Raw genomic sequence first — 144,179 nt, 5'->3', positions numbered from 1 at the left:
TGCAGTGCATGCTGCCTAGAAAGCCTCCCACCATGTTGTTGCAACTGGAAAACCCCAAGGGCCTGACCTGCTGCTCCAGGCCCACTGTTAACATTCCTAAAGGAATGGGGAGACCTGGTAAAATGGCCACCAAGAGGGGAAAATAAATCAGGCCCAGATGGCACACGACGATGAGTGCCACACAGACTGGGGTGGTGGTTATTTGGGGGTGGGGTGGGTAAGGCATCCTGTCAATCAGGAAGAAAGAAGAATGTCTGTTTCCATGCTGAGCCCTCCCCCTCAACCCTATATGATCCTCCACACAAGGATCTCTCCCTGGGCTATTATTACCTTGTTGTTCCCTGGGACCCTCCATTTCCATTCTTATCGCTTATGTGTTACTCCAACACACCCATTTACTATGGAACTCCCACTTGGTTGTAGACAAATCATTTTATTTTACATCATCTTCTTATTCTGTTTTCTTCTTTCTTCCTTTAACATTCAGCTTTTCTCAATGATGCTTACGCTTCACCAGGGATTCCTCACCTCCCCAGCCCCAGGTACAACGAGGCAACAGGTGCGATGGGCATGATTTTAGTCCCTTTACCCCTTATCTGAGAACTCCCTTCTCCACACTCACAAGAGGACATGGCTGCTGTCTCGCCTGTCCCACACCATGGACGAGGTGGTAAGGGTAGTGGGGCTGCTTGGCTTAAACCATTTGGGACTAGAAGCCAAGGTCACCAAGGCCAGTGAGTAGTTTGTGGATTTAAAGACAGGCATATGAGAAGACTGAGAGAGAAGCACGTGCTCACAGCCCAGAGAAGTCTGGGATGAATGGATGGATGGGTGAAAAGACAGATAAGGTGACAGTGTTGTGGAGGGAATGCCTGCATTCTCTTGAAATTCAGATGCTAAAACTCCACCTCCTAATGTAATGGCACTAGGGAGGCGAGGTCTTTGGAAGGTGATGAGGATGATGAGGTAGGTCCTGAGAGCGGAGTCCTCGTGAATGGGACTGGTGTGCACAGAAGGGAACTTGCTTCCTCTCTCTTCCCCGTGAGGGCACAGCGAGAACAGATCCAGCCAGCCATCAGCCGGGACACCCAGCCAGCTGGTGCCTTGATCCTGGGGTCCTCAGTCTCCAGAAACACGGGAATATAAACATCAGTGTTTTTCAAACCGCCCAGTCTGTATTGTTTTGTTATAGCGGTCCAAACAGACTAAAAATAAACACCTACTTAGCCATTGAATCCCCAGAAAAGAAAAGTGATAAAGAGAGAGAGGAGAGAGAGGAGAGGAGAGGAGAGGAGAGGAGAGGAGAGGAGAGGAGAGGAGAGGAGAGGAGAGGAGAGGAGAGGGCGCTCCCTATTGGTTCCTGGTTCTAGGCCCTCTTGATGCTCAACTCTTCTGTCTGGCTTTGGGCTGCTCTAGTATCTTCACTAAAAAACAAAATAACAAAACTCTGGTCTTTCATTCAAACACAGGAGTCTCTAGTCATTCAAACAAGGGGGTCTCTACTGCTGACCATGGGACTCTGCTCACTTTGCTCAAACCTTGCTAGAACTTCATCATCCGCAGTCACAGCTCATCGAGCCCCTCCCACATGCCACAGGGGCAACTTCACAGCATCCTTACTTTCTCCATCCCGTGGGCACTGTGCTAATGTTCCAGACCAGCCTGTTTCATTAGCATGCATTATTTGCATAGTATCATGTTTAGAGGGAGTATATACGGCGCTAATAAAAACAAGTAAATGGAATGACTTAGCTGTCCATGTGGTTTTTATTCCCACTACATAATCCTGTTGTGACACACAGAAAAATGCATCCACCATGTGGCCACTGTTCATGTCATTTCTGGAATGCCCCTTCAACTCTTCCTCGGTGACAGTAAATGCGTGAGTCCCACAGGTGGACAGGAGTTTTTAAGAGTGACAATGAATCCTAATCAGAGCGAGTGGATGAGAACAGGTATTGTGAATTTTAGTTACAAATGCTATTGGGCAAAACACTGCCCCATACAACACTTGATGCCAAGCACCGCTTTGCCCATTAGGATCGTAACTGGGATAAGCATATAATCTTCTAATATGACAGCTCTAAAGGATAACATTCATTTAAAGACACAACTTCTATTACATTTGTCGCACATAAGCCACGTTCTTTATCTTCATCTCATTCTCTGTCTCAGCCATTCAGGCCTTTAGAGCAGAAATCAAAGATTTATGACGCCCAGTAGGTAGGAGAAGTAGGGTTTAATGTATGTTATCGATATTTAGGGTTATTCAATGATTATCTAAGCAATTATACTTCTAAAGAAGATCTGCCAAGTATTCAGGTAGGTCAAAATATGCATGGACACAAAAGAAGATTAAAGACCAGCACTGATGGCTTGGTTCACGGTCGGAAATTACATACCATGCACCTAAATCTGTGAGCCATGGATCCCAGATCAAAGCACTGTACCCAGGACATTCCCTCTCCATAGTCCAAAGCTCTGTATGGAGATATTTGTTTCTTCTTAGTCTTAAGTTTCTTCCTGTTATGAGTGAGAAGCAATAGCTACTGTTTTTAAAGACTTCACAGAGGCCTGAAGAAACTGCAAAGTAAGGTGTATAAATGTCAAGCTTTAGCCAACTGGGCACAAAGTGAGATCTCAGAAACCTTTCTAAGTCAAGCTGGTGCAACCTACTTCTTCATGCAACTCAGCTACTGTGATCAAAGATAATGAGTCACCCAGCATGGTATCTTAAAAACACTAACGCTGCTTTGATGCATTTTTTTTTCCTTTCCCTGAACTCCACTGTGACGAGAGGACACTTGTACTTTGAAACAAGATATGGTTCTTGTGTATGGATTATACGCATGATTCCAACACTGGGTGGTTTTCTATTAAAAGAACGCACCTGAGTGTGATTGTTGAAGTGTGCCAGCCTAAAAGACTGGCAGACTTTCATCATGACTCAGTCAAATTTGCTGTGTGCCGCAGACATGCGAAGTCCTGGGTGCCCCCTTGAAACGGGAAGATAATTGGCTAAGGCCTTAAAGACATACGGGGATGTTTCTCCTGAGAACTTTCTCATAGTGATACTTGCAGAGGGTTTGAAACATGATGCAGTTTTCTCCCTCTCGGTGAGGACACCCATGAGTTATTTCTGCACTGAGGGAAGAGCGCGCTATGTAGCTGGAGAAAGATAAAGGGTGTGAGCTTGGGAGGCTCACAGGTGTGAACATGGGCTCTGGTGCTCCCCTACCACCTGTGGGGCTGGGGTGGGTCACTCCACCTCTCTAAAAACAGGTTCCTCATCTCAAAAAAAAAAAAAAAAGCTGCTATGTTGTCCACAATATGGTTATTTCCGAGATGAAGCATGACCATTTGTGTAAACGATACAGGACCGATTAACAAGAGGTCTCTGTCCCCTGCCCCTCCTGCCCACACCCTTGCATCTTGAACCCCGCACCTGTGCTTCCAGAAGGCCGAAGAATCCCTGTCACTGAGATTCCATCACTGGGATTCCTCAGGTGGGACTTACATTCTTGACTTCCTTGTCAAAACTTTCTCTTGCATGTATCTCCAAAAGGAGGCTTTTGCAAACCCCACCCCCAACCCATAAAAAGGGGGAAAAAGGGCTATGATGAGTGTTTTTGTTTTTATTTTTGCGATACTGGGGATTAAACCCAGGCGCTGAGCTAAACCCCCAGATCTTTTTATTTTGTTTTTGTTTTGAAACAGGGTCTTGCTAGGTTGCTATGCTGCCGAAGCTGTCTTTGAACCTGTGACCATCCATTCTCAGACTCACAAGTACTGGGATCACAGGCATGTAAGACCATACCCTGCTGTGCTTAGTTATTTTTAAAGTTTTTAGAACATTTGGAAATCAAGCTCTAGCTTTTCATATACATGTAATAAGACACTTCAGCCTATTTTTTTATTATAGATGTTTGATGTCAAAAGAACTTTCAGGTAATTCATGCCTTAATTCCATAAACATTCAGAACACCTGGGATGCACTGGTCCCTGTGGCTGGCACTGAGAATGCAAAAATAAAGCATGCGGCCCGGCGTGGGGACACACGCTGGTAATTCCAGGACTGGGAGGCTGAGACAGGAGGATCGCAGGTTTGAGACCAGCTTCAGCAAGTTAATGAGACCCTGTTTCAACTTTAAAAAATTTAAAAGGGAGTTGGGAGAGTAGTCCAGAAGTAGAACCCCTGGTGAACTCAGTCCCCTGTATAAGAAAGAAAGAAGCCGGGCATGGTGGCATGGTGGCGCATGCTTGTAATCCCAGTACTTGGGAGGCTGAGACAAGAGGATCGTGCAGGTTCAAAGCCAACCTCAAGCTACTTAGGGAGGCTCTCAAGAACTTAATGAGACCCTGTTTCCAAATAAAAACTATAAAAAAATAGGTCTGAAGGTCTGAGAGCATAGCCTGGAGGTAGAAGGCTCTTGAGTTTCATCCCTAGTACCAGAAAAAAAAAGGAAAGAAGGAAGGTAGGAAGGAAGGGAGGGAGGGAGGGAGGGAGGGAAAGAAAGCATGCTTCCTGCTGTCTGTGATTGCATTGTGGGCAAAGAGACAAACCCATGCATTTTAGTGGCCCCCACTTAGTTCCAAAACACAAGTATGGACAACTTTTCTCACATTTCAGCCTCACAATAACCGCGTGAGCTAGGTGTCACTGTTACTAATTCTTTCCAGTCATATAAAAGGAAGCCAGGCACAGGCAGGGAGGTGAAGTCACTCGACCAAGATCATGCAGATGATAACCACATCGGGCCTCCATCCTGGCCTCCGTGTTCTTTCCACCCCACTCTGCCTGTCAGCAAAAATACATCCTCAGCGCATCCATACCAGACCTGTGAATGGCTGGCAGATGCCACCTGAAGTGAGTGTCCCAGGAAACAGACATGAGCTCCTCTCATGCTCTGGTCTTGCTACTGTCTCCCCTCCCATCTCACAGCCAGACCCCCATGATGCCAGGTGGTTTCCAGCCCTGATGGTACTGTGGGTACTGTTTCCTCTCCCCAAGCACTCTTCCCCACCCACCTAACTTTACCTTCCTGTCACTCCTCATGTCCAGAGAGAGCGCAGGCCTCACCTCCTCCAGGAGGCTCTCCCTGACTGCCTTCCCCAGGCTATTTTCCATGGCTGGGCCTCCCAGGTTCTCCTCCAAGCTTGGCTGGGGTATTAATCATAGTTCACACTTTACCACACTCTGGTTGTTGGCTTACTGGCCTGTCTTTCCCCAGTAGGCTGTGAGGTCCTTAGGCATGTCTTTGCAGCCTCTGTATTTAGTCCATTAACTGTCTGCTGATTGAATAAATAAATGAAAATCAAGATATGCTCCCTTGTCTAGAGCGCTGTCTGCAGTTGCTGAGGCCCAGAATAAAACCACCGCTTTACCCTGGTCTCAGAGCTACCCAAGCCTTGTCCACGCTAGAGGTTACCTGGCCTAAGTCAGCTCTCCCTGTCACCTCTGAGAACAAGAACGGTGGGAACCATGGTCATCCTCTCATCTGGTGCTGAGAATGCATGGCAGGTGGCTTAGATCACCAGAGACACTACCGTGTGTAGCGGCCACGCCCTTTCTGAAAGGTCTCTGCTTTCAGTCTTACTCCCAAAACTGCAGAACCATCTTTTCAACTCCACAGGCCCAGTACACCCAGAAAAATCAATTAGGACTAGTTGGTTGGTTGGTTGAATGACTCGATCAATCAAACAGCTCAGTAATCTCACTTACTCTTTCTTTCTATCTCTCTTTCTTTCTTTGGTTCTGGGGATAGAAACCCAGGGGAATTCTATCTCTGAGCTACACCCTCAATCCTTTTTATTTTGAAACAGGGTCTCACTAGGTTGCTGAGAATTTCAGTAGGTTGCTGAGTCTGGCCTCAAACCTGCAATTCTCCTGTCTCCTCCCAAGTACTGGTAGTATAGGTGGATACCACTATGCCCAGCAGGATCTGCCCTTTCTAAGGAAAGTGACCTACTGTCTCTATAGGAGCAGACACCGTAAATGCAACTTAGGCTTGGGTTGGTATTAACCAAGGGTGGCCAATCCACAGAACTGTGACCTACAGTCTCTGTAAAAAGATGGCTTCATGTGGCCGGGCGTGGTGGCGCACGCTTGTAATCCCCGCGCTTGGGAGGGAGAGACAGGAGGATCATGCAGGTTCGAAGCCAGCCATGCGCACTGGCTTAGGAGACCCTGTTTCCAAATAAAAATGTAAAAATAGGTCTAGGTCTGGGAGTGTAGCCCGGAGGTAGAAGGGCTTCCAGGAACCCCAGTACCACACACACACACACACACACACACACACACACACACACACACACACAAAGATGGCTTCATGTGGTAGGTATTTACAAGGAATTTGAACTAAGAAATAGAAAGCAGTTTCCCCAAGTGGTCCATCTGCCCATCCCGCCCTTCTGGGATGAGGCACAGATGGTTCTCTGCTCGGTGCAAGGAAGCTGCCCAGGCAAGCATGGGTCAAGAGCTAAAGGAAGGCCAAGGTCGCAGTGCTGGAGTGCTGCAGGGCTGGTAGGATCCGGGATGTGCTGTTTGTAAGCAGATGGGTGAGGGAGTGCCTATGAGGGGGAGCGACCTGTTCAGACTCAAGAGGAAGGAAGCCTGGCAGTGGAGAGGCCAACAGAAGCCCAAGGTCAGCTGAGGCCCGACCAGCCTTAAGAAGGCCCTAGAGAAAGAGGAACCAGTGACTTGGTTCCTGAAAACTTTTCCCTTATAGTTGAACATCAGAAACTTAAGAGAGGCATCTTTGCTTTCAGGTAAAGCTGATTTTTAAAATGAGGTACCTTTAGCTTCATCCCCATTAGGTTAATGGTGCCTTTGTGAGAATTAAGTAGAAGTTGGCCCTACTGGCTGATTAGGAAGCCCCCAGCCTCTGTGCATAGAAAAGGCTGCCCTCCTTTATGTCCTCGGAGAGAGAGGGCGCGCATGTCTGTGCCAGGTGCGCAGCTTGGGCGGGGAGGAGAGACGCTCCAGCATCCACTCCAGCAAGTATCCTTTAGTCCAGACCAGCCTGCCTTTCCCAGCATGGTATCTTTGCTGTTCTGTGACCAAGTGGAGACCAAAAGTAAACTTAGGGCAAAACAAAACAGAAAACCACTCTGAGTCACACAAACAGAAAGTGGGCAGGTGTCCATTGTCCCTAGCTTAGCGCACCTCCACCCTGACTTGTGGCTGGGCCCCAGAAATCCCTTGGGACCTACGCACCCCGACACAGTCTATGCTTTGGGGAACAGGAAGAGTGACAGCCTTGGAGTTCAGCAAGAGGCACCTCGGGGACACCCACAAGCTTTAGACAAGCAAGGCCTCCCGCAATGAGACGGGTGGCCCTCAGCTGCGGAACCAGCCTTGGTGAACAGCGCCTCATGGCAGGGAGCATGTGGACAGAAGATAGAACGTCCAGGTTTGCTAAATTTCTCACTTCTCTCAGCATTGAACTCACCAGGAATTAAAGGCTCCATAAAAAAGATCTTGGATATGCTGTTCCCTCTAGACCTAGACATACCAGGATTTAGGAGATGCGGGAATGGGGAGGAGTCAGAGCGATAATAAACGCTGAGGCTGCATCTGCACTCGGCTGACCAAGTGGTCCATCTGCCTTTTCTGCCCTTCTTGGAAGTGGTGCAAATATTACCCTGTTCTGTGCAGGTCAAAGCGTAATGTGCAAAACTAGCTGTGGTCACCTGAAGACAGTGGCCACCTGTGGGCCCTGCTCTCGCCCCCCACAGGTCCAAACAGTGCCAGGCATACTGCAGGCCACAGTCAGTGCTTGCTGAGTCCTTATAACAGGAAAGCGTCCCGAGGTTTCCTCTACTTCGTGAGCATCAGATTTACCAGAAAAGCTTATCAGAAATAGTTAAGTACATCAAAGTTCCCAGTGCAGAACCAGACTTGTTGAAAAATTAAGAGAATCCCTTACCTTGAGCCATGAAAACCTTGTTGCAAGATTTCCCTTTGTAAAGGGGAGTGAAACATCACTTGATTTACAGAGAAATGCTAGATTTTAAAAGTCTAAGGCTTTTGTCAAACTCCAACACTGTGAGTTTAAAAACCTCAAGGCAAAGTCAGTCGGAGCTTTTATGGTGCAAAGGTAATCTCAGATTTTAGGATCTCAACCAAAGAGCTTTTTCATTGATCCCATTGTTATTTCAATGGGTCTCACAAAGTTGCTAAGGCTGTCTTTAACCTGCAATGCCCCAGTCTAGGGCCTCCCAAGTGGTGGGATTACAAGCTTCTGGCACCATGCCTGGCCAATTCTTTTTTGTTAATCATTTATTTGAAAATATTTGGATTTACTCATCATATTGTATGGATTTTAAATATAAAGTTACAGTTTTTCTGGTAAAGCATATGCATTTTTATTATATGAAAAATAAACTCCTCAGCCGGGCGTGGTGGCGCACGCTTGTAATCCCCGCGCTTGGGAGGCGGAGACAGGAGGATTGCGCTGGTTTGAAGCCAGCCACGCTAGCTTAAGAGACCCTGTTTCAAAAAATATAAAATAGGTCTGGGAGTGTAGCCCAGAGGTGGAAGGGCTTCCAGGAACCCCAGTACCACCAAACAAACAAACAAACAAACTCCTCGAAGCATGAGTCATTGAAGTCTGAGATACACTTTTGACAAAAATCCAGAACTAATCTAGTATAGTGAGAGTACGTGGATTCTCATGGGAGGCTCCCACAGCATCGACACGGTCCCTGCACTAGCAGGTCTTTTCCACACATGTTGGTATTGGACTGAGTCTGGCTATAGCAACTGACAAAATGTTACAGACTGAGCTTCAAGTTTTGATTATTCATTGGTGAAGAGAGGGTGTAGCAGGCGAAGCAGGGATTGGCCAGCCATCTTGGAGTGAGACTGTCCTCTGATAACTCGTGGAGAATATTCTTTCTTCCCTTTCTTCTCCTTCAAGCATTACAAAAGTGATTTCTCTTCCCCTCGTCCTGCCCCCATGTTACTGCAGGGACTTCCACCAGGGAGCTAACTCATTATTCGAAATGATCCTTGAGGAAGAACTAATTAGTAGGTAGATGAATCAAGAATGGGAGAGAAAAAGACCAGCTTGAGAGGCTGCAGTCATAGAGAGAGGTCCGATGGGGGAGATAGTTCTAAAACAAATGCTCCAGGCTTACGCTTGCCCAGGCCAGTCCTGACCACAGCACCACAACATATATAGCTGTAAGACAATGGTTCCCAAGTTTGGCTACACCTTAGAAACCCTTAGTGCCCAGGCCGCACCTGACGCCAATTAAGTCAGAGTCCCTAGGGGTTAGACCCAACCACAAATTGTCTTCTTGTGTTTTTCAAAACCCGAGTGATTCCTATGTGTCACCAGTGTTGTAAAGAAAGGTGTCTCAAGCTTTAAGATGCCCCAAACAACCTGAGGATCTTAGCAACATGCGGATTTGGATTAAGTAAGTGTGAGGTGGGGCCAGATATTTAGAGATGAGGCTGGTGCTGCTGGTCCAGGGGTGGGTGCTCACCAAGTCACATAGGACCTGGCTCCGAATACTGCCTCTGTGTGTGCCCAGAGCTCCTGCAGAGGGCCCAGAAGCTGGGCTGCTCTAGTAGCGGGCTAGGAAATGTTTTGACAAGGTGTGTAACTTTCTTCATGTGCCTCTAAGATAAGATGGTATCCTAGCCTGGTCATTTTACCAGTTCTTGGGTCCATCAGAAGCTGCCGCATTCTTGGGAAATATTTTGCATGTGTCAGTAAAGGACAAGCTTATTCTTTTTCTCTATGAGTCTAAGAAAGGCCGAAGTCCTGGTTGTATTTGGCCTGATCTTAGAGCTCCGATGCTTGTTCTAACAATGAAGTATAATCTCATGAAAGATATTCACTTTTCTACCTGTGGAGCAGCATCCTGTGGTGCAGGACACAACTGAGCTGAAAGTTGTCATTTTCTAACATCCTTCAAGAGACCACAGAAGGCCCAGAATCCTTGGAAGTGAAATAACATTACCAACAGAAGCTCCGGGTCCACATGAGGGGCACGTGGTACACTCACATTTAAAGATTGTTACGGGCCTTTTACTGCACACAGACCTTAATTTCTATCTATAAAAATGAAAAAAAATGGAGATACAAACTATATTTAAGTATCTACAGTCACCTACTGGACCAAAATTCAGTTATCTTTAGGATCATCTAAATAGTAAACTAAAAATCAATCAAGATTACCTGGGGCTGGAGTTCAGTTTGGCCAAGACACCAAAAGAAGGAAGCAAAATACATTTCTACTCAGTGCTTTTCCTAAGTCCAGAGGAAGAATCTTTATACAAGTTCTGTGATCGACAAGTTCTGTGATCGACATCCCACTACGTGGATTTAACAATCCTGACTGGCTTTATCGAAAGCGATTAGCAGAATCAGACCAGGGTTACCTTTGATGCTTTTCAAGTACAAACATTAGTTGGCAAAAACAATATTCAAGAACAGGAAAACAGAAGGCTTTGCTGGAAAGCAACATTAACTAGCCGGGGCCGAGACAAAGGCATAGAAATGGGCCTTCTTCAACTGGACGCGCTCCCCAGCTTCAGGGAGCCCCAAGGCTGAGTCAGAGGTCAAGAAGGTCGGACGCCAGTATCCCTAGTAGGAAAGTGGTATTAGCCTGGGTGGTGTGTGGACGTACTCCACGGAGGGGCCTTCACTGCCATTGATGGCTGTGACATCAGCTCTGTTTCTAATTTCCCAGCTCTCATGCATTCTCCATAGATTGCAAATATAAAACCGTGGCAAGTTAACATATCTGGTGGACGCAAAAAGAAACAAAACAGTTCTAAACCCATTGCAGTGGGGCACACCTGTCATCCCAGTACTTGGGAGGCTGAGACAGGAGGACTGCAGTTCGGAGGCAAATGTAGGGTAACTTAAGGAGATTCTGTTTCCAAATTTAAAAAGTGCTCGGTGAGCCTGGCGTGGAGGCACAGGCTTGTAATCCCAGCATTCCGGAGGCTGAGCCCAGAGGATTGCGGTTGGAGGACAGCCTCAGCTACTTAGCGAGGCCCTCCACAACTTAGTGAGACCCTATTTCAAAATAAAGGATAAAAAATAGGGTGGGGGGGGTAGCTCGAAGATCGAATGCCCCTGGGTTCCATCCCCAGACCCACATACACACACAAAAACGTGCTGGGCGTATATCTCAGATATCTCGGAGGTAGAACAACACCTCTAGCTTCAATCCCCAGTTCCACCAAAAAAAAAAAAAAAAAAAAAGGTCTGGTCTGGGGATGTAGCTCAGTGGTAGAGCCCTGGCTTCATATGCATGAGGCCCTGGGGTTGATCCCCAGCACCAGAAATAAAATAAGTAAAAATTTAAAAGCTGTTCCTTAGGATAATGCTTTGTTCAAAAGCGTTCTGAATGATTAATCCGCATAACCTCCTCATGCAATAGTTCCATGGAGAGTCCCACTTTGACACCCTGAGATCTGAGAGACGAGGTTAAGTGATTTGCCCAGCAGCGCACGGCGCAGCCTGGGCAGCCTTGGCCTTGGCAGGTTCGAGGCTCGTCCAGTCCCGGTGCACACAGCCGCCAGCGCTGAGCGGTGCTGGCGCCAGACTTTCTCAAAGAACAGTGAAGGATGCCAAGCACAAACAGCGCGGCCAGGCTGGCACCGCCACCTGCACGGGTTCTCCAGGAAGGAGAACGCCTATCCCTGATCTGAACAGCCCAGAGCTCTTATTTCAGAAGCAAGAGCATTTGCGACGGCTCCCAAGAACCACAGCAGCCGGGGACCGCGCCCTTCCGAGGGACCCAGGTCGCGCCGGAGACTGAGCAGGTTCCTCTTCCTGCTGGACAAGACTAAAGGCCGGGGCTGCCCGCGCTGCCCGGCGGGGTGCGGGGAGCCCAGCGCGGGACGGCGGGCGGCGGCGGCGCCCTGCACTCCCCGGCCCGCCCCGCAGCGCGCGCGCACCGCGCACCTCCGGCTGCCCGGGTTCAGCATCCCCGGCCCGGGTTCAGCATCCCTGGCCCAGGGCCGCCCAGCCGGCCAGGGGGCGCGCCAGCCCTCGCCCCGCACCCCGCCACCCTCCCGGCCCGCGCCCCCGCCCCCGCCGCTTACCTGAGCCGGAGATGTGCACCCGGAGCGGGCGGCCCCGGCTGGAGATGGCCGAGAGGTCACTCTGGGAGCGGCCGCGCGGGCTCGGGGCCCCGGGCAGCCTGCGCAGGGCGGGCGGCGGGGAGGGCGCCGCGGGCTCGGGCTCCGGCTCCGGCTCGGGCTCTGGCTCGGGCTCTGGCTCGGGCTCGGGCTCGGGCTCGGGCTCGGGCTCGGGCTCCGGGACCGCCGCCTGCCCGGCTGGCTCGTCCCGGGGTCCCGCGGGACGCCCGCCTGCCTCGGCCATCCGCTCGCGGCGGGTGCGGCCGGCGCCGGCCCGAGGGCTGCGCTGCCCGGGGCTGCCCCGCGCGGAGAGCCCGAGCGCCCAGCAGGGCGGCCAGGCTGGACGCCGGCGCCCCGGAGCCGGCGGGGAGGGCGGGAGGAGGAAGAGGGCAGAAAAGTTTGCACAGGAAGGAGCCGCCTACAGCCGACTCCGGCTCCCGCGGCGAAGGGCTCGGGCCGGCCGCCCTCGGTGCCCGGGAACCTGCGGCCCCTCCCCCGGGCCGGCACTGCCCCCTGGCAGGGAGGCCCCAGGCGGTGCCCGGCGCCCGGAGAGCGGACTTCGGGCTTCGGGAGCGGGGATGCGAGGTCAGGGTTAACAGTCCCATTTGCAGGGGGCGGGGGGTGTGCCCATTCTGGAGCCGCCTCGTAATAGGACGGGAATGGCCGTGTCCAGTCCGCACGTGTGGGTCAGTAGCAGGTTGGGAGTCGCTGGTGCAGCCCAGCCTAACGATCGTCCCCACCCCCACCCCATCGCTTTTCCTCAAAGCCCGTCTCCACCTCTCCCGGTTGCCCACATTCCTGGGTTTCAGTCTGCTGGGTCAGACCCAAAGGTCATGTTTAAAAGGCCAGTCTTCTGAGAACCAAAATAAACATCACAGCCTTGACATCTGAGTCCAGGCTTTCTGGCGGCCAGAGCTGGGCGGATTGGAAGCCCCTGGTTAACACCGCACCTCGTAGGGTTTTGCCGAGCGGGCGGTGGAGATTTCGCTAATTCAGTTTGGTGACTTCACATCCTAAGCCTTATCGACCCGCTTCACACTTAGGCTTCCCGGTCGTGGCTTGCCCAGAATTGAAAAGCTGCAAATGGAGCTCCGGAGTCACCGTTTCTGGGAGCGCCAGGGTTCACCTGCAGATCTAGAAGGCGGCAGGAAGAGAAGGAGACGGAGAACGGGCGGGAGGAGGGGACGAGGTTAGCCATCACCGCCGCGCTCACAGGGCACTTTGCACTTCATAAATCATTTGGTAAGAGAACACACCCAAACAGAGAAAGTAAAAGAGAAACAAAAGCCATGAGTGTGAGCTGGAGCCTGCCGCGGACGCCCGCAAAGGCCCGGGAGCAGGTAGGTTATAATCATCGCAGTTCACCCTTGATATTTGAAAAGGGCGTTTCCCCCTAATTCTCGCAGCAGCTCTGTGGGGGGGAGAATATGGTTATTCCAGCCTTGCTTCGAAAGCTGTCCAAACACAGGTCTGGCTCCACAGAGTCAGCCAGCGTTGCCTGGTCTTGATGTAAATATTTTCCAGTAACACACCCAGTGAATGAATGTATGCTACCCCCAAAGTTACCTAACTTTCTTGATGCAGTGTGTGGTGTGTGATCCTTAAAAGATGTGTTCCACCTTCAGATAATTAACGGACTATGCATTCTTTCAGTCGATGATAAAATTAAAAGGGCAGGCACTCAGATGGGTTTTACACTCACCTTGAACAATCAGCGTTAGACTAAATCTAATTACAGTTGGATTCCACCATGAGATTATAACCCTGAATAATAAATGTTAAATTGCAAAGGGTGGCTCTCACCACTGTTTGCTATCCAGAGTATGGTATTACTGGATGAGAATGATGAGGATGTCCTAGACACATCTTATGTCGGCTTCCTTAGCAGCTAGCTCCCCCACTTGCAAGCCACCTTCAGGACACACATCCCAGTTGCTGTGACACATCCCACTGCCATCTACTCTCCACGCTGCCTGCTGCACGAGGATTCACACATTCTTCCAGGCTGTATGGGTCTCCCTTCTCTGGTTAGCCTTCTGTCATCTCTTATGAAGATAAATAAATGAGCAATTAAATGCTTTTAAAAACAAAGAGTCTTCTCTGACTCTTTATTCTGCTTCTCAACAATTCTTCACTTCAACATTTATTTAACAAATACACATTCGAGCTAGGTATAGTCGTGCAAACTTGTAATCCCAGAGACTTGTGGGGCTGAGACAGGAAGATTAAAAGTTTGAGGCCAGCACAGGCAACTTAGGCCCTGTTTCAAAATAAAAAATGAAAAGTGCTGGGGGTGTAGTTCAGTGGAAGAGCACCTCTATATTCAACCCCAGACCCATAAAAAAGGAAGAAAAAACACTGCATATCCAAGCACCTCTCATGGCCAGGCCTGTGTGGCCCGAAGCCTCAGAGGAACCTCTCATTCCCCTTTGTGGCCAAACTTCCAAACACGTGCCTGTGTTTTCACAGCCCCCTTTCGATCAGCTTCTGCCTGTACTATTGCATGGAGCCTCCTCGGCAGCCATTTCTCTGGAGCCCCTGGATGCCTGATGGGCTGGGAACCCCCTACTTCCGACATGGACTTGCCCTGCCGCCTTTAACACTCCCGATCAGGTCCCTAGCTCCTTCTCTGGACACTGTTTCCCTGGTTCCTAGGACCCTCGTGCCTCACACATCCCTCCAGCCTCACCATCTCCTTCTAACCCTCTTCTCAGGGTCTCTTTTCTCCTTAGGTAGTTTATCTTGAGTCCAGCTTCTTTTTAACAGCCTGACATCTGTTGCCAGGGAACTCTCATCTCTGACTTTCAGCTCTGCAAAGATGGCTCCTCAACCTCCACCTCTGCTCCATGCTTCTCTGGTCTCTAGATCCCGACTTCTGCTTTCTACCAGGCCTCCCCTGAGTCTCCTTAACACTTGGCTGTCAACACTCCCGGCGCTGAGCTCCTCCTTATCTTTGTTGTTGTTGTGCTCTGTGTGTGTGTGTGTGTGTGTGTGTGTGTGTGTGTGTCACTGGGGATTGGATCCAGGGGCATTCCATCTCCAAGCTACACCCCCAGCTCCATTTTATTATTTTGAAACAGAGTCTCACTAGGTTGATGAGACTCTCAGTACATGCTGAGGCTGGCCTTGAACCTGCAATCCTCCTGTCTCACCCTTCTATGTGCTGAAATTATAGGCACGTGCCACCACAGCTGGCCACCCTTGTCCTCTTCTACAAACCTGCTCTGCCTATTCACAGAGTACCCTCAGAGCCAGGATCTTCCTGTGTGTCATTCCCCTGCCACCCCTTTTGACTGAATCTTTATGTTCTATTTTTCTTAAAGGGACTCGGCCTCTGGGTCACTCTCTTCTACTCTGTCCCATCTCATTTTTACAATGTTCTTCTTAAGATCTCACAAGACTTTGCTGCTTCTCCACTTCAATTCTTTTAAGAAGCCTGGGAGGCTCAATGGTAAGGTGTGTAATTAGCATAAGAGAGGCCCTGCATTCATCCCTGAGCACCAACACAAATAAATTCTTTCAAGACAGTATCTGTGACAGTGAATCCTCCTCCTCCTCCTCCTTCTCCTCCTCCTCCTCCTCCTCCTCCTCCTCCTCCTCATCTTCCTCAGTTCTGGAGATTGAACCCAGGGCCTTGGGCACACTAAGCAAACGCTCTGCCACTGAGCTGTCCCCCATCCCTGTGACACCTAGAATAAAGTGCTCATTCCTGAGCATGGCGACCAGGGCCCCAACCTTTCCTCAATCTCTTTCCTGGCCACTGTCATAATGTTCTGCTCTCTAGCCACACAGAACCCTTTTCAGTCCCCTGAATATAGCCTGCTCCTCTTCTCAGGGGACCTTTGTACCCCCATTTCCTCTGCCTGCAATGTTGTCTTCTCCCTTGCCTGCCTGGCCTTTGCTTAGACTCCAACCTGAGGTCGGGAGTCTTCCCATCCATGGAGCTCTCCTGACTCCCCAGCCTCCGAGCCAGGCTGAGCGCCCACCCTGGGCTGCACCGTCAGACCCACGTGTATCTCTCATATCACTTTTGACACCGGTTTGCAGTAGTCAGGAATGCACCTACCTCCCCAGGCCCCTGTGTGCTGTCGTCCTCACTCCCCTAGCACCTTGAATGCGGATGAATGGATTGGTCACTGATGTCTACCTGGGGAGGCAGACATCAATGAAGAAGGACAGGTGTGTGCCAATACTGGAGAGACAGGTATCCTGGGGATATTATAACATGAAACTGGAGAACAGGAAGTTCAATTTTGAGCCTGAGAAAGAGGGTCAGGATTCAGGTCTTTTTTGTATGTGGGGTACTTGGCATCGAACTCAGTGGCATTCTACCTCTGAGCTATACCTGCAGTTCTATTTCATCTCTTTTTAAAAATTTTTTTGTGATACTGGAGATGAAACCCAGGGGCATTCTACCTCCGAACTATACCCCTAGCCCTATTTATTCTTTATTTTGAAACTGGGTCTCATGAGTTGCAAAAGGCCTCACTAAGTAGTAACTGAGGCTGTCTGCAAACTGTGATCCTCCAGTCTCCACCTCCGGAATACTGGGATTACAAGCATGCATCACGACGCCAGACTTCATCTCTTATTTTGAAACAAAGTCTCACCAAGTTATAGAGGGCCTTACTAAATGGCTGAGGCTGACCTTGAAACTGTGAGCTTCCTGTCTCAGCCTCTCAAATGCTGGGGTTACAAGCCTGCACGCCACCATGCCCAACTAAAATTTACTTTTTAAATACTATATGTCTATTCAGTCCTAAATGATGATACTTCCTATTTATGTGGGAGTCCATTTATTCTTGACTTTGTTCCTCTCATTCTACGTATTCTACAAGATCTCTGTTTTCTTAGAAATGTCCTTTAAGAGCCGGGCGTGGTGGTGCACGCTTGTAATCCCCGCGCTTGGGAGGCGGACACAGGAGGATCGCGCAGGTTCGTAGCCAGCCGCGCTGGCTTAAGAGACCCTGTTTCCAAATAAAAAGTATAAATAGGTCTGGGAGTGTAGCCTGGAGGTAGAAGGGCTTCCAGGAACCCCAGTACCACAAAAAAAAAAAAAAAAAGAAAGAAAGAAAGAAAGAAAAACAAACAAAAAACATCAAAAAAGAAATGTCCTTCAATAACCCAAACAAAGTCTTGGTCAGCATTTAATAAATATAACAATTTGACAAACTGATAAAACAAAGACAGGAAAGAGAGGTGTACAGTTCAGTTTTTAAAGAAAGATGTTTCTAAGTGCCAGTTTTTAAATGTTATCTATTTTCATTACATGACAAATAAATTTTTTGCTATTTTTATTAAAATTAGAAATAAAAACTAAAGGTGAAAAAAATAATTGTTTTTAATGTCATAACTTGACTGTTGTACAGATACTACCTGTTCTCACTCAGAAGTCAAACTTCTGAAGAATAGAATAGTGGTCCCTAGAGACTTGGTGGGGCAGATGGAAAAGCATTCGAATCACAGAGTTAAGGAATTTCTCCTGGTTCTTTCTTAGCACAATAGTGTAACTATGACTTAATATAATCTATGATATATTTCAAAGTCACCTGAAGAGTATAAAATGTCCATGCATAAAGTGATTAATGATTGAAGAGATAGAAATGGCTTATTACCCTGAGTAGATCATTACATACTAAATACATGTATTGGCTTCCCCCAAGGTACCACATAAAGATGTGCAGATATTCTTTCTTTTTGTGTGTGTGAGTCTGGGGATGGAACCCATGGGCATTTGACCTCCGAGCTACACCCCCTGCTCTATATTTTATTCTCTATTTGGAAACAGGGTCTCACTAAGTTGCAGAGGGCCTCACTAAGTAGAATGAGGAATCTTTACACAATGAAAGGAACCATCAATTCTTAGAGAAGATAGGTAGCTAAATTATATTTTCTAAGTATTTAATAGTATTGTCTGGTACTGTTGAGATATAATAATATGGGTTTTCATGGTAATGAGTAGCATGCTTGTGCTACTAAAGTTAAAATCAAACTTTGTGAAGTCCTTACTGGTTGACAGTACCAACCAACTCCTGACTTGGCTTGTTTTTATCTCTGCACATTTCTGTTGTTGGCTCTCCCCCACCACATGTATACAAAGCCCCCTTTATCAGGCCTCACATGCAAAACACGCACACAAAAGATGTATTTTCTTATGAAATGCTGTTCCAAAACACATGGCATTGGAAATCAGTGTCTTTAATCAACAGCATTTCCTCAATATAGGTAGATTAAAATCACTGCAGGTAAAGGAAAGGATATAAAAAAATTGAAAAGAGAGGCAGAGATCAGAATTGATGATACACCATCCAAATGAGAAATCAGAAAGATGAGGAGCTCAGGTAATAAACAGAGCTTGGAAACAAGACGCATGAAAACAAAACATCATCATGTGGTCAAAGTAGGCCTGCATTCAAAGGCATCTTGTTAAAAAGAAAACCAAGAAATAGGAAACCAGTTTTGATAACCTCTGAGGTCTCTTCTCCGCTGGGATTTTGATGAGAATGTGTGTTCGTATTTATTTTTAAATTGAAGATGAAATTATTTATGAGAGAGGCCAGAGCAGGTTCACAGTTTTGAGCGTGCCCTACCATTTTTCTTTATGGTACCAGCCTGAAAAGGTAAACAGCTGCCTGCCTGCTTCCCTCCCTCCTTCCCTTTCTTCTTTTCACTCTAAAAACTAACTCATAGAAGCAGAGAGAAAGCGATGACTACTGGATGCTGGGGCGGGGTGTGGAGGGGGAAAAGGGAGGCATTGGTCAAGTAGTAAACAGTTTCAGTGAGAAAGGAGAACTTGTGGTGTTCTGTTGCAAAGTCTAGTTAATAATAATAGTGTGTTTAGTATTTCCAAATAGCCAAAAATAGAGTATTTTCAATGTTCTCACCACAGAGAAATGATCAATATTTAGAATGATGGTATACTAATTTGTCTGATTTGACCATCCCAGTCTATGCACTCATGTATGGAAACATCACATTGTACCCCATAAATATATGCAATTATTTGTCAATTTAAAAATAAAACTAGGCAGGCGTGGTGGCTATAAATAATCCCAGTATTTGGGAGATGGAGACGAGGATTGCAGTTTGCGGACAGCCTCAGCTACTTAGTGAGGCCCTTTGCAACTCAGTGAGATCCTGTTTCAAAAAAAAATAAAAAAGACAGCTGGGTGTGGTGGCACACACTTGTAATTCTAGTACTTGGGGGGCTGAGACAGGAGGATCCAGGTTCGAAGCCAGCCTCAGCTACTTAGTGAGGTCCTCTGTAGCAATCAGCCTGGGGATGTAGCTCAGAGGTAATATGCCCCTGGGTTCAATCTTCAGTACTGCAAGAATAAATAAATAAGACTAAAAATAGGACTGGGCGTGTAGCCTGGTGGTACAATGCCCCTGGGTTCCATCCCTAGTACTGCAAATAAAATAAAATAAAACTATAAAATAAAGGAAGAAATACATACAGCTATAGTTTCTTCCTATGCTCAGGTTCTTTTCTGGGCACATGGAGGCGAACAGGAATCTCACTAATCTTGGACTAATGGCCTAGGGGACAGGTGAACAAACCACACTGGAGACAGAAAAGAGGGAGTCAGTAATCCTAAGGATGGGCCAGAGAACACTGCAACAGAAAGGACAAAATAAGCTGGTCATAAAAGGGACAGAAATCTTAAAATGGAGGAGGCCAGGAAGGCCTGGCAGGCTGAGAGGCATCCTTTGTCAACCCCCAAGGTGTGTGTGTGTATGAGATGCCTGGATCCTTGGAGGAGAATGGAAAGTCATGGGACATGGGCCACAGGCTGTAAAAGAATTTAAGCCGAATAACAACTTGATCAGAGTCAACTATCTCTTGCTTCAATTTTGATGTAAAGTGATAACTATATTTAATTTATTAGGTTGTCTTAAGGATCAGACATAATGTACACATGGTACCATGTATAGACTGGCAGATAATGGGAGCTTGAAGCAATGATCTAAGACACTCGAGATATACATTGTATTACTTAATACCTATAAATCACATCTATCTCAGCTCCATCTACAAAGTTTAATCCAAAAACATGTTCTAGGAATTCCCCTTCTTAGAGCAAACAAGAACTTTGGGGTTGATGGGTCTAGGAAGACGGGAGGCACCACCCTGACTGGTAGTTACCTCAGTGCTTCAGCTTCTCTGGCTCTCCCACTGAAGGGATGCAGTTCTCTGGTGCTACCTTCCACCTGTGCCAGGCTCAGGCTGAGGTCTTTGGACTAGACTTCCAAGGTATGATGTGCAGAGCTCCGAATCCAGAAAACTAAGAAGCATCTCCTTTCATGTCCCAACTGTTCAGAGATGGCCTGTGGGAGGGGGAGCTAAGGTGTTCATCACTCAGTTGCCAAAGGTCCCTATCTCAATGGAATGCTGAAAGTGTCCAAAAAAGCTAAGGATTGCATCTTCCTCAGTTCAACCCTCAAAACACCAAAATCAATTGTTGGTAGGAATGTGAATGGCACTGCCACTTTGAAAACTAGCAGGTTCTCAGAAAGTGGAATGTTTGCTTACTATATGACCCAATAACCTTACCCATAATAATTTATCTACAGGAAAGACAAACTTATAATCATGCCACACTTTGAAAGCAAGTGTTTCTAGAAGCTCTTTTCATAATCTCTAAAACAGAAAATCCCAAATAAGTCAATGCATACAAGGGAATATATTGGGCAATACCAGGATCTGAGCTGCTGATAAGAACAACACAGAAGAATCTCAGATGCATTTTACTAAGTAAAAGAAACCAGGCTTACAGATTTCACGATACAAGCAATAGTCTATAATACTCAAGAATAAAGGGACAGAAACACAGGTCAGTAGTAGCCAGTTGCTGGGCATAAGGAGGAGGGTGATGTTTTTTGTTTTTTGTTTTTGTTTTTTGTGGTACCAGGGATGGAACCCAGGGGCATTGTACTTTCAGGTGAAGGGCCTTGCTAAGTCCTCAGGCTGTCTGCAAACCACAATCCTCCGGTCTCTGCCTCCCAAATGCTGGGTGACTTTAAAGATGATGAGATCATTCTAAATTTTTATTTGGGTGGCAATTATACAATTCTATTTGTCAAAGTCATAGAATTGTAGGTCAAAAAGAGAAACTTACAGTGTGTAAATGATACCTTAAAACCCTGGGTGGGGGGAAGATCTCATTAGGTTGGTTTTCTTTTCCTTCTCTTTAAAGAGGGATAATCCAGTATAATTTCCTTGAACACTGAAGACTTTGGGCAGAAATTGTTCTATGCATGGAAACTTCTCTGACTTGAGAACCTTGAGCTCACATATGAAAACATAAAAAGAAAAAGTTAAAACACTCTTGTATGGCTCCCAGAAAGCAAAGATCTGGTTCTCTTTCTGGAAAGGAGACAAAATTATCTGTTGTCTTTCTTTTTAAAGTTTTTTTTTTTTTATTGGTGCACTGTAGTCATACATCTTAATGAAGTACAAGATGATGGAGGCATACATGCACACATCACCCAATTAGCCCTTACCCAATTCCCACTCTATTCCCTCCCTCCTCCCTCCTTCTCATGTTTGGCTTAGTGATTGACCTTAATATGTTTGGGAATGCACATCATGTACATTATGGAATTTCCCTCTTCCCCCTTCACATCCCCCTAGTTAGGTCGCCTCATTTGCTCATCTATAGTTTCTCCTTCATCATCTAGAGTTCCTCCTATGACCCATTTTCTCCCTAGCTTTCTCATATTAGGGAAAGCATCTGATTTTTTATTTTTTTGTGACTGACTAATCTCACTTAGCATAATCTTTTCCAGTTCCATCCATTTCCCTGTAAATGACATTACTTTGTTCTTCTTTATGGCCGAGTAAAATTTCATCGTGTACATATCCCATAGTTTTATAATCCATTCATCTGTTGCTAGGCATCTTGGCTAGTTTCATAGTTTGCCAATTATAAATTGTGCAGCTATGAACATACATGTGCATGCATTAGCCTTTCTTGATGCATCGGCAGCTTCATGGGAAACAGACACACCAGTCACACAACGAAAAGGAGGAAGAGAATAAAATGAGACAAAAAGAAGGAAGGAAAAGGGAAAGAGAAAGAAGGAAAGAGAAAGGGAGAGAGGGGACAGACAGAGAGGGAGGGAGGAAGGATGAGAGAGGGCAGAGCAACTCCATTTAGGAGTTATCATTAAGCCTTGGCAATTTCTTTTTCTTTATCTTTTTTCTTTTCTCTTCTCTTTTCTCTTCTCTTTTCTCTTTTCTCTCCTCCTCCTCCTCCTCCTCCTCCTCCTCCTCCTCCTCCTCCTCCTCCTCCTCCTCCTCTTTCTTCTTCTTCTTCTTTTTGTGCAGTACTGGGAATAGAACACAGAGGTATTGTACCTCTGAGCTAAACCCCCAGCCCTATATTTTAGTCTTTTTTAATTTTTGAAACAGGGTCTCACTGAGTTGTGGAGGGCCTTGCTAAGTAGCTGAAGCTGTCTGGGAACCATGATCCTCCAGTCTCCATCTCCCTAATGCTGGAATGACAAGAGTGTATCACCAAGCCTGGCCCTAAGACTTGGCAACTTCTGACTGGCTTTTAGACTTCGACTCCCCAACGAAGGAAGGGTAGATAAAAGTGACCTTTAATTCCTCAATGAGCCTACATATTTTTTGCTACATTGTATGTGGGAGCAGCATCTCACAGCAGGAACTGTTTTCCAGAAGAAGACAAAGTACCCTCTTGGTAAATTTTCTGCTACATTGTAGGGAGCAGCATCTCTCTGCAGGAATTGTTCCTTAGCCTGAGGCTGTTTCCTGGAGTGTGAAGAAAAGAGGGGAAGGCTGGGAGCTTAGAGGGAAAAGTGATATGCAGGAAAGGGAGTCAGAAAAAAAAAAAAAAGCCAGCAGATACATTAGTCTGATGGTGGTGGTGGTGGGGGGTATTTGTTTCTAATAGCACAATACCACCAATGGGCAAGTTTTAGCAAAAAGAGGCTTGTTTTGACTCACTGTTCTGGAAGAGCAAGGTTGGCAGGCCACTTCTGGCGATGGCTTCCTTGCTGGCTGAGTCCTGAGGTAGGTGGTGCAGGACATCCTGTGCAAGAGGCAGGGAGCTAGCCTGTGTATATGTGTCTCTTCTAGTCCCTCTCCTTCTTCTTATAATGCCACCCTAATTCAATCATAAGGCCTCCATTTTCATAACCTTATCTAATCCTGATCAACTCCCATTGGCCCAAACCTCCAAACAGCATGGTCAGCTTAAATTTCCACCTTCTCAGTAGCTAATAATGGGGATCAAATTTCAGTACCTGAAGCCTTGGGGTAGAAGGGATGCACTCCAGCATAGGAAAAACACAGCCACAGACAAAAGAGGTAACTCCTCAAAGGCATAACTACTGTGTGTGTGCGTGCATGCGTGCGTGCGTGTGTGTGTGTGTGTTAGTGAGGATGGAAACCACAGCATAACACATTAGGTAAGAAAGCTACCACCACACCCCCAAACCTTCTTTATGTTTTATTTTTGAGACAGGGACTTGCTAAGTTGCCAGAGTGGCCTTGAATTTGGGATCCTCCTGCCTCAGCCTCCCAAGTTGCTGGGATTACAGGCCCATGCCATCACTCCCAGGGATGTGGTCAGGAACACTTTAGCTCAAGTGGTCAGGGAAGGCCTTTCTGAAGAGCTGACTCTTGAAAAGACTTAAAATGCGAGGAAGCACAGAGATCAAGGACACAGAGGAGACCTGCATGGGTGGAAGAACCACTGGATGCAAAATATCTGCAGTGAGCAATAGGACCATGAGGGAGGCTGGAGCAGGATGAGTGGGGGTGGGAGTTCAGGGAGCATGAACAGGCCAGCTGGGTCTCCAGCTCCCCTAGGTCAAAGGGAAGACACCACTGAAGTGTCTTAAGCAGAGGTGACATGATCGAAATTTATTTTCCATACTCACTCTAGATCTTTAAAAATTCAAGAACTGCTATGTTTTGTTAGAAATCTCACCCCTGTGACCCAAACACTGGACATTCACAACTTAGAGGAAAAAGGATTTTATTTGCTCATGGTTCTGGAGATTTCAGAGGTCATAGCCCATTGTGAATCAGCTTCCAAGCAGGAGCCAAGGCTACAGGGCCTCAGGGCATCCTTGTGAGAAGGAGAGAGAAAAGAGAGAAAGAAAGGGAAGGTGCTGCTACTACTTGTCTGGGACACAGTCTCTGACCAAACACCCAAGGACCCTTTGCCGCAGCCATGTCCTGCCTCCAGATGACTGCCTCGTCTAACACATGAGATGTTGGGGACATTTTAAATCTAAATCAGAACACGATATAGGGGAGGTAGCAGTGTGAGAAAATAATGAATCAGGTTCCATCTCAAGATATGGGGTTTGAAATGAGCTTACTTAAAAAAATAAAAATGAAGAGGACTTGATTGGTTCAACATTTTAAATATAAGGCAGAGCTATACGGCTTAAAATAATGCGTTGTTGGCATAGAAATAACTGTTACTACTTAACACATACTATATACCAGGCATTTCTCTAAGTGCTTTATATATGTAAATAACTTAATCTTTTTTAGAAACTGACAGATACCCAGCAGCACCAGTTTAGAGATGAAGGACAAAGGCACAGAAAGGGTAGGTATGATGTCCCAGGACAGAGCTTGGAAGCAGCTGTCTAGATAATCTTGCTCCAAGCCGGTCTCTATACACCACATCTCACCACTTCCATAAGAAGTTACAGATCGGAAGGCTAAGCCCAGAGGACAGGGTATGGAGTTCTCAAAAATCTCCAATGTTTCTATATCTTAGTCTATCATAAAAGCACCATCACAAATCAATGAGAATTTATCAATAAATAGTGCTTGCATTATCTCAAACATATTTGAAATTTATTTTTAAGTCATCCTTTGATGACATTCAAATAATGATAAGTTAAAGAGTTAAATGCAAAGAAAACACAAATCACAAAGTGTTAGAAGTAAATATATGAAGAAAGTACTTTTCTAGAAATAAAAGTGATGGAAGAAATCACATGCACAAAATTGATCGGTTTGACTTCATGAAAATTTAAGGTTTTAAAGTACAATAACCCGGAAACAAAATAAAAAGTAAATTGCTTTCCAGGAAGATTATATATAGTTTACATTATGGTTCATTAGACTATCAATTTCTAAACTTACAGTACTTGAGAGTATTTGTTGTGCTTAGCCATAATAAAACTTAAAGAAAAATTGTTTTTTCTAAATTAAAAATAAAGAAAATGGCACACTTCTGTTGTTATAATTAGCACTGTAAAGAGTCTGGGGACTCTGAACATTTGTTTGATATCTCTACTGTCTATTTGTATTTCTTGTTTGTGAAACAGTTTCTGTTCTTTCTACTGTCTAGGGATCGTGGCCTTATTGATTCATAGGAGGGCTTTATAGATCAAGAAGAGTTTAATTTTCTCATATTTGTAGAAAATGTATTTTCCCACTTTCTTATTTGCTATTTGGTTTTTTATTTTTTTGCTACTGTTAATGGAATGATATTTTGTTGTTAATCAAGCCTATTCTGTGTAAAAATAGCTATTATTTTTATATCTCTGTAATTTAGTACCTCTAGAAGTCTTTTTAGCTTTAAAAGTTTTTCAGTTGAGCCGGGCGTGGTGGGCACGCTTGTAATCCCCGCGCTTGGGAGGCAGAGACAGGAGGATCGCGCAGGTTCGAAGCCAGCCGCGCGCGCTGGCTTAGGAGACCCTGTTTCCAAATAAAAATGTAAAAATAGGTCTGGGAGTGTAGCCCGGAGGTAGAAGGGCTTCCAGGAACCCCAGTACCATAAAAAAAAAAAAAGTTTTTCAGTTGATTCTTTCTGGAGCTTATGTTAGGGAGGCAGGAAAGGAAGACACCAAATCTTCTGATTGCGGCCAGTGCAGTTTGATAGGGAAGAACAAGACAGCCAGGGTTAAGGCTTCTTCTCTCTCTGAAGAGTTGCACTCGTGTTCTCCGGGTAAGGTATTGCTATCAAGGTCAACAATGAGCAGGATCAGTCTGCCTTGGTATGGGATAGACTGTGGGAGGGAAAGAAGAGATTTGTTCACTTGTTCAAATGCATTTATTTGAAAATGCATATATTGAGTTCTTAGGATCTGTTGGCCCTGTTCTAATCACTTGTGTGCTCGAGTGGGGTGAAGTAGACACATTCTCGCTCTCAGAAGCTTACATTCTATCTGGGAATGGTAGGGTGGCACACACCTGGAATCCCAGTGCTTGGAGGCTGAGACAGAATTTGCAGTTCAAGGCTAGCCTCAGCAACTTAACAAGACCCTGTTTCACAATAAATAATAATAATAATAATAATAATAATAATAATAATAATAGCAGCAGCCCCACCTCAAGATCCGGATACATAAATGCTCTCACTTCCACTCTGTGGCATGACTCTGCTGACCATGACTCTGCTGCTCGGTCATCAGTCCCTTCCCCCTCAGTCGGCAGATCTTGCCCAAAGGTGCCTATTTAATTAAAGAGGCTAATAATAATAATAAGAAGAAGAAGAACAACAACAACAACAACACACAATTATACACTAGAGTGTAGTTCTGATATACAATGACCTTGGGTTCAATCCCCAGTATTCTCCAAAAGAAAATAAACAGATAAAAGCTTAAATTCCAATCCCTGGTATCTATGAATACGCTATGTCCCATGGTGAGGTAAAATCTTCCCCTAACTCTGTTTGCAGATGGAGTCACAGTTACTCTTCAGCTGCCTTTAAGTTGAGATTATTCTAGTTCATTCTCTGGGCTCAAGGTAATCAGAAGAGTGCTTGGATGGGGAAGACAGAGGTAAGAGAGTTGGTACCAGAGAGAGGGTGTCATTATAAAAAAAATAAATAAACTTGCCTTTGCTGTTTTTTTGTTTTGTTTTGTTTTGTTTTGTTTTGTTTTGTTTTAGGTGGTACTGGGGTTCTTGGAAGCCCTTCTACCTCTGGGCTACACTCCCAGACCTATTTTTACATTTTTTTATTTGGAAACAGGGTCTCCTAAGCCAGCGCGCACAGCTGGCTTCGAACCTGCGCGATCCTCCTGTCTCTGCCTCCCAAGCGCAGGGATTACAAGCGTGCGCCACCACACCCGGCTGTCTTTGCTGGTTTTAAAGACCAAAGAAGCCCAGGAAAGAGCACAGCCCTGCCAACAGGATTCATTTCAGACTCCTGACCATTGAAACTGTAAAATAATATGCTTGTGTCATTTTCAGCCATAAGTTTGTGGTAATTTGTAGCAGTAATAGAAAGCTAATACAAGAGATAGATATACAAATGAATGAATTATTAAAATAATGTCAAGAAACTTTATGTGCAAAAGCTAAAAAACAAAGAAAAATAAAGAAGATGAAATTCAAGGAATAGACTGATTTTTGCAAAAAGCATCTGGGCTCCATAGGGGTTAGAGGTATGGAGCTTGAAGGTGGAGCTGAACATTGTATTTTTATCGCCACTGAGGCTCTTGCAGGAGCAGGCTGGGCTGGGCAGGCCCTCTCCTTGGTCTCTCTTTAGCTAAATTGTGCAGCTGGGTAGGTTGCTTCATGTTGCAGATACAACACTCATAAAAGAGCCTGCAAACAACGTCATAGTGCATGAGGAAAGAGAAGTTGACTCAGTCTTCCAGGGAAGTAACTTGGGAACCCATTCACTTCTCCATCATCTTTATCCCCTTGGTCTGATTAATAACGGAATCATGTCTTTAACTCCATTTATTTATCAACTTATTTATTCATTCATTCATTCATTCATTCATTCACTCAACAGGCATTTCCTGAGCACGTTACTGAGCCTTGGGGATTCAATGGTGAGCAACACAGATATGACCTCTACTTTCCTGCATCCCCACCATTAATCTTTTTTTTCCCCAGTCAGTTATTCAAAATATAGCCAGGTGTGGTGGCCCACACTTGTAATCTCAGCATCTGGGAGACTGAGACAGGAGGATCACAGTTTGTGGCTAGCCTTGACTACTTAGTGAGACCCTTTCCAACTCAGTGAGACCCTGTTTCAAAATAAAGACTTAAAAATAGGGCTTGGGAAACTGGGTTTGGTGGTGCATACTTGTAATCCCAGCATTTGGAAGGCTGAGACAGGAAGGATTGTGGTTCATGGACAGCCTCAGCTACTACTTAGTGAGGCCCTTTGCAACTCAGTGAGATTCTGTTTCAAAAAATAAAGAATAAAAAATAGGGCTGGGGGTGTCACTTGGAGGTAGAATGCCCTTTGGTTCCATTTCCAGTACTGCAAAATAAATAAATAAAGAAAGAAGGAAAGAAAGAAAGAAAGAAAGAAAGAAAGAAAGAAAGCAAGCAAGCAAGCAAGCTGGGGTTTGGGGGTGTAGCTCAAAGGTAGAATGCCCCTGGGTTCCATCCCCAGTATAGCAAAAAAAATTTATATCTATCTATCATATATCAATCTATCATCTATCTACCATCCCCAATACTTGGCATACACCATCAGAACAGACATACTGGTCTACTGTTTCACAGTGGCTCCACTGCTTTCTCACCTTTCCACCTCCACTGTTCCACCCCTCCCTTCCCCAGAGGAAGAGGTCTCCTGCAGGGTTTGCCCACTCCAGCTGGACATCCTCTAACACTCACTCTATCACAGTTGAATTTATCTTTTTAAGAAACAAATCTGCCCCATTCTCCTCTGAATAAGTCTTTCAATGGCTTCCCCTCGTCTCCTGGAGCAGGCACATCCAGGCTCTCTCTGATAGACGAGCTGTGTCCCTCCTCCCTCCAGTGTCCCTCTGCCTGATGCCCCAGCATGCTAGCTTCTCCCTGCTGCAGCACCCATGCTGACCCCGGCTTGAAGTGGTGGCAGATGTGCAGTGGTTGAGCATAGAGCTAGGGTGCCCAAGGGGCCTGGGTTTATTTAAGGCCTGCCTCTGCCACTTACAGCTGGGTGGCAGGGTGAGCAGCTCAAGCCCTATGTGTCTCAGTCTCTCATCTGTAAAATGGGTGTGACTGTGTGAACATGGGAATATCACCCCTGCGACCCAAACACCTTACACTCACAATTTAGAGGGAAAATGCTTTTATTTGCTCACAGTTCTGGAGATTTCAGAGGTCATAGCCCATTGTGAATCAGCTTCTAAGCAGGAGTCAGCACTGCAGATCCTCAGGAAATAATGGAAGGAGGAGCGAGAGCAAGAGCAAGATGCTGAAGCTACTTGCCTGGGACAGAGTCTCCGACCATACACCCAAGCACCCTTTGCCACAGCCATGCCCTGCCTCCAATTATGAGGGGTGGTAGATGTAAACAAAGCACTCAGAGTGGTGCCTGGCACAGGAGGCAGTGCATACATGTGTGTGTGTGGGGGGGTTATTTCTGCACCTTCCCGATGCTCAACACCTAACTACCCTTTGAAACTGGGTCTCATTAAGTTGTTGAGGGTCTCACTAAGTTGCTGAGGCTGGCCTTATACCTGCAATCCCCATCTCAGCCTCCCAAGTGCTGGGATTTCAGGCGTGTACCATCATGCCTGACTTTTATTTTTTATGTTGTTTAGGAGCTGATATAAAAGGATTTGGATATGGATCTTGCCTTCAAAAATAAGCAAGAATATTTTGGTTTCAAAATTTGTAATGAATAACCTTGGAAGGTTTCAAAAATTGTAATTAATATTCCATCCTAAAATCCCACTTTACTTCATAGGTTGATTTTTAAATTTTTATTAATAGAAGTAATACACAGTGTTTGAAGAAAGCTAGGAAAATGGAATATAAAAAATATTTTAAGGATATTTAAGCCAGTTGTGGTGGTGCACCCTTGTAATCCCCGCACTTGGGAGGCTGAGACAGGCGGATCGTGCAGGTTCGAAGCCAACCTCACCTGGCTTAAGAGACCCTGTTTCCAAATAAAAAATATAAAATAGGTCTGGGATTGTAGCCCGGAGGCAGAAGGCCCCTGGGTTCCATCCCCAGTACCACCAAAAAAAAAAAAAAATAGATATTTAAGAGATCCTGACTTTTTGAGGGGAATGTTCAAGCAGTTCTGAAGTCAGATAATAATATGGATTTTACCAATCTTTCAGAGAATGAATGCAGTTCTTTCTGATAAGTCCTCAAGATGTCCTCATCCATGGGTGAGGAGGGTTCAAGGCAATGGAACATGGCCTCCAACTAGAAACTTTCAGTGATTGCAGCCATGTGTATTATACTCACCACCTCCTGGTCCTGCTGCAAAAGATCACACAATTAGAGAGCAGGGCGTCTAGCTTGGTGCCAGCTGCAGGGCAGAGCGTCTCTGACAATGAGCCATCGCCTCAGTGCCACACACACTTGTCTCTTTATTTCAACCACCAGGTCCTGGTAAGATTCTGGGTAGCTCTATAGGTCTCAGCTAGGTAGCCTCACATGGACTGTGGGCATCTTTTGAGATCATAGCAATTTGTTCCTTCTCATACTGTCCGCCAGTCTGTCTTCAGCTACTATAGTAAACAGCTCCCGGGCTCTGGAATAGATATATATGATCCTCTTTGGGGAAACATTGGCTCATCTAGTCTCTCTCAAAGAACCATCCTACATGTTTTCCTTGATAAATACACCTTTCTCTCCAGCAGGACTTCCTGCTCCATGCTCCAGGTATCTGTCTCATCTTCTCTCTTCAGCCTGGACATTTCCTGAGGGCTGGTTTTCTTTCTTTCTTTCTTTCCTTCTTTCTTTTCTTTTTGGTGGTACTGGGGATGGAACCCTTCTACCTCTGGGCCATACTCCCAGACCTTTTTTTTATATTTTATTTGGAAACAGGGTCTCACTAAGTTGCTGAAAGCCTCACTAAATAGCTGAGGCTGGCTGCGAACCCGTGTGATCCTCCTGTCTCAGCCTCCCAAGCGTGGGGATCACAAGCGTGCGCCACCACGCCTGGCTCCAGACCTATATTTTAAATATATATTTTATTTGGAAACAGGGTCTCTTAAGCCAGCACAGCTGGCTTCAAACCTGCGCGATCCTCCTTTCTCTCCCAAGTGCAGGGATTACAAGCGTGCACCACCATGCCCGGCTCATGAGGGCTGGCTTTCTATCCTGAGTACTTGGCCCAGGCTTTGGCCTCTACCTGAAATATCATCACTCTCACGGTTTACCTAAATACTTACCTGGAGACCTCAACTCAAATGCTAACTTCTGAGGAAAGCCTTCTGTGAGGCCCAGATTTGACTGGGGTCTGAGGACATGCTATTTTGATAGCATTCTATGCTTCCCAGCACAGACTCCAGTTGACAAGGCTGTGTTTAGGTGGCCACTTGTTTAATGTCTGTACTTCCCACTGGAAGGGGTAGGTAGGGCCAGGTGTGCTTTCTTACCTTTGCAGCCACTGGGCCCACCTCAGTGCCTTTCACAAAGGAGAGGCTTAAGAAATATATTTTGATCTAATTAAATAAAAAGATAGTGACCAAATAAAAGAATGAATGCAGTGTGTTTGCTCATGTAATAACCAGAGTCAAGGCAGGTTTTCTCCGCTCAGGGTAATGGTTAAAAACATGGATGCCAGGCCATTTAGGCAAGTTATTTAAGTCTCTAGGCTTCTTATCCTCATCCATAGAATGAGAATAATAAAGGTAGCTTTTGAGGTACTTTATAGACCTGAAAGTACGTTATAGGGATTTGATGAAAAAGATACATACACATGGCACCATGCCTAAAAGATAGTAAGCATTAAACAGTATAGCCACTACCTTAAAAAGCAATCTCTTTGGATTATAAAATTCCCGTGATCATTACATCTAATCGCTGCTATTCTAATGCACTCAACCTGGATCACATTAATATAAATATTTAATTGAATCTGTTTGTATATTTTTAGAACTTACTATTCTGTGTTTCTGTGTTGTCCAGGGATATCTCATCAATCAGCACAGTAGGCACAGTTTCTGTAACAACTGTAAAGACCCACAAAAATGCTTCAATTTCTTTTAAAATTGGAAGGAGAATAAAAAGAACTTTTAGGTCAAAGAATATATTTCAACGTGAAGTATTAATATATTTCTCTTGGATGCCAAGACAGTCATAATATATTTTTGGTTTTGGAGAAGAGGAAGGTGATCAGGAAGGCAATGAGGCCCAGGTGAATCGCAGTGCAGCCCAGAGGCTCTCCATACCCCTCTGCTTCAGAACCTTTGCTCTCCAATAAAAAGGAAGGGAAAAACTCCAGTGTTGCTTCAGAAGACTTGTGTACCATCAAAAGAGTTTATGGTCAGAGTAGACTTCTCATTATAAACGGACATCCAGCAGTAGGCAGCCTTTCTTTTTTTTTTTTTTTTTGGTGGTGGTACTGGGGTTCCTGGCAGCCCTTCTACCTCCAGGATACACTCCCAGACCTATTTTCACATTTTTATTTAGAAACAGGGTCTCCTAAGCCAGCGCGCGCGGCTGGCTTCGAACCTGCGCGATCCTCCTGTCTCTGCCTCCCAAGCACGGGGATTACAAGCGTGTGCCACCATGCCCGGCTTAAGTTTTTTTTATTCAGTTCTGGGGCACTATCTCTCCTGTTACATTTTCATATTTTGTTAGCTCTGTTCCCTTGTAAGTTTCCTTCTTCCCTCCCTCCCTCCCTCCCTTCCTTCCTTGTTGCTTGCTTGCTTTCTTCTTCTTCTTCTTCTTCTTCTTCTTCTTCTTCTTCTTCTTCTTCTTCTTCTTCTTCTTCTTCTTCTTCTTCTTCCCTCTTCCTCTTCCTCCTCCTCCTCCTCCTCCTCCTTCTCCTCCTCCTCCTCCTCCTCCTTCTCCTCCTCCTCTTCCTCCTTCTTCTTCTTCTTCTTCTTCTGGAGACCTGTACTCTTCCCTCCCTCTCCTAACCAAGTAGTAGAAGCTACATCATCCACTCTGGCCCAGAACCCAGGACATTTTCTTCCTCAACCACAAGGGCCAAGCAAAGGAAGTCGTCTACGTAACAGAAACGGGGAGATCTTCTCCCTGACCCGGGCCTCATGTGCAGGCGCTATCAGGTGATTAATATTTTGATGATACCTTTGGAGCAGAGGGACATGGGAGGTGAGTGTGACGCACATTCTGACCCCTACCTGCATGCCAAGGTCATTAAATGACTTTGCCACTGTCCACTGTGGTGCAAACAAAACAAAAATGTGGTTTTTATGTATAATCAATCTGTTTTTCTGGCAAACCGACATGTCCCTCTCTGTCCTGCCATATACACACCAGTTGGCTGTTGAGCAAATTTCATTGTTCAATCTGGACCAAATCTAAATAAATCTGGACAATTAGCTATATTAGCAAATATTTAGGCTCTCCTCTGGGTAAAAATGCTCAGGACTGAAGATGCCTCCTATGCCCTGTGTCTCATGGGGTGGCATGGAGTCAGGGACAGGGATCTCTGGGCTTTCTCCAAGCAGTAGGAAAGCAGGGCACCCCTGCCTCTGGTCCTGGGGTACTACCACTTGTCCTCTTGTTCTGAGGAAGCTGTGTAATTCATAATCGGATCAGCAGGGGGCCTGATGCTGCTTCCATGGGTCGCCTGGGGTCCTCTGAGGCCTGGCTGTGACCCCGCATCCGAGGCAAAGGGGTCTACCATAAACAGTCACTCAGCTTAAATTTCCTGGTAGCTTCTCCGCTACTTCTGGGTTCTATGTGCGTTGTTTGAATATCAAGGTCACCTCAGAAAAAGCTAAAAATCTGCCTTCCCTGTGCCTAACAGGGATCCACCTTGTTAAACTTGCCCATCAGCCCAGGAGGCTTCCTCTGGAGTCTCAATGGAAATCAGGATGGAAATGCCTCTACCTCTTGGCTTCCCTTTATGTCTCTAACACTCACAATAATACTAGTTCACGCTTACATAAGGCTTCGTGTGAACTGTGTGTAATTTAATTCTCAGCACAATCCTATGAGAGAGAGGCCCGATCATTCACATTTAATTGGTGAGGAAACTCAGGTGCAGAAAGGCTGACTGCCTCATCCAGGCCTCCACAGCCTATGGTGGAGGGTGTAACCATCTGGATCCCCAGTGGCCTGGCTGCTCTCACACCTGGAGCTCTAGGCTCCTCCCTCTTCTGAACCACTGGGCCTTCTCCCTTTCCTCCTTCTCTTTTTATCCCCTGGCCCCAGGGGCCAAGAAAGGAAGGTGTGTCTTCTGTATGTCATCTACCCTGGCCACCATGAAGCTGGGCTATTTACCATATACAGACTAGATGACGGGCTTCTGTTTGTTCTGAATGCATTTCTTCTGCATTTCCAGCGAGAGACTGTGTTGATGTCAGCTACCCGGCAAATGTCTCACTTCTCCCATGGTCCACTTCAGAGTTCTGGGAAGTGCAGAGACTGGGCGGTGGCTGCCATCCAACTCCCAAATGGAAATCCAGACTGTGTCCTTGAAAGCCTGGCTCAGATATCAGCTCTGCACTCAGCAGCTGGTGACATCCCCGAGGACAAGAGTGGCAGAACTACTTTCTCTGGCAGCCACAAAGAGTGAGGCAAGGGCCAGGCCTCCAGCCTCTCCTGCCCAGGTGCCCTGGGGACCAGCAGCTGCCAACATGTGGCCTTGGCATGGTGGTTCCATAAGGCACACCTGTTGCTATGGGGCAAAGACCTCATCTTCCTCCATCTAGCACCTCAAAGTGACCTTAGTCATGAACCACGTATACCTGGAGTACCTGATGGTTCAGATTTAGGAATCCTCTATCAAAACCTCTAAATGCTGAGTTTAAGTCATGGTGTGCTGTTATAACACTCAACTTAAGGTCCAAAGACTAGCTTTGCAAAGCATTATCTTATAAATTGCAAAGTGAACATGAAATCGGCTGTATGTGGGTCTATCAATGAATGACCATACTTTAAAATAGCTCAAAGATGTCATTCTTTCATTTAACAAGTTTTTACTTCAAAAGAAACCTTCTTTCCTCTTCATTTCCAAATAGTTCTATTTACTTGCTATTCCTTCAGAGTTCTATATCAACAGTTAACTTGCTATTCTAAGATCTTAAGTGCCTTCAAGGACACTAACGGAAGTCTTTTATATGTTTTCAATATTCATTCACAAACTGTACTTTTATGATAAATTCGGACTTATCAACTAAACACATTTATTTGTGTTTAAGTGAAATGATAAATTACTCAAAGTGGCATTTGTGTGGATCAGGCCTGCGTAGCACTCTGAAAATAAAATGCATGGAAATGTAAATGATTTATTACATGACAGAAGAATTGTTCAGAAGATGGAATATTTTGTTGCCTGGGTTTCACAAAGGGAAATGAGGCTGATGCGACCAGGCCCCATAGCTGCATTGTTTGCAGTCCCTTTGATAGTTCACAATATCACTGACACTGATAAAATTATCCTTTGCTCTAGTAAGAAGGACGTTAATACTATCGCAGCCGAGAAGCCCATCTTTTTGTTCAGTGTGCCCTGGGGATTAGTGGCCACTGAGGTCTTAGATTATTCTAGGTTTCAAAGATTAGATAATGGCCGGGCATGGTGGCACATGCCCATAAACCCAGTACTTGGGAGACTGAGACAGGAGGATTACAGGTTCCAGGCCAGCCTCAGCAACATAGCAAGACTCTCAGCAACCAAGCAAGATACTGTTTCAAAACAAAAGAATAAAAAAAAAAATTGGCTCAATCCTTAGAAAAGAAAAAAAAAAAGGCTAGACAACAAACACTGTCATCTTGTCATATCAAATGGGGGCTACTGCAATCGCTAGCTGAAGCTCAGCAGATTCTCTGAGCCCTCTTTTCTGGGAAACCCTCACCTTGAGAAGACTGGGACCCATTATGGTGGAGCTGAGGTCCTGGGAGCCCTTGGCGCTGCTTCAAGAGGAAGAGTGACCTGCAGTCACAGGGGCCTCTGTTGCTCCCATCTCTCTGCAAAGATGGGAGAGTACGGACAACAGCTGCTTAGTGTCTCTTTGTTCTCTCACTTATTGGGACCCGAGTTTACTGAAGAACTACAGCACGCATGTTTTGAGCACTGCTGTTAGACTGTGCGATGCATGTAGGGACTACAGAAATGAAGGTCACGACCGCTGCCTTCAAGAATCACAGTCAGGTCTGCATCCTCCACCCAGCTACCGGACACGGCATGGCATCCTGCCTTAGTGGCTGGAATGAGGAGTTCTGGTGGCACAAGGGAGGTTATAAAAAGTTCCAAGAGTGAAGCAGGAGGCAGAAAGCTTCAAGGAGGTGGCATCTGAAGTAATCCAGTGAAAGATTTGGATTTTCAGAAGCAGAAGGGGTGTGGGTTCTGGTTTTGCTCTGAAAGCATTTAAGAGGCAGAAGAGAGAAGGTTTCTGAAGAAGTCTCTCGGTTCATTGTTGCAGGTTTCTAGCTTACTTTCCCCAGGCCTGTATGTAGATTTCTTGAACATTTATTTCACCGGGATCTCTGTCTCAGATCATCTTGTTTCTAATGTAGTAATTCTCAGAAAAGTTTGGTCTACCTACTAGCAATATCATAATCACCTAGGGTCTGGGTGCAAAATCTTGGGCCCTAGTCCAGATCTACTGAATTAGAAACTCTTGAAATTTCTCTTCTAATGCCAATTTAAGGTTGGCAGCCACAGGTTGTGTGTGTGTGTGTGTGTGTGTGTGTGTGTGTGTGTGTGTGTGTGTTACTAGAGATGGAACTCAGGGGTCTTCTACCTCCAGGCTACACCTCCAGACTTATTCTATATTTTATTTGGAAACAGGGTCTCACTAAGTTGCTGAGAGCTTCACTAAGCTGTTGAGGGCTGGCTTTGAACCTGTGCTCCTTCTGTCTCAGCCTCACAAGTACTAAGATTACAAACATGTGCCACCACACCGGGCTCAAACCATGGTTCTAACAAATCCAGAAACTCGGGGCAAATGTTGAGGCAGAGACTCCAGAGCAAATGCAAAAGCAGAGAATGCTCCAGGTTGTTTCCTGGCCCAGGAGGGACACTCCTAGAGCTGCTTGGCCTCCAGGTGAACTGCGGGGGCAAGTCTTGCTGGGCCACCATTGTGGATCAGTGGCATTGATCTCTGGGGCAGGTTCTGCAAGGATTCTGCCTGACCCAGGGCAGAGATGCTCATCACAGGTCTCTGACCCACCCTTGTTTTTTTTCTTTTTAAAGCAGGGAGAATGGGAGTCTTAGCTAAGCAGTTTTGAGGCTGGCTTTGGGGTAATCATGCAAGTAAGAGACACAGCCCTCTGGGATTCCTTCAGTCCCAGAGCCCCAGATGTGGCCACTCCCAACTCAGAGGGAGCAGTGGTCCGTCACCTGACTGAGGCCGGCTTGGTCAGGTGACAGTGGCGAGCATACTTTGTAGAAGACGCGGAAGACAGCGCTCAGGAGCCGCGCTGGTGCAGACCCGGGGGATATGCTGTGCCCAGAGCGGCCTGGGCTGGCGCGCAGGCGCCTCGCGCTCCTGCCCCGGGGGCTGCCACTGTTCCTGTCGCTGCCGCCGTCCCTGTCCCTGCTGTTGCTGCTGCTGAGCACCCCCGGCCCCGCCAGCCGCGCCGGCGCCGCCCGCTACGACCCCACCTGGGCGTCGCTGGACGCCCGCCCGCTGCCGGAGTGGTTCGACCGGGCCAAGTTCGGCATTTTCATCCACTGGGGCGTCTTTTCAGTGCCTAGTTTCGGCAGCGAGTGGTTCTGGTGAGTTTGCGGCCCACCGTGTCCTCGCGCCGGGCTCTCGCCCCGGGCCGCCCATCCCGCCCGGTGCCCGGTGCCCGGTGCCCGCGCCCAAGCCCGAGCCGGCGCCTCATTTCCGGGGTGGCTGGCTGGGGCTGGGGACGCAGCGCCTCCTGCGGTGGTGCGACTGCCCGCCGCCTTCCCAGGGCGGCCTGTGCTCCTGGCTTCTCAGACTCTTGGAGTCGCCTATCAATCAGGTTGGAGATATGACACCAATCAGTTCTTGTGGGTATGACCCAAGATTCGGGTTCAATATCCACGGTTCTCAATGTCCCAGGGTGAGTGTGTGTGTGTGTGTGTGTGTGTGTGTGTGTGTGTGTGTGTGTCTGTGTGTGTGTGTGTGTGTGTGTGTGTGTGTGTGTGTCTGTGTGTACGCTTAACTTTCTGACTGTCACAATTACTTTTGTGGTACTTTTTTTGTTGCCTGGGACTATAGCTTGAGGCAGAGCACATGCTTATCTGCAGGAGGCCCTGAGTTCAATCCCCAACACCGAGAAAAAAAAAATTAAAAGATAAAAATGTACCATGGAAGCCAGGCGTGGTGACGCGCGCTTGTAATCCCGGCATTTGGGAGACTGAGACAGGAGGATCGCGGTTCGCAGACAGCTTTAGCTACTTAGGCCCTTTCCAACTCAGTGAGACTCTATATCAAAATAAAGAATAAAAAATAGGGCTGGGCGTGTAGCTAGGAGGTAAAACGCCCCTGGGTTCCATCCCCAGTTTAAAAAAAAAAGTGCCATGGATGTAATCCTGGTATTTGAGAAGCTGAGTCAGGAAGATCACAGATTCAAAGACAGCCTTAGCAACATAGTGAGATTATATTTCAAAACAAAAAATAAAGCCGGTGTGGTAGTGCTACTTGTAATCCCAGTACTTGAGAGGCTGAGACAGGAGGATTGCAAGTTTATGGCAAGCCTCAGCTACTTAGTGAAGCCCTCCACAACTTAGTGAGACCCCGTTTCAAAATAAAGAATAAAAAATAGCACTGGGTGTATAGCATGGAGATAGAACACCCCTGGGTGAAATCCTAGTACTGAAAAAACAAATAAACAACAAACAAACAAACAAATAAAAAGGGATGAGGGTAGAGCTCAGAGGTAGGATGACTCTGGGTTCAATCTCTAGTATCCCCCCCCCAAAAAAAAAGAAGTATGATAAAAGAAAAAAAAAAAGAAGTATGTACCATGGATCAGTTGCAGTATTTTCAGTGTCAGGTAGCAAAAACCCAAGTAAAAGGTGTAATAGTAATGGCTTATTATCTTGTAGAAGAAGACATTTAAAGTACTTGGCCATTGATGAAATCAAAGAGGTAGGCTCTTCCTGAGGACTTGACCTTTCATGGTCCTGGGATGGCAGCCAGGCATCCTAAACTCTTACAACCTTCAGCCTTCCCAACAGCAGGAAGGCTAGCTGCTCTTTTCATTGGGACAGAAGCCATCCCCAGAATCTCACAGGTTGTCTTCCCCTCAAGGCCCTCTGGCCAGCAAGGGTCTCACAGCTGTGCCCCACTGCCACGGAAGCTGGGAAAGTGTGTCTGTGACTTTGGCCAGGCACGAGACAGTGCTCACCACATATTATGTCCTTCAGCAAAGTCTTCGCAGCCAGAAGAGCTGCCTGGTCATCTCTGGGGATGCAGCACTGACTGGATTCGCTTCTCCTGTGGAGATACTCTTACAACAAGAGAGGTTGTGGACAGGGTAGAAGATGGATGAAGATGGCTTGCATCTATTTTATGAGGATAATTCTTGCTGGGTTGATCTCAAATGTTTTAGATGTACTTTCCTTATGAAGCCTTCCTGGAGTTGAGGCTCAGTAGACTTGCTTGGAATGAATATATATAACAAGTAATTCCTGAAGGCTGAGTCAACTTACTAAAATAATACATCTTTTTAATTTTATGGTTGCCTCCCTTTTGACCCCCACAACCAAAATGTGCTAGTATGCTAGTGAATACACGCATTTCACGCGTTGGCCATATCATTCTCTCTCTCTCTCTCTCTCTCTCTCTCTCTCTCTCTCTCTCTCTCTCTCTCTCTCTGGTGGTACTAGGGTTTCTGGAAGCCCTTCTACCTCTGGGCTACACTCCCAGACCTATTTTTTTTTATATTTTTTTATTTAGAAACGGGGACTCTTAAGCCAGTGCGGCTGGCTTCGAACCTGCGTGATCCTCCTGTCTCCACCTCCCAAGCCCAGGGATTACAAACGTGCGCCACCACACCTGGCTCATCTTCTCTTTTGAAGCTGTGTGTTATGAAGCACTAACCACGGGAAGATCATGTGCCGTGTTGTGATTGAAATATGAAAAATTAAGAACGGTGGTTAGGTTATCCAAATACTTTTGTTTCTGAGCAGAGAAGATATCATAGGGGAATAGAGGAAAAATGAAAGGGGATTTTTGGTTTACCTAAGTTTATTTTTAAGGCAAAGTCAAACTGATAGGCAAGTGAAGAGAAAATTTGGGTAATATTTGGGTAAGGTGGAGTTACTAGAGGGAGCCTGAAAATTATTTCAAATGTTTATGCTTGTGCTATTAATGTGCTTTCTTTTCCTCCTTCCAAAGGTGGTATTGGCAAAAGGAAAAAAGACCAGAATTTGTGGATTTTATGAAAGATAATTACCCTCCCAGTTTTAAATATGAAGATTTTGGACCACTATTTACAGCAAAATTCTTTAATGCCAACCAGTGGGCAAATATCCTTCAGGCCTCTGGTGCCAAATATGTTGTCTTGACTTCCAAGCATCATGAAGGTAAGTATAGTGCATGCCAGCAAAAGCTGACAATAGCTAGGGAATGTAAAGCCATGCTTTTGGAAGAAAAAACTGAAGTGAGGTCATCCCTAAAAGTTACTGTAAGTAGACACTGATATTTGCTTGTGTGTGTGTGTGTGTGTGTGTGTGTGTGTGTGTGTGTGTGTTACTGGGAATTGAATCCAGGGGCATTCTGCCTCTGAGCTACACCCCCCCCCCCACGCCATTTTTTATTTGGGAATAGGGTCTCACTAAGTTTCAGAGGGCCTCACTAAGTTGACGAGGCTGGCTATGAACCTGTGATCCTCCATTCTCAGCCTCCTAAGTATTACAGGCGTGTGCCACCACATGGTTTGCTTATAATTTAAGGAACACAGGTTCCATCTAAATTGAGAGGTACTAGGGATGCAGACAGGTCATATCCGCCATAGAAGAAGAAGAAAGATGGTCACAATTTGTTATATGAACATTTCATAAGATTTCCACAATTTACTTCTTACCAGAAGGATGAGTGTTGCTGGTCAAAGTTTACTATTGGAAGTATGTATGTCCTTCATTTCCTTTCTGTGTAACGCATCCTGTGAACTCGCCGTTATGCTGCTGTAATCTTGCATCCTTATGGATATACTGGCACACTTTGGACTAACTCTTAGAGCCTCGTGGAGCAAATGATGGATGAGTTGCTAGTGATGAAAGTAATGGTTATCATAGGTCATGGACGAATGTCTAAAAGGTAACACAGTGGTTCTACATTAGTAGGGCAGACTCCACCCATTATAATACTCAGTATCTACAAGACCAAGAACACATCATAAATTGTTATTGTCTCAAGCTCATGTTAATTCATTAGATATTTTCTTTTGCATGACCTTTTTGCCTTAATATAAAAAATTGCCTCATTATTTTCTTCAGGAAGAAAATACAAAATCTGGAATTATCTTAGAATATTTTCCCTTTGGTCACAGTCTTTAGCTTCATGATCATTTCCTGTAGATATTTCTCTTGTTGAGATGGATATAAAGTGTTTGTTTGAGAACACGTTGGTTTCCTGATTTCTGGGAACTTCCCCAAGCTATGTGGCATAAAGTATTTCATAGTGAGTTTATAAAAAAAAGAAACAAGCAAAATACTCTTAACCCATCTTTGAGGACAGATTAAGCCCACATTTATACATTTTCAAGGACTGATGTTGCCAGATGTTTTTGGTATGTATGGAAAACACACTGCTGGCCTAGGAGGGAAGATCCCCGTGTGAACTTAAGGTGGTGACGTGAGCTGCAGATGATATGATTATGGCACAGCCTGACGTTAGGGCCTGTAGAGCTGAACATTTTGATCCAAACCTTAAATATTGGCAATACTTTGAAGCTTATGAGGGACATCTTTGAGAAAAGGGCAAATTATTATTTTAAAAATGTCTTATAATGAGCAAGTCAATCTTAGGCTTGTCCTAAGACTGAAGGGATCACCAAAGGTGTCTTATGAATGTGTATTTTTTTTTTTTTTTGGTGGTACTGGGGGTAGAACCCAGAGACTTTCTACCTCCGGGCTATACTCCCAGACCCATTTTATATTTTATTTGGAAACAGGATCTCACTAAGTTGCTGAGAGCCTCACTAAGTAGCTGAGGCTGGCTTAGAACCTGTGCTATCCTCCTGTCTCAGCCTCCCAAGCGCGGGGATTACAAGCATGCGCCATCACGCCCAGCTCATGAATGTGTAGTCTTAAGGATTCTTTTACACTTTAGTGGAAGAGTAACAGAGTACTTAGGACTCCAGTTGAAAATTTTGAGGCTTTATATTATTTCTTAAGCATTTCAGATATCTACCCTTCTAATATTTTTATATAGAATAACTAATTGTCTACATGCAAGTTCCTATTAAAATGAATTATTCCAAAGTGCTTATATAATGGTATTCATTAAATCTTACCCATTTTTTTGGTGGATGGTTCATTTTTGGGTAACTTGAAGAGCAACATTTAAGCTTATGAGTTAGAGTAGTGTGAAATTATAAATTGTGGGCATATTTTAAAGGACAGAACTATTGGGTAATAGTGTTCCCCCATCCCCCTGCAGGCCTTGGTTAAACAAGTTTCTAAGCTAAAGGGTATTTACAACTGGATCACTCGTATTCTGAGAATCACACTCTAATGAAATAGACAATCCTAAAAACCAAGTGATCTACCTTAAGTTTTGGTTGAGAAGATAGATAATCTTGCAGGAACGCATCTCAGGACCTTCATTACAAATAATGGCAGCCATTGCTTGTCTTGGTGGATGTGGAAGATGTTTCCATCTTAGCGGTGATCTGATGCTATTGATTGCTTGTTTTGTCTTAAACCCTCTGAGCAGTTGGCTGGGAATACAGGAGGAGTGCAGCCCTGAAGCTACCCCTCGAGGACCTCAAGGACTTAAGAGGAAAAGCAACGGAGATGTAGAGGAAACTATACAGACCTTACCATATACCCTGAACAGTGCTTTAAAAAACCCTCAGTCCCATCTTGTTTAAATTCTCATTTGTTTCCCTATAAGAGCAGAACATATGCTATAAAAAATCACCACAAAGCAGGCATTTATTGAAGCAGTTATGTATGTTCCACATTTGAATTGTTTGGGCATTTTTATGGATGGAAATTTAGGTAAATTTTATAATACTTAGGAGGGTTTTATTATCACTTTTCAGGCTTTACCTTGTGGGGATCGGAGTATTCCTGGAACTGGAATGCCGTTGATGAGGGACCAAAAAGGGACCTTGTCCAGGAGCTGGAGGTGGCCATTCGGAACAGGACTGACCTGCGTTTTGGACTATACTATTCTCTTTTTGAATGGTTTCATCCACTCTTCCTTGAGGATAAATTCGATTCCTTCAGTAAGCAACGATTTCCAGTTTCTAAGATGTTGCCGGAGCTCTATGAATTAGTGAACAAGTATCGCCCGGAGGTTCTGTGGTCAGATGGAGATGGAGGGGCGCCGGCTTCCTACTGGAACAGCACCAGCTTCCTGGCCTGGCTGTACAATGATAGGTGCGTGGGCTGCAGGATTGCTGTATTGCCTCAGTGCCTCCTTATATAGGTACCACATTTTAATCCCCATGTTTCTGGAAATATTTACTTTTAGGTTCATTTATGGCGTAGAAGAAAATAATTATAAAAATGCTATTAGCTGTATCAGTATTTATTCAAAATAATCAGGAGTAAACAAATCAGGACTCCGACACAACTCAATTGTTTGAGTTCAGAGCAAGACTAAAAATCACAGGATCAAAAGCTTTAAAAGTATTATTTTGTGGGTCCCTCTTATGAACCACTCTAGTGTCTTATGGCTGATATATCACTATGTTTTATTGTCTGTTTTTGAATTCCTCTAATTTGCTTTTTTCTATCCTCTTGCCTTCTGGTCATCTTTGCCACCCCACCAATGTCACCCTCAAGTCTCCCTTCTCAGATCTACCTTTAGTTCTTTCTAGTTCCTTCCTAGCTTGTTCAAGCCGGCTCTTTAGCAACCAGAAACCTCCACTAGGCTAGAACTATAAAAGCCGCCTTTACATCTGTAAGTGCAGGCACTTGATACTGTGCCATAAACTCGGGGACCTCTGCTTTGCTTCCTGGGCTCACATAGGGAACAGCAGCAAATGCTCTGGAGAACTCTTGCTACGAAAACCAATGGTGTCCCCAAGAACTCCTTCTAAGAGAAAAGCTGGAAGCCATAACTTCAATTTGTGAATCAAAACTGTCCCATGTAAGCAGAGTTGAGTTTCCTCTACCTGATAAGAATGTGGGGCTATTTTACATGATGTCATGGCTTCGTTGTACTGGGGGTTGAACCCTGTGTAATTCCATCTCTAAACCCTGTTTACCCTTTTCTACCTCTAAATCTTTATGTACCCCAGCCTTTTTTATTTTATTTTTTTTAATTTGAAACAGGGTCTTACTAAGTTGCTGAGGCTGGCCTGGAAGCCACGATTATCCTGTCTCAGCTTCCCAAATATGGTATTTATAGGTATATGACACCATGCTTGGACTGAGATATTTCAGTATAAGGTACAATTATAATAGAAAGACAGAGGCTAGAATATATATATATATATATTCTTTTAGAGAAAAAGGTCTTGAGTTTAAATTTACTTTTGCTTGCCACTTACAATATGGGAAGGGGAGCTTGAAATCATAGTGTATACTCATATCAGTGTTAACATGCTGGGCAGCAACCCAGCTAAGTGTTTTATATCATTACTTTTGTCCTAATAATAATGAGATAGTTTATTCTTTGGAGGAGATAGGCAACTTGCTCTAGGTCTGGGAGCCAGGAAGAAACATAGTCAGGCCTCCAGTCAATTCAAGTCTCCTTGACTTAAGAACCTTGGGCTTCCAGCTGTATTTTGCTATGGTTATCATGGATCTTAGGTAGACCTCTTGTCAGTGACATTTCATTTTGGGTATAAATCTCTTTTGCTTAAAAAAAAAAAATATATATATATATATATATATATATACAGCCAGGTATGGTGGCACAGACATATAATCCCAGTACTTGAGAGACTGAAACAGGAGGATCGCAAGTTTGAGGCCAGCCTCGGTAATGTAGCCAGACTCTTAGCAACTTAGTGAGACCCTGTTTCAGAATTAAGTAAAATAGGGTTAGGGGTGTCGCTCAAGGTAGAATGCCCCTGAGTTTAACCTCCAGTACCAAAAAATATAAAACAAATTATACTTTCGTTTCAGCCCGGTTCGGGACACAGTAGTGACCAATGACCGCTGGGGTGATGGCTGCATCTGTCAGCATGGTGGCTACTATACCTGCAGCGATCGCTACAACCCAGGACATCTTTTGCAACACAAGTGGGAAAACTGCATGACAATAGACAAGTTTTCCTGGGGCTATAGGAGGGATGCTGGCATTGATGACTATCTCACAATTGAAGAATTGGTGAAGGTACAGTGAAATATCTGGTGGCTATTACTGTAATGTTCTTAAGAGTGACATTGTATGGGAATGATCTCATAATTTGGAGAGCTTAATGGCTTACAATACCAGGACATTAGTCTATTAGATAATTATATAAATATATATGTATATATACACACATATAATGTGTTAATACAAGCAAGATGGGATTGTTTTATCTAAGAACCGCATTTGTTCTCCATTTTCTAGCAACTTGTGGAAACAGTGGCATATGGAGGAAATCTTTTGATGAATATTGGACCCACACTAGATGGCACCATTTCTGTAATTTTTGAGGAGAGATTAAGGCAAATAGGGAGCTGGTTAAAAGTCAATGGGGAGGCCATTTATGAGACCCACACTTGGCGATCCCAGAATGACACCGGCACCCCAGATGTGTGGTAAGTCTTTCCAGTTAACAAGTACTATTTGATGGTGGAAGGCATTTAAATGTTTTCCAAACAGAACAGAATAAAAAGAGAAATAGGATCGATGCTACCAATTCAGAACACTTTCCAACTTAACATTTAGTGTTTATCAAGTTCTGCTTAAATCATCCCTGGATACCTCCTAGTGGTGGACACATTTTTGCTAAAAGTAGTCAGTTCTCATAAAATTACAAGCCATTTAGAGAAGTATAAATGCTGGGTGGTTACTCTAAAACAGACTGCTATTTACTCAGTTCCTTAAACTCTAACCTTTGCAGATGCTATATCCCATCATATTAGCAAGCAGGAAATACTAAGGGCAGAGAAAATAGTAGATTAAAATCAGCCCAAATAGACAGGATTCTGCAAAGAAGGCAGAATAGGAAGCACTGGGTATCTGTTCCCCCCCTACCCAGAAAAAAATTGGACGGGTAGAATTTATCTGATGGCCAATGAGTATATAAAAAGACATTTAACATCACTAATCATTAGGGAAATGCAAATAAAAACCATGATGAGATACCACCTGGTGTCCATTAGGATGGCTACTAAAGAAAGTCAGTACGGGTCAGGATTGATCAACAATCAACAATGTTGAGAGAGTAGAACCCTTGTGCACTGTTAGCAGGAATGTAAAATGGTACAGCTACTGTGGAACACAGTATGGCGGTTCCTCAAAAATTAAAAATATAATTATCAAATGACCCGTTAATCCCACTTCTCAGTGTACATCCACAAAGCTGAAAGAAGGGTCTTTTAATTTTGAGTATTGGGAATCAAACCCAAGGCCTCACATATGCTAGGCAAGTGCTTTACCACTGAGTTACACCCTCAGCCTTGAAAGCAGTGTCTCAAAAAGATATTTGCACACCTATGTTCATAGCAGAACTGGAGTCACAACAGTCAAATGTGGAAGCAGCCCAAGAGTCTGTTGACAGTCTATAGATAAGTAGAAGGGTGTGTGTATTGGGATATGTACGTATGAAGGAAATTCTGACAACACAGATGAACTTCCAGGGCTTTATGGGAAGTGAAATAAGCCACAAAAAAGACAAATACTATATTGAGTGCATTTATGAGGAAACTAAATTAGTCAAATTTTAGACACAGAGATGAGAATGGTTGTCAGGGGCTGGGGGAGGAGAGAATGGGGCATTTTTGGATAGTGGGTATAGAGTTTAGCTCTACAAGAAGAAGAGAGTGGGAGAGATGGATGGTTGTGATGGCGGCATAGCATTATGAATGTACTGAATTCCACTGAAGTGTAAACTTAAAAGTGTTAAAGAGGGCAATTTTTGTTATATTTTACCACAAAAAAATATTGGGAAAAGTCAGTCAAAAAGAACAGTATTAATTTGATTAAAATTTGTTTATACTATTCTAATAAGTTTAAAACTGAAGTTTCTTTAAAAATATTTTAACTTGCTTAACTATTATCTTTTTTTTTTTTTTTGGTACTGGGGTTCCTGGAAGCCCTTCTACCTCCGGGCTACACTCCCAGACCTATTTTTTTATATTTTTTTATTTGGAGACAGGGTCTCTTAAGCCAGCGAGGCTGGCTCTGAACCAGTACGATCCTCCTGTCTCCGCCTCCCAAGAGCGGGGATTACAAGCATGCGCCACCATGCCCGGCAACTATTATCTTTTTTAAAAAAGCTTTGCCTCTAGCCAGTCACAGTGGTGCAAGCCTGTGGTCCCAATACTTGGAAGGCTGACACAGGAGGATCACAGGTTTGAGGCCAACCTCAGGAATTTAGTGACATCCTGTTTTAAAATAAAAAATAAAAAGGACTGGAGATGTAGCTCAGAGGTAAAATGCCCCTGGACACAATTACCACTACCCAAACTGAAACCAAACATCTCCCCCAAAACAAAGGTTTGTCTGAGTCTTTTCTCTGAGCTTGGGAAGATTCTGTGCGCCAAAAAGTACCTGAATCAGACTGCACATATGAGGGTTTTAACATGTAAATAAGCGCAGTGTTAGTGAACCTTTACATATTCACCTCTGCCATCACCCAGTGAGTACTGCCTGATCAAATATGATTTAGACAAGTAGGCCAAATGCTCTTCTTCAGTCTTATGTCTTAAGCCAATTTAGATTGAGGCAAATAATTGTAGAATTTTCACATGTCGGATCTGGGGAAAGTTATAATGAGAACTCAGTATCCTCATGTTACAGATAGTTTAAATCTGGTTTGGGATTTTACTTCTCTGCTTACATTTGACAAGTATGTCTGGTCTGGGAGTTTGATATCGTTAATATTATTTTATCAAGTGTTTGCTTCAATAAAGATAGAAGCCAGAATATTTAACGTGGCCTAGGACTGCCTGGCTCCCCCTCCTCCTCCCTAGGAGCTCATTTCTACCTCAGAGGCACCCTTCCCGCCTCCCCTTCTGTGATCAGCCACAGACTTCTAGGTCAAGCTTAAAAATTCGCCGGGAGCTGAGTCCTGGCTCCCTAGCCCCGTTACAGAGCAACCTTGAAGTACTTCTTGGTGACTTTTGCGTCTGTACTCCAGACCTAACCTGCTGTAGTCCTCTCTTCTAGAGATCCTGTCCACTCTACCTTTACTCACACCAGTAACTGCACCTCTTCTGCTTCATTTGAAAGCGTTCATTATGTAACCACCACCTCTTATATTTCAACTCATTCCACAAGCCCTTCAACTGCCACAGGGATCTATAATTGAATGATAAGTCTGTTTCTTGAGGGGTACAGTCCTGGAGACTGAACCAAGTGGCTCTCTACTACTGACTACATCCTTAGCTCCCCCTCCCTTTTGTGGTATGGACATTGAACTCAGGGGCATCTGAGCTATACCCTCAGCCTTATTTTATTCTTTTATTTTGAAACAGGGCCACAAACCTGTGATCCTCCTGACTCAGCCTTTCAAATACAAGGATTACAAGTGCACCACCATGCCAGGCTCCCAGCCCCTTTTATATTTTATTTTCAAGACAGGGTCTCAGCCAGGTGTGGTTGTGCCCTCCTGTAATCATAGTATATGGGCAGCTGAGACAGGATAATCACAGTTTGGAGGCCATCCTCAGTATCTCATTGAGAACCTCAGCAACAAAGCCAGATTCTGTTTCAAAATATAAATTATTGGTCCTGGCCTCAAACCTGTGATCCTCCTGCCTCAGATGGTATCCAAATTTTTGCTTCAGTTTTTTTCTCTTGAACCCACTCTGGTCACGTTTCCATCCCCACACTCCACAAAATTGCTTTTATCAAGGCCCACGATAAGCTCTATGGTATTGAAGGAGTAGAAGAGAGGTGCCTTTAATACCACCAGTGGGCTATTTTTCATTTCCTTTTTTTAGTGGAGACATTGGTAAATATTTACCACATGCCATTATTTCTATAAAAGAATTCCAAGCTGGTGTGGTGGTATAGGCCTGTAATCCCCATACTTGGGAAACTGAGGCAAAAGGATCAGTACCAAAACCAAACAAACAAATAAACAAACAAACAAACCTAGACCTGTCTCATAAATAAAAAGAAACATGAGATATGAATTGTTTACTATGGTTTTTTTTTTGTTGTTGTTGTTTAACCAGGTACACATCAAAACCTAAAGAAAATTTAGTCTATGCCATTTTTCTTAAGTGGCCTATCTCAGGACTTCTGTTTCTTGACCAACCCAAAGCTATTCTGGGAAAAACAGAGGTAAGAGAATATTTATTTATTTAATTAATTATTTTCGTAATACTGGGAATTGAGCTCACAGACATTTTACCTTTGAGCTATATGCCTGGGCCTTTTTATTTTCTATTTTAAAACAGAGTCATGCTCAGTACTGAGGGTCTCACTGAGTTGCTGAGGCTATTCCTGAATCTGTGATGTTCTTGTCTCAGCCTCTTGAGTACTGGAATTACGGGCACGCATCATCATGATTCGCTGACATTTTATCCTATATTGTTGGTTTAAATTGCTGAATTGCTAATTTAACTATTCTGATGAGAACACATCTTGATTTAATTTCAAGTGGAGCCTTATATGTGTTCTTCTTGTACCTAATAAGAGTAAATTAAAATAATCTTTATCAATGGCAAATATTTGGCCAAAACTTTTGGAAAGTTTTCCCAAGAAAACTAAACTTACATGCATATCAATATAAAATTGGTTATTTTTTATTTATATTGTTCAATTCACTGCATGCATTAAAAATGATCTTTTCTAAAACTGGAATTTAGATGTTTTTCTTGACATCCCACCTAAGAGCACATCTTAATAAAAATCAGATATCATGACCCACCTCCAGGTCTAGCATCTAGTTTATGTTGCTATACTCTCTCTCTCCTCTCTCTCTTTGGTGATACTGGGGATGGAACTCAGGGCATTCTACCTCTGAGCTACATGCCCTGACCTTTTAATTTTAAAAACAGGGTCTCCCTAAGTTAGAGCACACTGGCCTCAACCCTGTGATCCTTCTATCTCAGCCTCCCAAGTACTGAGATTATCAGTGTGTGTCACCATGTGAAGCTTCTACATTTCATTTCTAACAATTGTGGTTGATCAGGCAGAAAGAAAATGGAGTCCAAACCTAATGTTAAGTACAGCTTTGAAACCTGAGTATAACATTATCTTTTTATCTTATCCAGGTTATCTCTGGCAAAAATCAATATTATTATTTAAAAGTGCCAGTCTTAGTGCTGCACACCTGTTATCGCAGCTACTCAGAAGGCTAAGGCAGGAGGATAGAAAGTTCAAGGCCAGTCTGGGCAACTTAGTGAGACTCACAATAAAATTGAATAGGGCTTGGGGTGTAGTGCAGTGTTACAGAGCTTGCCTCAAATGTGTGACGCCCTGAATTAAATCCTCAGCACTGTAAAAAATAAATTTAAAAAGTGCATGGGTTTTGTTTCATATGGATCCACCTGATAGTTTTATGGTTCAAAATAATCCTAGAAAATGAAGGAAAGTACTTTTAATTCTCTTTACATAATAAAAATTAAGACTATAAAACAATTTCCAGCAGTAATTGATTAAATTTATATATGCTTGATTAGTGGAAGCTATTGGAAAATCTGGGAGGGACAACGGCTAAAGGAAGGGCGCCTTTCTACAAACATGCTGTGTGGGCCTTCACTGGGCAGTTTGATTTTAGACATTTCTACCCCGATCCTTTCTGGCCTTTTTCCTTCTCTGACACTATTTGACCTTTATGATTCCTTCCTCCCAATCTCTGCACATGTTTATTTCCCTCTTGAGACTAATATACAAATGAAATGGATGTATTCACTTGATTGGATCAAGAGTTGAATGGTGTGTAAATCATTAATGGTAAAAATACACCCACTTTTTTAGAAATACCAATCACTTCTTCTCTATAGAAAATGGGTGAGTCACCCATGCGTGGTGGTGCATGCCTGTAATCCCAGTACTTTCAAGACTGAATTAGGAGAATTACAGGTTTAAGACTAGCCTCAGTAACTTTGCAAGACTCAGCAACCTAGTGTGACCCTGTTTTAATCAACATTTACAAAGGGCTGGGGGTGTAGCTCAGAGATAGAATGTCCCTGGGTTCAATTCCAGTAAAACACAAAACACACACAAAGAAAATAGAAAGTTAGAAAGAAGGAAGGAAAGGAAAGGAAAGGAAAAGAAGGAAGAAAGGAAAGAAAGATAGAAAATGGGTAAGTCTAAGTCAAACAACTTAGAAACATTTGTATGTATGTCTAATTTCAGGTAAAACTTCTGGGACATGGACAGTCACTTGCCTGGATTTCTTCACAGCCAAGTGGCATCACAGTGGAACTGCCACTTTTGAGCTTACATCAGGTGCCCTGCAAATGGGGCTGGACTCTAGCACTAGCTCATGTGTTCTGATGTGCTGCTGAGAGGCCCATGCTGCGGTTACCACCCACACTGGGTATCTCAGGTTTCTACGATTGTTGCACATGGACAAAGCAAATGGAATCCTGATCAAGAAAAATCAGTTAAGCAAATGCAATCCTCCTTCCCCTTCTGCTTAAATTCTTTCCTAATTGGTACTGTTCTAACTTTCCAAGGCATTTGTTCATTAAAGTCTCTTCACACAGAATTTGTTTCCACATGTGAATCAGAATTGGGAAGTGCATGCATGTAATCCCAGCATTCAGGAAGCAGAGAGGATCACGGTTCGTAGACAGCCTCAGCTACTTAGCGAGGCCCTTCGCAACTCAGTGAGACCCTGTTTGAAAAAATAAAAGGACTAAAAAATAGGGCTGGGGTTTGCTCAGAGGTACAATGCTCTTGGGTTCCATCCCCAGTAACTTAAAAAAAAAATTGGGATTACTTTTGTTTTAGAGCAGCTAGTAGTTGGTGGTACTATGGTCTAAACTGTGTCCCCCACCAACTTCTTATGTCAAACTCACAGGCTTCCAAATGTCACTATATTTGGAATTAGAGCTGTAAAGAATTAAGGTTGAATGAGGTCATAAGGGAGGGGCCTTATTGCAACAGGACTGGTGTTCTTATAAGGGAAGTAGTTACCAGAGATCCAAGAGCACAGAGAAGCCATGTGCAAATACAGCCAACGACCGTCTGAGAGCCACAGCACCACACACAGGCAACCAAGAAACTAGAACTGCAAGATAATACATTTCTGTTGTTTAAGGTGCTCAAGCTGTAGGGTTTGTTTTGTTACATCAACCCTAACCTACAATACATATGGTCTCTAATACATTTAGCCTAACATAAATTTCCAATGCACCCAGTAATAGTTTTATAAAAAAAATTATCATTTCCCCTCATTTATAAAACTGATACATGTTAATTATAGATATTTCAAAACATAGCCTTAAGTTAAAATCACTGTTCAGATTGCCACTTTTATTATTTTAGTACATATCCTAGGTTTTTTTTTTTTTTTGAGGGGTATATAAAGAGGTATGAGATTGGAGGTATGGGTCTGTTTTTAGATATGGGTTAATTTGAAGTGCAACTTAAACTTATAAATTTGCTTACTGTATCTGCCTTCAAGCAAACTGAATTTGAAAACAGTTGATAACTAGGATGTCTATTCAAATCTCTTAGACTGAGACAAAAAATTGCTAATTTTGATGTAAGTTTAAGGAAAAATGGATTAAAGAATTCATTTCCTTCAACAAAAGGTGTTCTATATGGCCAATCTTTATTTGAAGTGTGACAGCTTTCATTTTATCATAATCTGTTGTTTCTAAAATTCCTTTAAAAAGAGAATGAAATAGGCCGGGCATAGTGGTGCATGCTTATAATCCAGTACTTGGGAGGCTGTGACAGGAGGATCACAGGTTCACAGCCAGCCTCAGCTATTTAGTGAGGCTCTTAGCAACTTAGTAAGACCCTATTTCAAAATAAAGGATAAAAAAATAGAGCTGGGAGTATAGCTCAGAAATAGAATGCTCCAGGGTTCAATCCCCAGTAGTGCAACAAACAAACAAACAAACAAACAAACAAACCAAACAAAATGAAATAGAACTCTATTCATTATAGTAATTTCCTAAAATCATGCTAATGGTGAAAACTTTAAAAATACTACTCATTGTTGAAGTTTTTGCTATGGTCAATTTTTTTTTTCTTGTTCAGAGAAAGTCTCACTTACACAGGCTGGCCTCAAACAAAATGCAAACCAGTGTTATATAGAAATCTCAACACAAAAGTAGGGTTTGTTTTTGTTGCAGAAAGTATTTTTCACACTAAAATTTGGAAGCTTCTTAAATTCCTACCCTACTCATTTTACCCCTTAAAATTGAGAACGAAGGGAAAAAATGTAAATACTTAAGCAAATTATAGTTAGATATAGGGTATAGTTAACGAGTAGCTATGAGAGAACTACATGAAAAATTATATATCAGCACTTAGAGGTGCAAATAAGATGTTTTGCCAACAACCAGACTATATAAGAAAAAGTAGACCCCAATTTTATTTCTTGCTGGGTGTGGTGGTGCATGCTTATAATGCCAGTACTTGGGAGGCTGAGACAGGAGGATTGCAGGTTCAAAGCCAGCTTCAACAACTTAGTGAGGCTCTTAGCAACTTAGTGAGACCCTGTTTCCAAATAAAAAATAAAATAGGTCTAGGGTATAGCTTGGAGGTAGAATGCCTCTGGGTTCAATCCCCAGTACCAAAAAAAATTTTTTTAAGGTGAATCTTGCTTACATATGAAATGTGCCATAACTAAGTCTATAAATATATCACTACTATAACAAGGATTAGAAATACTCCAGCAAATGTATAAAATGGTCTCTGGAATAGCAATCAAAAATTATAGTGAGGACAATTAAAAATCTGACCTCTTGCCGGGCGTGGTGGCGCACGCTTGTAATCCCCATCCCCATGCTTGGGAGGCGGAGACAGGAGGATCGCGCAGGTTTGAAGCCAGCCGCGGGTGCTGGCTTAGGAGACCCTGTTTCCAAATAAAAATGTAAAAATAGGTCTGGGAGTGTAGCCCGGAGGTAGAAGGGCTTCCAGGAACCCCAGTACCACCAAAAAAAAAAAAAAAAAATCTGACCTCTTGAGCACGGAACTAACTTGGTGTGGTGGCTGGTGCCATCTTAGGCCACCAGCCTGAACTGCTACTGCTGGCTCCACTGCCCCAAGAAATTCCAGTATGTAAACCAAGGACTTGAAGTGCAGAAAGGGTGGCAGACCTCCAACATCTTAAGCAACCAGCACCGTGCTTCAGGGATGGAAAAAAAGAAAAGATCCAAAAGCCTATGCGCTCACCAGAAGTCGCACCAGCAAATGTGCAGAGTACCCGCCAGAGACCAGGGCTGCAGGGCAGCAAGGTAACTGTGTCCTTGGTGGATAACCACCCAGACCAGCCGCAGGAACTCTGGCAGGCTAAGATCTGGCGGCCCACCCCTGAGTGGTTGGGTTAGAACCTATAGACACAGGAAAGGCCCATGGTGCCCAGGTAATTCAAATAGGAAAAGAGGAATTAAAATTATCCTTGTTTGCAGATGACATGGTCCTATATTTAAAAGACTCAAAAACCTCATACAAAAGACTACTGGAGCTGATTAACCAATTCAGATACAAAATCAACCTATAGAAATCTATATGCCAACAATGAATCCATGAAGAAAGAAATAAACAATTCCATTCACAATAACCTCATAACCAATAAAATACCTAGGAATTAACCTAACCAAAGATGTAAAAGACCTCTACAATGAAAACTATAAAACATTAAAGAGAGAAATTGAAGACGACCTTGGAATATGGAAAGATCTTCGTTGCTCTTGGATAGGTAGAATAAATATCATCAAAATGGCCATTGTGCCAAAAATGATCCACAGATTCAATGCAATTACTATTAAAATACCAATGACATTCTTCACAGACCTAGAAAAATCAGTCATCAATTTCATATGGAGAAGCATAAGACCAACTAGAGCCAAAGGAATTCTCAGCAATAAGGACCATGCAGGAGGTATCAGAATCCCTGACTTCAAATTATACTACAGAGCAATAGTAGTTAAAACAGCATGGTATTGGCACAATAACAGGTATACAGGCCAATGGAACAGAAGATACAGAAATAAACGCACATACCTATAGTCAATTGATCTTTGAGAAAGGAGCCAAATTCATACACTGGAGAAAAGACAGCCTTTTCAACAAATGGTGCTGGGAGAACTGGCTATCCATTTGTAGAAAGATGGAACGAAATCCATACCTCTCACCGTGCACATGAATCAACTTGAGATGGATCAAAGACCTGGAAATCAGACCAGAGACTGTGAAGCTATTAGAGGAAGGCAAAGGTTCAACACTGACATATAGGCACAGGTAGTCATTTCCTCAACATGACCTCTAAAATACAGGAAATTAAAATAAGAATTAACAAGTGGGATGGCATTAAACTAAAAAGTGTCTGCTCATCAAAAAAAAAAAAATCATCAAGAATCTAAAGAGAAAGCCTACAGAATGGGAGAAGATATTTACCAGCTACAACTATGATAGAGGGCTAATATTCAGAATATACAAAAAGGTCAAAAGACTCTACACTAGCAAAACAAACAACCCAATTAAGAAGTGGGCAACTGAAATGAATAGACACTTCACAAAAGAAGAGATACAAATGGTCAGTAGATACATGAAAAAATGTTGAACATCATTAACCACTAGGGAGATGCAAATCGAAACTACACCGAGATTCCATCTAACCCCAATCAGAGTGGTAAGCACAAAGAAATTAAGTAACAACAAATGTTGGTGAGAAACTCTTTTACACTATTGGTGGGAGTGCAAAATAGTTCAGTTGCTATGGAGATCAGTGTGGAGATTCCTTAGAAAACTGGGAATGGATCCACCATATGATCTGGCTATACCAGTCCTGGATATCTTTCCAAAGGGGTTGAAATCAGAAAACTACAGTAACATATGTATACCCATGTTCACAGCAGCACAATTTGTAATAGCCAAAATATGGAACCAACCTAGGTCTCCATCAACAGATGAATGGATTGCAAAATTATGGGAAATACACACAATGGAATTCTACTCAGCAATAAAAAAGAACAAAATCATGTCATACGCAAGAAGATGGAAACACCTGGAGAACATTATGTTAAGTGAGATTAGCCAAGCACAGAAAGAGTAGGGACATATGTTTTTTCTAATATGCCCAAGCTAGGGAGTATTAAGGATATCAGAGGGACTACAGATAATGAAGGGGAAATGAGGGATAAGGGAGGAAGAAGGCTAAGGTTAATTAATGGAAAGGCTACATTCAAATATGCATATAAATGTGAATATAACATAGTTAACATGGACACTCAGTATTGGGAAGGAGAGAAAAGGTGAAGAGGGGGAAGGGGCACCAAGTACTGTATGAATATATATGCCACTGTCAACATGATCCACATTATGATGTGAGACTATAGTGCACCAATAAAAAAAATCTGACCTCTCATTACCTATTTAAGCCAATAGGTCTTAAACCACTCATCAATTAAGTATTTTCCTAGAGTTACTAATAGGTACAAAATTGCCTTCTTTGAATTTCAGTAATTGTTATAAAGTGTCCCCTAAAGTTCTCATTTATTAATGTTTGTAGCTGATGTAATTGAGTCATGAGGGTTGTAATCCCAAAAGTGAATAAATCCATTGTAATGGATTTACCTGGGTGGCACTCGGTAGGCAGGCTGTTAGCGTGTGGCTGGAGAAGGTGGGTCCCTGAGGGTGCAGCTCTGGGAATTGTATAAAGAGTTCTTCCTCCCCTTGCTCTCTCTGACTTTGGCCTCCGTGATGTGAAGAACACAGCCCATGTGCTTTCTTTCCCTCCAGCTGCCATGTCCTGAGATATGCTGTCCCTGGCCTCACATGGACTGAACCTGATGCCATAAGAAAAAACATTTTCTTTCTTCTAAGTTATGATGGTCAGAAATTTAAACTATGGCTGCAAGAAGGCTGACAGATATAGTAACTAAACTGATTTACTTTCAATGATTATTGAAGGAAGAACAAACCAAACTGAAGATTGAAGGCAGATAGAATGAATAATCTAGCCATTGATATTGATTTTTACCCCTTTAAATATGCTTATCTGTTTGATAAAAACTTTTTTCATTTTTTTATGAGTGTCATATTAAAGCAATGAAATTGCTCTAAAAGGTCAGACTATTCAAGTTAAATATAAATTAGGACAAATTCACACATCATTTTGTTAAGGAAGAGACCAGGTTAGATATAAATCTTCCTGCCCTATTTGCAAATAAAATCAATGCTCATATTAAACTTTCTGCATACATAATAGCACACACATTTAAACAAGTTTGAAAGTAGGGACAGTTTTAAGTAATCAAGTAATCTCCATTTAACTAATCAGTAAATTAACTGATACTCTCCATTTCCTTACTAAAGGATACTGGTGCCCAGGACAAGCTGCAGGCTGCCCATGAGCATACCCTACACCACATTCTCACATGCTGTGAGGTGTGTGTACCAGAGGTTAGTGAGTATGAATTTAGTGGGGTGAAAGGTATTCCTCAACACTTTGGATGTTCCACTTGGAATCTCCAAACGTAAACTCACTTGGAAATGGTCTCTCTACAGATGTTATTAAGTATTGAGACAAGCTCATATTGGATGTGGGTGGATTCCAAGTCAAATGAGAAAATCCTTAAAGAGACTTCAGAAAAGGACAGACACACAGGCCTTATGAAAACGAGGTAGAGATTAGGGTTAGGCTGCTCTCTGAGCCAAGGAATGCCCGGGACCACCAAAAGATGGAAGGACTTCTCTACGGATTCAGAGGGAGCATGCCTTGCTGACATCTTGATTTTGGATTTCTAGCCACCAGAACTGAGAATAAATTTCTCTTGTTTTTAGCGTCTAGTAATGGTAATTTGTTATAGCAGCCCTAGAAAATGAATACTGTTACCCAATTGATTATGCTAGTTTAACTCTTCTGTAATATGATTAGCTGAGGACATGAAAGTAAAGAGCTGTACTTTCTGTGAAATTCAAGTTGAATACTCTGAAAAGAATAGATGGGTATTGCCAAAGTTTTTTAAAAGAACTATTGGTTAACTGTAGCGAAACAGTATTAAAAGATGGTGGTGGTGGTGAGTATAGTAAAAATCTATAATAACTCTGTATCTCTCACTTATATTCATATAATGAAATTCATGTGGTTAGTGTAAGAAACTTAGATAATATGAATCAGCAAATTAATGAACCTCCAGTAGAAGGCAGCTATGCCAATCACTACACCAACACCCAGCTCAGCAGGTGCACTGAAACATTAGTAAAGTTCTGGGCCCTATGGGAAATCATTGGCAAATAAAAAATATTTCAATTTTAAGCTAAAATTTCTAAGAACATATCTGTATATATTTGTGATAGCCTACTTTAAATCACACTTTAAATTAACCAAACTCAAGGGCTTTGACAAGAGGTCTCCAATACTATTAGAAAGCAAGTTTGTAATGCTAGATGCAAATTCAGTTTAAATACCTGTGATTTTTACCTTGCCATCTCTTTCTTCAGTGACCACAGCTTCACAGATGCAGATGACTCCAGGTAATACTTTTCAGCTAATTATATTTTCTCCTTACAAGGCCACATCTGTTCAATCTCAAATTATCCCTGGATAAAATCCTGGGAAAATACTGCTGGAAGACATGCATGCCCTATCACACACATTCCAAAACTTTCCAAAATGCATTTGTCACCTTCCCATTTGAAACAAAAAAGTTATATTCTGTCAAATTTCGAAAAGAATTATTAGCCCTCCACAATTACACTCTTCTTAAAATTTAAATATTCTAGACATAGACTCTTTAGCAGTTGGCCCTGGGATACTCAGGTCTTAGAAGAGGATTCACAAGTAATTTTTTACTTTCTACTTTATCTATATGTTATGTTAGAACATAAAATGATGTAACTGAAAATCTATTATTAAGAATATATTTAATACACTAATGATACATAATGATTCATTTATTTCTATTCTGATTTCCCATTCTAAATCCAAACTATATACTTGACAATGAATCATTTCTTTTTTAGAATGTTATCTTTTCTAAACAAGTTAAAATTAAGCACCTATGCTGCAGTTAAAATGAAACAAAACTAACACATCTGTTTCTTGCCAAATAACAGTAAAAATACTATGGGCAAACAAATTAATAGTATCGATCCAACACAACCATATTTTATTAAAATAGTTTATTGCAATAAGATATTCATTGTACTCAAAATCAATACCAAGTAAGTTATTATTTACATAGAAATGAATAAAACTATCTTGTTAATAATAGCTGTGAGTAAAACAGCATCAACACAATTTAGCCTGTAAATCAATGTGTAACTTTCTAAGGCTTGCTAATAAAGCCTTAGAAAATACTGCAAAGAAACAGTAATGAAAAATAGCAAAGAAAAATAGTTGATCATAATTTTTTAAATCCACTGATTTCCATAAGAAAGGTCCTTCATCAAGGTATATTTGAGATAAATAATTGATTCCACTGGAGGGTAACTGGAAACAAGTCCAGTTTATTCCTGTTTACTGCAAAGTCTGGGGAACTTTATTATTAGTTAAAGCATATTTTCCAAACTTCACACATCCTAGACTTATTTCCCCAAAGATTTCCCCCTAGTATTAATGTCAAAGACACTGCATTTAATATTTTACATAAAAGTATCTACACCAACTTTGAGTCAGTTTGGATCAAGTATCCCTGGTGTTTAAAAAAGTGAACAATTTTGGTATTTGCATAATGTATACATTTAGATATACCCACAAAAACTGGTCTGTTGATGAACTTAAAAATATATTAAGGTACCAAATAAATCTATTTCATTATGAAATGAAGACTTTGATCAAGAATATATTTTTATTACAGTTTTGTAACAAATTGTCACTCTAGGTGTAGTTGATTTACTTGGAGTATTTTTAGAAAGTAAATGAATCCCTGTAGTTATTCTTGAAGAGAAAATCATTTCTCCAGTTGCTGAGGGGTACTAAAAGCTTCATACACATTAGCAGCAAAGTCCTTCACTTGCTCCATCATCAGCAGATCCTATCAAAGAGGACAACACAGCATTATGGTTTGTGAACAGCAGAGGCAATTTGCATTTACGTCTGAAATCAAGGAGTGAATTTGGCTCTAAGTTTTATGGTAGTAAAAGCTGAGGAATAAACCACTTAAGGAAAGGAATGTTTTTTTTTTTGTAATAGCTTCTAGGAAATACATATTGTTTAGGTTCTTATATGAAAGATGGTGGTATAAATATTTAGGTATGACTTAGAAAAAATATCTCAGGTAGTCTTCATATAAATATTTGAGTATGTCAAGTGCAATAGAAATTTCTATTGAATAAATGGCTATGATACTAAAGTTAGAAGGCATGAATTTCTTTTGCTGGAAGCTGACATAACATGACTGAGGGATACTACTTTCTAGAAGATCTAACACATGGTATGTGTATATATAGCATGTGCATATTTATACACACACACATACACAAACCACACATACGTACCTTAGACCAAAGGTTCCTAACCCCAAGGGACTTGTGAATATAAAGATTAGAAAAAAAAATCTTTTTTTTTCCATTAACCTCTAACTAAAAGCCAGCATTTCCTTCAAACATGAATGTTGACAACAAAATATAACTGTTAGTTTAAGCAGAATGTGTGAATGTGTCTTCAAGAGATCTGTGGATATTTTTGCATCATAGGACAGTTGTGGAAGTTACTAGATTTCTCATTACATCTTGTAATCTAATGCATAAATAAAGAATATTACTACATCATAAATTTTATTTTAAAAGGTATTTTGAAAACTGTATCTAATTGATTTTTCTTAAAAACATGTATAAAAGACATGATTTGGAACAAGGGTCTAAAAGCTTTCCCAAATAGTGAGAGGGCCTATGACACAGGGCCAGAACCTCTGTGAATATCACAGACATGGGAAGTAAACCTGGCTCTTGTATTCTGTCCTGAGTACCACAAAACCTAAGTGCACTTTAGCCAAATTCTGATCCCAACTAGTTCATAGTTACATTCTCTCATCAGAGAATTTAGTGTATTCAGTTTAAGTACTCAGTCTCACTGTCTAATGATAGACCAACGTTTCGTCAACCAGGATTTGCAGACATGTGTTCAGAAGCCCAAGAATTCGGGGAAAAGTTTAGTGTTTTGATATTTATGAAAATCCAAAAGAACAATTACATACTGGATCATTGGGAAGATAAATGTATGACCTAGTATTGTCCCTGAATTCAGGGAATTTGTCTATATTTATATTCATGTTCTTACTGGCTCCAACTAGCATTACTGTAACTATGTCTTATGAGTTAATGAGAAACTATAAAGGCAATGAGAAAGAGCAGAGGTGAAAATCTCTCAAATGAAGGCCAACTCAACTGTTTTCAGATTCTCCCATTTGCCATCTTTTCCAACTATACTACCATCCAATATCTTCTGTCATAGAGGTCAGCAAATATGGCCTTTAGGCCAAATCCTCCACTGCTTATTTTTGTATTTAAAATTTTATTAAGGCCGGGCGTGGTGGTACATGCTTGTAATCCCCGCGCTTGGGAGGCAGAGACAGGAGGATCGCGCAGGTTCGAAGCCAGCTGCGTGTGCTGGCTTAGGAGACCCTGTTTCCAAATAAAAACATAAAAATAGGTCTGGGAGTGTAGCCTGGAGGTAGAAGGGCTTCCAGGAACCCCAGTACCACAAAAAAAAAAAAAATCAAAATAGCCACACTTGTCTATGTATTGTGGATGGCTGCTTTTGCTCTCCCAGAGCATAGCTGAGCAGTTTCCACAGAGACTGTGTAGTGTTCAGAGCCTCAAATATGCTACAGGTTAGGTATCTCTAATCCAAAACCCACAAAATCTGAAATGCTGCGAAATCAAAAACTTTGAATACCAACATAACACCACAAAGGGAAAATTTCACACCTGATCTAATGTGAGAGATTGCAGTCAAAATGCAGACATGCTAAATATATAAAATTATCTTCAACCTCTGCATATAAGGTGCTTCATATGAAACAAATTTGTGCTTAGACTTGGGTCCCCCATCCCTAGGATATCTCTCTCTCTTTTTTTTTTTTGTGGGTCTGGGGATGGAACCCAGGGGCATCCAACCTCCGAGCTATCCCCCCAGCCCTATTTTTTATTCTATATTTTGAAACAGGGTCTCACAAAAGGCCTCACTAAGTAGCTGAGGTTGTCCATGAACCGCAATCCTCCGGTCTCAGCCTCCCAAACGCTGGGATTACAAGCATGTCCCACTATGCCCTGCTGGATATCTCATTTTTTTATATGCCAATATTTAAAAATATATGGAAGACTCTGATCCCAGGCATTTTAGATAAGAAATACTCATTCTGTGTCTGGCCCTTTACAGAGAGTTTGCCAAGCCCCATTCTATAGTACTCCCATAAGAGTATCTCTTAGCACTTTTGTGATCTAAGTAGTAACAGTAATTTGAAAGGACTAATTTTAAGTTACCATTCTAATCAAGGTGAATACTTTACAAAAGATAAATGGAAATTAACAGAGCATATGACAACTTTTTAGATTAAGAACATTTGGTGGACAAATTATATTTAAAAAAACTGGTGGAAACTTTGTTAATCAATAGTCTAGTATATAAATTGCATCAACATCCAGTCACACTAAAAACCTTTATAAATGGTGTTTCAAATGGTGAAACACTTTAAAAAAAATAACCAATTACATAGAATGTAAAATGTAGCACATAGAACTACTCAGGGATTAAGGCTGCTGCTCCTGCTTTATGCTTGGTTTCATTTCCCACCTATCTGTCAAAATGAATACCCTACTTCTCACACCAGGCACTTCAACAGAAGTTGAGAAAGGTAAAATTAATCTTTAAATTCCAAAAGTTACTACCCCTTTTCCTCACCTCATCCTGATAAAGCTTAAAATTCAGTGAAATGTGATCAGCCTATTCACTATTTCTTCGCAACATGGATGCCCGCTCTTCTGGGTGAGCAGGTCAAACTACAGACCAAGCAGAAGGGAGACAGGGCCCTCAGCCTTGGGACCCCAGCTTCCCGAGAGTGCAAAGCCAGCGTAGAAGACACACTATGCTGTCCAAGACACAGGACGTTAAGCAGATGCATCTTTACACCTAGGCTTTCTTACTGTACATTATTTCAGCAACCTGCATGAGAGGCATATTGCAAGTATTTTTTATTTCACTTATAAGACAGTTTCTAAGTCTGAGTCTCAGAAAAATGTACTTACATTCAACTCATCCTTTTAATAATGTCAGTTTCACTCAACATATTCCTTAAAAATGACAGAGTTTTGGGTAGTCTAGTGAAAAAAAATTGAATAACTCATTGTTTATGCAGCTTTTAGTGAGCAGATTATCAATGTGCCATTAATGATTATGTTTTGTTATTTACTAAAATGCTTTACCCTTTCAAAAAAGTTTTGGTTTTCTTCAAACTTTGAAGAGCTGGACCAATAATTTGCCTCCAGTTTCAATCTTAGGAGCACATCTTAATGAAAATGTGAATGCCACATAAGTTCAACTGACCCTTGGAACAGATCTGGATTAAACTGTAGTCCACCAGGTGGACTGTAACATGGAGAAAGGCATTTTTGGCCTCATAAACTTGTGATATATTACTACTCTCATGGAACATTCTACCACACTCTACATGTCGTTCTAGGTTTTGGGCATGTTTAAACAAATATCACAGCACAGAATGTAATTTTATGCTAGAAAACAAGACCACACCATGAATACAATGTGTTCAATAGTACCCCAAAGATTTTTTCTTACCTGAACGAAATGACTAGGTGTTTCACTGCAAACTGAATGTATCTGTCCATTTACTATTGGAATTATCTTAGCTAAAGGCAGGCTGACACTGGAAAGACTGAAAAATCATCACAACAATTATTTTCTGAAATTACCTCATAGGCATTTGATATTTTAATTAAAAAGTAATATACAGTCCTTGATAAATACTTACAGAAATATTTTTAAAGAAAACACCCAAACATAATTCGACCACCTAGAAATAACAATAACTATACTGGGGCATGGTGGCATCCTGTAATCCCAGTGCTTGGGAAGCCCAAACAGGAGGATGAACAGTTTGAGACTAGCATCAGCAACTTAGTGAGACTCTCAGTAACTTAGTAAGACCCTATTTCAAAAGAAAAAAGGGCTAATGGTATAGCTCAGTGGTAGAAAGTCTCTGGGTTTAATCCCCAGTACCAAATCAAAACAACAAAGGCTATAATGCCTCCAAAGATAATTTCTTCTGGTAATTTTATACATATTTATGCATTTTTGTGCTTAATATAAAACTCTTAATTCCTCAGGATTGCTATTTTGCTATGAACATTTTTTCATTTTTAAAAAATCTCTAGCCGGGCCGGGCGTGGTGGCGCACGCTTGTAATCCCCACGCTTGGGAGGCAGAGACAGGAGGATCGCGCAGGTTCGAAGCCAGCCGCGCGCACTGGCTTAGGAGACCCTGTTTCCAAAATGAAAATGTAAAAAATAGGTCTGGGAGTGTAGCCCGGAGGTAGAAGGGCTTCCAGGAACCCCAGTACCACCAAAAAAAAAAAAAAAAAAATCTCTAAAGTTTAGATTATACTGTTTTTTAATGATTATATAGTAATCTAATCTTTAACTGTGAGAAATTTTTATCATCAGTTCCCTGGGATTGGGTATTTAAGTTTTTCCCAGATTTTCTTAACATAAGGAACTATATAAACATGGAATTGCTTTGTCAAAGGCAAGAATGTCTCTCGGTTTATAACGTACACCGACAATGTCTGTCCTCTGCCTCCCCACCAGTGAGGGTTCTTGCTCCATTGTGTCTTCTCTCACATTGAGTCTTTTTTCCTTAATTCTGATACATCTGCTAGGTGAAAATGATATCTTATAGCTTAAGTCTATATTTATTTTTCTTACTATCCATGCTGACTCCACCCCTCCTTATTCTGCTGAACTAGAGTATTGTCTGTCTACTTGAAAACGTCTGCCATAGAAAACATGGGCATTGTCCTTGGTACTTCCCTCTGTTGATATTCAACCCCCCAATCATCCTCGATATCAAGCCATCCCTTCCTCAGCTCCTCCTTCCTACCTGCTTGCCTAACTGCCCTTGCCGGGTATGGAACCCAAGGCTCATTTCTATAATTTATATTGTATTTTGCTAATTTAGCCATTATTTTATGAGTAATATTATTATTATTTTGGGGGTTACTGGGGATTGAACCCAGGGGCATTCTAACTCTGAGCTATACCCTCAGCTCTTTTTTTTTTTTTTTGGTGGTACTGGGGTTCCTGGAAGCCCTTCTACCTCCGGGCTACACTCCCAGACCTATTTTATATTTCTGAAACAGGGTCTCTTACGCCAGCAGGGCTGGCTTCGAACCTGCGCAATCCTCCTGTCTCCGCCTCCCAAGCTCGGGGATTACAAGCGTGCGTCACCACGCCCGGCCTCCTCCAGCTCTTTTTAATTTTGAAACAGGGTCTCACTAAGTTGTTGAGGCTAGCTTCATACCTGTGATTCTCTTGTGTCAGTTTCCTAAGTTCTGGTATTACAGGTGTGTGCCACCATGCCTGGCTTCATTGCTCTTCTTTTTCAGTAATTTTTTTTAACTAGTCTCAGTGCATTATTTGTCCAGATAACTTTTATAATAATTTGCAAAGTTTAATAATAACAAAGCAACATAAAAAGCTCCAATGGGGTTTTGATTGTACTCTGAAGGCTATTATAAAATTTTTAGTTGATTCTCTTGGTTTTAAGTATAAAATCATGTTGCCTTCATATACAATAGTTTTTATTCCTCTCTATCCAAAAATGGTTATTATTTTTAAAGATATCTTGAATTTTTTTTTTGTTTGTTTTTTTGTAGTACTGGGGATGGAAACCAGGGGTCTTCTACCTCTGGGATACACTCCCAGACCTATTTTATATTTTATTTGGAAACAGGGTCTCTTAAGCCAGCCGAGGCTGGCTTCAAACCTGCATAATCCTCCTGTCTCAGCCTCTCAAGCACTGGGATTACAAGCATGTGCCACCACGCCCAGCTAAAGATAGCTTGAATTTAACTTGGAAAATAGAGTCAACAGTTTATTCAAATAGCAGACACTCAGTAAGTTGTCTGTTTTCAAGATAAATATATTTTAAAAAGCCAATGGCTTTCTCCAATTTGATCTTCAAAATTGGTCTTTACCTAGCCTTAATTTATTAGTTAGAATTAAAGAATGATGACAAATAAATCAATACTGACCACCATTTAAATTGTTTCTAAATGCCGGGCGTGGTGGTGTATGCTTGTAATTCCAGCATTCGGAAGGCTGAGACCTGGAGGATCGCAGTTCACAGACAGCCTCAGCTACTTAGTGAGGCCCTCTACAACTTAGCGAGACCTGGTTTCAAAATAAAGAATAAAAAATAGGGCAGGGGGTGTAGCTCGGAGGTCGAATGCCCCTGGGTTCCATCCCCAGACCCGCAAAAAAAAAAAAAAAAAAAAAAAAAAAAAAATTCCTAAATGTAATGAAAATCATTCTGGTGTTTTTAGTATTAAGTATATTGGCTTTTGATTTTGATTTCATTTTTTATTTTGATTTCAAATATTCTTTTAATATGTAAAGAATATTGTTATTATATAAAGGGATTTTAGAGTAAGAGGTTTTATCAATGATAAATATTGTTTTATTATATGCCTTTTCAGTAAAACTGAAGTGATTTTTTGCCTATTAATTTATTAATGTTATAATTTACCATAAAAGCTTCCCTAGTAGTTTTTTATTTTTGGTGGTACTGGGGTTTCTGGAAGCCCTTCTACCTCCGGGCTACACTCCCAGACCTATTTTTATACTTTTTTATTTGGAAACAGGGTCTCTTAAGCCAGTCAACTGGCTTCAAACCTGTGTGATCCCCGTGTCTCCGCCTCCTAAGTGCGGGGATTACAAGCGTGTGCCACGCCCAGCCGCTTCCCTAGTATTTTAACTCTCCTTGAATTCTTAAAATAAACCCTAATTTGTCATAATGTTTCAGAATAATTAAAAATTCTGGGTTCTGATATTAGACAGAAGTTATTGAACATCTAGCTTAATTACTTCCTGGCTTTTTGATCATATCTTAGTCTCTTCACTTGAAACATGAGAAGAATACTAGCACTTTTTACTAAGGTTACTTTATGAATTCTATGAGGTATGTTCTAAAAATGCCTATTGTTATATTAGAACATAGAAAAAATATTGGTTACTATAAATTTCTAAATTTTATGTGCTAATATTTGGTTTAGGATTTTTTTACATATTCATACTTCTAAGTCTGTACAATTTTTATTTTAGGTCCTATCTTTATTGATTATATTTTTATTGTGTTATTACTGGTGATAGGAAAGCTTTTTACTTTAAATATTCATTGTACATATATAAAGACAAACATTTATGAGTATATAATATATAAAGCACATACACATAAAATCTAAATCTGTTAGTTTGCATCATTTTTAAATTGATTGTCCCCAGAGGTCTGAATTATTAATTGTAATACTAATAAATAATACTTGTGTCTGCCAATAACTGAAAATCTTACTTCCTTTTTCTTGACTATGATGACTAGAAATTCTACAACATGTTAAATAACAGTGATAACAGAAGGCATGGTGGAAATGGTTCTAAGGGTGTTAAATAAGGATTGTAAAATTGGTTATTAATAAGAAACAGAAAAACTTGGGAAATATCGAGTGCCTAGTGCATGCAAAGGATGTGGAGGGCCTAAGATAGTCTTCTGATTGTGAGAGGAGGTTCAAAATGTAACTGAGGAATAATCAAAGTGGCCTGTGTAGGCCGTACATGGAAGTGCAGACAGTAGGTACACTGTAAGTTCAGAAAAGGTAGGGCTTATGTGGTTGTTACTCGTTTAAGAGAGTTTAATTTGTTGAAAAATCAGGCACTTGAATTTATTCTCTAAGATTTCATCTTGAACAAAACATAAACACACCCAAAGCACCACTTTATAAGCACATTCATTAGTGTGATGTCACGATGACCTGCCATCTTACCTATTCATGGAGTTACCATGTTGTAGTTCCTGTTCAGTAGGTCGAAAGAACTCAGCCATGTTGTCCAGAAGTCTACTAAAACCTCGGTTTAAACAGGTATTCAAAACTGTACTAAAATCTGGACTATATAAAATAAAAAATATACATTATTTCAGATTATCAATAGAAAAGGAAACAAATTCAGTAGTTACAGAACTACCAAGATTTCTAGTTACAATCTAGCTCTTATAGCCAGAAACACTAAACATTTTTCAATGACCCAATCTTTTAAATTTAAGTATAAAAATGAACTTATTATTTAGCTCAAGGGCAATATTCATCTACTTTTCTACATTTTCTTATATTAATCAGCCCTCCATACAATTTTTTTTTAAACATTAGCACCAACATTACTTCTCTTGAGGAATCTCTTGACTCTTCTCATAGTCACAGATTATTGGGCTGCTTTACATACTCTATCAGGACATCCCAGTGATAGAGAAAATATTATTATCACATATGCATGAGGAACTAGATACTTGAGAGATGAAGAAATTTGTCCAAATGTATGCAATCAGCAAATCGTGGAACTCAAACTTGAATCCAGATCTTTTGGGTCTTAGAGTTCAGGTTCCCCTTATTACACTATGTTAGCACTTTACAAAAACTAAAAACTCTTATACAAAAAATAAAATACATGGGTGCTAAAATAGTTTTAAAAAATGCCTGGTAAAGTACAGCTTTTAAATTCAGTGTGTGTGAGCCGGGCGTGGTGGCGCACACTTGTAATCCCTGCACTTGGGAGGCAGAGACAGGAGGATCGTGCAGGTTCGAAGCCAGCCACGCGCGCTGGCTTAGGAGACCCTGTTTCTAAATAAAAATGTAAAAGTAGGTCTGGGAGTGTAGCCCGGAGGTAGAAGGGCTTCCAGGAACCCAGTACCACCAAAAAAAAAAAAAAAAAAAAATCAGTGTGTGTGTGTGTGTGTGTGTGTGTGTGTGTGTGCATGTGTGTGCGTGTCTTTTAGTTTTCTTTTAAAAAGCATTTTAATATTAAGCTTTATTACATTAGAAATTATAAATCAATGATATTTGGTAGGTTTATATAGTTGTGAAACTATCACTACAATCCAACTTTAGAATACTTTCCTCACCTTTATGGTCAGTTGTGGACATTCTCCATTCCTCCCTAAGCGCCAAGTACACACTAATCTATTTATTGTCTATAGTTTTTGGGATACTTAATGGAGACAGAGTCTTTTGTGTCTGGCTTCTTTCACTTAGCATAATGTTTTTAAGGTTTCTCAGTACAGTCGCATGTACCAATAGTTTGCTCCTTTTTAATTCTAAGTAGGATTCCCTTGTATGAATATATCACATTCTATTTGCCCACTTATCAGTCAGTGAACATGGATATTTTCCACTTTTTGGCTACTGTGAATAATGCTGTTGAAACTTAAGTTTTTTTGTGTATATGTATATATATGCATATATATATAATGCTTTCTAACCCTCTAAGTATTATCCCATTTCTCTGTGTCTTTCAAAGCAAAGCTTCCTGAAACAGTTGTCTATTTTCACCATCACTACTCTGATTCTTCTCAATCCAGGTCTCTCTAATGCTCCTCTGAAATCTCTCAGACGAGGCCACCCAGCGCCTTCATCTTGTGACACTGATGTAATTTCTCTGTCCATATCCCATTTGACCTTTCAGGGGCATGTGATCCAGCTGATTTGTCTTGAACATTTCTTTCAGTGGTCTTCCAGAGCACCTCACTCTTAGTGTTTCTTCTATTTTACTGGCAGCTTCTGTTGAGTCCCCTTTGCTGGCTCCTTTTTCCTTCCCAAACTCTAAACATGGAGATGCTCTATGGCTTATTCCTCTTTTACCTTCTCTCATATATCTTCTATCATACATAGCCAGCTGTTGTGGTGCATGCCTGTAATCCCAGCTACTCAGGAGGCTGAGCAGTAGGATCGCAAGTTCAAGTCCACCCTCGACAAATAAGTAAAACCCTGTCTCAAATAAAAAACAAAAAGGGCTAGAGATGTAGTGTAGTGGTAGAGTCCCCTTGGGTTCAATACCCAGTACCACTGAAAAACAAAACAAGAAATAAAGAACCCCAACCCCAAATACATATAAGTTGATATCTCCCAAATCTGTATATCTTAATCTACAAATTCTTTCCCAAATCTGTAGCTTTATAAATTCTCTCTTATTTAATACACACAGCCACTTGGATATTTGGTTTTATTGTTGTTATTTTGATGCTGAGAATTGAATCTGGGACACTGTACTTTTGAGCTACATCTCCTTTTTTGTTTTTGAAACAGGGTTTTGCTAAGTTGCTGAGGCCGTCTTCGCATCTGTAATCCTCCTGTCTCAGCCTCCCAAGTATTAGGATTACATGTGTGTGACACCACGCTCATCCACTTGGATATCTTGTAAGCTCAAATTTAATTGCACGGCAAGTTCTACTTTCCCAAATGCTCAGCTTCAATACCTATGAGTCATTCTTGCCTCCTCTTTCACAAGTACTTTTGTTTAACTGTCTATTATTGTGGTCACTGCACCACCAAGTCCTAGCTACACCCATCTCTTGATTAGACAACCCCATTCTTAAAACTGGCTCCCTTCTTCCATTATTATCTCTTCATAGTCAACTTATCATAGAACAATGATAGAGATCTTTTATAAACACAGACCATGTCGTTACTCTGCTCAGGACTCTCCCATGGCTTCCACTAAATATCATATTAAAAAAAACCAATTACACCAGGTGTGGTGGTGCACGCTTGTAATACCCACGCTTGGGAGGTGGAGACAGGAGGATCGCGCAGGTTCGAAGCCAGCCGGACCCTGTTTCCAAATTTAAAAAAATATAAAATAGGTCTGGGAGTGTAGCCCAGAAGTAGAAGGGTTTCCAGGAACTCCAGTACCACCAAAAAAAAAAAAAAATACATGTAAAGTTTACTTATTTTGTAGGAGTTACTATATGGCTCTACACTTGTTTTAAGAACTGAAGACATGTATATGTATAAATTAAAATGAGCTTCTAAAGTTAAATATTAATGATAATATATAAACAGATCACAAATACCACACAGACACATGCCTTGTTATAGATTATGAGTTCCAACATATGCTAGGCCCTGCCTATTTCTTCAGCTCCATTTCCCTATCACTCTTCTCGTTCACTGTGCTCCAGCAACACCAGCCTCCCTGTTTCCTGAACAATCTAAACATAAGAATATCTGCACCTATCCTTCTGTCTCTGACTATATTCTCTGATTATAAGATTCATATTCATGTAGATTCAATTCTGCTCAAGCGACATATCCTCAGAGAGTCCTCTTATGACCAACCTAACAAATAGCATCCCCGGTTACTTTTTAGGCTCTTAGCCAGCTTGTATTTTGTAAATGGAGTCATAAAACTTGGCATTAAATTTATTAATTTTATAATTTTTTTATACAACTAAAAGTTCTGGAGAGCTTAAGTTCTAGCATTTGAAACAGTACCTAATATACCAAAGATGGCCAAGAAAAATTTGATGAATAAATAATTCAATGAGATACTTAAACAAATGAATGAACAAATTAGTCCTGTTGTTGACATGTAAAATCTTAATCCAGACTGGTTGTTAAATGTTTACCAGAATCACCCACAGTGGAGGACTAGCTCTGTAAATTTGGGAATCATTTGCATACAGATAGTAATTAAAGCAACGGGAGTCCATATAAGTGCCCGGGGCAACTGAAAATGAAATAAGAACAAATACTGGGAAACAATAATGTTTAAAGGAAGAAACTAAGAAGAAATGATTCAAGTGTTAGAAGAAAGTAGAATGTTACACTGTCATGGAAACCGTGGTTCAAAAGAACTTGAAGGATTGAGTGACAGTGAAAAGGTCAAGCCAAAGGTCTTTACCAGAGAAAGGTCAAGTAAGATAAACATTACAAGTGCCTTGGATTTGGCAAAAAATCACTGATAATCATTTGTAGAACTTCATGGAGTGATTTGGTGAAAACGTGAATAATAAAAAATGTAGTGATGGCTACTGTGAAAAAAACTGGTCTATAACATAGTGAATTCAGACAGTAGATTCACACCTTAGTCAACCTAAACGTGCTGATTTTCATGATCATGAAAAGTTATTATAAGAAGGGGATATCATTTTATAAAAAATGGAACTAGAAAATATACACTTAATTTATCCCAAGGGGGCATACAATATCTTTTATATAAAATAGACCATGATATTTTTATATATGTTTTTGGTGGTACTGGGGGTGGAACCCAGAGGCTTTCTACCTCCAGGCTATACTCCCAGACCTATTTTATACTTTATCTGGAAACAGGGTCTTACTAAGTTGCTAAGAGCCTAAGTAGCTGTTGCTGGCTTAGAACCTGTGCGATCCTCCTGTCTCAGTCTCCTAAGAGCAGGGATTACAAGCGTGCACCACCACGCCCAGTGACCATGATACTTTTTTTTATCACTAAAGTGGGCAGGACAGGTGCTACTATTCACGACTTATATTGATAAAATCACTGCAAGAGTCTAAGTGGCTGAGCCAAGGTCTCTAGGTCATGTGGTTTTCGGATGTAGTCTGGTGCCTTTTTCGTTTTTAATACTTTGGCTCTCTTTTGGATGATCTGGAATAGTACTACTCAATTTAGGGAAGAGGTAATTTTTTTTATTAGGTTTTTAGGAACATTATAGTCCACACTAACAGATGTAGAGTGAGCAAGTAGTTCTTAAAAGGGATAAAAAAGTGTGAGTATACACAGCAACTGCAGGCATGTACACACACTTCAGGGCCAGCTGATGATGGCTAGTGCTGACTTGCAAGAGTAATTCTTCTCACCTCCCCAACTTCTCATTAACTTGAAGCTGACAGTCTGCTCTGCGGAGGACGTAATTCTAGTTTCTGGTGCTTTTACTTCACTTTTTTTTTGGGGGGGGGAGAGCTGGCTGTTTAACATTTACTAGTAAATCTGAAGTAGATCAGAATTACCCTGGCTGGAGAGAATTTTTCAAAATACATATACTACCTTCCAGGTTCTCAATCACTATACCAGGATGTACAGTCTAAGGAAGTAAGTAGGCAAAGTAGGTATAGTTTTGAAAATCTCTGCTTTCCTCTAATTTAGGTAGGATATCCTATCTATAGGCAGGAAAATAGATTCAAAATTTTGTTTTTAGCTGGGCGTGGTGGCGCACGCTTGTAATCCCCACACTTAGGAGGCAGAGACAGGAGGATCGCGCAGGTTCGAAGCCAGCCAAGCGCGCTGGCTTAGGAGACCCTGTTTCCAAATAAAAATGTAAAAATAGGTCTGGGAGTGTAGCCCGGAGGTAGAAGGGCTTCCAGGAACTCCAGTACCAAAAAAAATTTTGTTTTTAACATAAAATTATGTTGAATAGGTTTGTACATAAAAAGCTAAAAAATGGTCTTAAGTAAATCCAAAATATAAGCAGATTTTTTCCCTGTTACATGTGGTACATACCTTTCCAACATGTCTCTAGTTTCATTGAGGAGTTTAATAGTGGTGATATCTCTGGAAGAAAGCCCACAAGCCTGAAAAATTAAAATGCCACACTTTAGGATTTCATATCTAGCACAAAGCCATGAGGAAACTAATCACATTCACAAACTAAAGAGTTCAGGAAATCTAAAAGTCAAAGATAAAAAAAAGGCTAACTCAAGAAACCCATGAAGGTTTCTATGCACAGGTAAGTGGTGTTTAAAACATGAGTCAAAGTATGTTCTGTAAGATCTTTGTTTATATGGCCTTTATTGGATGGATTTCTAGCATATACAGAGAAAGAAAAAATAGGCTTTGAGATTGCAGAAGTCTGGGTTTTTTCTTCCTTTTTTCCTGTCTTTTATCATTAAGATATTTTATCAGGATGTGTGTGTGTCATTTAATCCCTCTCATCTGAGACTCTGTGTCCTTTCAATCAGTTTCAGGTTTAATTCAACTGAGTATAGTTTGGTCCATCATTCCTCCCTTTATCTATTTGAATCATTTTTATTAATTCTACTACTGAATTTTTAAATTTGGAGATTGTTTTATAGATCCACAAAGCTTTTACAATTTTCTTACTGCATCCTGTTGAAACATTACTTTGTAAGTAGATTCTCTCTGGCTTCATTTCATTAATGCCATCCCATCTGCCTTCCACATTCAGTTTAGCCTCTACTCTTTAAAAATCACAGGACTCCCTTAAATGGGTTGTTACATTATTTATTTTTACTTATTTATTTTTTGCCTATTCATGAATTTGGGTCCCTCAGCATACAAAGAGGTCATCTCTGGAGTCTGTAGGTGAAGGGAACCTACAGGCAACGAACACATGGCATTCTAGTTTACGGGGCTGTCATGCTGATGTATGCACTGAGGCCTCTCCGCTCAGAGCCTTCTCTCAGTTATTATTCTTCCTCCAATTGCAAAGTGGGTTTAATCTATCTTACACATATAAAGCTCCTAATCTAAAAATGAGCTACATGACCTGCAACCTTTGATAGTTTTATTGTCCTTAACCAATAAATAATTGACCTAACTGCTCACCATATATCAATGTGTAGCAATACTACAGTTGATAATGCTACAATTAGGCTTTGTTTTATCAACTGCATGACTACATCTTCCTTTAGGTTATTTTCCTCCTACTCTTATGTATTTTTAAAAGCATATTTTAGTGCGATACCAGCCTCATTAAAATTTAAGTTTCTCTGTCTACAAATTGAAGCTCAGACTCTCATCCTGGCATATGAAACCCTTCATGATCTTGCCTCAGCATGATCTTGCTCTAGGTTCTGCTACTTGACTTTTTACAGATAGCTGTAGCTGCACTAACTGAATTTGTCTTCTGGGTTCCCCAAGTGGAATGAGCATGTTCGTATCTGAGCATATATCACAGCATCTGTCTTATAACCATTACTCTAAAAATATGTTGAGTATCTAAAAATTACAAAGGGTTCTAACTAGAAATCAGCAAATTTACAGTTTGTTTTCTAAATTAATGACATTTTATTTAAATATTAAAATATGTCTTTTAATCACTTTGAAAGATATTCAAAACCTAAATTTCAAGAGATAGTAACAAATTAAGAAAATACAGAATAACTGGTTTGGTTAAATTGGTTATAAATTAGGCACCTGAACTGCTAATGGAGTTTCTTCATCTGGCATCATATAATGGCATAATAAAGATTTGGATCCATCTTTATTAATCCAAGAAGAAGATTTATGCTGCTCAACAAGAGTTCTGATTTCTTTTACTTTTTGCTCCAAGTCCAAAAGGGACAAAGAATGTTTAAGAGAAACACTAGAAATAGAGAAAAGAGAATTGGGATAAATTGAAACTATGTGACATATCTTATACATACTTGCTCTTAACAGGCTACTATGGAAATCCTGTTTAATCTGGTCAAACCTGAAATTGCAGAATGAGCTAGAATGGATTAAGAAATCAGCCATCAGTTAAGGGCTAAAATACAGAGCCAAGAAAAATCTTCCTACAGATTTCATAAGAAGATTACTACGGTAATTATAGATAATAAAAAAGTGGGAGATAAAACCTTAGAGGCAGATTTTAAAGACAGCTTTTTATCTCATGACCCAAATATTTCTGATTTGTTTGGCAATCAATAAAAAGTGGAATATTAAAACTATCTTTCAATATCAAAAGGTTGATATTGATGAGGAAAAGGGTTCTATAATACAATGCTCAGGGTTGGCGTCTCTGTTAGATTACAAAGAACTTCACAAACCACCCTTTGTCAAGTTACTTGCTTCACTAGGACAGTTCTAATTTTTCTTTTATTCTTCAAAAACAGGAAGTCAGAAAAGGCAGAGATAAATGCCTTACCTTCCCAAAATATTCTGTACAGCTTGTTTAATGACAGTGATCAACTCTGTCAGGCCTATTAAAGGAAAAACACAATTAAAAGTCTTAGCCACTTTAAGAATTCTTCAGTAGATTAGTCACAAGAAGTGAAAGGTCAGATGTTCTCCCTCATATGCAGAAGCTAGGGAGAAACTGGGACACAGGAGGGACTCCTGACAAAGGAGAAGCCCTAGTGGAGTGAAGGAGGGGGCCTGGCTGGGGGAGACAGGAGTGGGCAGGAAGACTTGAGGGGGAAAACACCTCAATGGACATGACATGCATACACAAACACACTGAGCAGGGGAAGCTGGGGAGGGACAGGGAGTGGGTGAGAACCGGGGAAGGCTCAATGAGTGCTGTGTGCAGAGATGCCTGTACCACCCTGAACTACATCAAGATGCATGATACAGTGCACCAACAGAAATTCCCCAATAATACAAACAAGTGTACTGAAATTACAGGTCACAAATTAGAATCTTACCATCTCCAAGGAGGTGTTGAATGCTTGATAAATATTGCTGCTGTACATCTGGGGGAGCAAGAACTGTCTGTACAAAATAAAAATGAGATTAAATTATTTAAGTTTTTTATTAATAAATAAGAAGTGTTTTTGATATAACTTGAACCAAAAGTTTAAGGATCTGAAATGATAGAAAAACTGGTATTCTTTAATGTCTATTTAAGAGTCTATTTTCAAAATGTGAAAAATAACAATAATGCCAAAAGTTCATAATCTCATGAAATATAAAGGTGCTTATTTCATAGGAATTGTTATCCAAGTAAGTAATATTCAGTTCAAATTTAACTCTCTTGAAAGAAAGGGCAACATGTACTTAAATCTATTAAACTCACAGTGCCATTTTTGCCGACTGCTGCATTATCCAGGTAAATATATCCGCCAATTATGTTTAACTGCACTCGCAAAAGAACAACCAGCATACAAGTACTGTATACAGCTACAATGCTTCTTGTGAAACCTGCAGAGAGAAAAGAGACCCTCTGGTATTGTCAGTATAACACCAACAAATGTCTAAGATCATGAGCCATCTCTATGACTACTTTTTCATGACTTTAAAAAATAAATTTGTGCCAGGCGTGGTGGCGCACACTTGTAATCCCTGTGCTTGGGAGGTAGAGACAGGAGGATCACGCAGGTTCAAAGCCAGCCACGCTAGCTTAAAGAGACCCTGTTTCCAAATAAAAAGTATATTAAAAAAATAGGTCTGGGAGTGTAGCCCGGAGGTAGAAGGGCTTCCAGGAACCCCAGTACCACTTAAAAAAAATTGAAACTATATTAGGATAAAAGAATATAAATTTAAAATATTTCATACTTAATCTACCTCCCCACAATTTGTTTAGAATAATTTATATATAATCTGTTGTGACAGAGTTCTATGCCATATGCTTAGGAAAGAAAGGAAAGACTGGGAGACGCTAAGGGCCACAGCCTCAGAACACTCAGCTGAGTGGGCTAAGCTGGGAAGAACTTTAGCCCTGGGTGGCAGGTAAAAGAGGAGAAGCCAGGGGAAGAACTGCAGGAAGGGCTAGGAAAAGGCAAGTTAAACTGCCTAATGGCTGCCAAGAGGCCTTGCCAGGGAACGATGTCCAAGTGAACTTGGCAACATGGAATGTACAGAAATGGAAGCCAGGCTGTACTGGGTCAAAGAGTGGGAGTGAAGAAATGGAATGCAGAAATCTTTGGTCACAGAGAATGTGAAAGTCTGCAAGAGCTGAAAGGAAATACAGGATACTAGAACGTTTAAATGTATTTTTTTAAATAGGCAAGGCTTACATATCATTAAGTTGGGTTAGGGTTAGTTGAATGGGTGGGAAAACAGGAATAATTGCTAGTATAATGTTTTGAGGCATAGGCAGATACACAGATTCTGGAAAGCTCTTTGTTTTAAAGTTTTAACATTAATGAGTGTTTGCATACAATATCAAAGTAAAGTTACTATCTAAGGTAAAGTTAAAATGTCCTTTAAAATACAATGTTAAGATTATCCATCTCTACAACCCCCATCTTATATACTGTTGGTAGTAATGTAAATTAGTTCCAATCAGACTAGAGGTTTCATGACACTCGGAATGGAACTGTTTTATCTGGTCAAACCTGAAGCCACTTAATGGACTAGAATACACAAATCAGCCACCAGTTAAGGGCCAATATTACAAGCCAAGAAAGGTATTTATATATAATATCAGTTTAAATGGGAAGTAAAAGCTATAAACTCCTCCTATAAATAAAAAATTAAAGTTAGGATACTCTAAAGATGCATGGATACCCGTGTTTACAGCAGCACAATGCACAATAGCCAAGTTATAGAACTAGCCTAGGTATCTGTCAACAGATTAATGGATAAAAAAAATGTGCTATAAACACACACACACACACACACACACACACACACACACACACACAATGGAGTTTTATTCAGACATCAAGAAAAACAGAGTAACATCATTTTCAAGAAAATGGATGGAACTGGAGAAGATTATGTTGAGTAAAGTAAGCCAGGCGCAGAAATGTCAAAGATATTTCTTATACATTGAAGATCAGAGTGAAAACGGAAAAAAGGATCCCATGAAAACAAAAGGGAGATCAATAAGACAGAAGTGGTGGTCAGGGGAAGGGAGGAGGAGAGAGAAAGGGGAGGTGCTAGGAAATGAAATTGGTAAGAGTTATGTTATGTACATGTATGAATTTGCCACGATGGAACCCAATATTCTATATAGTAATAAGCACACACACAAGGTAACAGTTCCCAACATAGCCATGTGCAGTTTAGGACAATTTTTCATATCATTATTAGAAGAACAGCAATAATACCACCGCCACCATCACCACCACCACCACTAACGTTCACTGAGTACTTTCTATGGTCAGACATTTCTCTGTTTTCTTTTCTTTCTTTCTTTCTTCCTTTTTTTTTTTTTTTTTAAAGAAAGGCAGACTGCCACGTGCAGCGCCTCATTTGGATGTGTCTGGAGTCTTGGAAGCTTGACTACCCTACGTTCTCCTACAGATGGACCTTGAGAGCTTGTTTGGAGGTTCTAGCAGGGGAGTGCAGCTACTTGTATACCCTTGGCGGAAGACCGGTCCTCCTCTATTCGGGGAAGGTCGTCCTCTTCAACCGAGCGCGCAGCTTCCGGAGGAATGCACATGGAGCGGTGAGGGAGGAAGGGGACACCCACCCAACCTGCCAGATCAGCCGAATCAACCCTGGAGATCAATGGGGTGACAGATGTCGCAGCCAGATCGCCCTTACATCCTTCTCTGTTTTCTTAGTATTATTTAGTCCTGACAACTCTATGAGGCTGTTAAAAAGGGCCATTCATGTAATACGGTACAAAAATTTTCCTTTATAAATAGCTTAAGGATATGCTGCCACACAAAATATGTAAGCTTACTTATTATCTTCAGGTCCTCCCAGATTTCTAGTTTGTTTGAAGGCCTAAAAGAAAAAAAGATTTGAAAAACAATAATCTAGGTAAATAGAAAATTTTAACTTTTAAAGATCTTAATTTATAATTTTAAGCTTAAAACAGTACAGGTAACTGAAGATTAAAAAAGTCCCAAAATATAGTAAAAAAACAATTACAATTCTAAAAACCAATGACAACCACCACTTCCACTGGTATAGTCTTCTAGTTTTTTCTCTCTTTCTGTATATATGCACAATGTGCCAAAAATCATAAAGGAAACATGTTTATTTTCTTCCCTTATTTATATTTATAATGACATAGATTCTGTAATCCTTCAAAGGTAAGGTTTTTATTTATTTATTTTAAAGAATCATTATAAACGTGTTAATTTGAGCTGGCGTCTTGGCAAATACATGTAATCTTAGTACTTGGGAGGTTGAGACAGGAGGATTCCTAGACCCTATTTTAAAATAAAAAATAAAAGGGCTGGGGTGTAACTCAGTTGTAGAAAATTCTTGATTTCAATCCCTGCTACTACCAAAACCAAAAATGAATTCACATATATTTGATATGTAATGCACTGCAGTTATTATCCCTATTGAAATTTAAATTCCCACCTTTGACCACTGGAGGGCTACTTAGGTTAGCTCTTGAACCTTTCTGATATGACTTCATTAGTCTTTGATAGCTTCCTTGGTTTCTGACCAGAGTTATTCTAAGTTCATCTTGTACAAAACTTCTTGCTGTAGACTTGAAATTATCCATTTCTCTTTGAGTCCTGGTTCTTTATGGTGGGAAATGGTAAGTAGAGACTACAACCTTTGATTAAGGATGCTCATGGCTCCTGCATATGTCTACTAACTTATTCCCCCAGGGGTCCATGTACTAAAGGCTTTAGTTCCCAGGGTGGAACTACCAGGAGGTGTCTGAATCTTTATGAGAAGAAGTTTAGTGGGAGGTCTTGTGGTCATTAGGAGCATGTACTAGATGGGGACTTGGGGACCCTGTTCATTCCAGTGTTACTCTTTTTGATTCATGGCCCTGAAGTGAATAGTATACTTCACCTGGTGCTCTCCACCAGAGGCCAATGCAGTGGATCTGCTTGACCTTGGACTGGAACCTCCAAATCCATGAGCCAAAAGAAAGCTTTCATTTATATGTAATTTATCTCAGGTATTTTGTTATAAAAACAAGAGGCTAATAAAGCTAGCAAATATGTGTATATTTATTTCCATGTATCATAAATTCATGCTGATATTTCTAATTTGAAATTAGGACCACAGGGTTTTTAACTTAATTTCATAGATCTTACATTTGCCCACATTAGAAATCAGTGAAGCCAATATAATTATTATTTGCCTCACCCCTCACTTAATGCACAGTAACCTTAAAAATAGCGGGATTAAAAACGTTTGAAATTTTTGTTTTTTTCAATTCTGTGTGTCAGAGGAGTATATATTCCATGAAGGATATAAAGTCAAAATTCTTTTTTAAAGTCACTTGCATAGTTTCTATTTTTTGGCTATATCACCAACTAGATATAGTCAGTTTATTTTATTATCAGTACTTAGATACTGCTTTTTAAACATTAAGTATAGCTTTATAATTATGTAAAAATATTCATATAGTTACAAAATAGAATTTATACAGCATAGTATATTCAAAAAAGTATGTTCCTATCCCCCTTTGTTCTTTCCCTTATTCATAGGTGATTATTAAAATAATGCTTTAATTTTCCACTGTTTTACTTTATAGAAGCAAATATATATTTTCAATATATTCATATCTGCTCTTAAATAAATGGAAGCATACTATAAAATTCTTCTTTACTTAAAGGAAATAATATAGCAATATATTCTGGGGATTACTCCACAGTAGTATATGGATAGTCATCTTTTTAAAAATATATTTTAATCTGAAGTATAGGACTCTTGTGGCTATACTGTGTGGATATAATTCAATCTTTAATAAGAATGCCAAATATTAAAAGCAGCATGTTTATTTGCTATTATGAAACTTACAAAATAAGTTATTTGGTCATGTATTTCTGATTGTTTTGTCAAATTAGTTTAAAGAGAGTGTTAACTTGCTTGATAGGTTTATATGAGGTTAGAATTGACTGAATACTAATATAAAAGCAGTCTTAAAGAGCTGGCACGGTGGTGGTGCATACTTATAATGCCAGTACTTGGGAGGCAAAGACAGGTTCGAGGCCAGCCTCAGCCTAGTGAGACCCTGTTACCCTGGAGGTATAGCTTGGAGGTAGAATGTCCATGAATTCCATCCCCAGTGTCTGTCTGTCTGTCTGTCTGTCTGTCTGTCTGTCTGTCTGTCTGTCTTTCTGTCTGTCTGTCTGTCTGTCTGTCTCTCTCTCTCTCTCTCTCTCTCTCTCTCACACACACACACACACACACACACACACACACACACACACACACACCATGGGGTTAAGCCAAAAAAATTTAGATGACAAAAAGGTGCTAATAATAAAAAAGATTATATAATTCTACTTATGCAAAAGTACATAGAGCTGTTTGCAAATGGACAGTGATATATGGAAAGATACTCCCCAAAGTTTAAGTCTTCTCCCTGATGATCCAACTTTTAGTTAATTTTTACATAATTTGTTAAATTTTGCTCATTAAAAAGAACCTATTTCCTTCTGGAAGTCTTCTCAAACTAACACAGAACCATAATAATGTGTAATACCCCTAGACACACTCCGTTCCATACCTGAGGTCACATATGTGAAAGTGCTTCATGCAGTATTAAGGAAATATCAATTATATTTGTACTTAATTTTGTTAGAAATTTATAATGTAAATTCATGAGCTTTATTTACAATGTATTTAACATGCTTTATCTATTATACTGTAAACACTTCAGGAAGCATAATATTAAATATAAGTTTTGTTTGCTTCACAAAATCTAGTGCAGAAATACATTTCATAAGCACTCAATAATTAAATTTCTGAAAAACACCCAAATTATGCAAAATCTATTTATATGAAAAAACAATGCATACAAATATTATTGCCCTAAATTATGTGCATAAATAATGAGGTAGAGAGCATAAATAAATGAGCAAAATAAAATATGGATTCAATTTTATAGTTATTTAATTTTTCTGAGCCTATATATTATAAGCTTTAACAAAAAACATGGAAACAAAGACTTCTGAAAAATATTTCTGTTCATTCTATAAACTTTAAGTGCAGCTCAACAAAATCCTGCACATTGCACTTACCTGTTTTTCAGCAGAGCCGTAAGGCTCTCAGAATTGAGCTGCTGCATTAAGGCCTCTCTCAGGGTTGGAAGCATGGACAGCACTGTGACACAAAAAGAACGTAAGGTCACAATGACATCACAACTCCCACTGGGAAATGCAAACTGTTTTAGGATATGTGATAAGACTAGCAACTAACAAGAGTTCAGAAGGAATGTCAAGGCTAGAGAATTCTAATTATTAACAATATAAAACTATTATGTGCTAATAAATCACTTATGTTAACTGAATAAAATTATACATATGCTAGCATCAGAGCAATGTAAATAAATATACACTGGAGAAATTACAGAAGGAATTATTCCCAGATGTCAACAGTGGTAGTCTTTGGACTATGGCTTATAGAAAACGCCTGTACTTCATTTATTTTATTTTATTTTATTTTATTTTATTTTATTTTTTGGTGGTACTGGGGTTCCTGGAAGCCCTTCTACCTCTGGGCTACACTCCCAGACCTATTTTTACATTTTTATTTGGAAACAGGGTCTCCTAAGCCAGCGCGCACGGCTGGCTTCGAATCTGCGCGATCCTCCTGTCTCTGCCTCCCAAGCACGGGGATTACAAGCGTGCGCCACCACGCCCGGCTCTTGTACTTTATTTTATTCTATACTTTCCACCTTTTTGTTTTACAATAAATGTTTTTTCCAATAAAATGAAAATGATCAAAACCAAGACTTACATTTAGTTATACTTTTTACTTCATATTTTATTTCTAATTTTTGAAAAAGGTTATTTACTAAATACTACAAAGCAGCAAGTTTTATAACAGAGAAAAGTGCATTAGGGTAGGAATTAGGTGCTGTGACAGTTTGGTTTGGATAGTGGTTATTGTGTGCTTATTTCCCCAGTAAAAATGTGAACATAAAATAAGATACCTTACTCTATGGAAAAAAGTTTGCATGTAATTCATAGAAAGTTACTTTGTGTATCTATGGTATAAGAAATGCTGGACACATGCACAGATATAAATTAAAATTAATTTCAACACTTAATAATAAGATGCAAAAACATCAAGAGATCATTAATACCACATTCTAAAAGGACACGCTTTAATATGTGATTTTTATTTCTTGACTAGGTATGACATTGTTATAAAATCCATATTATTTTCTATAGAAAATTCAGATTTTACTCTAGTCAAAAATTATTTCAATGGAGCATTTTTTTGTAATTTTGGCTTATTTACTCAAGCTGCATGTTTAAATTTCCTACATTATTTAGACCATTATCTAAAGTAACAGCCCAGAACCAACATAAAAGCTTATCTCTAAGTGTATTTGGCATATAAGTCTACCTTAAGTACAATATAGTTGTCTTGCTGTATCAGTTTCTCTGTATCTGTAAATTCAAACAAATGCATATGAAAAAATATTTTTTAAAATTGGGTCTGAAAGCCGGGCGTGGTGGTGCACACTTGTAATTCCATCCAGTACTTGGGAGGCTGAGATAGAAGGATTGAGATTTGCAGACTGCCTCAGCTACTTAGTGAGGCCTTTTGCAACTTTCTTTCTTTCTTTTTTCGGTGGTACTGCGGATGGAACCCTTCTACCTCTGGGCTACACTCTCAGGCCTATTTTTATATTTTTTATTTGGAAACAGGGTATTTTGAGGCTGACTTCGAAACTGCGGGATCCTCCTGTCTCTGTCCTTCAAGCGCGGGGATTACAAGTGTGGCATAGTCTTTTTTTTTTTTTTTTTTTTTTTTTTGCGGTATTGGGATGGAAGGGCTTTCTACCCCCGGGCTACACTCTCAGACTTATTTTATATTTTATTTTGGAAAAAGGGTCTCACTAAGTTGCTGAGAGCCTCACTAGACAGCTGAGGCTTGCTTCGAACCTGTGCGATGGATCCTCCTGTCTCACACTCCCAAGCGCCGGGATTACAAGTGTGTGGCACCACACCCGGTTTGGCTACAATTTTTTTTTAAATTACTACTTAAAGCCGGGCGTGGTGGCGCACGCTTGTAATCCCCGCGCTTGGGAGGCGGAGACAGGAGGATCGCGCAGGTTCGAAGCCAGCCGCGCGCGCTGGTTTAGGAGACCCTGTTTCCAAAATGAAAATGTAAAAATAGGTCTGGGAGTGTAGCCCGGAGGTAGAAGGGCTTCCAGGAACCCCAGTACCACCAAAAAAAATAAATAAATAAATAAAAAAAAAAATTACTACTTAAAAAATTTTTTTTAAAGTTACTACTTTTCACTTCAGCCTATTCAAAGACAAGTCCATTCTTTCCCTGACATCTGTATCAATATTGAACAAATACATTGCTGTATATAATTGAATACATTATTCAAGTCTTCCTTTAGCCAGCTGATCTCCACACTAAATATTCCCAGCCCAACCACAAATCATAGGCCAATCCTTCACCAGTCTTCTACTGGGTGTTGCTGAGCAAGTCATTTAATGTCTCTGTGCCTCGGGTCCCTCATCTGTAAAATGAGGACGATATAAGATCTACCTTACAGGATTATCATAGGATTAATTGAAACATATAATACACTGGAAATAGTGATTCTGTGCTCATGGAAATGCTCTGTATGTGATAGCTCTGGTTATTATCCTTATATGTCTCCTTATGTGACACTTTTTTAAGAAGTCACAACATAGTATTTGTTCATAAGTTTATGCTTAGCAGAATTCCCAATTTAGCAAGATAATTCTTTATCTGTACCACAGAGGTTTTTTTATTTCTTAGTACTAAGTTTTAAACCCCAGTACATTCTATTACTAGCTATGCTCACAGACCTTTTTATTTTTATTTTGAAGTAGGAGCTCACTAAGTTATTGTGTGATGGCCTCAAACCCATGATCCTTCTGTCTCAGCCTTCCCAGTGCTGGGATTTCAGGCCAGAGCCACACCTGGCTATTCACTTATCCCAGTCTAGCACCTAAGTGCAGTAAGACTGTTTTGTATCCTGAAACTTCATTTGTGAGGTCAGCTACACATAGAAGCCTCATGTCATGTGTAAACCTCATCAGTAAAACCATGAAGGAGGTAAAGTCAAAGGGCCAAGCACAGAAACATTTCATCAGTTGTCATTTTTCAAGGTAGTATCACCTTTTTGGGTGAGAAAATTAGTTCTATTTATTGTTAAGTATTACATTTTTCTATTATATCCACTACAGATGTCCAACTGAAAGGACAGAAATTTAGTCATATTATTTGCAGCCCTGTTATCAATGCATACTGAAAGCCAGTTTGCCACGTTTTTCAGTGAACTTGTATTTTGCCTCCTAATGATCACCACTGTTATTTTTAACTGCATACAGTCAACTATTTGTTCATCTGCGGTCATGACGGCCATGAACATGTGTCAGCCCCATCTTCTGTTGGGAGCAGCAGTTAATCAACAACCCCAGCTAGCGGCTCGCTTGATCCATTCCTATTCTGCACTGCTCCTAGCCAATGACAGTGCTCAGGTGGGGATTCCTCCACCAGGTATCCTAGGCTTGTAGGCTCCCAGTGGCCCACCAGACTCTCTTAAAACAGATTCTTCTTGCCTCATCCGCCTTCCTTCTTCATTCCTTTCCTAAGGGTCAGACCAGCATTGTAGTCTACAGGCTTTCTTGCCAACACCAGCCCCCTCCCCTTTATTCTTTGTAGGTATTTTCCCCAGAAAAAAGCCTCACATATCTAGTCCAATATTAGAATTTGGTTCCTCAAGTCCAAAATTGGAATAAGGGTCCTCCTCAAACGGAGTTGTATTTTGAGACTATACAGGAGCTACCTTATTCTATTTTCTGCAAATCTGAGTAATAATCTTTAAAGGACCATTCCTATTCTCTAAAAATTCATTAAAATGACCTCTGTAGCACCACTATACAGAATGTTGCTTGTTAAAGAACCATGCTTGAAAAAGCTGTCATTTATTGAGTATTACCTGTCAAGCACTTAGCATGCATTATTTTGTCATGCTCTCAACAAAACATTTCTGAAGTGGGTTTTACAATGTTCACTTTGTAGAGGAGAGACCTGAGATTTAGACTGGATCAAAGACACACAGAAAATATCAACAGGAAATGGGAGCAGATCTGCCTTATCCTGCCTGAGCTCTTACTGTGCAAACCAGAGTTGTCACTATAGACAGTATTTCTGATCACTCTTTGCTTTACAGAATGGAGATGTTTTTCTGAGTATAATTACTTCAAATATTAGAGTTCATACTCAAGCTGTAACTCTGCATATCTCATCTATTTCTTGATCTCAGCCTCTTTATCTGTACAATGAGGCAAGTGAGCTAACAACAAAGTCCTTCCAACGCCGGAAAAAAATCTACTTTTAAAGTTAAGAAGGAGAACTTGCCTTTATAATCTCTTTGTAATTTAGTTGTTCTTAAATGTTAGAGGAAAGATTAAGCTTTAAACAATGAAAAAAGAGAGAACTAATTTTTCAAGGAGTTATGCCGGTTAAAACATAGTACCTTAGTCTTTAAGTGTGAGCAGCTGATTTTGTTTTGGCATTCTCCCAGTGTTTCTAGCTCCAGAGGTTAAATTATTACCATTACTTCACATTGATTGAGATGCGTTATTGTGAAGACTTACAGGTCTGTAGTTGCCTCCTGTTTAGTTTAACAAGCTCAGGCCTCTTGACTGTGACCTCTAAGGCCCCAAGGATCAGGCCTGCCTCTGTTTCCTACCACTCATCCATTTCTTATGCTTCTCCAAGCTACATGGCCTCTGCTGTTTCTTGAATGTCTCAGGGCTGTCCTCAAGGCAGGCGTTTGCATGGTTCCCTTTACTGAACTGTTTGGTTTCTCCTCAGATGTCACCTCTTCAAAGAGGTCTGATATATTCTCATTCTCTCTCTCTCTCTCTCTCTCTCTCTCTCTCTCTCTCTCTCTCTCTCTCTTTTGCAGCTCTGATGATTGAACTCAGAAACATCCTTCCACTGAGCCCTGATCCCTTTATTTATTTATTTATTTATTTTTTGACACAGGGTCTCACTGAGGTACCGTGCACTGGCCTCGAAGCTAAGATGATGTTCCTGTCTTGGCCTGCCTCTCTTCATTCCTCACACAGCTTTATTCTTCTTATGGCAGCCATCATTGCCCAACATCATTTATTTGATGTGTATCATCTTTTTTTCTCACTACAATAAAAACCCCAAAGGTCAGAGATTTTTTCGTTTTAATATATATTTTTTGTGGTACTGGGGATGAAACCCAGGGGCATTCTACCTCCAAATTATACCTGCAGCCTGATTTTTTATTCTTTATTTTTGAAACAGGGCCTCACTGAGTTGCAAAGGGCCTCGCTAAGTAGCTGAGGCTGGCCACGAACCACGACCCTCCTGTCTCAGCCTCCCAAATGCTGGGATGACAAGCGTGCACCACCACGCCTGGCAGAGATTTTTAAATTTTTATTGTTTACTCTCTGCTTCCTCAGTGCTGGGAATTGGAAGCATTTGCTACATGAAGAAATTAAATTAACAAACATTTACATTGATTTCAAATATGTGTAATGTAAATATTTGTAAAATACTTACATTGATTTTAAAAATTAATGTTAAAGTTATATATTTAAGTTAATGCAAATACTTGCTAGATTTGTCATTCTTTCTTCGCCTTTTCCTCTAAAGTTGCTCTAGGAAATATGTAAATTAATACAAATCAACAAGAAACTCCATGTGAGTACACATTGCTCTTTGCCTTACCTGTCATATTGCAAGTTCTCTGATTACTTTCAAAATGATATTGTCGCCGTGCTTGGGCAATATATTCTGCAGCCTCCCTTTCTTGTATTTCTCTGATTTTCTTCTGTCCATATTTCCCCAGGATATACACTCCTAAAATCATTTTTCAAATAAGATAGTATGTTAATTAGAGTACTAAAATCCCAGTGTTTTAAATGTGTTTTATCCAATGATGAGGCTTATATTAAACAAAAACTAAGTATTGCAACTTTAAAAAACTTATAAAACTGAACCAAATAGATTAACATTTTAACGGCTAATGACAGAGGAAATGATGGGCACATGAGAAACAGAAAGGAATTAAATCTAGAAAGTCTGGTAATGCCTTAATAGATAAATGGAGACATTGCAAATGTCCAGCATTAGGGTATTATTTAAATAAATTATGATCTATCCACAAAATGGAATTTTATGCAGCTATTAAAAACCACATTGCTAAATAGTTAATGACTCAAGGAAACATCTATGTTATAATGTTAGCCAATAATGTAACATCCCAGAGATTTTATTTTTTCATGAAGTAGATTCAAAGAAAAAGAGATGGGTTTTAATTTCAAACACATAATAAAGAGCGGTCATTGCTGAGTGGTGGGATATTATGTGATACTTTCCCTCTTCTGCTTGCTTCTCCCTAATTTATGTATTTTTTTTTACAATGAATGCATAATTATTTTTAAACTGCAAGATAATTTATTTTTGCAGTACTGGGGATGGAACTCACAGGCATTCTACCTTCGAGCCACATTCCCAACCCTATTTTTTTTTTTAATTCTTTATTTTGAAACAGGGTCTCACTAAGTTGCAAAGGGCCTCAATAAGAGCTGAGGCTCTCCTTGAACCACAATCCTCCCATCTCAGCCTCCCAAATGCTGGGAATACAAGCATGCACCACCACGCCTGGCTAAAATATTTGAAAAGGAAGAATGAAACATAGGTAATCAAGCAGACATTTATTTATCCATTCATGTGTTAGAAAAATCTCTAGCCGGGCGTGGTGGCGCACGCTTGTAATCCCCGCGCTTGGGAGGCAGAGACAGGATGATCGCGCAGGTTCGAAGCCAGCCGCGCGCGCTGGCTTAGGAGACCCTGTTTCCAAATATAAAAATGTAAAAAGAGGTCTGGGAGTGTAGCCCGGAGGTAGAAGGGCTTCCAGGAACCCCAGATAGACTAAAATTTAGACCTTCTGAAAACTAGTAACTTAATTGTAAAATGGGAGAAAATGAATGTACTAGTTATACTACAGTATAGAAACTTAGGTGGTATATTGTAGTCTGTAATTTAACATATTTCAGCATAGATAGTATAAGATATGAATGTGTACAAGTTGGTCTATGCTGGGGTGGGGATAGTCAGTTTTCCTAATTGCAATGTGAACACACCAGTGTTCAGTTAGCATTTGATCAAAAGAAACACTCTAAGGCTTAAGTGCATCAATTAACCTTTATCACTGATCAGCACCAAATATTTTGTAAATTAGTACACTGGAACCAGAAATAAGTTTTCAAAGGTTAGCAATATTCAGGACAATGGACCGGCTAAAACATTTACTAATATTTATATGTGCTTGAATATATCAATCTAGCAACCTTCCCTCTTAGAAATGGCGTAGCCTGGGATTCAGAGAATCTATCTTGGGCAAATGAGCTGAGCAGATGGCCAACTGAATCCAATGGCTAAAATACTGTTGCATTAGTTTTGGGTAAATCTTCTATACATGTTGTTGTCATGGTGCCAAAGAAGGACAGAATTCATTGAGATTATAGAACAGGTTGTGTTACTTTTTAACCTTTGCTTGCTAAAACGTTTTTATATGTGCCAGAATCTGGTTTTGTTACAACCTGGCAGGGAGGTCATAGGGGAATAATCCTCACCTATCTCCAACTCTCTGTGGCAGTCAATGTCTACCACAAAGAACTTAAGAATTACGTACAACCTAGAAAATTAGATTTGCTCTGTTTGTCACAAATGAGGAAGAACTAGAGCTCTAGAAACTGCAAAGTTAATACATATGCTAAATAATTTTCACTAATACAGATGTTCTAGGTGAACTGAGATGTTATATGTTTTATTTATTCTTTATACAGTCTTTATATTCAGTGAGAGTATGTGCTAAAATAATTAGAACGAAGTATGACTGGTGTTGCTACATTTGTACACATGTAAATGTATTATAATTATGCTTAAAACACATAAACGTTCGTCTAAGGGGCTCCAGGGCTACTTTTCCTATAATCCATACTAAATAAATTGACAAAGTGTCAGAATACCAAAAGAATGAGCCGGGTTTGGTGGCACACGCTTATAATCCCCGCGCTTGGGAGGCAGAGACAGGAGGATCGCACAGGTTTGAAGCCAGCCACGCTGGCTTAAGAGAACCCATTTCCAAAAATAAAAATAGGTCTGGGAGTGTAGCCCAGAGGTAGAAGGGCAGGAACCCCAGTACCACCAAAAACAAAACGAAACAAAACAAAAAAACAAACCAAACCAAAACAAAAAAGAATACCAAAAGAATGAAGAAACTGACATATATTTCACAAAGAAAGCCTCTGATGGGCAATTATGACAGAACTAGTTTTGAGTGAAACTAAAAGTTATTGTAAAATGATTTTGCATAGCTAAGAATTTTTCTGAAATGGTAAATTTGACTGTTATGTGTTTTCCTTAGAAGAATATCTACCTGTTCCATCAGATTCTTTAAAAATCTGATAAAAAAAAATTAGGATAAGTGTAGTCTATTCTAATTAATGTTAAAAAGAAAATAAAATGTTACAAAATTAACTGTGCCCACTCCCATTCTCCCCAACAAATTTATATGTTGTAGCCCCAGTACTTTGGAATGTGATCTTGTTTGGTCATTACATAGGTAATCAGAGTCGGCCTTAAACTAACATGACTGTTGTCCTTATAAGAGGAGGACATTTGAACACAGACACATGCAGAGGGAAGACAATATGCAAACAAAGCGATGAGATGACCATCTACAAGCTAAGGAGAGAAGCTTGGTACAAATCTTGAACATTACACAGAAGGAACAAAACTGCCCAAACCTTGATCGTGGACTACTAACCTTTAAAACTGTAAAGATAATAAATTTTTGTTACTTAAGCTACCCAGTTTATAGTATTTTGTTATGGCATCCCTAGAAAACTAATACATGGAATTAGGCTAAAGACCCAAATTCATTGTTTTTGTTTAGTTAGCACTGAAGTTCCCATACAAAGTTCACTCTGGCTCCCATAACAAAAATTCATAAATTGTGATTTTGTAAGACTTATTTCCCTAGACAAATAAAAATGAGAAGAGAGAATTCATTATCTAAAATATGGAACTCAGGATTCTGTATACACTTGGATGGCAATAGGAAATCTGGCCTTGAAGACAGATGGCTCTGGAGCCAACTAGTTAGATGACTTGAGCAGGCCCCTTTCTCCCTTTGGATCTAAATTTCTTTTTCTATAAAATGAAAGACTAGAATTATGTGAGCTTTAAATTTCCTTCTGTAGCCATAACTTACTTTATGAGTAATGAAAGCATTTACTAAACTAACCTTAAAAATAAGTATAAAATGTTTTGAGGTTCTCTTTGAGAACATGACTAGTAAAGTGAAGTATCTTAGCCTTTCCACAATCCAATTATTTAAAAACCATCTCTTTCATCGGGCGTGGTGGTGCACGCTTGTAATCCTCATGCTTGGGAGGCAGAGATAGGAGGATGGCGCAGGTTCGAAGCCAGCCGCGCTGGCTTAAGAGACCCTGTTTCCTAATAAAAAATAAAAATATAAAATAGGCCTTAGAGTGTGGCCTGGAGGTAGAAGGGTTCCATCCCCAGTACCACCAAAAAACAAACAAACAAACAAACAAACAACAACAACAAAAAAAAAAAAACCATCTCTTTCCTTGAATAAAAAAATTCCTACAATGCAACTATTTTTACCAGTTTAAACATTTCAATAACAGCTTGAATATATTCTATTAATATTGTTCTCAATACTACTACTCAAGAGATCCCCAAATCCTGTTATTCTGACTCTGTTTCTGAAACAATTTCTTAATTTGCTATTTTCTATAACTCTTTTACCACGATGTTCTTCTAGACGCTGAATTAATATTCTTGAACTGAGCTATCCATAGCTTCCTGCTCTTCTCGTTTGTAAACTCTTACTGGCACACACTGGGAACTCTCTAAGTATTTACCAAGTGATTTAAGGATTCTTGAACTGCACTCCATGCCTGAAGAATGTGAATCAGGAGGAAAGGATCCTACATTTTTATTAAGTTCGTTAAGTAATTTTTATTCATTCTAGAGTCTGAAAAGGATCAACACGCAGAATAGCATCCACATTATTTAGAATAGCATAATAGCTTTCCTTAGAATAGCTTTCCTTAGAAAGTGCTTCACGATTTGCATCCAACTAAATTAATCTACCACTCCTTATTTGCTTAGCTACAGTATACTCTGATTCATCAAAAGCAATATTTCTGAACCTCTTGAACACTTCCTTTCTCCTGTGTCCCATTCTCCTCTGCTAGCTTTACCATTTAACTCAGTTTAGAACTTCTTCCTCTAAGAAGTGTTTCAGACATCAACACACTTCCTCTCCCCTATGCTTCCATTAACCCTGCTCCGTTTTGTACATTAATTCTATCATTGTACTACTTCTGTTTATTTCAATTTCTACTTCCCAGACTGCACCCTGAGTTCCTTAACGTTGGGAACCATGTATTATTTCTTCATATTTTCAGAGCCCAATACAACAAGAGTAGGCACGTACTCTCATTAAAACCTTTGCTGAAAAAAAAAAGGGGGAATGAATTAAAAAACTGGAGCCGGGCATGGTGGCACACGCTTGTAATCCCAATACTTGGGAGGCTGAGTCAGGAGGATCAGTTTCAGGGCCAGCCTCAGATACTTAGTGAGGCCATGTGCAACTCGGTGAGGCCCTGTTTCAAAATAAAGAATAAAAGAAATAGGGCTGGGTGTGTGCTCAGAGGTAGAATTCCCCTTGGTTCAATCCCCAGAACTGCAAAAAACAAACAAACGAAAAACAGAAAAGGCCAGAAATAACAAAGTTTAAGATATAAACCATACATCAATTTTCTGTGCCTTTTAAAAACCAGCAAGCCTATATATATTCATTCATATATAAGAATTCATATGTAATATGATCTAGTTTCTTCTGCTTCTGCAATATCTTTTCTAGTGCAGCAGTTCTCAAACAATGGCCTGGCTACTCCTGGAGGTTTAAGAGTCAGGGGATTTGTAAGGTCAGAGCTACTGTATGATAATAATACCAATATGTTATATGCCTTTTTCATTATTGTTCTCTTATAAGTGTATAGTTGAGGACCCTAGAGGGTACATGATGTGTGGTATCATAACAGACAGAACACAGAAAGAGATGTGAGAATCCAGCTTTCTTGAGTTAAACCAAATGTTAAAGATATTAGCAGTGCCACTCTTATTATTTTTTTGGAAATGTGTTATGTGTGCTAATATGTGAAGAGTTATTATTTTAAATTAATAAATACTTAAATATTCTCTTGGGCAACAGGAGGATGGCGGGTTGGGAATAGACCACAACAACCCAGCAGCTCCCCACGAATGAAGTAAAATAATTCTTTATCAGTAAACTTAGATAGAAGAGCTTGGGAAATGTTAGCGGGAAGCTCAGCAATATCAACTAAAAAAAACCAATAATCCCGGTTTCCAGGGTAGTAGGAGAACCAATAAAAGAAAGAGTCTGCATCAACACTGGTTAGGTAATTAGGCGGCAGCTTTCGTTCAGTGGCTCAGTGGGAGAGGGAAAGCCTCCTCCCAAAAGTTTATATACAATAAGCCACCAATCATAAGAAAAACAGAAGCTGTCCAACACATCAATGGTCTAGGGAGAGATTTGTCCCAGAAAAAAAAAAAGCCAAGCCTGACTGACAGTGCTGCAGCCCTTGAAGGGATCATCAGGGAGTCTTGGCACTTTAGATACCAAAGGATAAAGGTATCATAAGGTACATTTTATTTATAAAGGATTTCTCAAAGGTGACTAAAATGTACATAATACATACATATTATCAATTTGTACTAAGCCTCGGACACAGGCAGAACACAATCCTTGCCTTATTAGTGACACTATCTTAAACTTGTAAGAATCATCAAATCTGAATTGTTGATTCTAATGGTACTTTTAATTTCAAATAGTTTGGGGCTAACACAATATAATCAGATAGTAAGAAAAAAGCACCCAAGGTTGGGAAACTTTTGTTCTTGTAGGTATTTCTGTAACCAAAGCATGAAGATAATAATACTAATACTAATACTAATTTTCAAAAACTCAGGTTCTAAAATAATCATCTCTAGATTTCCTTTATATATAACTCAACAGGTTTTTTCTTCTCACCTTCAAATCCCTGCATGATATTACAGGAGTGTCATCAGGAAAGGGGAAAGTTTCATCTTATTTGTTTCTAAATCGACCCTCAGCAGGTGACCTCAGTTATGTCAGCTAGAAAGGCAATGGCTCCAACCCTGACAATCCTGAGAAGATTGTACAGCATCCTAATCCTAAGCATTTTGTTGCTGTATTCTAAGATGGTAGAACCAGAGCTAAAACACGGATTTTTCTTCTTCTAGTATATATTTTCCAGTCCTTCAGTGCCAAGCTCTGTTTTTCAGTTAACTTTAAACACCACCCAAAGTGCAGGCTTGAGCATTCCTTTAGAATATTATAAAACTCCTATGAAGGGTGAAACTAAAAAAAATACTGAGAGTGCCAAGAAGAAATAAGAATCTCACAGGAAGCAAAGAAGAAAATTAGAGTGGTGCTTTCCAACAGAAACTTAATTGTGGTAGGTTCCCCAAGGCCCCTAGGGGGGTAAAAAAAACACAGAAGCAGTAACAGGGCAAAGGACACAGAGAGCGGACAGATGGAAAGAACCTTGGAGGTTTGCCACCCCAGTCCTCATCCGACGGTTGAACGAATCCTATAAATCCTGGACCGACTCACCAGGCCTCTCCTTGTTTTAGAAAAAAGTCACCTCTCTTCCGCTCCTTTCTCCCCATGTCCCTTTGCAAGCACGCTGTCACCCACCTCCAAGGACCGTGCCCAGGAAGATGCATTTCTTTTTGTGACGTTTCAGAAAATTCCACATAGATCTCAGCATCTTCAGGCCTCGGGGGTGTGGGCTGCCTAGGGGTGAGGGGCTGGTTCACCAGGAAACCGTTTCTTCCTCGCCGGGGCGGACGACCCCGCGGGAGCCTCGCTCCGAGCTCCCCAGAAATCGCACAAGGCTACTTTCCGCAGAGGCTGTCACTGGCGCGGGCAGGGGGCGTGGACTACAGCAGAGCAGCTGCGCCCTGCTCGCCGCCGCTGCCGCTCACTGGTCCGGAGCGCCCCGGTCCGTCCAGAAATTGCTCCCGGGTGTCCTGCCATTGGACTCCCTCCGGAAACGACGGCCCATTCGCGCCGAGTTCCGCCGCTGGCACTTCCAGCCGCTGGGGCCTCGGGCGCGGCGAGGCTGCGAGCCATGTGGTATGGAAGCCAAGGAGGCTCCCACCCCGGCCCCGGGCGACTCGTGCGTGGTGTCGGCGGAGGAGACGGAAAAATGGATGGAGGAGGCGATGCAGATGGTGAGGAGCCCGGGAGGTGGATGCTGAGGGTGGAAACTTTGTCCCTCCCGGTGCCCACTCTGGTGTCTGAGCGGAATCTTTTGGCGCTCAGATATCCTGCGTGAACGCCTAACTTTATTTTCATGAACTTGATTTTTTTTTCAGCCTTTATCACAGTGTCTCTGGAGCAAGAGAAGGGAGAAATTCAGAAGGGAGAAATACAGAAATTATGTGTGCATTGGTTTGGGGTGTGCGCCAAATGTATGTTCCGGTGGACACACTCTCAAACCCACAAAGTCACCTTATTTAGTAGGTTGGGGCCCCTTGAACATATCTAGTAGAAGTAAAGAAGCTGAAGGTTTTTCTGGTGGAGAACAGTGTGAAAACACGTCTTTGAACAGTCCATTTTTCATTCACTCCATAATTTTTTCTTTAGTCTTTGTACTTTCTCCTCCTTTTTTTTTTTTTTTAGAACTGCTGATTAAGGGGGGGGGGTCTAATCAGATATGTGTATTATCCAAGCTTTACTCATGTTGATGTGTGCCACCCAACTCCTTGGTAAAGATAAGAGTTTGGATGGCCTATATATGCACAGCCCGTGGGAGTCCAGTTCTAAGCAATGCCTCCAGAGGTAATTTCATCATCGTGTGAACACCACAGAGCATACTTTCACAAACCTGGTGATATAACCTTTTACACACTTAGGCTGTGTGGTACAGCCTATAGGAAACTGACCATGAATTGGGCGTGTAGCCTGAAAGTTGCTCTGGATGAGTGAGTGTAAGTTAATATGAAGGCCTAGGATGTTGCTGCACCTACTGTTGACTTTAGTTTTTTTATTTTTATTTTTTATGGCACTAGGGGTTGAACCCAGGGGCATTCTACCTCTGAGTTACACCCCCAGCCCTATTTTACTTTTTTATTTTGAAGCCTTAGCCCTATTTTACTTTTTTTTTTTTTAAGTTTGAAACAGGGTCTCTCTAGATTAATGAGACTCTCACTATTTGCTGAGGCTGTCTTAGAACCTGCAGTTCTCCTGTCTCGGCCTCCCATGTATTTGGGATTACAAGCGTGCGCCACCACACCCGGCTTACTGTTGACTTTATAAAGATGGTGTCACGTAGGATACAGTTTAGAAAAAATATATATAAAACAAATATTTTCTTTCTTCAATAAGTTAATCTTGGCTTTCTGTAACTACTTTTTAATTTTTTTTTTTTTGTTAAATAACTAAGACACACACACATTAGCCTAGGCCGATGCAGAATCAGGACCCTCACTATCACTCTCTTCTTTCTACCTTCCCATCTTGAAGATCTTGAGGAATAGTACCATTCATCCAGTTGTCAGCTGTGATAACAATGCCTTTTTTCTGGAATACCTCCTGAGGGACCTGCTCACAGCTAAGTTAACTCTAAGTTAATTTTTTTTTTTAATTAGTAGAAGGACTACACTCCAAAACTGTTCTTTAGAAAGCTTAAAGTCTAATTTTCAGAAATGTCACCTAAAGATAGACTGCAAAACTCAGTATAGCCTTACCAGCCTAACAGGTTCAACATTTTGGAAAGATAACCTAGCATAATATAGTTAACACACATATACATTCACATTCACACACATACAAAAATTAAAACCAAAAGTTTACATCATTTGACCCATATGATAGTACAGTTGCTTATGGAGATAATTTAGGACAAGAAAATAATTATCATTTTTGTGTTAAACAACTGAAACTAGGAAGCATGTTTAACTACATGTGATGTTTAACGTTAGACAAGCAGGATACAGGTCATTTCATGCTGTACATATATATTTAGAGGCTAGCTCTGTTCACGTAGCTATTAACTAGCAATGGACCTTGACAGATGCTCAACCTTTTAGCCTCAGTGATCTCCTCTGTAAAAATGAGAATATGATATTCATCTCGTGGGGTTACATAGAGTAAATGAAGTCAAGTTTGAAAACTGTTGAACATCAATAGAAGCTGTTACTTTGCTCTAATGAATGAAGACCAGAGAAGAGACAAAAATAGTTACTATGACATATAATATAAAATATATGTTATATATTGCATTTTTGGAGCAAAATTGAAGTTTAAAGATAAGATTAAAATAAAATTAAATAATGACTAATAAAACTATGAGGGAATCATAAGTATATAAATAGATAAATGGTAACAGTTATTTAATCTTGTTATAGAGAAGGACTCTATAACACCAAAGACAGGAAACACGAAAAAAAAAATGTTAGGTTTATATTATGTAAACATTAAGAATCTACCTGTTTTAAAAGATAAAATACAGAGTAGCAAAACAAATGGCAAAAAAGGAAAATACTGGCAACATAAATAAAAGGACATATTTGATAACCTTAGTTTGTAATTTGTACTTATATATAATTAAATACACTATTTTCTCCAAAGTAATGAGAAAAGATGTATGCCCCCATTACGAAAAAGATAAAGGATTTCAACTTATCTCTAAAAGAAGTAACAAGTGGCCAACAAATAAGTGAGTAGATATGTCATATTATTAATAATACAATTAAAACTGAAAAGATACAACTGTTAATTCAACAAAGTGAAAAAAATTATAATGTCTGGTAAGAGTAAGGATGTGTGGGAGGAGCTGGTTGGTTGGCAGGAGTGAGATTGGGGCATCCTTTCTACAGGGCAGTTTGGTGATACAGATAAAAACACATTCAAACTGAGTTTAGCCTTTGACCTAATAATGCCCATTTTTTCCATAAAATGAAAATATTTTAATGTTTTTTATGATTGTATAAATAATTCAGTCATGAGGAACTCAGACTATAAAAGAAGTTTACAAATTAGTAAAAAGTACCTAAAAGTCTGGTCATCGGGGAGAATACTTAATATTTTGGAAGCATCTTTCCAAATGTCTCTGTTCATACATAAACAGCTCTATGTGCTTTTGTACAAATGGAATTATATGGCCTTTTTGATTATTAGCTTCTTTATAGTTTTTTTGTTGTTGTTGTTGCTGGTTTTTTTTTTTTTTTTTCAGTACTGGGGATGGAACCCAGGGACATTCCATCTCTGAGCAACACCCCCAGCCTTATTTTTTGTTCTTTATTTTTTAAGTTAGAGTCTCACTGAATTGCAAAGGGCCTCTCTAAGTAGCTGAGGCTGTCTGGGAACCAAGGTCCTCCTGTCTCAGCCTCCCAAATGCTGAGATTTTGGCTTATTAGCCACTCGATGGAGTAGGGATAACCTACTCCATTGAGTGTGTGCATGTGTGTGTGTGCATGTGCGTGTGTGTGTGTGTGTGTGTGTGCATGTTACTAGGGATTGAACCCAGAGGCATTTTGCCTTCTAGCTACACCCTCACACCTTCTAAAAATGTGTTGTTGTTGTTGTTGTTGTTGTTGTTGTTGTTGTTGTTTTGTTTTGAAACAGGGTCTCTCTAGGTTCCCAAGGGTCTCACTAAATTGCCAAGGCTGGTCTTCAACCTGTGATCCTCCTGTCTCAGTCTCCCAAGTGCTGGGATTACAAGGGTGTTCTACCACTCTTGGCTCCATGGTAATTTTATTGCAATGGAATAACTACCAAAAATGACACAACTGGTTTTGAAACTATGTATATATTTCTGATTGTCTTCTAGAACTGTGCTGCCAAGTACAGTAGCCACTAACCATATGTTAGCTAATTATAGTGAAGTGAAATAACAAAATTTACTTTCTCTGTTGTACTAGCCACATTTCAAGTACTCAGTAGCCATGTGTGACCACTGCTTCCCAAATTGAACAGCAGAGATCAAAGGTTGTTTCCATCACCATAAAAGTTTCTGTTAGTCACCACTTTAAATGGTCACAATTCCATTGACAGTGTATGAAAGTCTCCTTGCCCCCTTTGCTTTTCCTCTACTCCTGGAATTGTCTCTATCATTTGACAGTGTGATAAATGAGAACTTGTATCTCTGTTCCTTATGTCGTTCTTCTTTGATAATGTTTCCAGTCTTTAAATAAGGTCAACTTTAATATTTTTAAATAAAATCATTATTTTTCATGAGTTTTCCTATGGGGAGCTGAGCATATAAGAAAGGTTATGGTTTTATCTGTCATAGCATGCTTAACTTAGCATTCTAAGGAATAAGCTTGAAAAAAAAAATAAGAGTAAGTAACAGAGTTTCCCTCCTGTTAAGTTCTAGTCAGTGCCCTGCCCAGTGCTTCATGGGGGCCATATCATTTAAGCCCCACAGGAGCCCTGTGAGGTGGGTATTATTATTGTCAGAATCTTCACACGAGGAGCCTGGCAGAGCTATTTAGGATGGAGTCCAGTTCCTAACCACTGGCCTGTCTGCCTCATAGTGTTGGATTGTTCAGGGCTTGGCCACATGTGTTCTGCCTTCAATTGCATTACCCTGACTCCTGTGTACTAAGCATCCTAATTGCACATTTAGATTTTTTTCTTCTGTGAAGTGCCTAGGCATATCTTTTTCCCAATTTTATTTAGTTTTTAAATTACACCATAGGAGTTCCTTATGTTTTATAGCCATTTCCAGGAATAATTCACATGGAAGCAACAGACATACTATATAGGGCAGTTCTTTGCTTGTTGTAATAAGTGAAGAATTTGAATTGATGTAAATGTCAAACAATTGGGGATTAACTGAATCTGATGTATTCATCATATAGAGGAATACTTTAAACCTTTAACCTTTAAGAGATCATGTGATAAGCAAGTATTACTCAAGCAAGGGACATGTTTATAAGACATTTCTAACTGGAAAGGGCAGACTGCTGCACTGTATATAAAGCATAAATCTATTTGACTTTTTAAAAACTAAATATATGTATGCAGGCATAGGGAAAACATTGAAAAGCTTCGGTTGCTCAAACAATAATAGTGATTATATTTTGGGGGCGTTGACATTATGAGTTGTTTTTGTTTTCAATATGTGTTTTTTTTAAAATCCTCATGCTCTCTTACTTATCCTACTTAATTAGGAAAAAAGAAAAATTTGCAAGTTTGCTAGAGTAAATTGTGCTTTATTATAGTCTGCATTGTTTCTGCACTTCATTTAACATACTAGACCCTGAGGGACGTTCTAAGGGAAACCCAGAAGGGACACTCACCCACTTGAGTGACTGTGGCATGGTGAAGGGTCCCTCTGTCTTAGGGAGTGCGCTGGGTGCTAGGGCTGCAAGTGTCCCTCTGTGTTAGGGCGTACGCTGGGTGCTAGGGCTGCAAGTGTCCCTCTGTGTTAGGGCATACGCTGGGTGCTAGGGCTGCAAGTGTCCCTCTGTGTTAGGGCATGCACTGGGTGCTAGGGCTGCAAGTGTCCCTCTGTGTTAGGGCATACGCTGGGTGCTAGGGCTGCAAGTGTCCCTCTGTGTTAGGGCGTGCGCTGGGTGCTAGGGCTGCAAGTGTCCCTCTGTGTTAGGGCATACGCTGGGTGCTAGGGCTGCAAGTGACCCTCTGTGTTAGGGCGTACGCTGGGTGCTAGGGCTGCAAGTGACCCTCTGTGTTAGGGCGTACGCTGGGTGCTAGGGCTGCAAGTGTCCCTCTGTGTTAGGGCGTGCACTGGGTGCTAGGGCTGCAAGTGTCCCTCTGTGTTAGGGCGTATGCTGGGTGCTAGGGCTGCAAGTGTCCCTCTGTGTTAGGGCGTACGCTGGGTGCTAGGGCTGCAAGTGTCCCTGTGTGTTAGGGCGTACGCTGGGTGCTAGGGCTGCAAGTGTCCCTCTGTGTTAGGGCGTACGCTGGGTGCTAGGGCTGCAAGTGTCCCTCTGTCTTAGGGTGTACGCTGGGTGCTAGGGCTGCAAGTGTTCCTCTGTCTTAGGGAGTGCTCTGGGTGCTAGGGGCTGCAAGTGTCCCTCTGTGTTAGGGCGTGCGCTGGGTGCTAGGGCTGCAAGTGTCCCTCTGTCTTAGGGCGTACGCTGGGTGCTAGGGCTGCAAGTGTCCCTCTGTGTTAGGGCGTGTGCCGGGTGCTAGGGTTGCAAGTGTCCCTCTGTGTTAGGGCGTACGCTGGGTGCTAGGGCTGCAAGTGTCCCTCTGTGTTAGGGCGTGCGCTGGGTGCTAGGGCTGCAAGTGTCCCTCTGTGTTAGGGCGTACGCTGGGTGCTAGGACTGCAAGTGTTCCTCTGTCTTAGGGAGTGCGCTGGGTGCTAGGGCTGCAAGTGTCCCTCTGTGTTAAGACGTGCGCTGGGTGCTAGGGCTGCAAGTGTCCCTCTTTGTTAAGGCGTGCGCTGGTTGCTAGGGCTGCAAGTGTTCCTCTGTCTTAGGGAGTGCTCTGGGTGCTAGGGGCTGCAAGTGTCCCTCTGTGTTAGGGCGTACGCTGGGTGCTAGGGCTGCAAGTGTCCCTCTGTGTTAGGGCATACGCTGGGTGCTAGGGCTGCAAGTGTCCCTCTGTGTTAGGGCATACGCTGGGTGCTAGGGCTGCAAGTGTCCCTCTGTGTTAGGGCATGCACTGGGTGCTAGGGCTGCAAGTGTCCCTCTGTGTTAGGGCATACGCTGGGTGCTAGGGCTGCAAGTGTCCCTCTGTGTTAGGGCGTGCGCTGGGTGCTAGGGCTGCAAGTGTCCCTCTGTGTTAGGGCATACGCTGGGTGCTAGGGCTGCAAGTGACCCTCTGTGTTAGGGCGTACGCTGGGTGCTAGGGCTGCAAGTGTCCCTCTGTGTTAGGGCGTGCACTGGGTGCTAGGGCTGCAAGTGTCCCTCTGTGTTAGGGCGTATGCTGGGTGCTAGGGCTGCAAGTGTCCCTCTGTGTTAGGGCGTACGCTGGGTGCTAGGGCTGCAAGTGTCCCTGTGTGTTAGGGCGTACGCTGGGTGCTAGGGCTGCAAGTGTCCCTCTGTGTTAGGGCGTACGCTGGGTGCTAGGGCTGCAAGTGTCCCTCTGTCTTAGGGTGTACGCTGGGTGCTAGGGCTGCAAGTGTCCCTCTGTCTTAGGGTGTACGCTGGGTGCTAGGGCTGCAAGTGTCCCTCTGTCTTAGGGCGTACGCTGGGTGCTAGGGCTGCAAGTGTCCCTCTGTCTTAGGGCGTACGCTGGGTGCTAGGGCTGCAAGTGTCCCTCTGTGTTAGGGCGTGTGCCGGGTGCTAGGGTTGCAAGTGTCCCTCTGTGTTAGGGCGTACGCTGGGTGCTAGGGCTGCAAGTGTCCCTCTGTGTTAGGGCGTGCGCTGGGTGCTAGGGCTGCAAGTGTCCCTCTGTGTTAGGGCGTACGCTGGGTGCTAGGGCTGCAAGTGTCCCTCTGTGTTAGGGCGTGCGCTGGGTGCTAGGGCTGCAAGTGTCCCTCTGTGTTAAGACGTGCGCTGGGTGCTAGGGCTGCAAGTGTCCCTCTTTGTTAAGGCGTGCGCTGGTTGCTAGGGCTGCAAGTGTTCCTCTGTCTTAGGGAGTGCTCTGGGTGCTAGGGGCTGCAAGTGTCCCTCTGTTTTAGGGCGTGCGCTGGGTGCTAGGGCTGCAAGTGTCCCTCTGTCTTAGGGCGTACGCTGGGTGCTAGGGCTGCAAGTGTCCCTCTGTGTTAGGGCGTGTGCCGGGTGCTAGGGTTGCAAGTGTCCCTCTGTGTTAGGGCGTACGCTGGGTGCTAGGGCTGCAAGTGTCCCTCTGTGTTAGGGCGTGCGCTGGGTGCTAGGGCTGCAAGTGTCCCTCTGTGTTAGGGCGTACGCTGGGTGCTAGGACTGCAAGTGTTCCTCTGTCTTAGGGAGTGCGCTGGGTGCTAGGGCTGCAAGTGTCCCTCTGTGTTAAGACGTGCGCTGGGTGCTAGGGCTGCAAGTGTCCCTCTTTGTTAAGGCGTGCGCTGGTTGCTAGGGCTGCAAGTGTTCCTCTGTCTTAGGGAGTGCTCTGGGTGCTAGGGGCTGCAAGTGTCCCTCTGTGTTAGGGCGTGCGCTGGGTGCTAGGGCTGCAAGTGTCCCTCTGTGTTAGGGCGTGCACTGGGAGCTAGGGCTGCAAGTGTCCCTCTGTGTTAGGGCGTACGCTGGGTGCTAGGGCTGCAAGTGTCCCTCTGTGTTAGGGCGTGCGCTGGGTGCTAGGGCTGCAAGTGTCCCTCTGTGTTAGTGCATGCGCTGGGTGCTAGGGCTGCAAGTGTCCCTCTGTATAGAGCGTGCACTGGGTGCTGGGGCTGCAAGTGTCCCTCTGTGTTAGGGCGTGCACTGGTTGCTAGGGCTGCAAGTGTCCCTCTGTATAGAGCGTGCACTGGGTGCTAGGGCTGCAAGTGTCCCTCTGTGTTAGGGCGTACGCTGGGTGCTAGGGCTGCAAGTGTCCCTCTGTGTTAGGGCGTGCACTGGGTGCTAGGACTGCAAGTGTCCCTCTGTGTTAGGGCGTGTGCTGGGTGCTAGGGCTGCAAGTGTCCCTCTGTGTTAGGACATGCACTGGGTGCTAGGGCTGCAAGTGTTCCTCTGTGTTAGTCGTGCACTGGGTGCTAGGGTTGCAAGTGTTCCTCTGTGTTAGGACTTGCGCTGGATGCTAGGGCTGCAAGTGTCCCTCTGTCTTAGGGAGTGCGCTGGGTGCTAGGGCTGCAAGTGTTCCTCTGTGTTAGAGCGTACACTGGGTGCTAGGGCTGCAAGTGTCCCTCTGTGTTAGGGAGTGCACTGGGTGCTAGGGCTGCAAGTGTTCCTTTGTCTTCGGGTGTGCGCTGGGTGCTAGGGTTGCAAAGGTGAGCAGGAGTGTTGGCTCTAGTGCTTGCCCTGTCAGGATAAGCCATGACAGATGGAATTGTTGGTGAGAAATACATCCAGGGACCGACATGAGGGACAGATATAAAGCACTGTCAGTCACGAGGTCCTGAGTAAGTTGCTTGAGATAAATTATAGAGTTTCTTCTGTACTGTAAGTGGGAGGGAAGGAATGTAGGTTGTCAGAAAGGAAAGGTTGAGCTGAGGAGTTGTCAGGTACAAAGAAATGAACAACTTTACCTATATCGAACTAGAATAGACCTTCCTAACTCAAGACTCAGGTTTTAGGGGATCTATGAACCTGTATGTATAATATTATATATGTGCCTTTTTCAAGCGAGAGAGCCCATAACTTTCATCAGATTCTCAAAGGGAATTTTTAGCTCTGAAAAGGGTATGAAACACAGACTAGCAGCTGGCTGGCTGGTGGGGATGACGGATGGTAGTTGGGAGGTCTTCAGTGCCACGATGAGGAATTATAAGGTGAAGACATGAAAATAGAGCTTATGAAAATAATTTGTGATATCTACCTCAGGGTTGTTCCAGCTCATGTGTTTTCCCCCCTCATTTTTTGTCCTTAGTAGGAAATATTTCTATGGCAACCCATCAGGAGTTTGCAAGCTAAAGTTTGCTTTCCTCCTCACTCTCCCCTTTTTTATTACCACATCATTAAAAAGTAGTTTATAATAGTAATGTCTTTGGAGAAAATAGTAAAAATCTACAATAGCTCTTCCACGTAGGAGTTCTTGTTATCTAACTAAGCAGGCGGCCTGGGCTGGGAAAAACATTAAATTTAAAAACAAGATAGAGGCAAGAGTTTAGGCTGGGAAGAAGAGAACTTCTGTGTTTCGGTTTGAAAATTGATTATTTGTTAATTTATGGAAGACCAAGTTGGCATTTCAAGTAGGGACTGGTTTTTGATCTCCCAGAAAAAGTTAAGTATGTTCAATTGAAAGCATGTTTCAGATCCATTTTGCTTGTGCTGTCTTTGTAAAAAGTGACCATATTTGACAGAACAGGTGGGTGGGCAAAGCATTGGAACGGGTAAGATGGGCTGGAGTGACAGGGATTTTCATCTTAATCAAATCTGCTTTGAACTTGTCAGCAAAGCAAATGTATATGTGTATGACTGGGAAACAGTTCCCCCAAACGCACCTCCCAGCGGCCTTGTGATGTCACCGTCTCCCCCGTCTCCTGCAAGTCCAGTGGCTTGCCCGCACCAGGCAGCAGGCCCACCTAGACTGTTCCTCACACTGTTCCTCATCTATGGCGCTATTTGTCCTTTTAAGATATGCACACCACTCACTTTATGGTAAGATAAGTGAACTTAAAGAAAAATGAAAACAACAACAACAACAACAACAACAGAGGAAGAAATAGAAAGCACCAGCCCAGTCCCTTGGTGGCCTGGGAGCCGACTGCCAGGCCAGCCACCGCCCCTGCAGCGTGCCTCCTGCCATCTCTAGATGGGCAAGACGGAACTTGTGGACAACTCCCTGCCCCTCCCCTCCTCACCTGTGTGCTTTCCACTTCATCTTGGATTCTTTTCTGTAGGTTTAAAATGCCTCAGGGGGTTATACCCAGAGTTCTTCAGGAGGTATATTTACAGAAAAGCCCGATTATGTGGCTTCAATTTGTGGCTTATTCTCTTGCCGTGTGTGTGTGTGTGTGTGTGTGTGTGTTTAAATTTTTAAACTCCGTATCTCAGCTCCTTGCTAACTCTTCCTTCTCCTTTTGCCCCTTAACCTGCTCTGAGCTCAAATCCTGATAAAGAACTGAGCAGTGCGGTGAATAAAGAGAAACCAGGTGGAAGTGGGGCAGAGAGCCTTGGGACCCGACACCTGGCAGGTGTCCACTGACTTGTTGAGTGGGTGAGCAGGGCCAAGTTGCCCGGGCTGTAGTCCCAGCTCTCACATGGCAGGTTACATGACATTCCCCACACCTCCATTTTCTCATCTGTAAAACAGGGAAGATCTTTGTGCCTGTCTCACAGGATTGTAAACGAAATTAATTTATACTTACAAAGTGCTTAGAATAGTCCCAGGCCAAAGTAAAATGTACAAACTCTTAATATTTTCGACCTCTCAGAAGCTGAATACTTGAGATGTAGATGTAGCACTACCTCTTAAGAGGTTGTTGGGGAAAGTATGATTGGACGCTAGAACTTTAACCCACAGATAATTCACTTTTTAAGCCACTGGTTTTCATTCCACTTAAAGTCACCTCTGCATCACTGAATTTTACATAGCTGGTCGCCACCCTCTTCCTTCTTGGCCTACTTTTTTTTTTTCTGGATCTTCTATAACATCAGATAATCCTGGATTCTTTTTCTTCCTCAGTAGGCATCATCTCCTCCTCCTCTTCCTCCTCCTCCTTCTCCTCCTGGTACTAGGGATGGAACTCAGGGGCATTCTACCTCCATGCTACACCCCAGCCCTATTTTCTATTCTTTATTTTGAAACAGGGTCTCACTGAGTTACAAAGGGCCTCACTCACTGAGGCTGTCCTTGAACTGCGATCCTGCTGCCTCAGCCTTCCAAATGCTGGGATTACAAGTGTGCACCCCCATGCCTGGTTAGGCATCTCTTCTTAATTTTTGCTGCAAGATCTTTCTTGTTTGTTCTACCTGTATTTGTTAACTTTCCATTTTGAAAATATTATAAATCATAGCAAATTGCAATAAACATATACAGGGAGGGTCCAAGTATCCAGTTTCCTCCAGTGGTAACATTTTGCATAACTATAGTACAGTATCAACCCGAGGGAAGTTACATTGGTACAAACTTTGCAGAGTTTATTAAAATTTCATTGTGTGTGTGTTGTGTGTGTGTGTGTGTGTGTGTTGTATATGTGTGTGTGTTGTATATGTGTGTGTGTGTGTTTCTGTGTGATTTTGGTTATAGACTATATGTGTATTTACTTTTTTTTTTAGAAACTTCCAAAATGTTTTCAAAATACTTGTGCCATTTTTACATAGATTGCTCCTAAACTTTTAGAATAGAAATAATTGTGGGACATGGAGACAGCCAATCTGGTCACCTTTATGCTATTGGGACTCTTAGGGATCATTTCTATAATTTTAGAGAAGCAAAAACATTAAGCAAATTGGATTTTAAGAAGGGGAAGAATTCTACGGAAACTCTTGTAAAGTTATATATTCTCCTACATTTCAAAAATATGTATACCATCTCTGAAAAGAGCAACCCTGGCATTTTAAGAAGAAGAAATCAGAGCTCAGAGTCTATGAAGGGGACGGCTTCCCGAGTCTTCCTCAACATGGACCCACCAGAGAGTAAAGGCATAAAGCCAAGATGGGGCCAGACCTGAGCGAAGGGCGTGCTCAGCTGCACTTCTTTGTTCTAGTGCTTATCCGCATACATCCTGTCTCTGCTGCATCTTTCTTTCCTGTAACCTTTCCAAATATTGACCGTTACAGCTCAGATTTTCCACTTTGTTTTTCAGGCCAAACAAGCCCTCGAAAATACTGAAGTTCCTGTTGGCTGCCTTATGGTCTATGACGATGAAGTTGTGGGGAAGGGAAGAAATGAAGTTAATCAAACCAAAAATGTATGTGAGTTGAGTGTAACTGTAAATGTACAGGAGTGATGTTGTCATGCTGGGAGTGGAATGAACTTAGGACTGTTGGTAAGAAGGTGAGACCCAGTGTGGCCACATGGTGACCAGTGTCGGGTAGTTCTTTTTCTTCTCTTCTCTTCTCTCTCTTCTTTCTCTCCCTCTCCCTCTCCCTCTCCCTCTCTCTCTCCTTCTGTAGTACTGGGGACAGAACCCAGGGCCATTCTATAAGCTCCACTCCCAGCTCTATTTTTTTAGTCTTTATTATTTTTGAAAAAGGGCCTCACTAAGTAGCTGAGGGTGTCCTTGAACTGAAATCCTCTAGTCTCCACCTCCTGAATGCTGGGATTACAAGCATGCCTCACCAGGCCTGCACCTTCTCTTTAAGTCTTTTTTTTTTTTTCAGCTGGATGTGGTGGTACATGCTTGTAATTCCAGTACTTGGGATCCTGAGACAGAAGGAGCACAGATTCCTGGCCAGCCTCATCTACTTAGTGAGGCCCTCTACAACTTAGTGAAGACCCTCTTCCAAAATAAAGAATTAAAAATAGGGCCAGGAGTAGCTTTGGGAGGTAAAATGCCCCTGGGTCCAATCTCTATTTCCAGAAAAAAAATCTTTTTTTTTCTGATTATAATAGCAAACAATAATTTTTTTAATGTAGAAATTTCAGAAAAATTCAATGAAGCTATAGAATCTTAGTGAATAAGTTTCTCTTTCATAGAGGTTTACTTTAACACTTGATTAAAACCCAACAGGGAGCTGGGCGTGGTGGCACAGGCTTGTTATCCCAGTACCTGGGAGGCTGACACAGGAAGATCTTGGTTCGCTGCCAGCCTCAGCTACTTTTAGGCCCTCTGCAACTCAATGAGACCCTGTTCAAAAAAAGAACAAAAAATAGGGCTGGTGGTATGGAGATAGAATTCCCCTGGGTTTCATCCCCCGTACCAACCCCTCCAAAAAAGATAAAAATAAAATAAAAAACCAATAGGGAACTCTTATTACATTAGCATGTCACCATAGACAAAACAAGTCTATCTCCACTTTAAGCAGATCTAATGCATGAAAATTTTACTTTACAGCTTAACTCATAATTCATTCTTTAGTTTCTTTACATATTTTTCCCTAGTAAATGAAAATATCCTCAAAATATAACATTGGAGCGACATATAAAAGGATTATTATATAAAATAGCATTTCTATATCAAATAATTCAGTAGAATAAGATCTCTAATACCAGCTGTCTGTAGCTGCATGTGGTATGAATGCTTTAATAGCTTGTGTGATTTTATTGGCGCTCATGGTTTAAGGCATTACATCTTTTTTTTTTTTTTTTCTAGAAACAGGGTCTCACTAAGTTCCTGAGAGCCTCACTAAGTAGCTGAGGCTGGCCTTGAACCTACGATCCTTCTTGTACCAGTATTGGGAATGGCCTAGGAAGATTTGAGAAAGCTATGACTATTAATATATTTCAAAAATTGGGTGAGGGGCAAATCTGTGAAAGGTCTTGGTTTCTGCCTAGAAGCAGGCAATTATTCCAATGTAAATTAACCTAGCTAAAGGTAATTAGCATGTCTATAGGAGGGGGGAACTAGGATTTCCTCATCCTCATCCTAAAGACAGGTTTACATAATAATTGGATAATCTAGCTAGGATGGGAGGAGGGTTTGACCTTCCTGAAAGAAGACACCTTGCCACACCTAAGGGGAGGAACCTTACAGGGATGTTTACTACATCAGAATTACTTAAACAAGATGGAGGCCATGGGTGTAAAAAGTCTGGTCCACGTGCTATATCTTGGGTGGGGCATTCATTTGAACCCCCCCCCCCCATGCCATTCTGGCATGGGGCTGTAACTACCTTCTGTATTTCTATCTTTTTAATAAACTTCTTTAAATCTTCAGCAAGAGTCCAGGCTAATGTGTATTCACCCTTAGCTCAGGACAAGAACCTGCGGTTTTTCTTTTTTTTTTGTTTTTGTTTTCTGAGGGGAATTGTGTCCGGAACCCTAACAGGGGCCATCGGGGACAGTTTCCCCCAAACCATATTATCTCACACTGTAACACTCCTGTCTCAGCCTCCCCAGTGCTGGGATCAAAAGTGTGTGCCACCATACCCAGCTGAGACAGTACTTCTTAAACATGGCATCACACAGTGTGTCATGGTAGGCATACTTGGGAAATACAAGTAAAGTACTAAATTTTGTTTTTATAACATACCGCATGGACTCAAGGATAACCTATAATTATAATGTCATTCATACAAACTTTGATCTTGGGAGCCAGAGAAAAAGCTGGTGTTGACACCATTACTATGAGACCTTTAAAATTTATTTATCAAAAGAAAAAGAATGCTGAGATTTAGCAAAACACAACTAAAGTAAGAACCCAGATTCCCCAAACAATTATGAGAATATCAAAAAATCTGTGAGATAAATAATAAGAATAATATAGCAACTAATGAATGTTTTCCTAGGAGTAAAATTCTGTGTTTTAAACAGTTGTCATATCTTCTAATTTGTACTTTATAGTTTGTTATGATATACTATCTTTAGCATGAGAACTTTGAATAACCTACCTCCCTCCAACAACCTGGATTTCTTCTGGGCCTTAAAATTAGCCAGGGTTTATTTGGGTATCCTGTGTCTTTTAGATTACCATTTGAATACCAAACAGAAAGACTCTGACTCCCAAGTGAGGATTCCTGAGTTTTACTTTTGGTTCTAATTCTACCACCACCCTGTTGCCCCTTGTGTCTTTAATACATGCTAATGTAGTTTAATTTCTTTTTCTTTAGGAGTAAAAGAAGGAGTTGACTGAGATGATTTAGTTTAATAATCATTTATTGAGAAATATGGAGAGGTGATTTAGGAATTCCTTTTTTTTTTTTTTTAGGTAGTACTGGGGTTTCTGGAAACCCTTCTACCTCCAGGCTACACTCCCAGACCACCTATTTTTATACTTTTTTTTATTTGGAAACAGGGTCTCTTAGCCAGTGCGTCTGGCTTCCAACCTGTGAGATCCTCCTGTTTCCACCTCCCAAGAGATCCTCCTGTCTCTTCCCAAGCGGGGATTACAAGCATGTGGCCACCACACCCGGCATGATACAGGAATTCTGAATCTGAGTTTTAAAAAGCTTTCAAATTGGGCAAACTTTTTTTTTTTTTTTTTTTTTTTTTTTTTTTTTTTTTTTTGGCTCTCCATTTAGTTTTTATATGCAGCCAGGACTGGCATTCTCTTCTCTAAAGAAGTTTCTAACTTTGTGATTCACCCATGCATCTCTCCTGGCCCAACTCGCTCCCTTCTGCCTCTGGCTCCACGTCTTGGTCTTCAGCGCCAACAATATCACTCTAGGCACTTCACTTCTAGGCACAGATAAATGGTACATTTTCTACTGGCCTCACCTGATTTCATGCTTGTTGAGGGCAGGTTTTTTTTAAAAAAAAAAAATCTTACATAAAGCTGGGCGTGGTTGTGCATGCTTGTAATCCTAGCATTCGGGAGGCTGAGACCCTCTGCAAATTAGTGAGACCCTGTTTCAAAATGAAAAGAATAAAAAATTAGAGCAAGGGGTGTAGCTTTGGAGGTAGAATGCTTCCGGGTTCCATCCCCAGACCTGAAAAAAAAAAATCTTACATAGAATTTATTCAGCACAGTGGCTTGTATGCTATACTTTGTATATGTGTTTTAATGGATATTATTAATTATTACATAGAGGATCTATGACACATTAAACTATTTTAATAAGGGGGAAAGAAAAGGGGATGTCAGCCAGTAGAGTATTAATGTAGCATTGTACAGCACCGTGCTGCATGTGATTCAGATTGCTTTATGAGTTGCGCAGTGCTAGATACCAGTGTATCCCATTTTATATATGGGGAAAACAAGGTGTAGAGAAATTAGATAACTTGCCCAAGAACATATAATTAGTACTGTCACACATGCTGTGTGATCTCTCCTATAGTGCACTGTCTCCCATGAGGTATCTGAGACCAATACCAAATCTCTACTTCTTTAGAGTCTACAGTATATGAAATCTCATCCCCCAAAATATAAATGACATTCCAGCAAACTAAATATAGATTTGCTTAGAGTGAGGTCAGTGACAGCCTTGAGAATATATTTGAAACTGGAGCACAGCTTATGAAAATTTCAAGCTTCCCCTAAAATATTCAGAAACCATGGGCATTTTTTTTGAGACTTCTCAATGGCATTTTAATTGCAACTTACTCCTAAGGTATTTAGTAAGTCAACTATAAATGCAGCAAGGATTTGTTCAGCATCTTCGATTAGGTATATTCTGTTGGTTAGGTCATGACATTTGAAATGGAAAGTAGACTCAACTGCTAAGGGTGTCCTGAAACCACACTCATTAAAGTGACAGAAATGACAGGCACATCGTAATGTTTTGTATGTGTGTGAAGTACCAGTTATATGAAGCAGATAATGTCAATGTAAGCATCTCTCTTGTCTAAGGCTACTCGACATGCAGAGATGGTGGCCATTGACCAGGTCCTAGATTGGTGTCGTCGAAGTGGTCAGAGTCCTTCTGCAGTATTTGAACACACGGTGTTGTATGTCACAGTGGAGCCGTGTATTATGTGTGCGGCTGCCCTTCGCCTGATGAGTATCCTTCACATCTTATACCCTTCCTGAGGACAGAGAGTGACCAGCTCAGGCCCTCTTCTCTCCTCTCCTCTCCTCTCCTCTCCTCTCCTCTCCTCTCCTCTCCTCTCCTCTCCTCTCCTCTCCTCTCCCCTCCCCTCCCCTCCCCTCCTCTCCTCTCTCTCTTCCCCTCCCCTCTCCTCTCCCTCTTCCCTCTTCCCTCTTCATTCTTCTTTCCTTTTCTTTTTTCTTTTAGTGCTGGGGTTTCAACTCAGGGCCTTGCAACACATTCTAGTCACATGCTCTACCACTGAGCTGTTCTCTGGGCCCTTTCTAATATATGAGCACAAACTTATGAAATATCATGAAATGTTGTATGTCTTGTGCAAAATAAAGATTTTTACTTAGTAAAGCTACCTATTTCTTTTTATATCAATAAACATAGGACTATTAAATAAGCTAGAGAAAGAAAAGCTTGGAGCTAACTTTAATTGTTATGAAAAGGTAAATCACAATCTGTATTATAGGAGAAGTTCTAAAGAATATACACCTAAGTTTTGCCTTTGGATAATGGATTATAAATGATTTAAAATTTTTCTATGTTTATCTTCTTTTGCATGAATGCCCATGACAAAATATAAAAAAAGAATGAAGCCAAAAATAAGTTAAAAATCAGTCATGATATTATAATTGTACGTAAATGGCAAATTACTAAAGTTACAACTGTTTAGGTTATACCTTACATAGAGTAGATAACATACCGAGTGCAGCCAGTTTCTAAATTTGAAAGTTTTCTATATTTGAAAATTCAAAAACTTGGTTTCATACATGCATTTTTCTGCAGGTTTTGAACTCTGTGTGAATAACCTTATAATACTTTGTATTACTTCTAAAAAGATAAAAGATACCAGGCGTGGTGGCGCGCACACTCTTGGGAGGCAGAGACAGGAGGGGGTTCAGAGCCAGCCTCAGCTACTTAGTGAGGCTCTCAGCAATTTATTGAGACCCTGTTTCCAAATAAAATATAAAAAATAGGTCTGGGAGGATAGCCCTGATGTAGAAAGCCCCTGGGTTCCACCCCCAGTACCACCCTAAATAAATAAATAAATAATAAATAATAAAAATGATAAAAGAGAAGTGATTGGCAGCTTAAAATTGCCTTCTTTTCCTTCTTACCTTACAGTTGGCTTAGCTGTAGTTTGTTTTATATTGCCGCACAGGCTGTATTTTACTTGGGGAGAGAACAGGGAACAATTTGTTATTTTTAAAAGGTGAAAATCCTTGGATTAAATATCAATCCCCTGTCTGTCTCCAGTTCTCCAATGATTCTGAAAAAGTGATTTAGGAAAGAGTAGAGACACACTAAAGTGTGACGTTGAGCAACTACACCGTTTTCATCCTATTTGCAGTTGTTCAATATTCTTTTCTAAATACTTTGACCGTCTCTCGTGTAATTGGATTGTAGGCTTTTTTTTTTTTTTTGGTGGTACTGGGGTTCCTGGAAGCCCTTCTACCTCCGGGCTACACTCCTAGACCTATTTTTACATTTTTATTTGGAAACAGGGTCTCCTAAGCCAGCGCGCGTGGCTGGCTTCGAACCTGCGCGATCCTCCTGTCTCTGCCTCCCAAGTGCGGGGATTACAAGCGTGCGCCACCACGCCCGGCGGATTGTAGGCTTTTTAACACTAACCGTAATTGTAGTTGTTTCACACAGTAGCCGGGGCTTTCCTTTCCAGGATCACCTAGACCTGCACACCCTCATTTTGTCACGATATTGCACATCCTGCCCGTGTACCTTAATTCTGTCTTATAAATCCCGCTGGTCGTCTACGGCTGTCAGAATGAACGGTTTGGTGGCTGTGGCTCTGTTCTAAACATTGCCTCTGCTGACTTACCAAATACTGGGAGACCATTCCAGGTAAGATGAGCTGCTTAAACGTGTTCTTTCTTTTTGATTACTTTCAATTCATTCTGGGCTTGCAAATAGTGTGTGGTCAGTATTCCAAGAAGCCATATCAATCAGGCAGGGTCTTGGGACCCCAAGTTGAGTTCCTTTATGCCTCAGTAGAGGAGGACAGGTAAGAGTTTCTGGATGAGCGCCCCGCTCTTCGTAACTCCTAGGCGCCTCCCCACCTGCTGGTGGCCGTAAGGACTGCTGCAGGTCATTCAGTGTTGCCAGCTCTGTCCCTACCAGGCTTGTTGAGGTGTGGCCTATGTCAGTGACAGTAGATGCTGTTTACAGTGAATGTAGTATTTTTGTAGAAATTCATTTTGCTTTATTGTCACAACTATTACTAATGTCTATCAACCACTATAATTTCATATTCTCCCCTGCCTTTTTAATGTCAGAATCCCCCCCATCCAAAAATCCACATCTTTCATCTCTTAGAAATTTTACTTGCCACATCACCAAAGTTTTTGCAGATAAGAGTGTAAGCACTAGGAATTTGTGTATATCCCAGATCAGATTCTGACATAGATGGAAGGTTAACTCAAAAGTATTATACTTTAAAAAGAAAAGAGTTTAACAAATGCCGGACCTCATGGTCAGTTTACTTCAAAGCCCTCGGGTATTCTTAGACTATGAGAAGAACCTAGGAAGGGCTAAATTTGGCTGGATCTCACTGAGAACAAGGTTGGAAAAACATTCTGTCTTGAATTTTTCCAGATGAACATCAGTTTTCCTAACAAATGCTATACTTTTGAGAATAGACACCTTTCATGTAAGAACAAAAAGAAATTACGATGAATAATGAACAGTAAATGTTTTAAAGGTGTTTTGAGACCCAGAAAGACATTGGTCCCCCAGGCTTCTGGACTCTGTGTTTTCTTCCTTTCTTTGTTGAAGTTCAGGAAGCACAGGATGATAGAGAAATGGGATCTTTTTTCTTATTACAGAATTATAGATTATTTTATTACTGTAGGAAGCATGAAAGTTCACAAAAGAGATCTACAGAACTATTATTTTCAAAGAAGATGTCAATTCATTATAAAACCTGTTCTGTCCCTAGCCGGGCGTGGTGGCACACGCTTGTAATCCCCGCGCTTGGGAGGCGGAGACAGGAGGATCGCGCAGGTTCGAAGCCAGCCGTGCTGGCGTAAGAGACCCTGTTTCAAAAATATAAAATAGGTCTGGGAGTGTAGCCCGGAGGAAGGAGGGCTTCCAGGAACCCCAGTACCACCAAAAAAAAAAAAAAAAAAAAAAAAAAAAAAAAAAAAAAAAAAAAAAAAACCTGTTCTGTCCTATTAAGAATATGTGAGGTGGATAGGGATGGAAAAAAAAAGAATATGTGCTTTTTATTAAAGCCACAAAGTTGTATCTACAGTGGATACTTGAAAATATTATACTGGCTATCGTAGAGCAGTGCAATTTCCTTCTCTACCTGTAACTTAGTGAGCCTCTTCTTTGGCTGTATATTAGAATCATCTAGAGAGTTTTTGTACTCGGTCCTCAACCTGGACCAACTAAATAAGAAGGCAGAGTACGGACATTGGTAAGTCCTTAGGAGGATGAGCATTAGTGTGTCATTAGGAGGATGGGCATCAGTGTGTCCTTAGGAGGATGAGCATTGGTGTGTTATTAGGAGGATGGGCATTAGTGTGTCCTTAGGAGGATGGACATCAGTGTGTCCTTAGGAGAATGAGCATTGGTGTGTCCTTAGGAGGATGAGCATTGGTGTGTCCTTAGGAGGATGAGCATTGGTGCATCCTTAGGAGGTATGAGCATTGGTGTGTCCTTAGGAGGTATGAGCATTGGTGTGTCTTTAGGAGGATGAGCATTGGTGCATCCTTAGGAGGTATGAGCATTGGTGTGTCCTTAGGAGGTATGAGCATTGGTGTGTCCTAGGAGGATGGGCATTCGTGTGTCCTTAGGAGGATGAGCATTGGTGCATCCTTAGGAGGTATGAGCATTGGTGTGTCCTTAGGAGGATGAGCATTGGTGCATCCTTAGGAGGTATGAGCATTGGTGGGTCCTTAGGAGGATGAGCATTGGTGCATCCTTAGGAGGTATGAGCATTGGTGTGTCCTTAGGAGGATGAGCATTGGTGCATCCTTAGGAGGTATGAGCATTGGTGTGTCCTTAGGAGGTATGAGCATTGGTGTGTCCTTAGGAGGTATGAGCATTGGTGTGTCCTAGGAGGATGGGCATTGGTGTGTCCTTAGGAGAATGAGCAGCGGTGTGTCCTTTGGAGGTATGAGGATTGATGTGTCTGTAGTCAGCTCTGAGCAGCTGAGGTTGAGAATGGTTGCTCTAACTCCATGTGTGAGGAGAGACCCTGTGTGCACTGGATACCTGTCAGAGAAAGGTGGGAGTCCTTGAACACAGGATTTATATGCAGAAAGCCCAGGGCAGCTGGGAAGGAACTGAGCAACAGTAGTTGGGATGATGATGTGCTAAAGGAGGAGAGATCTTAAGACGAGGCAGTGTGGCCAGTTGTCTCCATGACTATAGACAGTTGAGGGGGTTAAAGGAGACGAGGGGGCCCTTAGGATATCTGAGAGCACAGTCAGAGGGGATGAGGTTGGCAAGATGAGAGAAGTGCAGTCTGGATGTTCTGAGCAGAGCAGCAAGGAGGGGACCAGGTGGAAGGTTTGTTACCACAGGGTGTCTGCAGGATGTGGTCCAGGTGCAGACCAGCTGAGATGGAGGAGGGGAGGTCCACACAGCCCCCGTGGCCGGGCCGGCCTTTCCCTGCACACTACCCTTCAGAGGATGCATTGTGTTGGTTCCCAACTCTTGTGACCACCCTTGGAAGCCTGTGCTTTGACCCCTCATCTCTTGAATACCTTTCCCTATGCTTCTTTTGCCCATTATCCCCATCAGTCACTTTCTTCACAAAATCCACCCTGCTCTTTCCCTGAAAAACACAGCTTAGCTTCTTTTTCTTTATTATTTTGCTCCACCTTTACATTTAAAGACACTACTTCTCCTGACCCAGACAGATACTCACACATTCCAAGGAGTAGTTCATTAAGAACCACAGCAGAGCAGCAGCAGAGCAGGGGAGAGCAGTGGGGTCTATTAAAATCACACTGTGAAGCCAGGTGTAGTGGGTGAGACAGGAGGATCACGCAGGTTCGAAGCCAGCCTCAGCTACTTAGTGAGGCTCTCAGCAACTTAGTGAGACCCTGTTTCCAAATGGGAATAAAATGGGTCTGGGAGTATACCCCGGAGGTAGAAAGCCCCTTGGTTCCACTCCCAGACCACCAAATAATAATAATAATAATAATAATAATAATAATAATAAAATAAATAAATAAAACAAACCACACTTTGAACCCAGACTCCGGAGCCACCGGGACCATTGTCTGGCATGGACTCTTCAGCTCAGGACAGGAAGAGGCCATGGTCCAGAGGACCCACCTACCCACCAGGCAGACTGGCTGCGTTCAGTTCAGTATCACCAAACTGTCTCATTTTCAAGACAATCGAGGAATAATGGGAGATGAGGGGAGGTTCCTGGTGCCAGCTGGCCCCATCGGGAGACAGCACACCCTTGAGAAATGCTTCCCCGGATGGCATCAGTATCATAAGAGTTCCCTTAGATTTGTTTTCAACCCCAAGTCCCAGTCCTCATGGAAAGAGACATCCTTGGGTGGGCAGTGTTCCTCCTGGCAGCGCCTAGGTATTCAGCTCCCATCAGTTGCCTCATCTGCAGCCAAGCCTTCATCTCTGGAACATGAGCCTTCACCATGGCAGGAATATCCTCAGGGAGGCTCTGCTCCACCGCCTAGTCCATCCCTGGCTTCTCGTCTCCTGACCAGAGTGCTCAGTTGTGGCCAAGCCAGCCTCCAAGTCGGGCACCTCCTGCCTCGGCCACCGGAGGGTCTACTACGGTGCCTGGTGCCTGGGTATTGCCTGGCTATTGAAAAGGACTGCGCCTTCCTTTTTTATAAAGTGTTTAGCTTTCTCTTCCCCATGTGGTGCCTCATGTAACGTCACTCCTTACCGGTACCACAGTTTCTTATTCTTTTGCACAGTTTGATTCTTCTCGCCAATTGGATCCCAAGATTAAAAAAAAAAAAATCCTCTGTAGTGAAAATCAACAGACTTTCTGTTAAAGGCTAGAGAGGATATATTTTAGCTTTTGTGAGCCATTTCTGCCTCTGTTGCATAGCCTTTTTCTTTCTCTTTATAAACAACTCTTTAAAAATATAAAAAGCAGCTAGGCATGATGGTGCATGTCTGTAATAGTCGTGTTTGGAAGGCTAAAACAAGAGGATTTCAAGTTCAAAGCCAGCCTCAACAATTTAGTGAGATCCTGTTTCCAAATAAAAAATAAAAAGGATGGGGGGGTATAGTTTGGAGGTAGAATGCCCCTGGATCCAGTCTTCAGCACCACACACACACGAGTGTGTGTGTGTGTATGTGTGTGTGTGTGTGTGTGTGTGTGTGTGTGTGTGTGTGTGTATGAAACCATTCTTTGCTCACTGCTCTTAGCTGTGGACTGGATTTGGCCCAACAAGTATAATTTAACAACCCCAGCTCTGTAGCATCATTTTTATATTTATTTCTTGTGGTACTGGGAATGGAGCCCAGGGGCATTTTACCTTCGAGCTACACCACTGGTCCTAATTTTTATTCTTTTTATTTTTTTGAAACAGGGTCTCACTGAGTTGAGAAGGGCCTTCCTAAGTAGCTGAGGCTGTCTGCGAACCGCGATCCTCCAGTCTCCGCCTCCCGAATGCTGGGATGACAAGTGTGCCCACCACGCCCGGCTCTGTAGCATCATTTAATGAGCCACCAATAAGTAAAAGCAGATGAAGAAAGCTAAGGCTTAATAAACTACTATGATGTAGCAGATATTTAGCAGGCCTTACCTCATTTGAGGCTCACAGTATCCCTTGGACATGTTACCTGTGAGGTATAGACTTTAAGTACCTTACCCACGTTCACCAAGCTGGCAACTTAAGTAACAACTGATTGAGAGAGATGTCGGACTGAGACTAAATGCCTGTTCTTTTGGATTCTACTTTTTTGTGTGGTACTGGGGATAGAACCCAAGGGCATTGTACCTCTGAGCTATACTCCCAGCCCTATTTTTTGCTTTTTTCTATTTTTTTTTAAACAGAGTCTCACTGAGTTGCAAAGGGCCTAAGTAACTGAGGCTGTCCACAAAGCGCAATCCTCCGTCTCCACCTCCTGAATGCTAGGATTACAAGCATATGCCACCATGCCCAGTTTGGATTATATTTCTTTACCCATAGTAATGTCCCCCAGGTAATTAACATTACCTGAAATGTGTTCACATAATGACATGCATATTGCTGGTGTTGTGGGATAGCACGCCTCTCTGGAGGCCTGTGTTCACTCTCACCTCTCGTCTCATCAGTGCATCCCTGGATATCGGGCAGAGGAAGCCGTGGGCCTGCTGAAGACCTTCTACAAACAAGAAAATCCAAATGGTCAGTTTCCCCCTACTGCATGTGATACACTCCCTTAAAGCACATGAAGAGAGGGTGATAGCCCATCTCATTATTTTCTCTTTTTATTTTCTCCTTTTACAGCACCAAAATCAAAAGTTCGGAAAAAGGAATGTCCCAAATCCTGAACTTGTTCTGATGCAAGACTGACGTCCCACAGGAACCCGACAAAATTCCTGGACTGAGCGCTGTTGACACTGATGATCGTGTGTTTATACATTGTCCATTCTCAGGGTGGAAGTGGTGTCTCATTATGAGATTTGTTAAGGGAACAAATTGGCACTTTTTAAAAGTCTGACAATTGTAAACAACTATTAGCTTTTCCACAAGCTGAAAGAACGTTTTAAGAAGGGGGGGAATGAAGGTTTGAGGTTTTAGAAATTAGCAAGCAGTGTGTGCCCTTCAGCCATGGCATGATGCTGGGTCCGGGGAAGTGCAGACTTCTCAGGGAGTGTGCATCCAGCCCTGGTCACCTGCACATCTGGACTGAACACACCAGGACCAGCTTTCCAGCACTGTGTTCTTCTAGGGTACGGGGCTCTCGGCTTCTTTCTAAATTGTATTTGAGTTGTTCCTTTATGACCGTGATTAAATGGTTCTGGGTACAGTTTTGTTTTATTTGCTTTTATAAAGCATTTAAAGAAACAATTTTTTTTGTACTGGGATTGAACCCGGGGTATTCAACCTTCAAGCTACACTCCCAGCCTTTTATTTTATTTTTTATTAGTAAACAGGGTCTTGCTTAGTTGCTGAAAACATTTCTAAGTTGCTGAGACTGGCCTCGAACTTGCCATCCTCCTATCTCAGCCTCCAAAGTATTGGGATTACAGGCATGGACTACCCTGCCTGGCATGATTCTAAAATGAATGCTTAAGGTTCACGTTTAAATTATAGCATATTGGTATAACAAAACTTTATGCCTTCTTTGGAGAGGAATGTCTTAAAAATAAAAGATAAAAGTACACATCAAACAATTTTTTGTTGTCAAGCAACTATTTTGTGTCAGGGCCCTTTGTTTTCTGGGACAAAACAGAATCCTGCCCCCATAGAGCTTATATTGTAGCAAGAAGAGATGGATCATAAATATAGTTGAGTATCTGATTTACTGGAGTATGATAAAAGTTACAGGGGAAAAAAAAAAAGGAAACACAGGCTGAGTGCCAGTTGATGGTAGGAATGCTGGTTGAAAATTTAAATAGAATGGTCAATCCAATCTGAAATGAAATGCAGCTATTTCTTTAGATAATACAGATAATGGCCGGGCATGGTGGCGCACGCTTGTAATCCCCACACTTGGGAGGCGGAGACAGGAGGATCGCACAGATTCGAAGCCAGCCATGCTGGCTTAAGAAACACTGTTTCCAAATAAATAGGTCTGGGAGTGTATCCCGGAGGTAGAAGGGTTTCCAGGAACCCCAGTACCACCAAAAAAAAAAAAAAAAAAAAAAAAAAAAAAATATATATATATATATATATATATATATATATATATACATACACACACACACACAGATAATGAACTTTAAGCTTAATATCTAAAATGACACTGAACAGGACCCAGGAAAGAGTGTCCCCTTCACTGATGCAGAACAGGCCGGGCGCAGCAGAGGCCCCTGCCCAGGAGGGGGCGTCGCTGTTCCACCAGAAGCCCAGGGCTGGTCCACACAGAGCCTTCTCAGATGCCTTTCTTCCGTGGATTCATTTCCTTGATGCAAAGCATCTGTATTTGTTGGTTTTGCCATTTGAATGATGTTTCTGACTTGTTTGTTTTGAATTACATTACAGGCTGGAATGTAATTGTGGTAGAAGTATTTTTATATTGTCGGGTGTAGCAGCTAATTGCAGTTACATGCTTCAGAAGATTTGTAATTGTTTGGTTTTGTGCGTGTATGTTTTAAACTGCATTTGAGAAGGTTTATGGAGAAGAAGCTGCGTGATTTTAAATTTACAATTATGTTCGGTGCACCTTCTCTTCTATTTTACCTACTTTGAAAATTGTCTTGTCATTAAATTTTAGTGCCTTGACTAGTTTGTTCTTTTTAGCAGTTGGTCATAATTCACTTCTGCCTCCTCGTTCCTTTCTGCAATCAGACTTCATTGCCTTTACTGTCTTCATATTATTTTCTTGAGGGTTATTTGTGAGGCACACAACTTGGAATGTTTACTGAGTCGAGGACTACCCTGTAAGTCTGGCTGAGCATCTTAGGCCAATAGGTTGTTGATAAACATTTACTAAGTAAAATTATTAGTTAGGATTTGCGAGAAAATCAATAAGGAGACTACGTGAGATAAAACACAAAGCCAAAAATGGGGTGTGGGTGTTTTATCCCAGAGACAGTCCTTACTAAAAGAATCAAGATAGAAAAGTGATAAATAGAAAAGATTTAGTAATATACATATGCTTTTGCTGTGCTTTGGAGAATGGGTAAGAAGTATTTCCTGAGTCCTAAACATGGATGAGCAATTTCAGTTTACCACTTCTCAAACTCTCTCTCCAGTGATTAACTCGTAGAAAAGTCTGTCCTGTGGAGGCAGACATACGTCTCTCCATCACTTTGGTGGAGAGTTGGTCTAGAAGGCATATGAAGGTTGCATGGCCACTGTGGATGTCAGAGACGTGCATCTGCGGACCTCAGGCAGCACTTTCCAGCCAGTGGTGAGGGATTCTGAGGCGATTCAGCTTCAGGGTCCCACATTCTCCAGCAACTCCACATTGCTTAAATGTGCTAGCTGAAAAGCTTGCATTCAATTAATTGACACTGGTAGTGCCTGTCTAAGAGACCCACTAAGATTTGCTATATGTTTGGAATAATCTGGAAGTTGAGGGATACAGCAAGGTTTTAGAGTCACTGCCCTATTGAGAGAAATTAGGGGGAAATGATTACATGGAAGCTGCTAAAGTAGCCAGTGTTTGCTCTCTTGCAACAAAGGCTGCTGAGAATGGGCAGTGTATAATGCTTAGGCAGACACCGATAAGAGGTCATGTTAAAATTTCTTTGCACGTTGTCACTATTTGACACAAGTGCTTCTTTCTATGTTGTATTCAGAATATCACAGAAAGAAAATGGGTATCCCAAAACCCCAATAAAGGCAAGAACTGTTCACTTTAAGTTTTTTATTTGGAAAGTTTTATGTGTCGTACATCATGGCCCTTTACCATGAAGTGCTTCAGTATCTGATAAGCATAGGATATTCTCCTGTGTAATCACCCTGTAATTATATCCGTAAATTTAGCATCGATTTACTGTATCACTGGTATTTCAGTTTTGTCCTTCGGCCCTATTATACTCTTTAGAGAATTTCCTCTTTACCCTACAGCACCAGAGCCATTCTAGGGCAAAGTGTTGTATTTAGTTGTCTTATGTCTAGTTACTTTGAATCTGAACTGAACATTACCACACCTCCCTTTGTCTTTTATGTCTCTGTTTCTCTCTCTCTCTCTCTCTCTACATATATATATATATATATATATATATATATATATATATATATATATATATATATATTGTCTTCTTGGTTTTTTTTTTTTTTTTTGGTGGGGAGAGCTGGGGATTAAGCCAAGGGCCTCAGCCCTGCTGACATGTTTTCATCACAGTCATATCACAGTCATGCATTCCCTGCTGCTGCTGTTGCTGCTGCTTCATCATCTAAATAATAGAATGGTCCTTGCTGTGGATCCACTTGGTGTTTTCTCATGACTAGACTCAGGCTTTGCCTTCTGTGTGATGTTAGGTGTCTCAGCAGCATCATCACTGAAGACACACGAAAGCCACCTGCCTGCTGGTGATGTGGATTTTGGTCCCCTGGTCAAGATGGCTGATTTGCTCTCTATTTAATTTGTTTTCACTGCAGTGAATAAGCAGCACTGAAGAGGAGGACAGGGAACTGTAGTCGATACTGCTGGAAAGGAGGAAAGGAAAAATTAATGATGCGGATTTTAAAGCAGCTATTTAATTTGTGACTGTATTTTTTCCTCTCTTACTATGTCTGCTGAAATTCAAAAAATTCATTTTCTAGTAAGAAAATAGTACTATCTTAATAAAAATTGGAATCTTTGGAAGGAAGCTCTTTCCCTCTTGACTTCCTCCTCGGCAAAAGTGATATTTATACAGATTTCATTATAACTGATAGGGTTTCAGGAAAATAGGTCTAAGAAATTTCTGGTAGCACAGATGGCCTATGGTGAACCAGTAAGATATAGAACTCTAGGTAGATAGTCACTTGGCTATAAGATAGGAGTTTTCTTGGGTTTCCATAGAGACATCTAGATTTAAAATATTTTAAGCACTTGAATGTCAGCAAAAATAGCAAAAGCCAAGGCTCCTTTAAAATTTGTTTTTTTTTATTTTTAAAAAGCAGTGTAGGTTCCCCGTTCACAAACGCTGGGGAAGCCAAAGCTTGTCCTTCCCAGTCCTTCTGCACCGACTGGCCTTGAGCAGTCCCAGGGGAAAGAGACTCCAGCAATTGGTTTCTCTACCTTTTGGCAGAAGAATGTACGGCACTGACTTCATCTATGAAGACAACTGCCAACTATTTCCTGACTTCTTAACTTGCTAATTGTGTGCAGTGAGGAAAGGAGTGGTGGGCAACATTATTTTATGGGTAAGACTGGCACAAGCTGTGAAAGTTTGACAACTCTAGGCTCCTACCTTTTTTTTTTTTTTTTGCTGAGCTAATAAAAACAGGCTTATGGTTATTTCTGACCTGCTTTTAAAGTGAATTTTTTTTTTTTTTTTTTTTGGTGGTACTGGGGTTCCTGGCAGCCCTTCTACCTCCAGGCTATACTCCCAGACCTATTTTTAAATTTTTATTTGGAAACGGTCTCCTAAGCCAGTGCGCGCGGCTGGCTTTGAACCTGTGCGATCCTCCTGTCTCTGCCTCCCAAGTGCGGGGATTACAAGCGTGCGCCACCACGCCTGGCTAAAGTGAGTTTTTAACCTAGCTAAACACCACGTATCCTTGACTAGTAAAGTAGGCTTTGGGGTATAGTTTGACCAAGTTTTAGTCGGGCTCTTTGTCCTCCAAACCAGGTTTCAACCTTGGCCCCACTCCTTACTGGGCCTGTACAGCCCATTTTTTTTTTTTTTTTAGCAAGAAGCCCTGGTAACTCAATATAGAATGGATCCTTCACCATCCATATCCAGTCAAATTTCTCATCTCCCTACCTTTGGTGAATAAGTCCTTGGCTCACCTAAGGATTCTTAGCAAGAATCCTTAGTTGGTTTAGCAGGAACTCCCCTACCCTTAGCGTTTCTTCTTTCTGCCCACTGACCCCCTCATCCTGGTCATTGGTTATGAATCCCTGCTTGTGTTTGCATTTGGAATGGAGCCCAGACTCTTCTATTGTGAGAGACTTGACCCATATCACTAGAGTCCTGAACAGTCTTCCTCACCATTTTAACAAGTGACAGGACAAGTTGAAGCTGGAATTTGACAGTCTAGATCAGGAATCCACAACGTATTTGCTAAATCCAGCCCCATGCCTGTATTTATACCACTCAAGTGTTAAACATGTTTTTACTATTTTAAATGGTTGGAAAAAATCAAGAGTAATATAGTGACCAATGAATCTTGTATGGAAATAAAATTTCAATGTTTGTAAGTGAAATCTTACTAGGTCACAGACAAACCTCTGTGTTTCTGTCCTGTCTGCCTGCTTTGGTGCTACTGGAAGATTTGAGCGTGGTGACAACCACGTGGCTCACCAGGCTAAAGTGTTAGTGTCTGGCCCTGAGAAGGCATTTGCCTCCCCTGGCCCAGAGTAGGTAAAGTGGAGGCTTTGAATCTCTAAGGAGCTCATTCAAATTGTGTGACTTTGGAATGGATAATGTGGTTCATTGTGCAGTTTTGCTTCATCAATATGTTTTTTTAAGTTGTTTTATAAATACAGAAGAAAAATCCAAGACACTAAAATACTCTAGTTTGGAATATTTTATTTAATACATTTTAAGAGGTAAGGAGAAAGGTAACTTAACATTTTATTGATATTAGAATAAATATGTTTTATTTATTATATCAAAAATATAAAATATTTGTCCTCTTTTTGTGTGTGTTTGGTACAGGGCCATTTTATGTCTAAGCTACAACTCCAGCCCTCCTATTTATTTATTTATCTATTTATTTATTGCAGTACTGGGAACTGACTGAACCCAGGGGCATTGTACCCCAGCCCTATTTTTTAGTGTTTTTGTTTTTGAAACAGGGTCTCACTAAGTTGCTGAGGCTGGCCACAAACCTACAATCCTCCCATCTAATCGTCTCAAGTACTAGGATTACAAGTGTGCACCACCATGCCTGGCTACACTTGTCCTTTTTAATAAATGTTACTATAATGTCAGACATATATTGGACTCTTTGAAGAACCCGGTCTAACAGAATCATCTTCATACATCCTAATCACTTAGTGGTCCCCAGTTTTCTCTGTAGTAAGCTTGGACACTCTTTGATGCTAGAATCATATATACTACATTTAGAGAAAAGACAGTAAAAAAAGAAAAGTAAAAAAAAATAGGTGTCAAAAATTTTCTCTGGCATTGAGTTTGTAACAAAGTATTCACCACATGTATGATTGACAGATGATATGTCTAAATTTTAAATTGCATGGTAAGGAAATGGATTTGTGAAGGTCGAAGAGAGGATGAGGGTGAGCCAGCATATGCAATGAGTCCTGGAGCACAGCCCAGCGTGAAGACACAGGCTGGGCTCAGTGATGGTAATAAGAGCCCCTCCTGTTTTCAGAGGAGGATCAGTCTTCTTTCTCTCTGGTGTAGTCCTGGAGTGTGTCTGGGCTGTGGGATGTTGACAAAGCTTCTGACACTACAGGAGCTAAGGAGGCTGAAACTACACATCACTTGGTAGGTTTGAATGGGAGGGGGTCAATAACAGAAGCTCATGTTTACCTAGAACTTACCACCTGACAGGCCCTACACATAAGTACCTCCCTAACCCAGTAAGTCCCAGGTTTTCAATTCTGCAAATATTTTAGTGAAATTGACACAGGTACATTAAAACAAATAGGAGCCAAGCCTGGTGGTACACTCTTATAATCCAGGTACTTGGGAGGCTGAGACAGGAAGTTCACAGGTTCATGGTCAGCCTTAGCAACTTAGGCCTTCCTCAACTTAGTGAGATGGTATTTAAAAAAATAAATAAATAAGCTGGGCATGGTAGCACACGCTTGTAATCCCCGCACTTGGGAGGCAGAGACAGGAGGATTGCGCAGGTTTGAAGCCAGCCGCGCTGGCTTAAGAGACCCTGTTTCCACATAAAAAAGTAAAAAATAGGTCTGGGAGTGTAGCCCGTGGGAGTGTATCTCAGAGGTAGAAGGGCTTCCAGGAACCCCAGTACCACCAAATAAATAAATAAATAAATAAATAAATAAATAAATAAATAAAGCAAGCCAGGGCTGGTGGCACACGCTTGTAATCCCCGCACTTGGGAGGCAGATATAGGAGGATCACACAGGTTCGAAGCCAGCCCCGCGCTGGCTTAGGAGACCCTGTTTCCAAATAAAAATGTAGAAATAGGTCTGGGAGTGTAGCCCGGAGGTAGAAGGGCTTCCAGGAACCCCAGTACCACCAAAACAAATAAATAAATAAATAAATAAATAAATAAATAAATAAATAAATAAAGTAGGGCTTGGCATATAGCTCGAAGGTAAAATGCCTCTGGGTTCAATCCCCAGTAACAAAAATGAAACAACTAACTAAATAAATAGGGCTGAGGGTCTGTCTAGCTTATAGGTAGAATGATCCTGAGTTCAATCTCCAGTACCACAAAAAATAAAGTAAAATAGGTTGAAAATCATAATCTAGTACTTACATATGTTATTATATTATTTTAATCAGTATAATGATGGTTATGTATATTATATACTGAGGTTTTTAGGTGTTTCACATCTGGGAAGATGTTGATGTGGGTTAATCACAATAACCCTGTGAGTAAGGACGGTTATCTCCATTTTATTTCCAGGAATCTGGGGCATGGGGAGATTAAGTACCTTGCTCAAGGTCATGGGCTATTCAGCCATTGCACCTCAGAATGGCTTATTCTGTGCCAACCTGACAATTCTTAGATTGTGCCCAGGGTCCATGTTTGTACATCATGCCTCCTGTATGTTTGCTGCAAAACACTGGAGTTGCTGGTCTGGGAGAATCCCAGGCTTGTAGTCAGCACAACACGCTCAGTTTCCAGATGGGGGTGGCATAAACATACGCAGGGATGAGCCTGAACACTGTACCTGTAGCTGGGAACTTCTGATGTTGTCATAAATGACCGAGTTCTGCAGAGGTGAGGGTGGAGTCCAGGCCCATTCTGTTAAAGTCTTCCAGTAGAGAAAAGCAGACTAAGTTACTTTTAGTGAGGTGCTCAGTGACCATCACACCCGGGTGGCCACCCACTGCCCACAGATAATCCTGCCAGGGGCCTACACAGTCTATTTTGCTGTTAAGTCTGGAGTGGTGTGTAAGGGAATGGTTGGATACATCTGATTAAGCAAGGTTTCTGTTTACCTGATGGAAAACCTCATCTGCAAATGATACTTGGAATGAAGCAAGATTGTTCTTTCATTAAAAAAAGTCCTTCCAAAGAAAGAAATTGCTGTATATTTCATTTTTACATAATAATTAGTCTGAGATAAGATTTCAGAATTTACCCACGGCACTAGTTGAGGCAGTCAGCAATTTTGCTAAGTCTGAAAGAGAAAAATTTAGCTGAATGCGAAGGAGAAAAATTTAGCTAAATGTGAAATCCTTGACTTTTTCTTTAGGAAAATCATGTTTTCCATGTTGGAAAATGCTTTCACCCCTGCCCACCATTCTGGCACTGATCACAGAAAGAGCTGGGCTGGTTTTGGTTGTTTCTCCAGAAACACTTGGTCATATAATGGTCACAGCTTATATATGCAGATGAATGCAAGGTTAGTAATTGAGGGAAAATAATAAAGCATTGCTGTTTCCTTCAATTACTTAGATCAAAATCTACAATATGACTTTTGTAAGTTAATGAGACAGAATGCTACTGATCAATAGTTCTAATCCTAGATGATATCACCAATTACCTCTGGGCTGCTAGTGCCCCCTTAATTCACAAGTACTACTGACCCCACAGGAAAATGCTTCAGCTTTAAATCCAGCCCATGCTGGCCTTGGAGAAAGCCATTTCCTTCCCTGACAGTTCCGTTTTGGAGGCCTAGATAAATTAAGGATGTCTGATTTTTCTGTTAGCAAAGTCACTATTAGGATTCAAGTGCTAAACAATTTCAGGAAAGAGTAAGCTTTCTCTTCACCAGGGAGGAATCCCATTTTCTTCTCAATGAGCCACTCTGGCAGTATGCCAAGGGCCCAGCAGCCGCTTCCCTGGGTGGTCTCCCGGCAGGTGAGCCCTCGTCCCACGCTGCAGTGTGCTTTTACCCTAAGCATGTCTAGCGCATGGCAAACCTTGTGCCATGTTATGCAACTCCCGTCAGAGTCCCGCAGTCCCATAGAGGTCTCTCCCAAGGACTCCATCCCACAATGATTATTTCCTTCAAACTTCTACTTAGTGTCACATAGTTTAATACTCAATTGGTCTCTAATTACAGTAATTAGACTGTAAGCTTCTCAAAAGCCCGGGTTTAGTCCAGTGCTAGGCCCAGAGGCGGTTGCAGTCAATGCTGGCTGAGAGGTGGATTTGCAAGTTCTGGATGGTTTCCAGTCAGTGGGATGAATGGCGGGTGAGTTCACACCACCCAGACGAGGCCTTTGTGGATGACTGAGCAGGCCCTCTGTCTACCACCCGTCTGCAAATGCCAGCCTTGCCAGATGCTGGGCAGCTGAGGTGACATGACCTAGGCTCCAGAGGTGCCTCTCCAGCTCATTTCTGCTCACTGGAAACTCACATTTTGGACTTGGGCTTGCAATCTCCCGTTTTCAGATTTGAGAAGTCAGGGAGAACCATTGTTTGTATCCACTTTGCTAGAAGCTAACTTTCCTGTGTAGGCATAAAAAAAAAAAAAAGAAAAAGAAAAAGAAAAGATGAGGACACATTGCATATTTAACAGCAAGGGAAGTGCTGTGTGGAGATTTATATAACTCTCTGCTAGATCAGTCCAGAGGCTGGGTGAATATTTTAATCATATTCTCTCAACAGGAAATGGCAGCTGGTGAAATTGTTGGAGGTGACATGCCAGCCTCCATAGAAACCAAGCATGGCTTGGAGACCACCGTGGAAATAATAACTCAGTCATTAAGTGGAGAATGGAAGGGAGAAAGAAACCAGATAAGTTTTCCAGGATCGAGAAGTTATTTTTATTATAAACACCTTAGGGAGACCACAGGTTTTATTATTTTAACATTTAAATTCAAATACAGATGGCATTATCTCTTCATGGTGATTACTGTTGGCGGCAGCAGAGTTAGTGGTGGGTGCAGGAGAGCATCCTTCATCTTTTTTTTAAAGTTGCATTTTAATTGCAGGTTATGAGCTCAGTATAGACACAATGCACAGCAAGAAGCTCATGGTACAATTCATGCCCCTTGCAGGCTTTCTCCACCCTGAGCACCTGACCCCCAAGACCTACACTCTGACAGCTGGTGCACGTTCACAAACATCATTGGCTGCAAGGAAAAGGACTTTGTTTTCTTGCAGACCTTGATAATCACAAATCTTTACAATGGTCTGACGCTGACACTAGCAATGAAGGCCTAGATTATAAGACACGTGGGGCTCTGGGAAATGCTGGCTTTTGCTCTGGAACTACGATCAGGTAGAAATCGATGTTTATGTTATTAACTGGGGAGTTTGTGCCTCTGAGTTTTGTGGGATTGAGGCTGGTGCTATGATATTCTCGTGTGTTCTGCTGACCCATAGCTATTTTAGAAAAGAGGGTAGAAACGATCTTTGGAGGTGCTAAGGCCCTACTCCAGTTATATTGGTGGATGGCCCAGGGTGGAGCTGCTGAAGCAGGACCCCAGGTTGCAAACACATTCCCAAATACCATCTCTCCTGCCTGCGACGGAGCCAGCAAAGGGAAATAGTGTATGGCAGAACTTTGGATGCGATTTCTCTGTGGGAGAAACAGATTGAATTGATAATGGGAGAAAGTTTGTATTGTTAACTTTTATAAGGTGGCAGTAATTTTAGGAATTTTATGGTGCTGGCATATGATCTGGGACTTCTTTTCATCTGTGCTTGTGCACTCTGATTGGTCATGAAGCTTTAGCTCAGTTGGGTTCAAGTTGGAAAAGAGAAATGGGGCTGACTGTAGCTTCGGCATTAATTTAGTTAATAGCTCAACTTTGGAGGCGCACTACGCGGAGGGTTTCAGCAAAAACTCTGAAGGACGAAGTAGTCATCTCTTTGACTTCTGGGATGTAGAGGCGAGAGGGATGAAGCTAGGAGATTGCCCCATGAGGGAAAGGTTGAGAATCTGGGGCTCCTTTCCTGATCTCCTGCCCCAAGGAGGACAGCAACATCAGGGTAAACTATGGTTCTGATAGTCGATTTCACTATAGTAATGACAGAAATCGCCAAAAAGTTAAGGACATTGGTGTCTAAGGGGAGGAGAGTCCCCTGTGCCCTTGGTTGCTTAGGTGAAGGTCATTTAATCTGTCTGTGCTACTGGGCAGAACTGCAGTATGAAGCTGGATAAAGTTTGTGTGAGATTCTGAATGAAATGGCTTGGAAGGAGGAGAGAAACATCACTCTGGCCACCGGTCCAAACTCCTGGGCCTCCTCTTCTCCCTCATAGGTGTGGTCCTTCTTCACAGTGCATTGTGAAATCTGGGCTTCAGTCTTTGGTCTACACCTCAGATAACTACAGGTCACTAGTGCTAGTGACCTGATTTGAATTAAGGCTTCTCAGTTTCACCTCACATCGATACTGGTGTTGTCCCCAGAATTTGGCTTGGCTACAAATGGAGCTAAGAGGCCGCAGGCTCATCTGTTAGAATAACTAGTAACAGCTAGTATTTATTGACTGTGGATTGTATGCCAGGCACAGCTCTCAGGGTTTTGCAGCTATAATTTTATACGACCCATGCAACAACCTTAGAAGGTTACTATTCTTATCCTCTCTTAAGCAATGAAGTAATAGAGGTTTATAAAGTTAATTTGCTCAGGGTCACAAAGGGGCATAACTAGGATTTAAGCTCTGGGTCTCTCATTTCTTCCCTATTATACTAAACTACTTCAAGAAGATTACCCAAATAGGAAAAGAACAAAGAGAAGGTAGATGAACATTATTCCCTTCACTGGGACAAAACCCCATAACTTTAGTTTATTCATGAGGCTAGCCTTCTCTCAGAAGACTGAATTTGTGTGTGTGTGTGTGTGTGTGTGTGTGTGTGTGTGTGTGTTTAAAGTTTTAACAAAGTAAATCCTCTAGGAGAAAAAGAAGTGTTTAACTTATGAGGATATTTAGAAGCTTACAAAATATAATCATCTTGGTCCTTTAGAAACATAAACAAAATCGCATAATTTTGCAAAACTGTCAATGAAACAGGTCTTGTGCAGGATCCACATATGAATTCCTAGTATATTTGTATATTCTGCAATTGTTCCTGCAAAAGATCAACACATGTTAGCATTGTTATTATTAGGTTCTGTGCTATTAACACAAATTTTCTCACTTAAATTGATAAAAAATATTATTATCATCATGTATCAGTTATTCTCATGACAGTACTACATAATAAAAACAATAAAATCTTAACAGTATACAAAAATAACAACTTATTCTTTATACATCTTGCACAGTAGCTAAACAGATTTGCTGATCGTGGCTGAGCTGGATTATGACATATGGAATTGGGCTCCTTGAAGGCTGATCTAGCCTGGCCTTGGTTGGAATAAATGGGGCCAATCAGCTCCTCCATGTGTCCTTCATCCTCCAATAAGCTGGGATGGTTACATTCTGTGGGCACAAGGTCTGATTGCAACTCTAAATAAACCTAATTAAGTTCATTTCAACCTTTTGCATGCAACACGTCTGTTAATATCTCATTAGCCAAAACAAGCCATATGACAAGCCAGAGAATGTGGCTTCAATGTTTAGATCCTAATGGGGTATGGTTGGAAGAAATAAAACATTGGGGCATGCCCTTGGAGAGTCAGTCTCTCTCTCTCTCTCTCTCTCTCTCTCTCTCTCTCTCTCTCTCTCTCTCTCTCCACCCTGCCATGAGGCAAGCAGCTTTCCTTTGTTCTTTAGGAAAGTACTGGGAAACAGCATGGCAGAAGGCTGCAGGGAATGCAAATAATTGGCCCATTTTTGCAATCTATGGCATAGTCTCACTTTTCAGAGAGAGAAACTAAGACTCTCATAGGTAAGTAACAGGGTAACATAAATATTAAGTGACACAACTGGAATATGAACCTGGTTTTTCTTCCCTCAAAGCTCTTCCTGATGTGCAATATGCAAGATTTAGAAACTAGCGGGGCCTCCAGCTCCTTTGCAGATCTGGACAATCTTTGTTCTCCCTTTTTATGCATCTTCCCCAATGAAGACAAAATGCAGCTGCTGATATTTGGTAATGTGAATGCTGTAAGGAGCAATTAATGTTAGCCAATCCTCTGAAAAAAAGTGTTAGAGATTATGATTGAAGAAATACACGTTGAAAACCACCGCCTGACTTAATTTTACATTTTATGTTCTTTCAGCTCTCGTTCACCTGCCATAGTTTAGCAAGGTAATGAGTATAAACTGTCTTAATACTGTTCACTCTGCTCCTCCTCAAATCATCTCAGCAGTGCCCTAATCTGCCTATATTGGCAGAAACTATAAATTAAAATGGAGCCTTGTACATACCACTTTTTAAGAAAATGATAGTAAGTCTTTAAGACTATCTAAAAAGATGTACAGTTCAACAATGCACAAATTGTAGTCTAAATTGGTAGAAAACCCAGTCTTTATATCAAATGCCCCTTCAACCCATGCAACAATCTAATTTTGTTTTGTGAATTGCTCGCTACTTGTTATGGCCTGAATATAAAATGTCCTCTAAAGCCTCAAGTGTTGAAGGCTTGGTCCTCAATGTAGCACTGCTCAGAGGCTCTGTCCTGATTGGTGGCTTAGTCCAGTGGTAGCTGAATGGACTACTGGGAGGTGGTGGAAACTGTAGGTAGGTGGAGTATGATTGGAAGAAGAACGTCATTGGGACATGCCCCTGGGGACGACTCTTCTCTCTTCCCCATCTCTCTCTCCTCTCTCTCCTCTCTCCTGCCTGTCATGAGCCAAACAGCTTCTGCCATGATGTTTTTGCCTTTAAGCCAGCCTAACATGCACTGAATTCTCTGAAACCATGACCCCTAATAAACTCCTCCTTCTTTAAGTATATCAGATATTTTGGTCACAATGACAAAAAGCTGACTGAACACTACTATTGTCATTATTTTTAATGAGTCAGTCCCATGGCACATGTTTTGAAGAAAGGTGAAGACCATGATGCACTTCTGTTGACCTTAGAAGCGAAAGAACACAAAGTGGGACACATTCAGACACATGCTTTCCCAAAAAAGGCGTTTCATGGTGTGCATTTTGGGTCTTGGTCCTGTCCTGAGCCATTAACAATAAAACAGAGATAACTTTCTACTTCTCAGAAAAGACTTATTTTGTGCGTGTGTAGTACTGGGGGTGGGATCCAGGGGCTTTTCTCTCTCCAGGCTATACTCCAAGACCTATTTTATACTTTAGTTGGAAACAGGGTCTCACTAAGTTGCTGAGAGCCTCACTCAGTAGCTGAGGCTGGCTTTGAACCTGCAGGATCCTCCTGTCTCAGCCTCCCAAGTGCTGGGATTACAAGTGTGTGCCACCACACCTAACTGAAAAGACATTTTTATGGAGTTCTGAGAGCCAGTGAGGATCCTTCAAGGTCTTTGAGAATGTCTTGTGTATTTAAAAAGTATTGGAGATCAATTTTAAAATATGGAGATAGGGAGGAAGACTATGGAGAAAAAAAGGAGAAAATTTGGAGAGGTGAGATAACAAGAGAGATTGCCCCACTGGAATGAGGAGAAAGAACAAAGCTGATAAAGTTCATCCAACATGCATATGATGAGAAATTCAGTTCTAATCGCTTAGGAATGGGTACATTGGGGAATCTGAGTATCACTGTGACAGGGAGCCTAAGGTATTGTACTTGGCATGCACTAAATAAATATTTGTTGGTCATATGCACCAGTAATGAAGCAGTACTTCTGATGTTTTTCTCTCATAAAAACTCAGGACTGCCTTTATTGTGCATAACAAGAAAATGTAAGGATGGAATTAAATAAAACATTATTCTAGTATTTAATTGTGTCCCAAAGGAAAAGTTTCTCATTATGCTGGAGAGGGAAGAAGAGTACTGTAAATCAAAGGACACTTCTTTTCACTGTAGTTGTTTTTTTTAATCTTAGTCACATGGCCCAAAAGTAGCTTCTCCATGTATACAATAGGAATAACAAATGATACGTTATAAATGAAGATGCTTCAAAACTAAAAGTGCTAAGTTAAGGCAGGTACTATCATTACAGACGACACAAATTAAACTGGAAAGTGTAACTCCAGATGACTCAAGAAAATCATACCAAAGCCAGAATAGGTAGCATATCTTTTTCATCTTATACCACAAAAGTGCCAAAGATAGCAAGTGGTCAGTAGTTGACACTCTACAAATTTTTTATGGAAATAATGAATGATCCTCATCTGTAACATAGAATTACAAAGATAATCTCAGATAATTATTCTGGTCCCTTTATTATAGATGAAGACTTTCATGTATATTTATCATCTTGCAGTCGTAGGAGCCATATAAAACAAATAGTTAAAAATTATTTTTGCTGAAACAATAAGGAAAGTAGTGATGCTTATTGAGTCAGTGAAAATTTATAACTGATCATGATGTACATAATCAGATAAGACATAGAATCATAATTCTTGAGCTTAAGAAACTTCCTAGTTCATTAGCTTATAAGATATAATTAGCCACATCCCCCCCCAGATATATCAGTGATAATAAGCAATAATAGGAATATACAATAGAGAGTTCCAGTTGTAGGTTTGGGGATGTAGAAGACAGCTATTTACTCTGATCAACTTTAGAGGGGAAAATGTGTGGCTTACAGAAATGAAGGGATTATGAAAGAGCCCAGTCCAGGAAAGACAAACCCCTATTTCTTCCAGAATCTAGACGGTGAGACTGGAAGTGGGGCTCACAAGGCATGCAGCCAGGATGGCTTGGTTCTATCTCCTTCTTGGTCACTCCATTTCAGATTCATTGTACTGGGAGAGAATGTTGGCATGACTAGGGACACATGGTCACTCCTTGCCTAGAGAAGAGCAGCTTTATGCAAGACCGCATGAAATGGAGACAGTGTGGTTCCCCAGGTTACAACTGGGGTACACCCATGGTCCTTTCACTCATTTCCTTCTCTGTTTTTGCAGCCACATACTTTGGTGGGCATGCCCAGCTCAATCCTCGCTCTAAGCCTTTGCTTCTCGTGGCCCTGCCTGAAGTCTCTGCTGCTTTTTACTTAGCTCATTCCTACTCACCCTTGCATGTTCATCTTGGTCCCTTTTTCACCCATGAAGGCTCACCAGAAGCCCCATTCTCAGAACTCTTAGCATACTAACTGTTGGTAGGATCCAGTGCACTCATGGGAATATATATATATATATATATATATATATATATATATATATATATTCACAAGGAAGCATAAGAGAAACCTGTGAAGTTTTGAAAAATCAGAAAAATAAAGGGTATGTTGAGAGAAGTTTTTAAGTATGAAATTGAGAATCCAAGTGAAGGGTGATCTTCAAAGAAGGATACTCCCCCCACCCCTGCTCAGAGATGGGAAGATAGGACTGGGGAGCTAGATGAATGTTGAGATATCAGTACAATTTTTTTTACTTTACATGCACCAGATCTTAGCAATGTGCGGTGGAGAGCATTGCCAGTGAAGGAGAAGTGTTTGGTGAGGACTCAGAGCTGAAGTTGGTTTGGATCACAATAGTTATTCCTCACAATGGCATCAACAGGGGTCAGTAAAGGGTTACTAAACAGCATCCCTGCTTAGGTTAAAATTAGAATAAATTTGAGATGCTTTTCCAAGTGACTGGATGGAAACTCTTTTTGATTAATATCCAAAAGCTAGGGTTTCCAGAACTTTGGAAAAGATTTTGGAGATAAAGGAATTTGTTCAGGAATTTAGGCTTTGTTCTTGTGCTTAAAGGATTATTGGAAATATTTGGAAGACAGCAGAGTGGCCTATTTTGTTTGTGATGTTTTGCACTTCTTATTTATATGTAGATTAGTTGCCATTGAAGTCTCTTGATCTTATATCCTTTACAGAAGATAAATGTATTACCAGTAATACCAGACATTTCAGTGTTTGACTTAGCACTGAAACAGGATCCTGTTCAGCTAGACTCACCATTCTTCTGGGCTTGCCCATTATTTATCCTGGAGTTACATCAAAAATGGATTAAAGGAAAAAGCATGAACCTGACAAGCAGTCTTTAACCTCAAATATTTGATCTATGTCATCACATTTAAGTAGCTCAGAATCTGCTTAGAAAGGACAACCCGGAGACTTTGGATTCCCTTTGCCCCTTTGACAAAGCCAACAATTTTAAGACATATTATTAAGCCACAATCTCCCCGTGTCTGAGTCACCCAGCGGTGGCCCTTTCTCAGTTTGCTTAAGGCAACACACAAGTCATTGCTTTATGTCATAGATCTGTCGCTGCAAAATTAAAAGTAAACCAAATTTTACTTGATTCAAAAGAGGCCTGTGAATCATGTCTTAGTAAATATAATAACCCACTATCTCATTTGAAAGTTTAAAATTTCATGTATTAGATTAACATAATCTATGGGTATTTCCCTGATCTTAAAGAGACAAATTCAGTTATCAGTGTACAATATGTAAGGTGTTTGCAGGGGTAAACTAGCAATCGATGTTGCTAATCATGACGACCACAGTAACACCTATTATGAGGTCTATTGACTGAGTGTATAATAAGTACTTCACAAGTATTTCCTGCTGATTATAGATAATTGTAATATAGATACAAATATAGGTAATTGCTATAAACCATATAAAGTAGGTTTTATTGTGATGACCCATTTTACAGTTGAGGAAATTGAGGTGAAGAGAGATTAGGTAACCATTTTAGCATCATACCATCAGTAAATTCCATGGCCAGAGTCCAGTCCACATATGGATGGTTCCAAAGGCCAGCTCATACTTTGACTATGCATTATTGTTTCATTACTCGATAAATAGTCCTGTTTATAACATTATGTTAGATTCTCAACCAGAAGAATACACTCTTACTTGCCATTTGTCTTGATATTTTTTTAAAATTAAAACCTTTAAACTTTTCATTTTAAATTAGGTTTAAGGTACAAAAAAGTTGTACAAACAGTGCAGAAAATTCCCATATACCTAGATTCCTCCTAAATGTTAATATTTTACATGCCATTTTGTTTATTAATTTGTCACATATTGGGCCAAGAGAATCCGTTTGAGTTGGCTCCTGTATCCTTTTGACACATCCCCATTCTCTTTTAAAAAATACACCTCCTAAATTTATAGCAACACAAGATGCTTCAGGTTCATCTTATATTTTACTTGCCTTTATCTGAGAATAGCCAGTTCTCCAAGGAGCCCGGGTTTATTTTGTTAGAGAATGGTATTTATAAGCTAAAATCTGGGTACTAGGTATATTCAGTATTCTTACTTAAATATCATTGTTTCTATATCTAGAAATATATATCTAGCCTCTCTCAATGGAGAGAGCTAGAAATATGAGTATATACACATACTTTTGTATCTATTTATATTTTTGTTTTTCTGAATACTTATTAATATAAGTATCACCTCATAGTGATGCCTTCAATTCCAGCTCAACACCATCAGGTTTATTCTAGACTCTATTTGTAACCTCTTCCTTTGGCAGTGAGAAAACAATCTTATTTGCCATGGTATATTCATTATTTGCTAAATGCTAGCACTCACAGAAGGTAGCTTCCCAAATCCCTATAAGTACGTTTGTGTATGATTCATTTTATATTTTGTCTTAGTGTATGTGGTAAAAAAAAGCCCCTTTTCAAAGTAACTTTGGTTACTTTCTCTTTTTCCTTCTCTTTCTGTGTAGTGATGGTGTTTGTTATTATATAGTTAGATGTATTTGTATCTTCTACAAATTATCAATTTATTGTCTGTCGTCTCCAAATTGCCAAGTTGAATCTCCAAATCTTCAAACTGAACGAACAGACTTGAAAGTAGATCTTTCCCAAATGAGATCCAGACTGTAGGAACTCCCTTTCAGCCATAGTATATTCTTTAGAGTTCTGTTTTTACCTTTATAATAATTCCCTTGTCATAATTTATATTAAACTTCTCTGTTCAAATTGCTACATGCATTTGCCTCTTTATTGAACTTGGACTGAGACACAATTCCATTTTGCATTCCCTTTCTCATCTGATTTATTTTATAATCTATGTATTGAGTAAGTGATTCATTACTATGGTTGCCAGAAGTCAGAATCACATAAGAAAGCTTGTTCAGGAAAGATCCATTCGTCTGATCCCCATGTGCATTCCACTCTCTTATTTCCCCATGAGTTCTAATCCATTTTTACTTCTTGCTATGTAACCAATCTCATTAGTTCCTAGATGATCTTTTCTCTCTTTGTTTTTGTACCATTAAGCAGTTGTGTATAATTTTTTGTTTCTTTTTTTTTACCCAAAAGATAGAATGCTATTGATTTTTCAACATATTGCTTTTTTTTTTTGCTTAACATACCCTCGTAAACACACCACAAGAATGGAAAGAAATTCTCATTATTGTTTCTTCCAGCTGCACAGTATTCCATTGACTAGATACACTATAGTTTATTTACCAACTCTCTTAATTAAGAATATTAAGCTGCTTCCAACCAATGCTGAAATGAATAAACTACCCATTTCTTTTTGTATTTTTGTTTGTATCTTCAGCGTGGATTCCTAGAAATGGTATTTCTCAATTGGAAGGTAAATACATGAATAGTTTTGTTAGCCATTGCCAAATTCCTTCTAAATAGATGGAGCCAGTCTGTATTCCTTTCAGCAATCCATGAGAGTACCTCTTTCCCTTTAGATTTGCTAACAGAATGTCTTGAAATACTTTTACATTTTTGGTTATCTGAGAGGTGAGAAATACCACATTTTTAATTTGCATTTCTTTAATTATGAGTTACTTAAATATCTCCTCATATGTTTGAATATCATCTATATGTTTTTAAATTAAATTTCTGTGCATGCCTTTTTATGTATTTCTGATGATTTTGGTAATCTCCTTTTTAAATAATTCATTAAATAATGAAGATATCAGTCCTTTGTCTGTGGTACAAGTTACAAATATTTCCCCAGTGTACCAGTTGTCCTTTTGACTTTGTAATGTGATACTTCTGCCATGCAAATATTTTTGTAAATTCATGTGCTAGTTATCAATCTTTTATTCTTTTTTGGATTTGAAGCCCCTATACCAAAGTTAAATGGGAATTCACCTATGTTCTCTCCATGTACTTGTGCAATTTAAATGCTTATGTTCAAATTCTTGGTCCATTTGATTTTATTCTCATGTGTGGTATGAAATACAGACTTTTCTTTTCCCAGTGGCTACTCAGTTTTCTCCATTTTTGACCTGGCAATTCAAGATGCCCCCTTTCACCAAACTGAAAGGTGCATGGACCTCCCAGGAATTCTTGCTCAACCCCATTGGCCTGCTTGTCTTCTCCTGACCGTCAATACCAGACTACTTCAAACACAAAGGCCCAGTTGTAGGTTTCAGTGTCTGGTGGGGCTCGTTTCATCTCACAGGTGTTCTTTTTAATTGATTTCTTGGCTATTCTTCCCTACTACTAATGTTAACCACAACTTGTCCCTGATGGTTCATGTGATTCAGCCATTTGATGCTAAATTGAGGAAGCACTTCAGGGGCCCAGGGGCACATTTGCATTAACAGTGAATAATTCAGCCAGTGGGAGTCCATGGCAGAGACCTCAGCCCTGGCAAAAGATTGAGGAGTCCAGATGGAGTGAGGAAAATCACAGAGGTGGGAGGCAAACTCCAGGTAAGTTCCATGACCTGGAAGTCATGGTTGGGTAGAGTGCTAGGATTAGATGGTCAGAAGCTATGGGCAGCTCAAGAAGAGGAAGAAGAAATTGTGCCCTTATTCGATGGGAGTTAAAGGCCAGCACATTTGACATGGGAGGCCACGATTTTTGAGCCCCTGGGTGAAGTGAGTTTATATTATATATTTGGAAGAGAAACTTCCTAGCTTTCTGTTCAAATTGCCAGCAATGAGGTGGATGTGGTCGTGTATGCTGTAATGTTTAGGAGATGAAGACAGGATGATCACAGGTTCAAGGTCAGCCTCACCAACTTAATGAGGCTCTCAGAAACTTAGAATGAGACCCCGTTTCAAAACAAAACACTCTTGTGTTCAAGTCCCCAATAGGACACACACACACACACACACACACACACACACACACACACACACGACTAGCAATGGGGCCTTAAAGAGTTTACGTATATTTATGTGTTATATATTTCTGAAATAAGGTTTCTTTTATTTTATTCCTGGAAAACCTAAGTTCCTTCGTGGAGAACTCAACAAGTTTTAAATGCATTTTAAACAGTCCCTTGCTCTCTCCTACCCACACATTTACCAAAATAAACAAGGCTACCCGACAGGCCGCTCTGATTTGCATGGTGGTGAGAGCCCTGCAAAGCCTCACACTCGGGCTATTTCAGCATTTGTGTAGAGGGCAAAGGGTTCCTTTCTGTAAATAGCCTTGAGCATGATGCCCCTGGCTGGGAACCTTCTAAAGCACTGTGGTTATAAAGTAAAAATATTCGAGGAAAAAAGATGCTAATAATAAAAGAAAATTGGGGGAGGGTATCTGTTTTGATTTCTGCAGTGAGAAAACATCTCAGTCCTGGGTGGAAAGTTAGAACTTGGAGCCTGGTTGTTGGCTGTGGTGCCTGATCTCACCTGCTTCATGGGACTCTGCCATTCCCACCCTCCCCACCAAACATTTCATTCCTGCACGCCCCCACACACGAAGAGAGCAGGATCCGAGACCCCTTTGCATCTCTCTTGAGTCTCTTCTGCATAAAAGGGCATGAATGGTACATGGCATGTGTTTGTACAGAATACGGCACAGAATAAACAAGAACATGATGAAACTTGGTTTGCTGTGAAGTAAACCCAGTTTGCCACATCCTCATCCCCTTCTCATCTCCATGAATCTCCACTGCCTGGAGCAGCCCAGGTCCCCAGCGCTGTGTCCCAGGTCATGAGCACAGTTAGGTCAACAAGGGTTGATGACGGCAAGTAAGCATAGAGGGACGTGGAGGAAGTGAGGGAAGTCATAGCTATGTACTCCACCTTTGGGGCAAATGTGATCGAGACACCTTGAAACATCCTCATTTCTTCACGGAGTCATTAGTGATTCTGTTCATTACCTTTTTGTCACTGACCAAAATACCTGACAAGAAGAACAACTTAGAGAAGGAAAAGTTTATTTGGGCTCATGGTTTCAGAAGACTGAGTCCATGATTGGCCAGTTCTGAGGCTGAAACAGCATGGTAGAAAGTGGCTCAGTTTATGACAGAGAGAGAGAGAGAGATGGGGAAAGGGGTCAAGAAGGAGTATAGTCCTCAAGACCACGCCTCCAATGGCCCACCTCTCCCAGCCACTCGCCATCCTCCTACAGTTACCACCCAGTAAATCTATTCAAATTATGAATTCATCAAATGGATTTATCCACTGATGAAGATAAAGCCCTCGCGATTCAATTCTTTTACATCTGGACATTGCTGTCTTGCTAAAGCATGAGCTTTTTTTTGACATTCCATACCCAAACCATGATTCAGGGTTTTTCTCACCTCTCTGAACCAAAGCTGGTGTTAACTATATGCCTTTGGACTTACTTGATGCCTTGGGCAATGACTAGCATATAGTAGGTACTCAAGAATCTTGTGGTTATGTGCAGCTTAATCATGGACTTTCAAAGACTTAAATCCTGACCCCCCCCCCCAATAATTATTTTCAAAGTTCTGGGAACCATCAAGGACATTTTTTTTCTCTACTGAGGATGGAACCCAGGGGCATTCTACCTCCAAGAGGCATCACCAGCCCTGTTTTTTATTCTTTCTTTTGAAACAGGGTCTCACCAAGTTGCAAAGAGACTCACTAATTCGCTGAGGCTGTCCGAGAACCGCAATCCTCCGGTCTCAGCCTCCCAAATGCTGAGATTACAAGTGCATTACCACGCCCGGCTCATCAAGATGTTTTGGTAGATTATCATAGTCATGTAGTGGACAAGACTGGACTCTCTGGCCCTGAGTACAATTTCTCAGACTTCTGTGATTTTTTTCTTTTCTGTGCCTTTGGCTAACCCCAAATTTAAAAACCTTCATAGCAGAAGTTGGTCTTCTAGATTCTCTCAAAAGTCAGCCTGTCCTTAAGAAATGAATTTACTCTACACTAAAATGCCAGCAAAGCCCGACCTCAAAATTCTGGGTCTGCTGGTCCCCAACAGAGGATATCATTCACATCTCAGGACTCTTCCCAGCACAAGAGGATATTTCCAGATGTGGCCAGATCCACATGACTACTGAATAAATGTAAACATGTTTAGCCTCACAAATTGTACAGAGATTGCTAATTAAAATTCAAAGAAGCAATTTTTTTTATCAGACAGATGATCCCAAATTTCAAAGACTGAATATGTCAAAAA

General features: G+C 41.4%; 3 protein-coding genes across 3 annotated transcripts; 2 read left to right on the top strand and 1 right to left on the bottom strand.

The window, feature by feature from the left end:
- Positions 1-37,381: 37,381 nt before the first annotated feature.
- On the top strand, positions 37,382-51,649 carry FUCA2 (alpha-L-fucosidase 2; the record flags this gene model as incomplete). The annotated part of the gene is made up of 7 exons (XM_080700140.1): positions 37,382-37,659; positions 40,256-40,443; positions 43,128-43,467; positions 45,166-45,376; positions 45,599-45,789; positions 49,378-49,486; positions 51,509-51,649. 7 exons carry the CDS (start codon positions 37,382-37,384, stop codon positions 51,647-51,649), a joined length of 1,458 nt encoding a protein of 485 aa, XP_080556266.1.
- An 8,582-nt stretch (positions 51,650-60,231) lies between these two features.
- PEX3 (peroxisomal biogenesis factor 3) lies at positions 60,232-95,757 on the bottom strand (the record flags this gene model as incomplete). Its single annotated transcript, XM_080700308.1, has 12 exons — positions 60,232-60,315; positions 64,074-64,170; positions 68,332-68,454; positions 73,817-73,887; positions 75,473-75,641; positions 76,185-76,239; positions 76,684-76,750; positions 77,055-77,179; positions 79,614-79,657; positions 82,876-82,957; positions 88,565-88,696; positions 95,685-95,757. 12 exons carry the CDS (start codon positions 95,755-95,757, stop codon positions 60,232-60,234), a joined length of 1,122 nt encoding a protein of 373 aa, XP_080556434.1.
- Positions 95,758-96,127: 370 nt separating this feature from the next.
- On the top strand, positions 96,128-120,551 carry ADAT2 (adenosine deaminase tRNA specific 2; the record flags this gene model as incomplete). The annotated part of the gene is made up of 6 exons (XM_080700641.1): positions 96,128-96,223; positions 108,286-108,390; positions 112,870-113,020; positions 114,810-114,916; positions 120,333-120,405; positions 120,508-120,551. 6 exons carry the CDS (start codon positions 96,128-96,130, stop codon positions 120,549-120,551), a joined length of 576 nt encoding a protein of 191 aa, XP_080556767.1.
- Positions 120,552-144,179: the final 23,628 nt, after the last annotated feature.

This window comes from Muscardinus avellanarius (assembly GCF_963383645.1).
Source record: "Muscardinus avellanarius genome assembly, chromosome: 8".
In the NCBI taxonomy this organism is placed as follows: Eukaryota; Metazoa; Chordata; class Mammalia; order Rodentia; family Gliridae; genus Muscardinus; species Muscardinus avellanarius.
The sequence above is the reverse complement of the archived record's forward strand: the minus strand, read 5'-3'. Positions and strand labels throughout refer to the sequence as shown.